Raw genomic sequence first — 144179 nt, 5'->3', positions numbered from 1 at the left:
CCATGACAATTCGATCACCGTTCGCCAAGGTAAGTGTTTTGTTGTCATCTAAGACGGAGTTCAAATTCTCTATCCAAACTGCATCCACAGGACCATCCAATACTATCCAACAGTATTCGTCTGGACTCAGCTGGGATTTAATTATTGTACGTGTATAATAAATTATAGTACGGTAACCACTAAGATAACAATAAATCGATACAATTTGTCGTCTCAAAAAAAAAATATACCTTTAACGTTCTCCTCCAGAGTGTAGAAAATATACCATCAGTCCAATCGTTCGTTGCCACGTCCAATCTCCCAAACATCTGAGATGCCGTAATGGCTTTGGGATTCATTCGATACTCGAAGTGCGTCAATCCAGTTTTGGTTAGGGCCGATAGAAGACAGTGAATGGCAGTGGTCTTACCAGACCCGGTGGGTCCCAGTATCATCAGCCCGTGACGCACCAAAGACGTTTCGTATACCTTAAAAAACAAAATATATACAAGCTATCGTATACAGTAAATCAAAACAATAATAATTTATGTTATGCCATTTGGTACGTATAGTACTTGAATGATTTTTAAATTCCATGAAGGATGGTTGACCAACTGTTTCTCTTCACACGAGCTTAGTATGGCTGATTGTAAATCTTTGTATGCAGACGAAGTCGATTTCATGCCGACAAACAGATCTTCGATCAGAGACAAAAAAATAGTTTCGTCCTGATCGACTAACTTTGAAACGTTCATTCCCTTCAACACTCTCATGAGTATCGTTTCTTCAGGTTCAGTCGCGTTGCTTCTCCTCTGAGTTCCAAGCGTACGCAAAACAGCCAATATATTACGCAGACCAAAATCGTAGTGCACCTGTTTACTCAACTGTTCTTCACATAGCTGGTATAGTATGAAGAATTTTTTTGATAGGGGTAGGTTGTTTTTAAAACCACAAGCTGCTAATTTCACGCGTATTATTATCTAAGAACAACACACAACAACATGTCATTAAATTATGTATGGTTAAATATCATTAAAAATGTCTGTTTTTTATATTAGTTGTTCAACTCAGGGTTGGATTAATAGATTTTTTTTTTAAACGGTTATTCGTATTATCATCATAATATTATTATTGTTCGTTTTATTTTTTTTAGTGTTAGAGACTTGGTAGCTGGACCATATAGGATCGTGGTTTATATATATATATATTTTAATTACCTATCACATATTTTTCATATAATTTATCATAACTTAAGTATTAAACTTAAAATGATTTGCATGGATTAATATTTTTGTTGAAAAATAAATTACCAATCGGTCGGGGACCATCATGGCTACACTTCGAAAAAGAACTTTTAAATTTTCTGGTAGTTCTTGGCGTCCGGCATATCCAGGATTCATGGTCAGGAATATGGCAAATTCTTGGTTCATAGGAACCGTATCTCCATCGCTAGAAAAAGAAAAAATCGTTTAAAGTAAAAATGACGGGTACCAACGATGGAGGTTCAAAATTCTGTTGGTCAACGAATACCTGAAAATGAATGATTCACAGTTGCTTTTTCGGGCCATAAACACGGTGTATACCTGCTGAGCGGCCACCGAAAGTACGGGAAGTTCGATCCTGTTGAACTCGTCAAAGCAACCCCATGTACCCGAGTGCACTAAGCCTTTGAAAATACGACCTAGTCCACGGTAGTCCATTTGATCCGAACAATTAAAAACAACTACGTATTTCCCGAGTGATTTTCCCATGTCTTTCGTCGTCTCCGTTTTCCCTGTTCCTGCTGGTCCCGCCGGTGCGCCGCCCATATTCATTCCTGTGCATTTCCGTTGGGTTTATATGTATAGATATATCAGATAAAGAGTGTGTATAAAAGTAATGTGTTTAAGTATGTTTCATGCGAATCACGGACGCCGGATGCCGTTTCGTCCCGGTAAAAATGAGTCCATGGACGTTTGATCCTCGTGAATTATAAAGGTGGGATGATAATTGTTTGGTGCCCCGGTATCTCAAATCATTAGTTTCATTTAAATCGATGTATTTTTTTTTTAATTTTTAAAATCTTTTTAAAAAATGTATAATTATCAAATTTAAATGTATTACAATATAATTGTCACTAGTAAAATTTAAATAATATAAGTGAATTATATAAAAATACAATACATTTACAATTGAGTAGGTACAATGCAAATATTCTAAATAGTAGATAACTATATTTTATGTTATTTAAAAAAAATAAGTGATTTAATGTAAATAATTTATATATGGTATTGGCATTTTAAATATAAAAGAAAACATATATAATTATGTAAATGTATTTGTATTGTAAATTTATTATATTTTTATATAATTCATATTATTTAAAATTGAATGATGACAATTATACTGCAATGAATATAAATTTAATAATTATACTGACATTTTTCATTTTTTTTAATAAGAATTGAAATTTTAATTGAAAAAAAAATAGAGATTTCAATTTGAATGATTTAAAATACCGCAGAACCAAACGTCCCATGGTCACGAATTGAGATAATATACAGGATACGAAACGAACGTATGATAAATGATACCCGCACCTTCTCACGCTGCCGCAAGACTACTAGACCTAACCAAATGTACGTGTTATACGACATTAGTACCTTATTCTTCCAGTATCACAGAATAATCCTATTTAAGCGCTACCTAGGTATCTTGTTAATATGAGAAGGACGGAGACACAAAAATATTATTAATAAGGCAAATCGTTTTGTATCCTGTATATTAATCGTGCCTGTGATAATGGTTAAATAACTTTCTATAACTCTCGTGGACCAAATTTCTTCCCTTAATAATTGACTGGGACGAAACGTCCGTGGTCTAGTTTTTTTACGGGGACAAAACGGTGTGGACGAAACGACCGTTTGTAGTTTCATACTATGCGTATAGGTGTTGAAAATAAAGATAGTGTGAAAAAAATATTTTAATTTAATAATTATAACATTTATAGAAAATGGGTTATAAATATTTGATGAAAATGTCAATTCTCAACGGTTTTATAAATTATAACATATTATACTTAAACAAAACAGATTTTGTTAAAAACTGGTATCTTACCAACTGCTTGGGCTAAGGTAATGAAACATCGATCTGTGAGTGGCGTGATTACGAGCCTATCTGAACAGCCCAGGAACTCATTTTGGTACACGAACAACACGTCGGTTATTCGAACTTCGCATCGGTCCAATTCTTCTGTGTAATAAAACCGCTCTTGTTTTAACCATTCAAAATCAAATAAGTTTGTGATCTTCTTTTGGTATAATGATTCGAAAATATCCCTAAAGTATAGGTTAGGTTATAATGTATAATGTATAATAGTATAATGTTCATGTATATTTTTGAAACCTCTGGTGGACGTGTATCGTAATCAAAGTCTCGTAGTTCAATCTTTCAATTTTGGTCAGATTCTTAGTAGTGGCGTCAATAAGTATATTGAGGAGCTTAATAAATTCTTGATTAGTGTCTTTCATAATTTTTTTCATGGTGATAGAGTTCTTAAGAGCATATTCTGTTCGAATTGTCCACAGCATTTGTAGACCGATGAGACCCATCTGTTAATGTAAAATCGAATAATTATACTAAATGTCTAAATCTATGGTATCTATTTAAAATAATATTCGCACTTGAGCAGGAAATAATTCAACCATCGTTATAATTGAAAATGTCGGGTCTCTCATAATGTAATTATCCACATTCGCTATTAATTGATTCACAGAAAATTTGGATTCATTAAGCAAAACGTTTAACCAATTTTCCACTCCTCCAGTACATAATACGGGATGTTCCAATGTGATTTTTTCACCTTCTTTGGATACGATATCTCGCACTTTATCGTATTCGGACTCAAAGTATATCAGCTTTGCAGTATTATCAAAAAGACTCAGCAAATGAGGTTGAATGTTATGTGAGTTCGAAGCTTGACCCAGAATTTCCAAAAGCACTGGGTCCGATATAAAATAAAACCTCGAAAATATGTTTCTTTTTTGGTCCAAGTACCTAATTGATTAACCATTATTATAAGTTCATAATATTTAATAGGCACTTGCCTCAAAGACAGTCTAGCCATGCAAGCATTTTGCGAATTGCTGCACTGCTATGAGACAATTTAGACAAAATTTAAATAATCAAATAAGTATAAATTTGATTGTAATAGGATGTGATACCCCGCTAATGACTTTTGACACAACTCCAATTGTTCAAGCATGTACGGCAGTAAAATTTCCATAGACCCATCTCCGGTGCATATTTCAATGACGTTCTCGAGAAATCGTGCTTTGTTCATTAAAGTTACCCACAATTTATCTATAGCCTAAACGTAAGCCATGTAAATGCACCAATGATAAAAATATCGATAAAATAACTTACAGTGAAGCGTTTTGTTTCTAGTGGTAGTTGCTTAGATATATCCCCACCGATAAAAACGGCTTCTAAATACATCCAAAGGTTTTGCACGAGAATCCAATTTTCCAAGACTTGACTGGTCACTGCGAATTTCTTAACCCAATCCATTATTTCTGACTTGAACGCAATATTATACCTACAAACAGTTCATAAGTATCATTAGTTTTGTATATCACTAGTCATAATTCATTATGCATTTCAATAAAAAAATTTTCTCGTTTTACAACAATAACCATTTTTATTAAAACAATAATCTTATAAATAATACACAAGAGAGTTTTAAAAAGTGTTAGACCATTTATAACTCGAGAACGGCTGGACGATTTCAAAAATTCTTTCATCATTAGAATGCTACATTATCACTGAGTACTGTATGCTTATTTAAATAGGGAAAATTAAAACCCGGATAGGTGCTCAAACAGGGGTTTTGAGAACAGAGATTTACGATGAACATTTTTGTTTATAAATGATTGCTATGGTTGCTATTATGATAATAATTATTGGTTGCCACTGGTTGATCGTTAATTAAATTAATATTATTATATTATGTTTAACAATATATATATTAAAGATGATCGATGAAAATGTTAAAGTTTTTTTTTTTTTATCTAAAGTAGAAGCACCTTTTGTATTTACTCGCATGTCTTAAAAAGTATCTTAATGGATTTTCATACGGTTTTCACTAATAGATCGGTCGAGTCACTAGGAAGGATATAATGTAAAAGTTGTCTTGGAAAAATGAATCGGGTGGCTGAAAATAACAACAATAATAAAATATTGTTTGTCTGTATGCCATTTATGTATTTCTAAACGATTGGACCGATTTTGATGAATTTTTGTGTGTGTTTGAGTGGTTCCCGGGATGATTTAGATTCATAATTGGATCCGGTAGGTCCAACCCCGGAGAGGTACTCAAACAGGGATTTTGATATTTACGATGGACATATTTGTTTATAAAAATTTTAGTTATAGGAGAAATAATTAGTAGAAATTAGTATTTTATTTGTATATTGGTTGCCATTTGTTAATCAGGCAGATAAAGGACAAGCATGCATCAAATCTAATTTTCGTGCATTGCCTACTAATATGGCCGAGTTGCACTTACTTCAAAGAGTTACACCCAAAAGGAGTTGAACAATCACAATTTTTTTAAGAGTTGTCATTTTGTACGGTCGAAATGTGCGCGGGATCAGCTAGTTATGATATAATTAAAAAAAATACACTAACGTACACGTCTTACCTATTGGACGCTAATGAGCTCATAACCATTTGTGAATCTTCTAGTATGGCTACGACTTCCGCTATTTCTTGTCCTTTTACAAGTAATAATCCTCTGTTTTTAAAATTAGCCAATTCTATTTTTATAGTCGACCAATCGAATATTATCTGACGCAATTTTGCTTCGATGTCGATCTCTTTAATAGCTGTCTGGCATATGTCTTCCAGCTCGTCTTTATATTTTAATAAAGGAGCAGACATAATATCTTTGAGTGCAAAATCGTGGTCGTTTACGGGGAATAGTGTACCAGTCGCATTTTCTATCATTTCCCAATGCCTCGGTTTTAGTGAATTCTTAAACATCATTTCTACTAGAATCATTTTATCTGACCATTCGTCAATGTTGTTTTTTAATTCTTCATATGTTGGCCATTCCTTTAGACCTTTAGGAAGTTTACGACACTTTTGCTGGTACTCTGCTAAACTATCGATGATATCATCTATTTTTAAACGGTTCCACAGTGTACTCGACCAGGTTTGAATGGAACGATTGACTGCACTATATAGATCATAAAGTTTTTTTAGTAAGTTAAAAACTCGTCTAGTTTCATTCAGCGTAGGATATAAAGTCACTGGCGTTTTGAATAAACGCTCACCATCCTGATAACGTTCCATCAACGAGACTAACTCGTCGAAACGATCTTGAAATAGTAAAACCCTAAGTATAGATTAAACAAAAGCTAGTTTAATAACCTTAAAAATACTATATCATAGTATCATATATGTTTATTTTTGTTTTACCTCTCAGCGGCTTCGGAAGGCATTAGGCCATCGACCATAGGGCCTCTTTCAATGAATTGTTTGTCAAAAACCACAATATCCGATTTAAGATTTACTATGCCTTCTTGCAATTCCGTCCTCAGAGGGATGTATATATCCAACAGTCTTTGTGGTACGTTGCACATCTACAAAATTACGCAAATATTTTAATGTCATTAGTACGAATGAGAATAGCGCTCTTTATATTCGTTTGTATATCATTATGATTTATGAATGTCACCTCCAATTTGAGTTTTTTATAAGTTTCGGTGAGTATATTCAATTGTCGTTCATCATCATGCTTAATCGGGACTTGGTATTCACTTAACAAATCGTACACGTCAACGGTAATTTCTATGTCATTGTCTAAATCTGTCAAATTGTTTTCTAGTTCTTCTAAACATATTATCACCTTTCTGGCATCGACCAAATCGTTGATTGGTGACGAAATTATACTATATTTCTCTGCTATGTATTTACACAAGTATTTCAGTTTAGAAGATTCTAATACACCGTTAGCGAATAATATTTGCCAATCTTTGATTTCATCGTGTAGAGACTCTTTGAATTCGTCTAACAATACAAATAGTTTTAGGGAACAATGCTGCTTAAATAATATAATGTTATAATGTAAACAGAAATTAAATGCTAATTTTAATAATCACCTAATTGGATTTCCACAGGTCCAATTTCTACACTAAGAGGTTCATCGTATATCATATTGATTGTATATTTCATATGGTCAAATACATATCGAATCGTGTCCAATTCAGTTTGTTTTTCTAACAACCAATTGATTTTTTCTATTTTTTGATGAAATTGTACCCAAATTTCTTGATATTTAATAGCGTATAGCTGAAAATAATATTTCACTTTAAAACATATGTATCTTTATAATTAGTGGACATATCGTTACGGATACGATGTTTTCTATTTCCATTTTTAATGGCCTTGTAGCATTTCCTACTTCTTTGGCAGCTGCAAGCACGTCCTTATTCTTAGATAAAGTTTTCTTGTAGCAATAATCGTTTCTCTGCGTATCACAAATCATAATATTTTAATATAATATTTACATTAGAAGATAGAAATGAATGGAGAGCAATATGTTAGACAATATTATAGTCTCAATGACTGCAAACAGGTGCAGACAAAGAGAGAGAGAGAGAGAGAGAGAGAGAGAGATATTAGCTAGATATACTAGATGTAGTTTGATAAAGTGAGATTAATAAGTGTGCGTATACATAATATTTGAAATACTAAACACATTTCATTATTTATTTAGTCAAATTAGACCTTATATAATATTTTGAAAATAAACGCCATGGATGTAATTGATTTTTTATAGTTTTATCAAAAAGTGAACTCGAACCGTAAGTTAGATAACATTGCTTCAACACTATGTGCCATCAAATAAATTATTGACAATACTACAAAAGTATATAATGTAATACAATTTGATTTACCTTTAAGTGATGAAAACCCAAACGTGTTAATGTTGTCGTCGCATTCAGTGCGTTTGAAGCCACATGCTTCAAAGTCGAGCTAATTATTCTCCACGATGGTTCAACTCCAATGTTAGAATCAGCCAGAGTTAATTTGATTTTCAACATCGGTGACCGATCCGAATTTAATAGACGTCTATGTTAATATAATATTATTATTATTATTGTTGTTGTTGAACAATTTGCTGCCGAAAATCAATCGGATACCCACTGATAACAAGACATCCCTTCTATCATATGATCGAACGTATTGCGCATCGTGTTTATCAGCGACTTAGTATAAAAAAAATTATAGAACCTAAAAACACTCATACACCAGTCATCAACTTGTCTACTTGTAGGATGGGCAGCAGCAGGAAACTTTTCGTCTGTATATAATAATATATTTCTTAACATAAAACGTGTGTAAAAAATATGTGATTACAAGCAAGCGTCAAAACTGCGTTTATTTTATATGCCGATTTCGTATAAACTCGTACCGTTACGTTTAGCTTCTCCGTCCGTGTCTTTTATAACCTCCAACGCTTTATTCAAGTTGAAAAAATCATACATTGAGTCTTCGTCTTTGAAGGAATATTTATCGTTCACTCTGTAAATAATCAACTTAATCAAATAACTGAACACCTCTTCTATGAAAACCGTTTTGTCTGAAATTATTTTCATTGTATCCTCCAAATGGATCCGATTCAGTTCCTTAAATTCCTGGGGCCATACCGGCTGTGCTGGCAACTTGATTAATAGATATTGAGCTATATTTTCGATTTCATTTCGTAAAATATAATTGAAGTCGGCGAGCTAAGTCAAAAGGTGTATATTAATTACATGTGTATAAGACGAACTTGTATGAATTAAGTCGACGGTTTTAACAACAAAATAAATATATATACATATATTGGCAAGTTTACGCATACCGTTTTTATAAATGCCTCGCTGTAATTGAAATTCTTCATCACGTCGTGCATTATATTTGTGGCCCCGGTTGAAGACCATTTTACCGTATTAAGTAATGGAATAAGCAGCTTATCCATTTTCATCAGTTCAAAATTAATTAAATTATAAAATACATCTGGTACCATTTGTCTGTAGATGTGAACAACTTCAATTACATTGATTATCTTAATAATATTAATAGATAAGGTTGTTTTATACCTTAATTGGTTGTATCGTTTTACGATATCTTCAGCGTATAAATATCTTTGGTACATCATGTCTTTGCGCTGTACCTTCAACTGTAATCTCCGAGGTATGGGAAGTCGTTGGTACATCATGAGCTGAGCAATGTCAACTTTTTCAGTGATGAACTTCGAAAAATTGACGCTATACTTCCTCGTTGTCTGGTCTCTGATCAATAACGGGCCAGTCCTCGAAATATTATCCTTTTTAATTTTTGAACAAAATTAAATTGTCATATTTTTAAATTATTTTGTACAATAGTGCTACGTAATAAACGCAGGACTACTATTCAAACTGTACTTACTTTTTCGGCAATTTGCTCGCACCAATCTGAGTGCAGAGTTAGTTCATGGTTTCTAAGCGCGGTACACAAAGCATTGTACGTATTCACATTTTCTCCCCACAGATTTTGGCTCTTACTCTGTAAAACGATAATTTGTAAATGTATAAATGCACGATGTGGTATTTAGTTTTGGAATACAATAGAGGTTAATTTTTACCAAAAAGAATTTCATCGGCGTTTCGATTTTGTCGTTTATCATCTTAATCCATATGATTTGGCTAGAAATCGTAGGTAAGTGATATGTAAATGGCACGTTATCCCTGCACGTAGAGTACAAATTTCTGTAGTCTAAAATAAATATTTTTAGATTAACAGTATATATGGATTAATCACTTGAAAGTAATAATTATCATGCTACGTCATTTACTAATGTTTATATTTTTTAATGTACTAATGTACACTATTTCGAGATCCAAATCATCCATTTTTAGAGTTTCACATTTCCTCAACAGTTCAACTTTGTTTACGAAGTCTGGTGTTTCTTCGATCACGGTTTTCAGATGTTTTTTCAGCCGAATTTTGAATTCCTCGACATCCAAATCAAATTGGTCACTGTCTGCTTTAAACCTTCGATCTTCGATTAATTTTAATAGGTCTTCTCTTTTTTTCGTAAACGTTTTGAACTTTTCTTTTAGCTCAGAATAAAATTTACGAACCATTGGGATCGATGATTTTTTCAAACCTTTAAACGATTGATATGTTTTTATCATATTTTTCATCTGAAAAATAAAAATGGGTAAAATAACATTGGTGTTGATGCATGTCAAAAAAAGTTAAAAAAAAAAAAATGACTAGGTGATTTGGGCAGGAGTCATAATAATTAGACATTTTAAAACTGAAATATTTTCTATGTTTCTCAACAGATTACATTTTCTTGACGAGTAATAGAGTATTTATTATTATTAGCAAATGTTATGGACAAAATATGCAATCCGTAAATATATACGTAATTTACCCAAAATATGTGAATGCAAAAAAAAACATATTTTTAGATCTCTCTACCGTAATTCTTCTGGTTAATAAAATGGATAATATTTGCTACCTATTAAATCTTATGCCTGAAATATTAATTGGAAAAAGTTATCGATTTTGGTAAGGACAAACAAACATACCTTGTATTAGGAATTCTCATTTAATATATTAGCTCTTGTAATTACATATTGACTATTAGCGTTCTTACTTTCTCGAGTCGGTTGACGAATTCAACGAAGTTTCCGAACGACGTAATGAAAAGTACCCGGAACGGCTCCCGGTCTTCGATGTTTATTTTGTTAACCGATTTGTTATGACAATTGAACACGTGTTCCTTGAGTTCTATGCACCGTTCGAGTTTCTCGAGCAATAGGGTTTTGGGTTGGCTCCAAAAGACCACGGTCAAGTCGTCGGTCAGATAGTTAACGCTACTTATCACTGTTTGGTTCAAACACGTCAACAGCATCTTGGTCGTGAATCGTTTATCAAACGCGTATTTGGAAAATGACTGTGCAATCGGCATACCATCGAAAACGTTTTCGATCGCCGATCTCAAACGAGTGATGTCGGTTTGGTACAGATCATCGAACATCCTCTCGAATGAGTTCAGATAAATCACAGTTTCCCTTATTTTTCTGTAGAAATGCATCGTTCTCTGTTTCACGATAATCCACGACTACATGATAATATATGGCCAAACATGTTATTAAGGTCATATTTCGTTATAGTATAATATATTACGTGATATTAGGTATAATAGGTGATGTACCTAACTCGGAGTGAATTTTTGAGTGAGCGGTGACTATAGTAAGATCTATTTCACTTAACTCAATTATTTTAAAAGTTACTACTTCGTTCCCTAAATTGGAGGTTCTCAAACTTTTCATGATACTCATTTTGGAAAAATTTTAATTTTTAGTAATCTACAATAACTTTTTTTTAATCATTAATTATTTCTTTGTTTATCACTGACTTGGTTATACTTGGTTACTTCGGTGGTAACTTTTAGCCTGTCAGTGTTGATAAATTTAGATATAATATATATTGTCATAGGTATTCACTTTTAGCAAGCTAGAATTAGTTCGCTCCATGGCCGTTTCGGCGAACTTCACAAAATTGCTCTTGAACAGGAAACACACCCGATTAAACTTAATGCACATTTTTCTCCAAAACTCAATTTCTTTGTGAGGCCCGAACCACGCTGGCTGTTTTTTTTCCAGTTTATACTGCTGAATCATCTGTACACCATACATTTCATTGTACTTATTAGAGCTCATGACGTTAGTATAATAATGTGTTATGAATATTTAATAGTAACTATTAATAATAAGTCTGTTGTACACATCACTATTAATCCAAATCTGATAGTCAGTGGCGGATTTAACGGAGAAAATATTGACATTCACGGACTGGGTCCTTGCCCCAGGAATCATCCCTAATAATTATTGTTTTAATTTTATCAAAAGCAAAACGAAAAAGTGGACAAGTGGGTGTCACTCTGCTGTATAGTAGGTTACAAGTGAGTCACTGTAATGAATTGTATTACATTTTAATTTAATGTCACAACATCATTGTATAAGAAAAACGATTCTGAGCAAAGACAATCAGTCAGCCTATGATATTACTAAGTATATTTGACGATATTATTGTGCATTAAGTAATTTATATACTATAACCTATTTACGTGGAACCTTGTTTTAAATTTTTCAATCCTTGGCTATAAAAGTTGAAAATTTTTTAAATTGTTCAATCCTTGTCTTTAAAAGTTAAACATTTTATAAATTGTTAACTACTGAATAATTTGTAAATTTACAATTTCATTAATTTTGTCAAAATTCGAACTTTAAATACTTAAAAAAAAAATTGTGCATATATATTTTAATATTTTTCAACTGTTATTTAAACAATATATCAGGATAATACAAGGAGCCTTGTATTAAATTTTCACGCTTTTTTACCCAACAAATACAATTTTATTGATATTTATAGAAAAAAAAACTAACAACATTAAATTTTTAAACTATCCGTTAATAGCTCAAAAAGAGTTAAAATATTTTCAAAATTGTATGGTGTTTAGAAAATAAAAATTAAACATTCTATGAAATTTCCATGTACCTATTTACAGTTTTTAGTTTTTGAATTACAATAAAATAAGAAAGTCGCTAATTGAGAAATCGACTGAATATCCTATGTTGTAAAAATAAAAAAAACGCTCATAAAAATGTAATTTAACTTTCCCGTAGAAACTTATTTTTTGGTAAAGGTAGACACACTTATAAAAAATTTTGTATTCAATTTTCAAATCTTAGATTTAAAAAGGAAAATTATTTTAATTTCTAACTCAAAATAATTTGCACAATTTCGTCATTTTTACGTATTTTGTCAAGATTTAAACTTTTTAAAAAAAATTGAGACTGGATTTTAATATTTTTCAAATATCGTTGTAACAATATACTCGGAGTCTTGTATTCAATTTTCAAGCTTTTTTACCCAATTAATACATTCTTATTAACATTCATAGACAAAAAAATTAAAAAAATATGAAACTGTAAATGTCCGTAAACAATTCAAAACAAATGAAAATTTTTTGAAAATTGTAACATGTATAGAAAATGCTGATATAAAAAAATTGCATGTATCTACGTTCATTTGTTTTAGAGTTACACCAAAAACCAAAAGATTTTTTCAAAAACCGATTTTGCGTAAAAATTCCCATTTTTCCTTAATGTTTTTCACGGCGTTTTTGAAAACTATTTAGAATTTTTTGCTTTTGACCCCTCCAAAGTACCAACTGGATTCACTTTCCAACGTACTATTGAAGAAAACCTAGGCATTTTTACTGGTCTAAAGGGTGATGAATCGTGTTTTTTTAACACAAAAAAAAATACACATCATTGTAAAATCAATACATTCGCTCCGCTCAGAATCTAAAATAATTTGAACTGATAATTCCAGAAATGATGTATCATATCAATTCACGCAGAATTGACTGTGGAAATAACTAATAAGTCATATTTATATGTGTGCCTACAGGCCTACCTACTCATAATAATTGACAAACTACACACATGCATTTATTTTTAGTGTATAGTATGTCGTCAACGATGGTTAAAATATTACAATGTAGTGACTAATGAGTAATGGCAAATAATTGACAACAAGAACAGGTTAATGTATACTTCTGAAAACTTGAATTCACGAATTTTAAATTATTAATCATGCAGTGATAACGTGTGTAATATTATAATAATATATTATGTATGATGATAATTGTATTATTCTACATCTTTCATAAATAATATATTCGGCTCACCTTCCGGAAACTATACATCCAGCTACGGATCATATCTTCAGATTTCAAAACCAAATCTTTGGTTTTCGTCAATACATTATAATCGTCGGAGTCGATTATCACATCATCGTAAAAATTCAACGGGGATTCGAATTCGATATCCTTGACGATATTCTCGGTTGTTTCTGTGCGCACGAAAAATAGTAAAGTATAATAGGTATAAATCAGTTTATAAAATATTAAAGGCGATACAGGGGCGCCCACAGAGAGGGGCCAGTGGTTGCCATTGCACCCACCGTGATTTTTTTTAATGAACAAAAAATCAGTGTATAATAATGTAATTATGTGACTACATATTATGTATGTATAATATAAATTTAATTTTGCACCCACTGGTCTGATTTTCTGCAGGCGCCCCTGAGACGATACTATATTATGACGTTTAATTCACAAAATAGACTCAAATAATATAGGTCTTTAGTTTTTCGATAGCATTGACAGTTTTAATTATTCCAACGAAACAATTCATAATATTATGGAATATGGATGCATAATAATATTATTATACAGATAGTTTTATTTAAAAAAATAAAAAAAATAGGACAAACGTAAGAACCATAATATTTTTAAATTGGGCTGTTTACAGACATTTTCAGTTTCCAATTTTTTTTAGATATTTTTTCTATAGATGTCAATAGGTATAATTTTATTCGTTGGGTCAAAAAGTTTGAAAATGTAATACAAGATTTCAAATATATTATTACCGTGGCAGTTGAAAAATATTAAAAATACAGTCCCAATTTCTTTTTTATATAAGCATTTAAAATTTGAATTTTGACTAAATACATACAAATGACGAAAATGTGCAAATTATTTCGAGTTGGAAATTCATAAATTTTTCTTTTTAAATCTATGATTTTAAGCCTAATTCAATTTTTATGAGCGTTGGAAGTTCAAATTTTTACAAAATGAGATATTCACTCGATTTTGCAAGTATAGGTAGTGATTTTCTTATTTTCTTGTAATTCAAAAATGAATAACCGTAGACACTTGAAATGTATATCATATATTTATTTTATCAATTAGTATACTTAATAAAATTTTCAAAATTTTCAAAATATTTTGAGTGGTTTTGAATCCAAATATTCAACTGAAAAGTATAGATTCAAATAGTCTATTTAATAATGCCCATACAAAAATATCGTAAAAAAACGATTTTTATAAAATACCTAAATTTCAAGTTATAAATTAACAGAAGGTTAGGCAAAAAACGGGAATAATACGGGACATACTTAAAAATACTGGACAAAAATCGTCCTGAAAGAAGTTTGTCAGGACAACAGGAAACAAAGCTGAAATAAAGGACAATATGATTGTATAGAACAGAACGTATGGTCACCCTAACCTGTACCTAACTTATTTTAGCCGACCACCCGAGCTATACTACTAATAATAGATTTACTCGGTGGATATAAATTGCGATTTGAATGTTCTCTAACATAAATTCATACACCTATCTTTATATATAAAAATGGATCCCTGTTTCCCTTGGTCATCGCATCATGCGTGAACGATTTGACCGATTTCACTGATTCTTTTTTGTTGTGTTCGTAATTGTCAGGACAAGGTTCTTATAAAAGTAAATTTTAGGAAAATTCACAGGAAAAGAAGAAAATGTGGTTGTCAAAAAATACAACAATACACCATCTGTCCAGAAAAAATAAACTAAATAATAAAAAATGTAGTTGCAGATTAAAATAATAAGTGTATTGTATATTGCTTGCTATTGGTTACGGGCATGTTTGTTGATTTGTATTATTATTTCTTGTCAATATATATATAGAAATAAATGAATCTTTATGTGTACCTAAGTCTCTCTGGGAAGAAGATAAGCTAATTTGAAAAGGGTTAAATTTGGTTTTTTATCCATTGGATTTTAGTACGATTAGAATAGGTTTTCGTAAAAACGACAAACTTGCTATAACTTTGATACTTTAGAGTTATTAAATCATACACTTATGTATAAACGGCACGGGGTCTGCGATCTACCGTAGGTAAACTGCCTACCTGATAATATACTGCTGCGAATCAGAATTTTTATTTCGGGCAACGGAAAAGTTAAGATAAGTTTTGAACACCATACACCGAATATTAAACAACGAATTAAACAAAGTTTGTGCCATATAGAGTTGGTACATTTAACGGGCAACAAAGTGCACGGGATTAGCTAGTATATTATATAGTGCGATGTATTTATAGGTACTATATAGGTAGTAATTGTATGCCCCTACTGTCAGCACTTCACCCAGAAGCTCGTTTGATCACATCTAATATAAACATTAAACATCATGAGTTATACGGTTTGGAGAGAAAAATTCACTCTGCTAATAAAACAAAATTATTTTATATTATGTAACCGTAAACACGCTGTATAGTCGTGCAAATGTGCCGCAACTTACCGTCCATGAATGTTGCTATATCTTGTACGTGTTTTACACGATACCGACGTTCCGTGTTTGGTAGTTGCATCGTGACGTTCGATTTTTTCACCGCCAACGTATACACGTCAAGTATTTTACTAAGTTGGACGAAGTCCGCCATGATGGTGATTGGTTGGGGTCCTGCGTACACGTTAAAATATTCTCGAATCAAAACAATGACCGGCAAAAGTGGTGCATCTTAATTCTTATTCAGAGGATGTGAAGCCCCGGCGCTATCATTTCGTAAACTTTATTATTTACATGAATAAAATTAATATAACTTGTAAAATATTTTCACGCGTATATTATGGGTATATAGGTTAGATTTGATTATTAATTAATGAAAATATAGTTTATGGACAATATTATAAGTAGGTATGCGACATGCGTATATTTCAATTTCCCATATTCATAATAAATACACCGTGAGTAAGCACCCTCTAGTAACGCTCAACCAATAAGGCTAATTGGCGAAATGATAATATTTCTCTGAATTTTCAAAGAATATTATTATTTCCAAAATGCAGTCTACCCTCTCATCTGGTAATTACTGCAATAGTGCGATGACAATATGGTCGTGATCACAAAACTACCCTTGAGTGAAATACCTACATACAAATTTCACATAATAATACTGTTGTTCATTTTCACCCAGTGGTGGTCAAATTTTGTTTTCATGGGGGAGGGAAGTGGTCAATTTTTTAACATGCAGAATAGAAATATTTTGATTTTTAAAAATATAATTTATAATTATAAGATCTTAAATATTGAAAAAAGAGGTAATGGGGAATCTATCAGTCTCATCCAGAGGGTGGCGAAAATGCTCCATTTGACAGCCATTATTTACACCATTGGTAATCAATATAATATATGATATTATCATAGGTTATTACAATTTATAGGAAATAATTACTATTTCATACCTGATTTACGAATCCGGTAAGTTTCTTTGAAGTTTGATTACCAAGGCTTACACAGGCTTACGAAAAACGAATCATGTAGTATATCTATGTGATTGTGATTGTGGAGGTTTTTTTATATAACAGACAACAATAATCACTAACTATAATGACTTATTAAAAATGTATCTTTATAAATTATATTATATTAATGTCGATAAAATAAACACACATACACACATGAAATAATGATTTCATAATGTAAATACGTTTTTGAGTAGGTACACAATTTACGGTCTCTAAGCAATAACATATTTTTAAACGCAGTTCGTTTTTATTTTTCGTTATTAAACATACGTTAATTATATTAAAGCATATAATTAAAATGCTTTCTAAACCAATAATATTTTATATTTCAGTACATATACCTGATATTGCTTTAGCTTACGATTATGGTTCCATACCTGGGTACCTATGATGACATATTAGATTAAGGAAAATGCAGATTCATTTATTAAACATACAAATTGCATAATATTGAAAACAAAAACAGTTAGGCTTTTTAATATGTAGGTATTACCTATTTAGTATAAATTAAAATAGAAGAATGCTTTTTCTCGATTATTAGATGAAATAAAATAAATCTTTATTACATTTTCTTTATATTATGTAAAATTCAAATTTATTATGATTGTTTATTTTATTTTCTTTTAGGATTTTGATAGTGGATATTCCCTAGGTCCGCACGTATCTATGTACTATAATATACCTACTTAACAAGCCGCAATATAACATATTATTAATTATTATTTTGCGGGACATTTTGCAGTTACCATGTTCCTTAATTTTTAGAACACATCTTATTTCAATTATTAAACATGATTTTTTTTATTGTTTATTTTTCGAAAGAACATGTTTATTTAATTTTTAATTTTCGATAGCTGCAATAGTTGTAGATAGTTACACAATGTATAATATCTGCTTGAGATAATAATTCTACCACACATTTATTAATTATGTTTGAAGAAGGTTTTGTCATTTCCGCTGTTAATTTTTTTTTTATACAAACTCTGTCATTTGCCCAACTTTAGTAGCCTCAGCCTCTCGTGTCTGTTCAATTCTTAGTTTAATAAGGAAAACCTGATTTTAGCGGTATGCACATGAGTTTTGCATTCAATTGTATAGTGATAACGTCAAAATCAGAGAAGACCGTCAAACAAATATATAAATCATTTTTTACAAACAAATTGTGTCCATGATAAGATTTTGTTTAAGAACCACTAATAAGACATCATTGGAATTCGGTGCCATTTGAATCATAAATAAGTAAAACAAATGTAACTGCATCTTCATTTACTATCGAGAATAATAATTTGCCCTAATTTTCTTTGATACTAGATATTGTTTATAACAACTATATACGATTACCATCACGATAATATGAAAAACCTACGAAATTTGATCTCAAAAGGATCACAGAAAAATAGGAAAAAACGTAAAAGGTGGGTAAGTGGATGTCGCTCTGCTGTACAGTAGGTTACAAGTGGGTCACTATAATGGATGGTGTTAATTTGAATTCAATGATATAATATCATTGTATAAGAAAAACGATTCTGAGCGAAAACGGTCAGTCAGCCTATGATATTACCAAGTATATTTGATGATATTATTGTGAATAAAGTAATTTATACATAACCTATTTACGTGGAGCCTTGTTTTCAATTTTCAATCCTTAGCTATAAAAGTTTTATACATTTTTAACTACAAATTAATTATTAAATTATATATTTTGTCAAAATTTGAACTATAAATGCTTATAAAAAAAAATTGTGCCTATGTATATTTAATATTTTTCAACTACTATTAGAACGATATATCAGGAGCCTTTAAATTTATGACAAACTTATGGATAATCTTGTATTACATTTTGAAATCTTAGATTTAAAAAGAAAAATGTTTATGAATTCTCAACTCAAAATAATTTGCTAATTTTCTTGATTTTCAGTATTTTGTCAAGATTTGAACTTTAAATGATTATAAATAAAAACTGTGACTAAGGATTTTTAATTTTTTTCATCTGCCTTTGAAACAATAACCTAGGAGCCTTCTATTAAATTTTCAAGCTTTTTTAACCAACAAATAACATTTTATTGATATTTATAGAAAAAAAAACTAAAAAAAATGGAAACTGAAAATGTCCGTAAACAGCTCAAAACAAGTCAAAATATTTGGAAAATGTTATGGTGTATAGAAAATGATAATATAAACATTCAGTCAACATTTAATGTACCTACAGTCATTTGTTTTAGAGTTGCAAGAAAAATCAAAATCGATTTTCTCAAAAACAGATTTTGCGTAAAAATTCCCGTTTTCCCTGGATTTTTCTTTTGTTTTTCACGTCGCGTTTGAAAACTACTGAGAAATTTTTACTTTTGACCCTCAAAAGTACCAACTAGATTCACTTTCTTATTAGAAAAGTTACTGTTGAAAAAAATCCAAGCACTTTTACTGTCCTAAAAGGTACAGACACAAAAAAAAATAAAAAAAAACACATCATTGTAAAATCAATACATTCATCGCTTCGCTCAGAATCTAAAAGTGGGGTAGTAGGTGTAACCGCTCTCTTATTTATTAGGTGTCGACTATCGAGTGTGGGTAGTAGGTACCTATTGTTTTTGAATAAGTCACTGTTGGCAGATGTGTTTAGTTTTAATACAACGATAAATATCATGCTATCCCGTCTTGTATACTAATTGTACTAATGTACTCCCCATATTACCCATTTTAAAATTTTTACTGGTTGTTTGTATTAGAATTTTCTATAAACAAATTTTCAAAATATTTGGATTTGTTTTGATTTTCAGTTTCCAATTGTATTAGTTTTTTTTTCTATAAATGTCACAATTTTTTTTATAAGCATTTAAAGTTCGAATTTTGACAATTACATAAAAATCACAAAAATGTGCAAATTATTTTGAGTTAGAAATTCATACATTTTTTTCTTTTTAAATCTAAGATTTTAAAATGTAATCCAAGATTCCTTATAAGGTTATCTACCTTAATCAAAAAAAAAAATTTCTTCAAGCACATCATTTTTTTAGTTTTTTTCTTCTTTTGTAGTTAAAAATGTATAATATGTTCAACTTTTATAGGTAAGGATTGAAATATTACAGCAAGGTTCCACGTAGGTATGTTATTCTGTAATCAAAAAATCTCAAAAATATAATAACACAGTTTTTTTATAGCTATTTTATGTTTAAATTTGGATGAAATTACATATTAAATAACGAAGAATAACGATTTTAATTATTTTGTTGTAATTTTATAATATGAATTCAACTTACTGGCAACCGTTCTAATAATAAGTAATAAGTTATTACTAATAACTATATAAATATAATATAAAATATCCACAATGACAAACCGTCACCTTACCGTTCAGAATCATTTTTCGTATACAATGATATTATATCATTGAATTCAAATTTAATACCATCCATTATACAGTGACCTACTTGTAACCTACTGTTCAGCAGAGCAACATCCTTTTACTTACCTTTTTAACATTAACTTTGTAGCAACTTTGTGGCTATTTCATGATGTTTTAATTTGTATGTAAGTTATGATAGTGTAAATTATTACAATAAACGCGTCACTACCCTTATGTTAAAATCTCATTACTGCGCGTAAACGCATATATTAATTATAATAATATATGGCTAAATGCTCATATTATAATATAATATTGAATATAAATTTAAATATCGTAAAATAATTAATGAATCTATTGATATTATAACTTTTATTTTGAAAACTGTCGAGTAGTTCTTAAGTATATTCATTACAGACAGACAGACAAACATCCATTTTTTAATAGTATTATTATTACCTATATAATCATAAAGAATAGAAACAAAAGGTAAAATATTTTTTAAAAAAACAGACTAGGCATATAATATTGTGTTACACTTACATCACAATAATAAAATTTAGATGATTCGTTAAATTTTTACATTTTTAAGGTATAAACATTTGTTTTTCATCAGTAGAACACATAGTAACGCATTTTAATATACCTTTCATGAATGAAAAAAAAATTAATTACAATAAGGAGAGTCGAACATTTTAATACCTAGTTGAATAAAAATAGCAAAAATTTTGTGGAGGTCGAGATTTTGTGGACAAACGTGATAAGACCCTTCGATACACATCACATGTGTGTGGAAAGTTTCGAATCGTACATTCGTACGTAAATCCATTTTAGACCCGGTCCGGTGTCCTGGGTCGGTGGGGCAGCCGGACGGAGTTTTGACTAAAGTGTCTTTAATGAGTGCATGGTGTATAGTTGTCATACGACTTTTTCGGACGGTTGTCACACAGCAGACCTCCAAAGTTAGAGTGAATTACCAGATGTATATATATACGATATTCGGTCCCTATCCGTGATAAGGCCGAACGGAAATCATCTGTTCTAAGTTTAGCGATTGTCGGACTAAGAACGCCCACTGAGTGCTAGATGGCGCTATCATATCCTGTTCGTGAACTGGTCACGATTTCACAGATTTCGCAGAATTATGATTGCCGTTCAGAGTAACTAAAAATTTTATCGTGTATAGAAAATGCTAATATAAACGTTTAGTGAAAATTTCGTATATCTACGGTCATTTATTTTAGAGTTACACCAAAAACCAAAATCGATTTTGTCGAAAACCGATTTAGCGTAAAAATCCAGAAAAATAACTATATAGTCAATAGTCATATATGATATAGGTGAGATGATTGTACATTTGTACATAATACTATAATAGGTCTATTATCACTAGGTCTATGATTGTAAAATATATACACAGTTGTCAAAAGGTAATTTTTGATTGCAGTAGTTATTGCCACATCAATGTTTGTAAAATAAGAAAATTGGTTTTTTCTTTTTTAAAGTTACCAATATAAAGTAATAAAATGTGTAAATTATTTTTAAGAATTTGAATGATAGAATAATGACCAAATGTGTGAATAATAAAATAAATGTGTGTATATAGTTTTTAATTCAGAAACGGATAAAAAAATGTATGTATTGGGTTTTTTTTTGTTGAAAAACACGGTTTAATTAACACTTGGTAACTTTGTAACTTTACAACCGTTTGTGAAAATGTAAGAAACCAAAACTTTTGATCAAAATATTAAATAAGTTTGGATAAATTATATTCAAAATGGTTTTGTATATATAATTATATTTTATGTTAAGAGGACGTGGTACCTGCATGCATCGTCTCCGTCTTACAAGTGTGCAACATACCAAAGTTTACGCTCAGCAGGACACGTTTAGCTCCATTAGTTTAAAAATTAGATTATAAACTGTAAAGGTAAGATTATTATCTAGAAATTATTATTTACAATTGTAAAATACTTATCTTGCTTAAAAAATAAAATATCATAAGAAGCCCATGATTATAAAAGGTCAATTCATTTTAATTTTTAAACTAATGGCTAAACTTGATCTGCTAAGTGTAAAATTTGGTATGTTATGCATTTGTAAGACGGAGACAACGCATACGGGTGCCACGTCCTCTTGACAATTCACAGAGAATGTCAGCGTACTATTTGTTTCTTCACAAAAATTTTTTTTTAAATTGTTGAGTTATCTTAGAGTAAAATCATTTATAACAAAAGTTATGGAGAATAACATTTTTCAGTGTATCTCATTTGACATATCTTTTTATCTAAATATTGTCTCTAAACAATTAAATATATTCATTTAGATTTAAAAAATTAAATTTTTTACATTTAAGTCAAATATAAACTCTAATAATAATAAAATATAAAACCTATATGTCAAACCTTCAATAATATTATCCTCTATAATTTTTAAATAGGTGGTTTTATTCTATGATAACTCAAAAACTATTTATAAAAAAATAAACGATTCTACATGAATGCGTTTTATCTATATTGCGCTTAGGATTGTGAGAAAAGAAACATTATAATGACATCCTCTTCAATATAATTCATTACTAAATTAAGTACTAAGTTGGGATTTTCATTAATATTTTTATTTATTAATATATAAAATATGATCACATTAATAGGCATTACGAGAATTTCACATATAATTTAACTAATATAAGACATCATTAAAAAGTTAAAACCTTAAAAGTATAATAACACATACATTAAGAAATTATATAATCAACTTATATTTTTATCTTAAATATTCACACTAAATATTATATCACTTATCCTACAACAATTTGATATACTCTATTAGATATTCAATTACTTCTGGTATACAAATTATAGATATCATAAAGTAGATATTTTATCGTAATAATTCAATTTTATTTATAAAATAACATGCTGTTATGCAAAAACAATTTAATAATAGCATGAGACTGGACATTTTTATTTTATTTTTAACTTATTTGTCATTAAAAAATTATTAAGAATACAAAATAATATATTTATTTATATGTAAGGTATATTTTTTGTTTTTATTTTTATTTTACAATCACATACAGATTTTGGAAATTATGTTTTCAGAAATACTGCTTGGGAATGAATAAAGATTTGTAACTAATTCATTATATGAATGCATGATTGAAATTAATTATATATTTATACATACAGTATAACATTATATGAAGGAATTAAAATGTATTGAAGTTATTAAATAAAAAAATAACGAAAACAAATGGAAATTATTTATCGTTGTTCGAAAAAATTGGATACGCGGTTTTCATCCAGTTTGTATGCCAATCTATCGCCCTAAAATTATCAATTTTTTTGCAAAATCTTCTTTGTTTCTCGCAGATTTCTGAAGGAAAGTTTTTAAACCACGTCATAATGTGCAATGCAAGCTGATTTTCATTGGAGAATACAAGACCATTTTCATTGTGTCGTACCAATTCATTTAAGCTGAAACAAATAAACATTTCTTAAGATCTAAAAAAAATGATTACATTTATTCCTGCAAAACAAGAATTCTATACTAGTACCATCGAGAAAGCGCTACTCGTTGGCGCATCCAAATGACCGAGCTCCGCGTTTTTGTACCCAAATTTCTCCCACTCTACCCTATAGTTAGTGGCCAGAGCTGATGGCGGCTAGCGTATGAGCAGATTTAGTGATGGGAATACGCGAGATCGGGTAAGTTGTGGGCGCCGCCCAGTAGCGCTTTCTCAATGACACGAGTATAGTATATATAAATTATCTATTAAATAATTATTATTAATTACCATTTGAAATCATACGCACAAACAGGTAAACCAACACCGTACATATCAATCACTTTCATAGGCAAGTCCAAACCGCTCGAGGAGGCTAAATTCGTAATTTTCGTATCACTTATCGTTTCACGTCCGTGTCATTATCTCGTGATGTTATCACGAAAATCGACAGCCTTATCATCTAGATTACTAATATTATTATATATTATTCATCTATGATCTTATTATGTTCGTGATCCAGAGTCCAGACCACAGATATATACAATAACATTATTATTACTATTATTATTAATATTATTGTATATATCTGTGGTCCAGACATACTCTTTATACTGTCATCCAGACACAGATATTTAAAAATTATTTTTTAATAGTATTTTTGTATACAGTATGTTCACGCTAAGATGTACCACTAAATATTTCAGTTCGATGACCTTTTATTGAAATGGGGTTTTCACTGAATGATAGATAGATTTCTATTCTATTTTACAATGATGTGTATTTTTTTTAAATTTTTTTTTATTTTTGTGTCTGTCATCACCTTTTAGGACAGTAAAAGTGTTTGGATTTTCTTCAACAATAACTTTTCTGATAGGATAATGAATCTAGTTGGGGGGTCAAAATAAAAATTTCCAGGGGCGTAGCTAGGATTTTTTTTGTGGGTAGGCCCACTATAAAACTTTACTTGCCGACGGTAATGGGGACTTTTCCTGATTTTTTTTATTAGCTTACTATTATTTTAGTTTTCAATGATTATTCTTATAAATAAATGAATAATTAATTACTTAAAAATTAAAACAAATTGAACCAAAAAATAAGCATATAGTTTCAAAAGATTCAATTTTTATTTAAGTACCTAAATACTAATATTTTTACAAAATACAATTATAAATATTAATTTATATACTCGTAAACTTGTAACTTATAATATACATTATACTTATTGTTAATTTATAATATATTTTCAAAGTAAAAATTCTAATCTTCTTTTCTTCATAACAGCAAACTCGTCAATAACAGCCGATGGGTTATCCATAAATTGTCCACTTATTTCCCTTTCTATGGAAAGTAATGTCAAATCATTTAGTCTAGAACTTTTCATAGTTGATCTGAGGTATGTTTTCACTCTTCTCATTGTTGAAAAGCTTCTTTCTGCAGAAGCACTAGATACAGGAATTACAACAATAAGTTCAATTACTTTTTTTAATTCTTCAAATCCAACTTTATAACTTTGTACTTCATTCAACAGTTCAAAAAGACCAGAACTAGATGAAAATAATGTTTTCCCTAATGCACATTGATATTTTAGTTTAATGAGAAATTCATCAGACCGATAAAATGGAAAAGTTTTTGCAAATTTACAGTGTTTCACAGTCTAAAAATTCTTTTGAAGTTTGGTCTAATACACCTAAAACTGCATAAAATTCAACATTTTCATCAAATCAACACATATGACATCTAAAATATTATAAAATATTATTTTAAGTAAGTTCAGTTTTTTTTTCATCATTTGAAAAAATACGTCTTTTACCAGTAGTAGAAGTTATGTAATAATCTGTCATTCTACTTGAGCCTTGAGACATCCTATTTGAAGAAACATCATTATTTGATGGTGTAGATACGTTTGCATTTTGTACAATTATCAATGACTGTTCATATAATTCATAGAATTTTTTTCCTCACGTAAATCCGAAATTTGTTTTTTTGTTGCCTTAATTAACATAGTGCACTGTCCTATATTTAAAGTAGATGACTGTAAGTTAATTGAAAGACAGTTAACAATGTTTAATATTTCATTTAAACAAACAAGTATGACAATAACTTCAAACTTGGCAAACTGTAAAATCAATCCCTTTGCCTCTGCAGCCTCTCGTTTTTTAGAACTTTCTTTAAATGTATTAAGAACTTTTAAAATACTACCAAAATGAGTTTTGAAAAATTGTATACTTTTATATTTTGAGACCCATTTAGTATCACAGTGCTGTGGGATTTTGAAATTTGTTTCTTGGAAAAAAGCATGATGACGAAGAGTAGATACTGATTGAAATGCAAAAACAGCTTCTAATAAGCCTATTATTTCGCCTACTTCTTGAACATTTTGTGTAACATTAACAAGAACTAGATTTAGCCTGTGAGCATGGCAATGTATATATGGGCATGGGTTTTTTGCTAAAGTTCTTATTTTTGTTTGAACACTTGAAAATTCTCCCGACATAACTGAAGCACCATCATATGATTGACTAACACATTTACCAATGTCTAAACCCGTGTTATTTAAAAAATAATATCAATCCGTTACACAACGCTTGGGCATTTAATTCATTTAATTCAATGAATCCTAAAAATCTTTCTTTTATTTTTGAATCGTATACATATCTTATACATACGCTCATTTGTTCAATTTTCGATTCATCTCTAGCCTCGTCAACAATTAGACTAAAAATGTTGCTCCCGAGATGAACTTCTTTTACTATTTTACGTAATGTAAGATTCGATGCAGCTTTAATTAAATCATTTTGTATATCAGGTGACGTATATTTACTATTTTTTGGTAATGATTTAAAATTAGTTTTAAAATTTTCATTTTCTAATAAAAGTAATTTAATCATTTCTAAAAAATTACCTTCGTTTACGTCATGACAAGGCCAATTTGGATTATCTTCGGTAGATTTGATTTTTTTATGTTCTCGTATTCCGATGTCTTGTCGAGAACAATACAAAATGCATCGTATTATACTTGTTAATGTTTCTCTATTATTTATAATTTGGTCCTTAACTTGTTGGTTAATTTGAGATGAAACTGAGCCGGTTTTTTTCGTTGACAGCCATGAGTTGTATTTTATTACAGCATTTTTGTGAGAACTAGTATTTTCATGTTTTTTTGTCAGGTTACTAATATTTTTCCAATCGGAATATCCACGATTAATTAAAGCATCTTTTTCAGTATGAGACTGAGAAACCGTTAGGTGAGGAGGAAAATGACGACAGTAATAACAAAAAACAGCATTTAGCGTAATTGAATATTCCAACCAAGGATATTTACTATACCAACTGCTTTGAAAACATCGATGTTTTCCGGAAATAACTGTACGAGAAAAATTAATAACAGGTTGTACGGCACTTTCGTCACAAGTTGAACTTAAATCAAGAACGTTCAATTTTAAAAGTTCATCGGAATTTGTTTGTTTCGAATCTGGTTTTATTGATTCAACTACTGTAATAGATGTACAAGGCAATAAATTTTCGATGGATCCAAAACACTTGAAACATTTTCAGTGACATAATTTGATTTAAGTTTATTAGGAATCAAAAACCGTTTCATATTATTTATTAAATGTACACTGTAACGACAACAACCATTCGGGATTGCGAATCGCTCAAAACTAATAATTATAGGTAGATACTAGGTAAATGCTTAAAATGTTTATGAGTTTAATCGTGAAACTAAATTTCCAACAAAACTTTATCTCGAGAATTTTGTAAGCAACGATTTTATGGATTACCTATTTTTCAATATTATTTTTACGTATCGTCTATCGATTAGTGCGATAGTCCTAATGACATTTTAATGATGTCGCCGTCTTGATACAGACAAATTTTATAGTGTTATAATAATATTATACATTTATATACTGTTGTAAAAACGTGTATAAGTGTCTGAATATATTATTTTTAATATTATTGGTATTTTTCTAGAGAAAATCTGGGTAGGCCCGGGCCTACCAGGCCTACCTACTGGCTACGCCCCTGAAAATTTCCCAGCAGTTTTCAAAAGCGACGTGAAAAACAAAAGAAAAATTAAGGAAAAACGGAAATTTTTACGCAAAATCTGTTTTTGAGAAAATCGATTTTGGTTTTTGGTGTAACTCTAAAACAAATGACAGTAGGGACATGACATTTTGACTGAATGTTTATATTAGCATTTTCTATACACCATAAAATTTACAAAATATTTTGACACTTTTTGAGCTGTTTACGGCCATTGTCAGTTTTCAATTTTTTTAGTTTTTTTTTCTATAAATATCAATAAAATTTTATCTGTTGAGTAAAAAAGCTTGAAAATTTAATAAAAGGCTCCTAGGTTATTGTTTCGAAGGCAGATGGAAAAATTTAATTCCTTAGTCACAGTTTTTATTTATAATCATTTAAAGTTCAAATCTTGACAAAATACCGAAAAATCACGAAAATTAGCAAATTATTTTGAGTTGAGAATTCATAATGTAATATAAGATTACTCAGTTTGTCTACCTTTATCCAAAAAAAAATGTCTACAAGCAACTTAAATTAAATTTTTATGAGCGTCTGAAATTTATATTTTTACAACATTTGATATTCACTCTATTTCTCATGTAACAATTTTCTTATTTTATTGTAATTAAAAAACGAATGACTGTAGATACTTGGAAATTTTACTGAATGTTTATATTAGCATTTTCTATACACCAGAAAATATTTTGACTCTTTTTGAGCTGTTTACGGACATTGTCAGTTTTCAATTTTTTTAGTTTTTTTTTCTATAAATATCAATACAATTTTATTTGTTGGGTAAAAAAGCGTAAAAATTGAATGTAGGGCTCTTGATATATCGTTCTAATAGGAGTTGAAAAACATTAAAAATATATAGGCACAATTTTTATTTATAAGCATTTAAAGTTCAAATTTTGACAACATATATCAAATTTATAATTTATTAATTATTTTGTAGTTAAAAATGTATAAAATGTTTAACTTTTATGGCTAAGGATTGAAAATTTAAAAAAAGGCTCCACGTAAATAGGTTTTATATAAATTACTTTATTCACAATAATATCATCAAATATACTTATTTCATAGGCTCCTATCATGGGTTGACTGACCGTTTTCGCTCAGAATCGTTTTTCTTATACAATGATATTATATCATTGAATTCAAATGAACACCATCCATTACAGTGACCCACTTGTAACCTACTATACAGCAGAGCGACATCCTTCCTTTTTTTCTATAAATGTCAATACAATTTTATTTGTTGGGTCAAAAATCGTAAAAAATGTATAAAATGTTTAACTTTTATAGCTAGCTGCTAAGGATTGACAATTTAAAACAAGTATCAACGTAAATAGGTTATAAACAAATTACTTTATTCACAATAATATCATGAAATATAGGTACTTATAAAAAAAAAAGTAATAGTAATATCATAGCACAGAATAAAATGATCATACTAGGCTGTCTGACCGTCTTCGCTCTGAATCATTTTTCTTATACAATGATAATATAATATCATTGAATTCAAATTTAATACCATCCATTACAGTGACCTAATTATTGTAACCTAATGTACAGCAGAGCGACACGCACTTGCCTACCTTTTTTTTCACTAATTTTAGTGTTAGTCGATATGGTTTAATCTACATTAATTTGTAATATATGTTTTATAAGTTTTAAATCAGGCAGGATTAACTACAGACCATCTGGTCCATGCAAGGGCCATATCCGGCAAGGCTGGGCAAGTTAATGATTTTTTTTAACTTTGTTAAATTAAGTTAATATGCACCAATAACAAAAAGTTAAAAGTTATTTTAACTATAGGTTAACTCAGTTAAGTTAAAAGTTAACACACACTTTTTGTTAACTTTTTATTAAGTTAAAAAAAAGTTAACTTGTTTATACAACGCTAGAGTACTTAATTTTTTCCAACCCAAAACTAAATTATAGGATATAGTGTTGATACTTCATACAGTATTTCCATACAAGTTAGATTCGAATGATATAAATTTTTAACTTTAAACAATTTAGGATACATATTTTTTGACATGAAAACGAAATAGACTGAAATAGTTAAATATTATAAAATTAAAAACAAAATAAATTAACTTAACTTACTTCTTAAAATGAAAAATTGACTCGTTAATTTCACGTTAATTAAGAAAGAAATTTAGTAAGTTAACAGTTAAGTTAATGAAAAGCCAAAAGTAACTAGTTAAGTTAAAAAGTTAAAATAAAATTAACTTTTTAACTTTACTTTAACCTTTTAACTCGTTAATGCCCAGCCTTGATATCCGAGCATTTATGTTGCTGTAATGGCTAATGACCATGAACTAAGATAGTCATGCTAATGAGGTATCATTATGACAATAATAGTTACATATTTGTCGCTAATATATTTTTGATTAATCTATTCTATGTGTATGAATGATATTTAAATGTTTTTAACACTCTGATATAATATATTAATAATCGTAGGTACCAATACATAGAAAGTATTATTTTTGATGAGGTTGTTCGTGTAACACTATTTCTGTTATTACAGTTAGAAGAGTAATACCTACCTATATATAATGTAATTGGGTTAAAATTTATTTTATTGAAAATTTTATAATAAAGCATGTCTCACACTATTTTTGGACAAGTGGGGAACAATAATAATTTTCCGTATTAAAAAGAACAAAAATTATCGAAGGTCTGCTTAAAATTATGAAAATATGTCACCACCCTAAGTGTATTGATAAGGTGTCGTCGCTTGTTTGAAAACTTGATTGAAAATTTTACTAAAGATAGACGTCACCACCGGGAACGCTGCATGTCCTAAAGAGGTCGATAAATGAACAGTTTTGTACACCAAAGCTATAGGAAATTGAAAATATATTATGATTTAAGGAATAAAATTCAAAATTGTTCATAGCAAAATGACTTCTATGTTCTAAATTATTTTTATGCATGCATTTAAATACTTTCTTTTAAAAAAATACAATTATTATTAATATTATTAAAATTTGTCATTTTTAAATTTCCTATTAAAAAAAATATATGAAAAATGTGAGCGTTAATTCACTAAATAATTATACATGATGCTTTCAAAGTGTTGCAATTAACAAATAATAATTATTAATTATTAATTAATATTTAGATTTTAAATACAATTCATAATATGTTGATATTGAGATTTATATGGTCGTCCTAGATCAGTGCTTATTTTCTATAGACTTTAAGCGTTTATGGAAAAAGTTTAAATACTTAAATTATAATACTATTATAAATATTTTTCAAAAGTATATTAACACATTAATTTACTATACATTTTAATAATTTATCTGTGTGAAATTGTACATGTAATTTTAGTATATACCCAATTTAGAAAAAACAATTAATAATTTTGATTAAGAGTGCCTTAACAGTTTAACATTAAATTTAAGGAGCATCATGACAAAAAAGGTGGATAAGTGGATGTCGCTCTGCTGTACAGTAGGTTACAAGTGGGTCACTGTAATGGATGGTGTTAAATTTGAATTCAATGATATAATATCATTGTATAAGAAAAACGATTCTGAGCGAAAACGGTCAGTCAGCCTATGATTTTACCAAGTATATTTGATGATATTATTGTGAATAAAGTAATTTATATATAACCTATTTACGTGGAGCCTTGTTTTAAATTTTCAATCCTTAGCCATAAAAGTTAAACATTTTATACATTTTTAACTACAAAATAATTAATAAATTATAAATTTGATAAATGTTGTCAACATTTGAACTTTAAATGCTTATAAAATAAAATTGTGCCTATGTATTTTTAATATTTTTCAACTGCGATTAGAACGATATATCAGCAGCCTTATGTCCGTAAACAGCTCAAAAAGAGTCAAAATATTTTCAACATTTTATGGTGTATAGAAAATGCTAATATAAACATTCAGTGAAATTTTCAAGTATCTACAGTCATTCGTTTTTTAATTACAATAAAATAAGAAAATTGTTACATGAGAAATAGAGTGAATATCAAATGTTGTAAAAATATAAATTTCAGACGCTCATAAAAATTTAATTTAAGTTGCTTGTAGACATTTTTTTTTTGATAAAGGTAGACAAACTTATGAGTAATCTTATATTACATTTACAAATCTTAGATTTAAAAAGAAAAATTTTTATGAATTCTCATCAAAATAATTTGCTATTTTTCGTGATTTTTCCGTATTTTGTCAAAATTTGAACTTTAAATGCTTATAATTAAAAACTGTGACTAAGGATTTTGAATTTTTTTCATCTGCCTTTGAAACAATAACCTAGGAGCCTTTTATTAAAGTTTCAAGCTTTTTTACTCAACAGATAAAATTTTATTGATATTTATAGAAAAAAAAACTAAAAAAATTGAAAACTGACAATGGCCGTAAACAGCTCAAAAAGTGTCAAAATATTTTGTAAATTTTATGGTGTATAGAAAATGCTAATATAAACATTCAGTCAAAATGTCATGTCCCTACGGTCATTTGTTTTAGAGTTACACCAAAAACCAAAATCGATTTTCTCGAAAACAAATTTTGCGTAAAAATTCCCGTTTTTCCTTAATTTTTCTTTTGTTTTTCACGTCGCTTGTGAAAACTACTGGGAAATTTTTACTTTTGACCCCCCAAAGTACCAACTAGATTCACTTTCCTATCAGAAAAGTTACTATTGAAGAAAATCCAAGCACTTTTACTGTCCTAAAAGGCGACGACAGACACAAAAATAAAAAAAAAATAAAAAAAAAACTCACATCATTGTAGAATCAATACATTCATCGCTTCGCTCAGAATCTAAAAATTGAGAAGCACTGTACTAGATTAATAGATTATACTGTAGAATATCTAAATATATATAACTAGCTGTCCCGGTAAAAGATCAAGTTTGTAATGTTGCATTTCAATTTAAAAACTTCATATACATCTTTCACTGTTTATTTTTCTAACATAATTTGTAGTTATTGAAGAAATATATTATGAACAACATTTTTGACAAAGGTTGATTGCTCAATACACATTACTAACCACTGTGTGACGGGGAGTTATAAGACCATTCCCTCGGGGGTTTTTACACCTTTAGCCATATGTCGCGAGGGCGGCTCCTTAACGCCTTTGGGTGACGCGGAAACATCCCTCCGACGGGTTACGTCAGGGCGCCCTGGCGCCAGGCTGACGGTCTCCCGCCGGCTGCTCTCGTTCGAGATAGATCGGTGGGTTTCGTATAACCGCGTCGGCGAGCGCTGGATTCAACCCAGTCAAATAGCTCCCCTTCTACTAAGGCACTACTCCCGACAGCTCCCGTGAGGCCATCCACATATGTCGCGAACGCGCGGCCGGCGAGGGCGAGCACGTGAGGTACACGCGCGCGTCGGCCGGACGCACGCCACATAGCTCGACGGGCACTGATACCGTTCGGGCGTTAGTCGTTAGCGTAAGTCGGGTTTTCAGTGGGGCTGTCCTCGTCGCCCACGGGATGAGATTGAAGGATCCGTTATTCAGAGTACTCACAACGACTCTTTTCCCACTAGCATCGACACCGGGGCAGTTCTTACACTGACGCGATGTGACCTTTTTTGAGTGGTACGGTTTTCTTTTGCCGGGTGCCGTGTCCGTACCAAATGCTCGGGTTTGAGTGCTTGTCGGTGGGTGTCCCCCAGCCGGACTTCCACCTTGCACGTGTTCGCACACGAGTTGGTCGGGCCCGTGTGCTCTCAGTCAGGTTCGTGCTAGAAGCACCAGCGCACTCACGGTGGTCCGCGTCTGCTTCACTCGTCATGCTCTGGCGCCTCTCACCCAAGCCCACTGGTTTGTCGCAGGTGGTATAGTTCCCCCACTTGGGTAGATGGTTCCCGTGTGGAAAAGGAAGGTGCCCTCCATCACCCCGGTCGTCCTTATTCGGGGACCCACGTCGAGGTCTTTTGACGTGCCTATCAGGTCTGCCCTTCCTCAGTGCGTTGATACGCCTGGAACACGGTTATTGGTTTTTCCCGTGAGTCCGCGCTCTGCGATTCGGTCCGCTCCGATCGCTTGCACCTTGAGCGCGGAGCTTTTTCGTAGCTGACGGTCGGGCAGTCGTATGTGTAAGCAGATGCTCTGCGATCCATGAGGACCTGCGTTTGGCAAGCTGCCCATCTCTGGGGTATACTGTTGGAGTAGCTGGTCTGCTGAAAATTGCCTAGCCAGTCCTCTTTTCCTTCATTGATGACCCTTCCCCGTCACCACCGGTAAGTCTCTGAGATCACCTCCAGGTGCTTCCTATTACCCCGAAAGCTCGGTTTGGATATGCGCCCTCCACTGGCGTTGAGATCGGAACGGGGTCCTCAGGTGAACCGTGGGTGCGAAGACGGCCGTTCGTCATCCGCCCAGTCCTGTACCCAGGCAGGACATCGTCAGCCACTGGTCTCAATCCCGCGGCTCTTTTTTGCTCCGCACGATTCTGCACAATCATGAGTAAGCTTTTCGTGAGGGCGCTCGAGGGCGTAGCCTTGTTCGGGCACCACCCCGCCTTCCTACCCATTTCAGACCTTTTGTGACTTAGCGTGCTCTAAACCACCGGGTTGCCCAGGGAACTCGGAGGTCCTTGGTCATTTTGCTAGCACCAAGCATGACCTGCCCCGAACCCTTGTGATTACAGTTCAGTTAACTCGAAGCTCTAGGGCTAGCTTCGTTAAGACCGTACACCACCTGCCCCTTTCCCGGACCAGATTAGTCAGCCAGTCTCTCAACGTGACTCGTCTTGGCGCGGTCGGTAGCAGGTGTGTACTTGTACTGGTCCGTCTACCCGCCTGACTCGTCGTGACCCGGTTGGGCCGTCCTTGCCAGGCGAGTGAGCGTGCCAGTAAGTCTTCACGGGGTTACCTCGATGCCCTTTCAGCAACCTAGGTCAGACTGCTCCAGGGGGTTCACCCGTAAGGGCGCGGGAACACCGGCCCGGTGTAACCAGAAGTCCCCCAGACCTGCACTCGCTCTGCCGCCTTCAGAGTTCTGGTGGCCTCGTGTTGTTTGTAACGGTCGGTTTCCACTCAGCAACGGGGGATCCGAGCCCGCCGTCGCCGTCGTCACCGCAGTTTCTTTAGCCGTTCTTACGGCTACGATGGGCCTTAGCACCCGTTCCCTCGCTTCCGCCTAACGTTACTAAGATGTTACCTGCCCGTAGGTCAGGTATGTGGTTCCGGACTCCGCCCACTCTTCGGTGGTTTCAGTCTTACGGTAGCAAATTGTGCTTGTTTTGACGACAAACTGTGTTTGCCGGCCCCAGCGGGCTGGTGCGTTCAAGGTTTAGCCACTGATGGCGCCCTGTCGTCAAGGTTGGTTCCGGCGCACAACATCGGAGTCCTCCCTCCAAAGCAGGGTCATTTGCAAACGGTTGACTGAATCCAAATCACCGCCCCTCCGCCGACCAGGTCGCTAGTACGCCTTCCCATCCCCTCGGTTTGATCTCTCCCGCCAGGAACGCATCTTTGCTCATAGCTAATGCGAACCATCTATCGGTCAAGGTACTCATCAGAGATGTTCAGAGAAGAAATCACCCAACGCGACGCCTTAAGCATATAGGAGCTAGCGTCGGCCTTCTGTGATTCTCAACTCACGCACTTCAGCGAGACGTTCGTCAGAGACGCCGTGATTGGATCTCGTGTCACCGGTTGATTCACGCAATCAACCGTAAATGGACGGTGGCTCGGTGTTAGCAAACTTTATAAGTCAGTATCCATCCGCCGGCGACGTGGACGCCCCGGCCTTCGGCAAGCGCCGCGGTCTGTCAGCCCCGCGACGCCCAGCGAAACTTACAGGCCTCACCTCCTTGGCTGTGGTTTCGCTAGATTGCTCAATACACAGTCAAATATTAACCAAATATATCATAACGCATTATGTCAAAACAAGAATGATATTCACTTGCAAAAGAAAAAAATGAGCAAGTTGCTAAAAACAAGAAAACACCAAAAAGACTAAACAATTTTTCAAAATAAGTATGAAGTTTATAAGATAACTATTATTGCATAATATTATAATATTAATAATATACCTAATCATATAATAAAATATGCAAAATATTTTAAACATGTTTTTAGAGTTTTCTATGAGCACAAGAAAATAATACTCCATTATACCAGACTACTATTAAAATTATGAGCAGAAACATAATAGTTTTAATTTAATTTAAAGATTTTAAGAAGGATGCAAATATCCAAAGAAGAAGTGACTAAATTATACATCATATTTTATAATAATTGATGTCTACTCGATAAAAAATATTGATAATGATTAAAATACAAATGTAATGTATAATTACAGGCTCCAATTTATTATGCCAACTCGATAAAAAAAAAAAACTTATTTTGATTTAATGTTTTTGTAAATACCAACTTCAAATTAAAAAAAAAAATGGCATTTTAATTCTTAAGTTTTAAGACATTTTGCATTTAACAGTATGAATACACAGGCCTTCATCGGACAGGAATCGTGCACTTGTGACTTTAGAACTGTAGTAATATTTTCAATCAAAAGAGTGTATACGTATCGATCCAGAGTGACGAGACCTTATCAATAAACCTTGTTGCTACCTATTCATATTAAATAATATAGAAGACAATCTATTACAACAAATCGATTGGTCGGGCGTTAGTGTGTTACACACTTACACATACATTTTCAGTTATGAATTAAAAGAGATAAGATAAAATTAATGAAGAAACGTTTTTAAAATAATAAATATCATAGGCGCAAATAGCGTTTGGGAATTTTAGGGGGGGGGGCTAAATAAGCATTACTTTTATAATATTGAATAAGCTTAAAACAAAATGTAGGAAATTTTTGGGGGCTTATCCCCCCCACCCCCACCAAGCTTCACCCTATTTGCACCTATGAAAATATGCCTATTTCAGTTGTATTTATGATGGCATTAACAAGAGAGAATGGTGAAAATGATATTATGTAAAAAAAAAATGTAGGTAATGTGGCAATGTTGTCATACAATTCAAATATTATAACTATATGGTAAGGTATAGGTTTTAGATTTTAGATTTTTTAAACCTAACCACGTAGATTGTGTCTAGTATGTTAACTTTATGTTGTAAGTGAATAAAAATTCACATCTGCACGCGAAAAACTCGCTTAGCGTGTAACCTGCAGAACGCAGATGTCGTAAGAGCTGTATGGAATGTTATAATACACAGCTTGTCCGCTTCTACTGCAGTTGAGTAATTATGTGCTGTATACTGTATTGTGCATATAAGTTTTGTTAAAACAATAATGAGTTTACTCAGTTGTTCATACACTCAACTCGCTCATATTTACAGTGACACTAAACTGAAAAATGTATAAGCATTAAGTTTATTTTATCATAACAACTTTGATTTTCAGTGACGATTGTTATTAAAAAATTAACGATGCCCATAATAATTAACGTTTTAGTAATATCTAAAGGAATGTTCACAATTTTTGTTAAAATGGTCCCTGCTCCTAAATTATACAGAAAAACAAAATTATTAAATATTTATTTACAGTAACAACCTTGTTATCTAGTTGTTATATTTAAATATTTTTTTTTAATACAATATATTTTATCAATTTATTGTTTTGGAAATAAAATTTTCTTATTGCTGAAAAACTACGTTCACATAATATGGAGTAACATTGGGTGTAATGGCGCATGGGGCAAAATGAACTATTGTGTATACGTAATTTAATAATTGATATCGGGTCAAACATTTTTGTTATTATCACGGACTAAGATATAATGGACTGGAAATGACATGGCGGGCGGGTGACGGGGGACGGCCCGCAAAAGGTTCCTCTGTTATCATCAACACTCATAATTGAATGTTTTCAGTGCTACCAGTGGTTTTATTTGGCGTCACATTTTGTATCTCAGTCCGTGTTTTATACAGATGGCGCTGTAAACTCTCAATTATGAAAGCAACCCACCGCATTTGCCTCTTGAACATACTTTCGAGTTTCGAGGCCACTGATAATCTGCTCGTCCCCAGTCCATTATATCCTTAGATCATATACAATGGATGGAGCTACTTTTATCATTTGCTGTGCCCAACATAACCCCCCCACCTATTAGTTATTTTATAGTGATTGTTGGCGCAACGCATGCGCAATAACTCGTTGTACCTTGAAATTAAATGGGTGGTGGGGGGGTTATGTTGAACACAGCTCGGTATACGAGAAATACACACATAGCTCTATCCATTGTATATGATCTAAGATTATATCATAGAACAATAGATTATATCTTAGCCGTGGTTATTATGATAATGTTATCATAACTAAACGTGATAAAACATTTTTTTCAGCAGTTGATGAAGTTTTGGCGGCATTATGAGGTTAAACATTAATTGTATTCGTCTGATGTAATATTTAAGTAGTATACTGCCCTGCTAAGCAAAAGTGCCGTAAAAACCAAATTATTAGTTTTTAGAAAAATGCAGTTTTGTATTTTTCATTTTATTATACCTTTATTATTTGTTAGTCTATTTGATTTAGTATAAAACATATCCACCTTTATAGTTTTTTTGACGAGGAATGCAATGAAATAATAATTTAAAAGCATTATTCGCTTATTATATGAATAGAAGTTACTTTTATTTTATTACTTAGCAATATAAGCTGTTAATACTTTTATGTATTAGGGATAAACGCAGTAGTGAATTTTACGGCATTATTGCTTAATAATAATAAATCGTCTAAAAATGTATTTACTAGATTAAAATGCCGTATATAAATTTATATAAATAAATTATTTAAATATGGCAACAAATTATATCAAGTATAATAATTATAAACATGAGCTTTATTACAAATTAATAAATTTGATCGTAAAATTAAAAAACAGCTTTTATAGAATACACGATTTCATGATTTATTAAGTTTTTGTTGTGATTTATTGTAATCTATCCATAAATAAAAATAAAAATAATTTATAATTTTTACATCTACTCTTGATTTATTTGCTGCTCCTACAGCTTTAACAAAATCTTCAAAATCGTAAGTTTTTTATTGGTTCAATAAGCCGTATTACTGGAATTACGAAACCATGTTTTTATGCCATATTTTGTCTTCTATAGTGCGCCCTCTTCGTATTCGAATTTTATACAAATAAAAACTATACTTTTGTTCTTCATGTAATACGGCTTATTGAAGCGGTTTACAGCAAAACTACCTATTACAAAAATTGTAGAGAAGAACTTTTTTTAACAATCGTATGAAGCCAGAATTTCGATATTTTTGTTAATTAGTTGAATAATTAATTGTTAAAAAATTAAAAACCTTGTTAATTTACTATACTGCTGCGATAGAAAACCCGTTTTGACCTATGGTGCGGTACTGCTGTTATCGCGCGCGGGGTGGTGGTATGAACACCTAGTATCGAGCGCTGCCGCTGCCTATAATGGGCGCAGCACATGACGAGCGTAATTAAATGTTTTTTTACCGAAAAACATGGTTTTGTAATTCCAGGAATACGGCTTATTGAAGCGTTTTACAGTATAAATACCTATTACAAAAATTGTAGAGGAGAATTTTTTCTAGAAATGTAAGAAGCCCGATTTTTGATATCTTGTTCCAATCGTCCAATATCGCATGGTAAATTAACACGTTTTTTTAAACTTTTTATCAATTAATTATTTTACTAATTAATTAGAATATCGAAAATCGGACTTCTTACGTTTCTAGAAAAAATTCTCCTCTACAACTTTTGTAATAGGTATTTATACTGTAAAACGCTTCAATAAGCCGTATTCCTGGAATTACGAAACAATGTTTTTATGCCATATTTTGTCTACTAGTGCGCCCTCTTAAGTGATTGTCCTACTTGGTAATGGAAACTATCAGCTGACATGAATGTATGTCCAGTTTTGAAAAAATTTAAAACAATTTCATTTGCAAAAATTTCACTAGAATTTATCATGTAGACTAAAAATGATAGCAAACACCAATTTTTATTTTGGCTACTAGAGTTATCTAACCAAATTGTAATAGTATTTGTGTCACGATGATGAGTAAAAAAATTGAAAAAAGTGTTAATTAAATCTTCTTTCTTGCGATCACTTATTCCTTCTTGCCACACACAAGCAAATGGCAGTAGATTTCCTTTATTTCCTAGAGGTACAAAACTTTCGTGGTATGCTACTAGTCGTTTAATGAACAAAACTTTTTTAAATGTGTCTAACCTTAGTATCATTATTATTTTTTGCTAATCAACTGAAAAATAAATTTGATTAATCTTCGTTTTTACTGTTATTTTTGGCGTATTCTTGATATAATGCTCTAGCAGCATTAGCTTTTTTACGTGGGTTAAATAGGTTGCACACACACAATACAATCAGGTATCAATCGATCATTAGAATGCTTGTGAATTTTGAGGCTCTCACAAACCTCACATTCTTCGTGACCAAGTTGAGTAAACGAGATTTTTTTTTAACTTGATTTCTATAGTATGGATAAGAAATAAAAAATTCTGGTTCAGTGTATTTTTCCAAAAAATCCTGATGCATGAAAGTTATTGTAACATCGCTTGGCAAGTAGCGTACATTTGGCGAGTGTTCACGGCGGTAATGGGATATTGATATTACTAGAAAAATTTTAATTTGATAACAACTGAATATACTACAATACTGTTTATGCAGAAAATCATATTGGGGTAAAATGGCTTAGTGGGTTTTGGGGGAAGAGTGTGCAGTATTTCTTATATGATTACCTACTTTTATATACATTTAATTTTTCTAGCTTCAAATTGAACGTCTAAAAAATTAATTGTAAAATCAATACTATTACCTATATATTATGATATATTATTAACAGAGATGCTGGGGATAGAAACATATCTTAATGCTAAATGGTTGATAGATTTATATGGTCATCCTAGATCAGTGCTTATTTTCTATAGACTTAAAGCGTTTATGGAAAAAGTTTAAATACTAAAATTATAATACTATAGTAAGTTCCTGTTACAATGAATACCACCGATACAACGAAAAATCTCGTTATAACGAAAGTCATAGAAGTCCCCTGCCGAAAAGCTATTAAAACAATGTAAACTAATCTCAATATAACGAAATGAATGATTTTTAAAAATCCCGATACATGAACTATTTGTACAGGTTAAAATATATGTATTTTCCCTTCTTAATTTAATCTAAAGATAACAAGCATACGATTTTACGAAATTATCAAGCCATTAAATTGTCATTATGTGTGACCGTGATATTCCGCGTCAATCGATAACGCGACACAATCAGTCGGATGTATATCTTCATAAAGCTCTCACGTTGGTAATTTTTATTTTGTGACTGCTCGATCATGTTTGTCATGTTCTCGAGAGTCATGTGGCCGCCTCGAACATTTCACGGTCGCCAACCACGGACCGAGACCCGAAAGTCGGAGTGCCGTGGATTTTTTTTTTATTATTTAAGAACGGGAATACATTTGACCCAGTAATAGGACAGGTGACCGACGGTGAAATAATAACACCTCAATTTGGGGAAAGATATATATATATGAGTTTTTTTGAATAAATTTGTATTAAGTTGGTGCCGAGAAAGCCGAAGGCATAAAACTCGGTCAAAGTAAAGCTATAAAGATAATAATAATACATTTTAATAATAATAATATAAAACATAAACACTACTCACCACACGGCTCCGACGGAGCGGTTTACCGGCGGGAGGACAACAATAATGTACCACAATAACAACAAGTACAATAATAATAATATAATAATAATAATAATATAATAATAATACCCTAAATAAGTACCGGCCACGGTGAGAATAGTAATAAAGATGTACCCAAAACGTTACCAGTAAATTAGTGTGGGTCCCGTGCCGCCCCTCGGCGCATCAGCGAAACGCGTGCTACTCGCTCATGGTACCGGGAGCTCAGACGGGAAAAAAGGTAGTGATGGCTTTTGCTGGTGTCGGTCAGTTCTTTGTGACCTTTGGTGGCACGGAACACGACAGGTGAGGGAGGGGGGCACATACGTACAGATAACGTGAGTGGCCGGTACTCTGGGCCGTGGGTACTAGGAGGGGAGCGTGTGTGCGACTGCCGGAACGGTGGTGCAGTACGGCGGAGACTGAGGCGCGGGGGATAGTATTTCTTATCTATCTCGTCGTATTTCGCGCTCTCCGGTACCTGCTAGTACAATTATAAACTATGGTAGTATCGTTTGCGTTGGACGTCACAATTTTTCCGTATTTTATGCTCCTTCTTTACGTAAGCTTCCAAACAACGCATCACCGCTCTGTTCTGTTGTAACAAATCGGGAACAGAGAAACAACAAATTCTCATCATTGGCAAATCCGCAAAACCTCGTTGTTTTAAAAACTGTAAATCATTGCCATGCATCTATAAATTTAACAAGAAAGTATGGATGACTCAAATAATTTTTAATGATTGATTGATAATTTTGATAGAGAAATGAAAAATAAGAAGAGGAAAATTCTTCTTCTTATCGACAACTGCACTCTACATAATGCACCACCAAAATTGGATAACATTCGTGTGGAATATTTCCCACCTAACTGCACAGCTGTACTTCAACCTCTTGACCAAAGTATCATCAGAGCTGTAATATCACGCTACAGAACCTTTTTGTTACGTCAAATTTTATGCGATTTGGAGAAAAATATCCAAAGAAAATGCAATGTGAAGGAAGCTATCCAATGGATATGTGGAGCTTAGGATAATATCAGTCAATCAACAATAACTAACTGTTGGAAACATGCAACCACAACCAAAGACGCCAATTCTGTTTCAGAAGTGGCCGAATATGATGAATCAAATACGCACGATATCCAACAATCTGAGTTAGAGCAAATTTGGATCACCGCAAAAAAGAAAACGTCGCTTCCTGACGACGTGAATTTAGAAGATTATCTCGGTGCCGATGACAACGTTTTGACATGTTATGAACTAACTGAAGTAGACATCGTTCAATCCATTAAAGACAGCAAAGATGAGGCCACCGATGAAAGTAGTGGAGACGAAGACGAAGAAGCTGTGATGGGAAATGATGTAAGCAATGTCACTTCATCAGAAGCATTATCAAGTTTGGAAGTAATGCGAACATTCATTACATCACAGAGTGATGTACCAGACTTCATCTTTACAAACATTCACCAACTACAAAATTATTTACTTTCTATTAAAACAGCAAACCTTGTTCAAAAGAAAATTGTTGATTATCTATAATAAAGTTATTTATTTTTTCGAAAATTATTTACATTTGTTAAAATTGTCAATTATTTATAATAAAGTTATATATTTTTTTCCGCAAATTATTTAAATTTGAATTATTTATTAATTACATACATATTTGTATTTGTATTATATATGTAATGTTTTTAAAATTGTTTTTATTCGAATTTAATAAAATATGCAAAATATTTTAAACATGTTTTTAGAGTTTTCTATGAGCACAAGAAAATAATACTCCATTATACCAGACTACTATTAAAATTATGAGCAGAAACATAATAGTTTTAATTTAATTTAAAGATTTTAAGAAGGATGCAAATATCCAAAGAAGAAGTGACTAAATTATACATCATATTTTATAATAATTGATGTCTACTCGATAAAAAATATTGAAAATGATTAAAATACAAATGTAATGTATAATTACAGGCTCCAATTTATTATGCCAACTCGATTAAAAAAAAAAATAGCATTTTAATTCTTAAGTTTTAAGACATTTTGCATTTAACAGTGTAGTGATCGCCGTGAAGGACACGTTCGTTGTCGTCTTGAGTCGTGGTTGAGAAAGATAGGTAAATAATTAATAACACTTTTTATACTTTTTAAAATATGACAATTACATAACACTTTATTATTACAAGTTTGAATTACAAAATAACTATAAGCACTGTCGTAAGCTTGATAGACCTACGACGAGGGCTGACTATCTTCTAAGTAATAGTAGGTTCTCTACCCGTATTTATGCGGGTTCTAACAATGACGTATTGGTGGCGTGATATCTATATTCTAATATTACTTCCCTAGTAATGTCGAATTGCATGATGATGGGACTAGGTAAAACAACTTGTTGTTTTCACCTCTGATCAACGCTTCCTGTTATTTAGGCCTATTTTACATTGCATATCACTACCTACATTACCCATTATAAATTATACTAAATATATAATTTATTCTACGTGATATTGTTTAATATCGTATTATAGCTGTGGGTAATTAATACATCCCTAATATTGTTGAATTGCACTATTTTGTGACTCAGTAAAACAACTTGTTGTTTTCACCTTTGCTCAATATTTCCTGTTATTTAGGATTATATTAATACCTACGTTTCTACTCATAAATTATACTATGTATAATTTATTATTTTACTTGTTTTATTTAAAATAATATAATGGCTTTTGGGTTTACTACAACAGTATGAATACACAGGCCTTCATAGGACAGGAATCGCGCTCTGGTGACTTTAGAACTGTGGTAATATTTTCAATCAAAAGAGTATATACGTATAGGGTTCCAGAGTGACGACACCTTATCAATAAGCCTTGTTACTACCTATTCATATTAAATAATATAGAAGACAATCTATTACAACAAATCGATTGGTCGGGTGTTAGTGTGTTACACACTTACACATACATTTACAGTTGTGAATTAAAAGAGATAAGATAAAATTAATGAAGAAACGTATTTAAAATAATAAATATCATAGGCGCAAATAGCGTTTGGGAATTTTAGGGGGGGGGGGGGCTAAATAAGCATTACTTTTATAATATTGAATAAGCTTAAAACAAAATGTAGGAAATTTTTGGGGGCTTATCCCCCCCCACCCCCACCAAGCCTCACCCTATTTGCACCTATGAAAATATGCCTATTTCAGTTGTATTTATGATGGCATTAACAAGAGAGAATGGTGAAAATGATATTGTGTAAAAAAAAAATGTAGGTAATGTGGCAATGTTGTCATAAAATTTAAATATTATAACTATATGGTAAGGTATAGGTTTTAGATTTTAGATTTTTTAAACCTAACCACGTAGATTGTGTCTAGTATGTTAACTTTATGTTGTAAGTGAATAAAAATTCGCATTTGCACGCGAAAAACTCGCTTAGCGTGTAACCTGCAGAACGCAGATGTCGTAAGAACTGTATGGAATGTTATAATACACAGCTTGTCGGCTTCTACTGCAGCTGAGAAATTATGTGCTGTATACTGTATTGTGCATATAAGTTTTGTTAAAACAATAATGAGTTTACTCAGTTGTTCATACACTCAACTCGCTCATATTTACAGTGACACTAAACTGAAAAATGTATAAGCATTAAGTTTCTTTTATCATTACAACTTTGATTTTCAGTGACGATTGTTATTAAAAAATTAACGATGCCCATAATAATTAACTTTTTAGTAATTACTATAGTATTTTTAACAATTTTTGTTAAAATGGTCCCTGCTCCTGGAGGTAAATATGTTTTTTTTTAAATATTTATATTATTTTGAGAGATTGATACACACGTAAAGACCTGTACCTTAAAATAATTTTAAGTAGTTATAGGTATTGGTAATTGGTATACCTAGTAATTAAAAATGTACGAATATTAGGTATACAAATAATTCATCTTGGTTCCAATTGTGTAATAATACGTCACGTAGCCTTAAAAGTCTCATAATATTGAAATATTGTTGATATAGAATTAAAAGTTTAACTATATGACGTATATTTTTAATACCTAGTTTATATTACATTATATTAACCAGATAAAATATTAGTGATTGAATATTTATATTGAGTTCCATGTGTATTATAATAATTTTTATTGTTACAATGGTTAAGTAAAATGATTCTGGTAATTAATTATAACAATGTTTTTGTAAAATACTAGAATCAATGATATAAATATGTATGTAATGTAATGTAAATGTTTTGATAGATTACGTTAATATATTTGTTTTTCAGAGGACGACGAAGATGAATATTCAAAAAATATGAATTTAGGTAAATTTAATAAATTAAAATTATAAAATTTATATTATCATCACCTGTACGGTTTTTTTAAATTTTATAATAGGTTTATTGTTTTATAATAAACACGCAGTTAGTTACTGCAACTGTTGTTGGAGCAGTTACTTATCTAATATATGAATGTACCTACTCAAAATAATAATAGCAAGGAGAGCAACGGGAAATTCAACTTAAAATTTCAACATTCTAATACCCTGACTACACATTGGTGAAGTGCTAACTAACGAGTTTTGGCAAGCTTCAAAATTGTTTTACGCTGGTTATCAAAAAATTCTTGAATTTCAACTAATTGCGCACAACGCTTTGCGCTCCCAGATACATATGATGAAATAGAACGAATTAACTGTTCAACTGTTCTGGGAAGATTTAAACAAGCTTTTGACGCCACTAGTGCTGAAGAAAATGATAGATGCATTGCATTTTTATTACATTTGGTGAATCTTCTACCATGCAAGTCATAAAAGAATTGTGTATTCCAACCATTACCGCAGCACCATCACAAGCTACTCCGACAATATTCTTCAAAGGAATATTTTTTTTTAAAAGACACTCTTTGAAATGGCCATATATACTTTTGGCTGAACAATTTATAGCATTGACTGGTACAAGTTTCAAAAGTTTTGTGTGTACCATACCACTATTAGGATGTACAAATCTAACCAATAAACATAAACATTTTTGGTATGTCAAGTCTGTACTTTCATCAACCAATACAGAGAATGGATTTTTTTTTATTATCTCAACTGTTTCATAAATTTCAACTGGTGCAAAAATATTTTTAATGACACTAGTGACTTTGGTACGATGAAGATTTACACCTTTACAAATTTTTGAATCGTGGAAAATTTCTTTTAGTAAAGGAGTTAAATGGTCAATGGTATGTAGAGCAACATTGTGTTCTGCTAAAAATGCTGCTAATTTAATTTCGGAGATTTCAATATTGTTTTCTTAATTTTCCTTACTTTTAGTGAATGACGATAACAGGGATTTTGATCCACGTAAACTTTTAACATTTGTTGAATGTTTAATACTGTTTGCATGTTTCTAAATCTCGCTTTTTCCACACATGATTTCAACATTACATGCAATACACTTGCATTTGGTTGGTTCAGATTTTACTTCTCTTAACCATAATTTATATTTCTCATCTGATAACCACTGTTGTTGAAATTGTTTCTTTCTGTATTCTCTATGACATTCTTTTTTCGAGAGTTCATTTCTCATTGCTCGTTTTTTGTTTGGTTGTACTACATACGTCTTTAGGATCATCTGGATCAGAATAATCCATATTAATGTCTTAAACAAACGATTATGAATAATTACTGTAAGCAATAAGCATTACTTAAAACCATTGTGGTGAGTTACATTATTAATCCATAATTATTTGTGAACTTGATACTGATAAGTGATTACCATTTACCATATACTATAGACATAATATAAAACATGTAGAATCTCGGACGTCAATTATTTATTGTCCACAATTTTAGTATGTACAGTCGTATATGATATTTAGTATTTTGGTGTTAGTTCAGTTGGTAAACGACAGCGTTTTGTTGCGCACAGGATTGGCATTAAATACCTATCTACTTGTATGTCGGTCAACGCTAAAATTATTCATTACTACCTATATTTAAGCGTTGATGGTCTGCCGAAAATGAGGAAATTATATCATAATTTTTATTCTAACCATATAATTATAATTTATTATTAATATATTATACTATAATGACAAAATTAAGATATAATTATCTTATTTTGGTCGTTCTTGGTTCTTCCAATGAAGCAAATATGAAACGTTAGCTAGGAATAATACTTTAATGAAATTGGTTGACAAAGAGATTTCTGTTCTCATTGCGATACCCATATTGATTGTAAGAATGATAAATTTGGTATGTTTGGGTTTAATTTCTAATGAATGTTAATTTTGATCTGCTTTAAAATGAAAGGAAGAGTCCAAGGGTCAAGGAAAAGTTTACTTAGAAGGCAAACTATGATTTGGGGAAAGAGTTTTCAAAATGTTGATTAATTTACTTATATGTATCTTGAAAATGTATTTTACTTTTAGGTGAACTTTTTGTTGTCAACGTTTATTGTTAAATGTAGTAAAACTTATGGGAAGTCTTATATTCAATTTTCAAATCTTAGGTATAAATAGAACATTTTTAATAAATTTCTAATTCAATATAATTGGCAATTTTTTTTTAAATGACAATAATTATAAAAAAACTAATAAAAATATAATTTTTCTTATGCCTTTAAAAATCTTGTTCTAACTTCTGACATCAAACACCAAACGAAGGTCAGACATATATAAAATATACATATTAGGTACCTCCTATTTAAAAAAAGTAATAAGCTAGTACTAATCACAATAAATGGTGGATGTGTTGTACTGACCATCAAAATTAATGGAATGTACCTATTCATTTTCAGTAACTAATGAAAATTTCAACAAATTTAAGGACCTGTATACAATTGGTAATTATTATTATTTTATTTTATTATCTTTTAAATAAACAGTAAGTACCTAGGTAAATAACAACTTACCATGTTTACATTAAGAATGAAAATATAACTACTACTAATCGTTAGTTTACTCGGCGTATATCAATTGCGCCGAAATTACCTTTTTACCTGTAAAAAATCTATCGATTATCAATCCGCTGAATATTTGAAAATTATTTTTTTTAATAGTAATAAAATGTAAAAGGCTTACATTTACATTTATTTTAATGCTATTTTATCATATAAAAATGTCTTATTTCACTAGTACTTCCACAACTGTGGTTAAATGATAATAATTTAAACAACAAAAAAATAATAGGTAAAGAGTACGGAACAATTAAGTCCTCATAGGCACAACTATGTGGGTGCCGGGTAGTAGTTTGGGGATCTTTACAACAATATACACTGACTCTCTCAGCGCTCTCAACAATTTAGAAAATCCCAAAAAAACAACTCTATATGCACCCAAATATTGAACATTCTATCTATAACAAAAAAAGACATCAGATTCCTATAGATACCCGGACACAACAATATACCAGGAAATGAAATTACAGACGAGATAGCCAAATGGGCAGCCAAAGAACCAACTGATTTCTGCAATATAATAACCCACTTTGATATAAAACACCAAATAAACACTAACCTAAATCAAATATGTCATCAAGAATGGAGATAAGTACAAAATAACAAACTAATAGAACTTAAATCATCCATTATCCCGTGGATGCACGCACGTCACTCCCACGCAAACATAAAATCATACTCAACTGATTACGAATTGGCTACACATTATACACTCATGAACATTTAATGAGCAAAATGGAACAACGTATAATATGCACCTCATGCAACACCGCGACTATTGCTAAACACCTATTAACAGAATGCTTCCTCACAAAAGACGCCAGAGACAAACTGATGCTCCCCAACAATATCTGTGAAATACTAGCGCAAAACACAAGGAGAACATCGTCATTTCTAGAACTTCTCAAGAGACGATCCTTCTTCAAAAAATATAACATAAACAGTTAGATATATCACATATAATTTATATTATCCTAAGACTTATTGTATCATATTAATTATCTAAAAAAACACCTTATTCTTTTGTAAAATGTTTAATGAATTGTAATATGTTTTTCTGAAACGCCAATAACCCCGGTAGTTGAGGCGTATTTTTTAAATAAAAAAAATAAACAAATTCATTTTTTAACTCTTAAAGAATAATAACAAAGTTTGATTAAAAATAAATAAATGATTAAATTGATTGTTTATTTTATACGTCTTATTTAAACATTTAGTGTATATCATAAATTCGTGTTCTTTTCATTACACGCTAGAGTAATTAACAACAATTGAGGTTGAGTTATCCGTCAATTGCTACTTTTTATTCATAATATAATATACCAATCATAAATGAGTAAAATTACTCAAATAAGCAATAAGTGTCATGTACCTATATGAATTATAACTATTTAATAAATGAATTTGATTTTTGTTTTCAGAAATCCGAGAATTTTGTATCAAACAAAATATACTAGGACGTAAGTTTTTGAAAAAATTATACATACAATATTTAAATAATATATTCATATAAGTTATCTAAGTTGACGTGCAAAAAGCCTAATTACAAGTTATCAATAGAAATAAAGTTTTTAAATATAATAATAGTAAAATGCATCTTGAGTACGGTATATGAACAGTAAAATAATAGTTTTTTTAAAAAAAATTGTCCTCATTGGAAAGTAGGTATCAATAAACTGTTAACAGGTAAAGAGTGAATTATTAGACAGATAGTTAGAAGAGCATAGATAAATACAACAATGAGCCGTGGTTCTAGTGAACCGATTTGGAATCTTGATGCGGACTTCAGAAGTCAAGACAGGAGAATCTGAGAAATGGAGTTTTAAATGATCTTTGAAAGAAATAGATAATTGGTTGCAAGGCAGCGATCAATTAGGCTCAGAAAACTAGGTTAATCACTGGTTGGTATATAGTTATGGTGTAATTGTGTAAGCATGGGATATTTAGTATAAGGGTGCAGATTGAAAACGAAGTCTCTGGAAATGCTGAATCATAGGCCAGTTAGAAAAGGAATGCTGGTTACAACTCTTAAGGTCAAGATCCATATTTATGTGGTACTAGAATAAAAATCAGAGGAAAAAACAACTAGAAAACAAATCGGTAAGAAGGTAGAAAGGTAGAAACACTCATTAAAATAATTCCAGAAAGTAAGGTTGGGCAAGTTAACTATTTTTTTTAACTTGTTAAATTAAGTTAATTTAAAAAAAATGTAAGTTAAGTTTAAAGTTAAAAGTTACCTACATTTATTTACCCACCTTTTTTTTTACTAGGTCTTCTTAACCCAGACCTTTTTCTACTCTGCCTCTAGCTTTCTATTTGCTTGCTTGTCTATTAAGTAAAAAGTTAAATACCTAGATGCCTAGATCAAAAGTGAATACAACTTGTATTTTGTACCTATTCTCACGATCATGCAATTTGACATTAACTGGAAGTAATATTAGAATATATGATATCACACCATACGTCATTGTTAGAACCCATTTACACGGGTAGAACATTTACCATTAGGTACTTAGAAGATAGTTAGCACTAGTCGAAGGTCTAGTAAGCTTACGATGGTGCGCTTAATTATTTTGATGTTTGAATTTATACGAATAAAATATTCTATTTTATTTTAAAGTAACAAGTAAAGTGTTTAACTTATTTACTACCTATCTTTCTCAATACGTATCAAGATTTCAACGAACTTTAACGAACGTGCTACGTCATTTAAATAATAATTGTGGTACAGATCGTCGTGTCCTTTGCAGCGATCACTACACCGCTCTTATAATAATCTCTCTAGTGTTTTTGGGGTTACACTTAATACTTAATAGTAATATTGGCTTAACTAGAGCAATACGTTTTTAAACGACATTGGAAGATTTAATGTGGTTTGTATGTCTGTGTACGTCCATAATGATCCATATGAATTGTATGTATTGGATTTGTTAACATCTCAAAATTCAAGATTTTTAAAACATAATATGTAAATATTAAAAGTTGTTTCATATACGTTTAGGCTCAAGCCTGGGCATAAACGAGTCAGTTTTAACTTTTTAAAATTAATTTTCATTAACTTAATGTTTAGCTTAACTGGTTTTTATTGATATAAACTTAATAAATAACGAGTTAGTCTTATTCAAATTCAAGTTATATTAATTAATAAATGATTATATGATGAATTTAATACAATTATTATTAATGATCCATATTGCATGAACATTTACTTTTTATTATTTTAGACCATATTACTGACTATTTATAATGTATTAAAAAATAAAAATAAATAACTTAACTTGAGTTGAGAAGGTAATTGTAATTTTTATTATAACTTAAACTTAACTGAGTTAAAATAAAAATTAGGATAACTATCAACTTAACTTTACTCAATTAAAAATCATCATTAACTCGTACAAGCTTGCGTTTATTACCTAATAGTTAAATTTAAGTGGAAAACGGAAATCAATATATTTTAAAATGTACTTATTTTTTGGACTATAATTTACTAAGATGACATGTTTAAATAATATGGATGCAACTTAGCCTAACCCAACCATTTTTTTTTATGAATCACGGTGCTCAAAGTGGGGACTTTAACTACTTGGATCATTTTTCCGAAGAGGGACAAATGGCTATAGCTATTTGGACGTGACCGTTTGGGCGTGTGGACAATTGGAAATAAAATAAAATATAGTAAAAATTAATAATTAAATTACAATATCAAAAACAGTTATTTATATTATAGGTAGCTTTCCAACTGAGCCTTTATAATCTTCTCGGTCATATTTTCCAACGAGTTTAACAGACAGATTGACCTGTAGGGTGAGATCTTGTCGAGCGGCCTCATATCTTTACTAAGTAGAAATAGCTTGGCTTTATTCTAAATCTGTAGTATGTTTTTGAGTAGTAGTTGATTCAAATCGCCAGGAATAAGACGTCATCAATAAGGCAGTAGTTGAAGAACTTCCGTCAGCTTCACCAATATATTTGGCACCCCACCTGGGCTTGAATCTTACCGCTTTGGCAATTTCGCACTGCGAGTGGTGATTTCGCTGATAATAACTTAAGGTAAATCAATTGCTTCTGTCATAGAAATTGAGTTAATCACCTCCTGGGTTAAAATTAGTGTGTCGACAATGTGGTAAAAACGACCAGTGTAGGCAAGTTTTAGGGATCATTCTCCTAACAATAAGTTTTTAATTAGACAGGCTATTCGGGTGATTCACAGGGATCGGTCTCCACCAAACAACATAACTTTATCCAGTTGCTATTTTTGATGAATCTAATATATTTAGCTCCTTTCTTGCTCTTTTAAATACTTCACCAATAACCAGTGTTATTTACTTGATCTGGATTTATATATAGCTTCACTTGTGTCTACGACAGGAACTCCTAGACAATGCTCCATTATTTCCACCGTCCATCAGTACGTGGGTTTCTTCCTATCTTTGAACGTGCCTTTTGGTAAACAACTATAGCAAGCCTTCTCCAGATATTCAGCTAGCAGTGTTTCAAAATAGCGGTAGTCATGCCGGTTAAAATCGGTTAGCGATTATTTAAACCACTCGAAAATTGTTAAGAATCGGTCATTGGTAATTTATTTATTATACCGATGAAAGTTAACCGGTAACTAACAATTTTTAAACCAATAAACTGATGACCGCATTTTCAAAAATTGCTTGGTCTTTTCGGAGCCGATTACCTCGGCCCTTTTTTTTTACCATTTTCACGTATAAAACTGGTAATTAAGATTTAAAAATGTTTGATTTTGATTCGCATTTTATTGAGTATACTCTGTAAGGTTTCGAAATTGTCGCAAACTCACGATAATAGCATGCTAATTAATGGGTGATTTTTGTCATCTTGATGAGGGGATGGGAAAATATAAATATGAAATGTTATCATACCGTAACTTGCCAATTATTGTATAGTTAGAAAAAAACATTTCTAAAAAAAATTTTTTACCTTCCCCATCTGTAGAAAATAATTTAAAAAAGTAAATTAACGTACCAAAAGGGTTAAACGTTTGAAATTTATCTGATTTTTCATTTTTGGTATACGTCTTATCAATTCCTGAAAAACTCATTTCAATCCAAGGTCATCCAGATGAATTATTAAGTGGTACTTTATACCGCGAAAACACTGTATATAATATAAAGTGAAACATCCATAAAACAAATTTCCATTTAATGAAATATTTTTGATAACTATAATTTCTTAATTTGGTAGGTTCACTATATATTGTAATTTCATAATCATGAATCAGTATTTCCTAATTAGCAATTGCCCCAAGAGTATTAATACACCTCAGTTATATTATATAGGTACCCTGTTTAACTATATTTTGTACAATAGATAGAGTCTTCAATCTTCATAAGTCGTTTCTATAACTACTCTCTTTGTAGTTAAACCTATAGTTAACATGCGATAAACATTGATTTTGATTATTATAAAACAAAGAAAATAACAGACAGATAATTAATGGTGAATATATTGTAATCATAAGTCATAACACATTACAATAAATTAGCGTACAAATAGAAAAAAGCAAAATGTTTTGCTTTGATGACAATATAGTTATAAATATACTTAATAGTTATTACATATTTTTATACAGTTTAAATATTTATGTTATAAAATAATTTGTTCAGAGAAATACATTTTAAATTTATCACATAATATTATCATTACCAACTACCAAGTTTTATTAACAAATTATAATCACACGTTTTAATATGTTTTAATTAGATGATACAACGCCAGATGAAGTATCAGCTAATGCTTTATTATGTATGTTGTAATTTGATAAAATCATTTTAATTATTCTGTTATGTTATTATATTTTAAACGTATATTTTGAGAATAGAAGAGTAAATGTATTAATAAATTAAATCAAACATCATTTACACCACTTAAAAGAGGGAACTAGTGCAAATTTGTGAGTCATATAGACCGTTCTATAAATTGTCCACAATTTAAAATCGATTCAATTCCAAATATGTATAGGTTATATTGAATGATTAATGAAAAATATCTATAAAATGTTTTTGAATGAACCTCTCTGTATTATTTCCATTAATATGTTTTTCAAAATTAATGTTTGCATGGCATCTTGTTAATTATTCTCAAGCATCGACTGTTATAACTTTACTATCTAATATATAGATACAGTTTTGTTATGTTTCAACATAATGCTGGGGAACGCATAGATTAGGAATTAAATAATTATTAACAGTTCAATTTAAGTTCACAAAATAATACATTTAATTTTACACTTTTCATAATGAAGATTGTGTGTCAAAGTACTAATTTAAAAAACACAATTTGTTTACATTGTTTTGGTTAACCTTAAAAACACATTATATTGATAATAATAATAATAATAATAATAAATTGATAATAATAATATTACCACAGATACTATGTTTAATTAAATTAAATTATAATTGTTATAATTGTTATGTTTAGATTTAAAGTATAGTTTTAATGACTTTAGTCGAATAAGTAAGTAATTATACCTCTTTAAAATACTTAACCTACTGGCTACTACTCAAAATTAAAATAATATGATATTATAGCAAAGGTCGAACCTATGTATACAAAATATTATTTTAAAATAAACCAATACTTAACTGAAACTATACTGATATTACTAAACTGATATTATACACCGTTCCACGAGAGAAGTAGAAACCTTGTCTTTTTCCACGCATTTCCACTACTTTACCAGCCAGAGCGTCATCGATCGTGCGCCGTCGGTGACAACAACAAGCACTCGGTGATTGCGAGTGCGTGATTTACTGTGCTTGGGTCTATGCTGACTGTCACATAGTGGGGGAACGGCCGCTACCGTCAGTCAATATCAGCGAAACGGTTTACTTCTCTCGTGAGTCGTGGAACGGAATATATTTATATCTAATTTTAGATATAGGTTCATAATTAGTCAACACTGTTTTCCCGCTAGAATTATTTTTGAAGTTACGTATTTATCTAGAAAAACCTAACTAGAGATAATGAAATATCTATGGAGCATTTAATAACACAATTTATTAGTATATTATTTAAAATCCATATTTATTCCTAGCCAACATGTGTAGATAATTCAAGAATAAAAATATAATTACAAGTGTTACACAATAATATTATCCCATTATGTATTTATTTTGATTAGATTAAATTATTATTAAATACTATTTACATTTTGTAATTATATAAAAAATATATATATAAATATATACCTAACTACTACATTTGGTTTTGTCATAGACTGGCTTTTAGATATTGGTTCAAACGTGTATATTAATTTTTGTAAGTAGCTTTTGATAAATATAGTTAATCATTCTTATAAATATTGTTATCGTTTTGCCCATGTACGTATACATAACAGATATCCACAAGTTAAGTATATAATATATATATATATATATAGATTTGCACTTTCAAAATATTATAGACCTTTTTAGATGGCTTATGTGACCATGTGAAATTTAAAAAGTACTTAAGTTTTTATTATATAATAAAGAAATGGATACAAACATAGGCGTGTGAGCCGGGGGGCTTCGATTCTACAAAACTAAAAAAGGGGGTGGGCTTGATGGACTTTTGGCGGGACTCTTGGGGCGATTCTTATCAATGGCTATTTGGTAAGTGCAGATACACCGGGGTATGGGAGATTTACCTGGCAAAACTACACTTACACAAATGCGATCCTGACTTCTCGTTAGAAGGATACCTACACGAGTTTAAATAACAGAGAAAACACAATTCGAGTCTGACGCGTAAACAATTTGTTAAGACAATTAAAAAAGTGAATAATTTTTTCGTATTATCGAGGACCGGGGAGAGAACCGCGATTTGCATTACAGCTCCCCGGAAAATAGTGAATTATTAAAGTATGGACGCGTATTAAACACGCGGTAAGGTATCACGTCGAACGGGTCGCGGACTTGGTAGCGGCGGCATGGAATCGATGCGTTGCGTACGTTGCGGTGCATAAAGAGAACGAGCTTCGGAGCGCCGTCGTTGCGCTAGCCTTTTCTTTCACGATTAGCGGGAACGAGATCATCCGTTAACGCAAGGAAAATAAGTATATAAATCACAGAGTTCGTATAAATAATAATACAAAAACGAATACGATATAAATAATTAAACAGAAAAGTACGCATAGTCGAATATCACCATAGATATATATAAATATATAATATGTTATTATATATATCTGTGAATATCACCGACCAGTAAGTGGTGATAACGCATCTTATCACTAAATTGTTAACATAGACCAGTTTACTAACTTAAAATCATTACATTTCGGGTATACGAAATGGGCTAAGTGAGTTGTATTTATATCTGTGAGAGTGACAGACAAATTGTGAGTTTTGTCGTTTTGTGGTTACAAAAACTATGACAATTATTGGACACATTCTTAAAAGCTTATCACTTAATTCTGATGTGGTATGCATTGTCGCATTGCTGACTTATTAGTGCATACAGTACGATATGTAGGTATTGTGTAAGGGGTCTGTTTCCGCATATATTTGGAATATATTTGCTTTCCATAAAATATTTCATGGTCTACGTCCGTATATGTAAACTTTTTATTTTTCTCTCAGTGCTGATTGAATAATTAATTTTCTTACGACCTTCTATGTATATTTCTCTGTTGAAGTTTACTTATTGTGCCAATAAGTACAGATTGTAAATTTCTTTTAAAAATAAAAATAATACATTTATTTTCAAAAGCTAACGTTATCAATTATCAATATATCAATAAAATAAAATTGTCATTGTTATTATTATTATTATTATTATTATTATTATATCTCATTAAAATTAAAATGTATACTTAATATAATATTCTATTATTATGAGTTTGTTCATCGCCTTCGCGTGGCATCGTGATAATTAATCAAATATTATGGTACGCCTATTTCAACCAATGTCCTAAATGTATATTACTTATGTATAGTCAGTAAAATATTATTAATTGACTACTTAGATTTTCAAAATAATGATCATAAAGGTGGTAAAAACAAAATTATAATAATCAAAAAATATTCAATTAAAAACTATGGATTCCTGTTTTGATTTAAGTTATTTGAATATATTTTAATATGGTTCCAGTTAGGTCCTGATTCCCAATATTGTATGAGTATTTTAGATTCAGAACCAGTTTTCTTTGATTTGGCTCCAGTCCTTGGTGTATATATATTATAATATAATATATGCTTTCAAATCAGTATAATATAATATAGGTATAATATATTATAAGATTAATGTTTAATAAAATAGAAGTATTGTATGTATCTATATGATTAAAACATTTTGTATTTATTTTTTATTTGACTCCTAGTATTTATATTTTATTTATATCAGAGTTTTAATGCATTTTTAGTGATATGGAGGAAAGAAAATAAAGATGATTTAAATTTAAAAGGAAGTTTAACACAATTTAAAGACCTCACAAATGATGGTAATCTATCACTTAATTTACAAACGTGTAGAATATAATATACACAATAAAATTTAAGTTTAAAACACATGCAATTTATTGGGCATACAATCAAACTGATTTCGTAATTCGTATACATATATATTTTAGAATTGAAAACAATGTATGAAAATATAACTTTTTCCTCCCTACGTAAGTACTAAAAATCTAAAAGGTATCGATTTGTTATTTTTTTATTCAATGGAATATTATTAAGTAATATGTATCTGAATTATATAAAACCTAAGTACTGCAAAAATATTTTTATTCAAATTTAATTATTTGAATATTAATTGAATAATTCAATTTATAAATAGCAAATGAAATCGAGGAACAATTTTTTTTAGGGCGTAAGTTAATTTAATTAAATATTTTTAAACATTGTATCAATTACTAATTCAAAACGCACTTCTTAGATTTAATTATATGGCTATATATTTTACTTATTAGGTGCTTTCACAGATATAGATAATAAACTAGATTGCTAACTACTATACACTGACAAGCGGGCCGGATGACGCCACTTTTTTCAACATATAGGTTGTGGCTATATTATTTTATCAATTTTTATCGTGATAATAGTTCACATATTTAGATATAATACAATAATAAATTTGGTTTATCAGGTGATGACAACTATACATAACCCACAACCAACATGGCGTTTTTTTGGCGACGGCAGATAACACTAGTTAGCAATCTAGTTTATTATCTATATCTGTGGGTACTTCTAGATTCAAATAATCATCATAATCCGTAATTAATAACTAATATCCCAAAAAATAGATGCATTAATATAATTCTAAAAAACGTTAACGACTGTGATTTAATATATTATATCATCTGTTCAACTTCTGAAGTAATACCTATAATTAAAATCGACTGAATGACTTTGCATTTTATTTGGTATTTTTTTCCATTGGTTAAAAGATCTTAAAATACATAAAATGATTCGATTTGTTGATCAACCCTTTTTATAGTGGACTGTAATTATTTTGTTTTTTGTATACGTTGATAGTGAATAGGTAGTTGTAGAAATGATTACATATATAACATATATATACGTTATAGGTAGGTAATTAGCAAAATATATTGAGGTGTAACTTAAACTAGTTACAATATTGCTACTAACCAGTTCTTAAAATTATAGGAACAAAGAAGGGGGGCCAGTGAGACAATAATATTCAAACAAAATACAATATATAATAATAAATATGTGTGTAAAAAAAATAAAATGGTCTTCACGGTATTAAGCCCAAGAACAAGTTTGGGGTCTCGGTGACGATACTTCCTCTTGGCGATGATAGGCGGTGAGGGTGATGGTAGTCGTGACATGATGGTGGCGGTTGTGGTGTGGGTGATGACGGTAACGATAAAACAAAACTAACAAAAACAACACTGTAGTAACGCAGACTGGATGTACGCGTGAACCGACGTCTAACCATTAAAAAATGGTCGAAGGTGTGTGGTGAGGTAGGGCTAATGGCAATAAACCTAATAATATTTTATTTTACTTGGCTGTCCTAAAAATAAATATAATTTTCCTCATTATATATCGATATTTTTTTACTATGAATTTAAAAACTATTTTATGATTATGTTTTATGTTTAGCCATAGACATACAATTTTCACCGTATTTTTGTACTGTATTTTAGACTAAAAGTAATCTAAAAGGTTTTTGTTTGTGGTATAAAGTGACTGCCAATTAACATGGCACGATTGGCAAGCTTTTCACATCGGTGAATGTAAGTTCCTGCATGAGACCTAGCAGATGAAAAAAGTACGGAATATTATGTTACCTAGATCCTATACGGTGAAAAAAATGGTATTAGTAAGTTCTTAAGAAAGTTGACGCATGTAATTTTTACCTACTATTCTTGTGTAAGGACGGGACACATACTAGTTGCGGACGAATTATTTAGGTCAGGAATTATAACATAACAATTGCGGACACGAGTTTCGTTGTCATAATACTAATTGCGTACAGAGCTTTTTTTAATAAAAACCACGTTAGTTGTGGACACAAATATTTCCCTTCACCACTTTTTCAGGACTTAGGACAAGCTACCAAAAAAATTGGTTGGTGGGGCTAAAAATATTTGTGTCTTGCAAAAGAGCAATCGTTATTTTTAAAATGTTGTTGAATTATTTAAAAAATGATAAACTGATTAAACATATGCAGCGGTTTCAAATGCACCGGCACAATCTTAATCGTTAATATTAAACAGTAATTTCCCAACGTCCACGATCGCTATATCAAAAATAATAATAGGAAATTTCTTATCTTATATTTGTGTCCGCAATTCGTATGTTACCTTTTTAGATTTCGTCCGCAACTCACATGGTTTTTGTCACTTTGTCCACAATTCGGAAACACCGTAAGGACTTACGTTTCCATTCACATCCTGGCTTTTTGCCAACATTACAATATTGTTATCCTTTAATAAAGGATAAAAAAAGATGAAATTGTTACCTAATTTAATTAATATGTACATGATGATTTTGATATTTTTCGTTGTATGCTTAAGATAACTAAATACTAACAGGTAGATATATTATTTTAGAATTCAAATTTATTTATGATATTTCAAATATAATCCGTAAGTACAATTACTTCCTAGAAAATGTCATAAAGTTGAATCGTTAAAAGTTAAAAAGGAACTTAAGCGAACATTATAGTACTATTTAAGTTTTATGACAAGAATTATAAACAGGTGTTTAGGTGGGTACCGTTTTTGTATTCAGTAGATGTCTAGAGAGGTCGCTGATATAAAAACATTGTATACGAAAAACGACTCAGAGCGAAGACGGTTTATCAGACTATAATATTATTACGTACATTTTCTGATATTATTGTTACTTAAGTAATTTATTTTTCTTTTAGATATTAGTGACCAGGATTGTTGTTTAAAACACAATGTTTTGTTCATTGTTTAAGGCGAATAAAACATATGTTTGAAACAATGTTAAATCCAAGTTTATATTGTGCTTTCTTTTGGTTTATTATTAATAATAAATAATAATAGATAATATCCTTTAGAAAAAAAAGTTAAAGTATTAATAATAATTATATCTATTCCCATTCTCCGTTTTAATTTTTTTTTAATTTTATTGAATAAATTACCAAATTTAAAATGTTTTTACTTAATAGTTAATACCTATATACATAATATAATGTCCTCATAAAACATCTATTCAGAAAGTATTTAAAATGTATTTTAAATACTTTTAAGATTTAAAATACGTAATAAATAAACAGTGAAATATATACTAGTACACGGCATATTGTCATAAGAGTAAATTACATATTAAATTAAAATTAAGTTATTTTAAATATACCGTTTAAAATACTGTTTTAAACTGTTTAAGACATTATTTTTAAACTGTTCAAGACATTATTTTTAAATGTTTAAAACTCAAACAATTTATTTTTGAAAAAACAGTATAAAACAAAAAATTCAGTTATGTACCTAATTTGCATCCAAATAAAATAGACCTTTTTCAAAATGATCTTTGTATTTTATACAATTGTTTGTAAATAAATGTAGTCCTCTATTTATAATGATTCGTGAGTCTAGAATAAAAAGGTTCTAAGTCACATTTTTTTCAACAGCCACTTTTTAACAGAAATGGTTTTAGTATGCGAAGGCGACTCTTTTAAGCTAACAGTCATGATATTACGTACTGTATATTTTTATAAAAGTAAAAGGATCTAAATCACTAAGAATTAAATAATAAAATTTAAAACGCTCAGTTAATGGAACCAAATTTCTAATAAAACGTTATTATGAAAAGGTTCTAAGTCGATTAATCACAAGCAAGTACAATATTATTGTACGATAATATAATGATAAACAGGGTTGGGATTTTATAGCATTTGCATATTTCTTATGAGATGCTTAAAAAATAGCAGAGTAAGCTAAAAATGTGTTTCATGATACAGAGAACTCAAATTAAACATTTTATTTTGCTTTTTTGCATATTTTACAATTTTTAGTATTTAGTGCTTTTTTTGGACTTTTTGAGACTTTTTTGCATTTTTACTTGTTTTTGAATTAAAATTGGTCATTGTTTATGAAATTACATTTTTGTAAAAATGTTTTTAGATTTTTGTCAATCGAATTATTACTATAATTTCGTATTAGGTATTTGGTTCTAATTTTTGTTATCTGCTGATTTTGTGGGGTTTTTTTGTCGATTTCTACTGCGATTATTAATCGCCGATTATAAACGAACGAGCTTTGAATGCGTTGTAAAGTCAATTCATTTGGATTCTGATCAGAGTGACTAAATTATTTCAAATCTTAAGTAACTACTTATAATAACTTGTAAGTGATTAAAAAATTATTAATTAATACATTTCCTTTTTTTTTGCATATTTTGTTGTTTTTTTGCATAATTTTAGCGCTTATTTAGCGATATTTAAGTTAATGTTATAGCGCATATTTATACAATTTTAAGTGCTATAAAATCGCAACCCTGATGATAAACAATAATTAATAATATTATAGTTTTATTTATATCACGCACGGGTACAAACACGGAGCGACCGTTTTTATATGTTACTAGCTGTCCCTCCCGGCGTTGCCCGGGCATAAGTCACCCTATAACTTTCGTTAATGTAAATGTACAAACTGTATATGACTCAAACTTTGTTCAATGCCTTATTTAATATTCGGTGTATGATGTTCTAGATTTATCTTAACTTTTCTGTTGCCCGGAATAAAAATTCTTATTCGCAGCAACACGTAATTACGAATGTTTTATTAACACGTTGATATTACGATGTGCATGTGTCAAAAAATTAGTCTTGGTAATACGAGTTTTTACTAAGCTATATAGCTACAGGTCTAAAAATATATTCATTATTCAATCATGGCCAATAGCAACCTTACAATAAACAAAAATATATTATTATTTAGTTTCTGTTCTTACTTGTGTAATCAAATAATACTGATAGGGGTATTATAGAATAACGTTACACATTTAAATCATTCGCATTTAGTTGAAACAGTTTATTAAATACATTTCACATAGTTATTACTTATTAGTTAACATAAAAAAAACATCGGTCGACACAACACGTCGCACTCATCATGGGCGAACCCTCACTCACTGTCACCTAGACTAGTGTAGACTGCCCTAGCCCACCATTCCTTTCTACAGTACCGACACCCTTCCCTACTTAAAAGTAACATATATAACACTTGACAGATGGCACCTACATCCAAATTTCCTACTTTTCTGGTGGATTTTCTTAAAATGATCTTACTTAAGAGTTAAGAACCTTCTCCTGACAATATTACGAACACAACAAAAAAAGAATTAGCCAAATCGGTGCAGCCGTTTACGTGTGATGGAGCGTCTAAGGCAAATTTATATATAGAGATAGATAGATGGAAAGATTTAGTAATAGATTAGTAGATTAGTAGATTACTAATAGATTGTTGATAAAATACACACACACACACAAAAGGTTAGGTTGTAGGTAGCTGGAAACCTTCGGGCCGCCGTGCCGTACCGTATTTCCCTTTATTGGCCGACTGCTATTGTTATAATATATGAATATAGATATACAAATTACTCGTACAAATTCATTTTTACCGATTTAACCCTTTAAAATCAAAATTTTGAAAATCGAACGACGTGGCAACACTCAGGAAGGTATTTGGAACAACTCTGTGAAAAAAATTGGAAACAAGTTTAATAGCGTCGTCACAAAATGGGAACATAAAAAAGGCCTATTCTTTTATATATATATAAGGATCATTAAAACAATAAATAAAAAAATATTAAATAAGAATGTAAATGTACTAATTAAATACTTTTATTTTATTTTAGGATAAAAAGTTTCTAATTTTTCAACAATTGATAATTTTTATTTTACTAATTTTTATACCATCTAATAAAGCAAATTATTATTATAGTTTTGTAAATTAAACTATACTAGGTAGTTGCTTTATGCTTTGAAACTCCAAGCATAAAAAAATGTTGTACAAGAAGTAAAATATTACTCTCCTGAACAATTTCAGAAAAACAATTTAAAACCTTTTCATTCTAGACTCACATTATTATAAATTATATCATGACCATATAAATATACCATTTACCTATGGGTCATGCAAAAAAAAAAATTACATATGAAATAACTTAATAAATATATATAATTAATGAATATAAAATATGTTTGCTTTTAATTTGTATAGAAGTAATTATGGGTAAAGGCCAAATGTCAGCGGAAAAAATAATTGAAAACTGTAAGCTATTTTTATTTTATTTTTGAAATTGTTTTAAACATTACTAGCTCATATTGAGTGGTGATTCTATTAAGGTGACAATTATTACCTCTTCCTCAAACACATACACAATACATATTAATATATTATACATACAAATAAATCATTTATTCTTATATAATAAAACGTGACGACTGTTGCCCGTCCTAGCGGCCGTTTTCGAACTAGGGTAGTGTACTACGAAGAGATTATAAGAGAAAATTATATAGTATCATTTAACTGAAAATGCCATACTGAAAATTTGCTAAACATAACGCGCGTTGTCTCATTTTACCGATTTCGAACAAAATTTTTATTCCGACAAAAGAGTCGTATTTAAGAGACGTATTCAGTCAGGTAGAAATCATGATCACAAAAAGCTCGCCACCACCCGGACACAGCACAGCAGAAAACAGGGCTATGGAGGCGAAGACTGATGGCAAACTAGACGTTGGCTCGGATATACATGGTCAAAATACTGGACCAGGACCGTTTCCCCTTAAGACAGCTACTTCTGCTCCAAAGAGACATCAGAACGGTAGCCGGGGTCGTGCACGATTATATAGGAAAAATAGGGGCGCTTTAGGGGCTAAGCATCTCTATGCATTTCCTACATTTTTTTAAGCGTATTCAATATCACTATAGTAGGGCTTTAATCCCTCAAACTCATTGACGTCGTACCAGGCAAAAGAAGCAAACCTGGTGGAGGACTTCAATCAGTGTTTTCAAGATGTCGACTGCGAACGGTATACAACCACATGAAGGTGGTCGTCAACGACAATCGTGACGCAGCAAAAACTTTCTACTTCAATGGACCATAGGTAACTGAAAAATCGACATATCTGTTTCTATCATAGACGGTTACCATGTACTCGATTTTCGGACTGCTATACGGTCTGTACTGTACTACAGTACGCTGACCAACGACTCACCATCGACCATTACCATTCAGTCTCAGCGAGTGCAGAAGCGAGTGTTTATGATTTTCGACATTCATAAGAGCATACAAGACTGGACCATATCCGAGCGAGCGTGTGACTACGCCGTATCATGAATGACATCATGAATGACTATTTGCAAAATACTATATTCACTTTCTATCGTCCATCGTACCTAGTCTACAACGACCTGAACGGAGTGTGAACTTGCGTGATATAATTTGATAATAATTGCAACGAAAGTTTAAATACCAATATTTAAAACAAATAATTTTTAATAATTTTATCATTTATAGGTAATTATTTAATTTATGAGAGTTAATTATTTATGGGTTCACCTGATAATGTTTGATGCAGATCTGTCAAACAAGTTATAAAATTCAATCACTGCATTTTATATTTAACTGTTTGTTTTAAACACACTAAACAATAATACAAATTTAATAAATTATATCGAAACATAATATGAAACCATGATAGTATCATACATTTTTTTTTAATAATACAATTACAACACAATTAAAACTCACGTCAATCTAACTTAGTATTTATGCACACAATATACTAAATTATACTGTGTAAATAAATTATAAGGTACCAATAGCTATAGCTATAGCTAAAGCTATCAATAGCTCAGATCAGCACCCCTCATAGAAAAATACTGATTTAAGGGGTCAAAACATATTTGGTTAAAAATTCTAATTTTTCGGTTACAAACCATATCGAATTGATTACTAATTATCTTGTTTGTTTTGTAGTTAAAATTTTGAATTCGGGGGCCAGGCTGATTGACCTATTTGATCGTGTACCATTAAAAATCTATTCGTTGAATACGCGATATATTTTATGCACCAACATTTTCAAAGATATACTCTAATTCAAATTATAATATTAACAACATTGGTCGTCACATAAAAATATTAAATGATGCTTCAAGTTAAGGATGTGCCAAGATGATGTAAATAGGGGGAGGGAGCGAACCTGAATCAACTCAATAATTATTCATTTTACATGTTTAACAGCTAAAGCTATAGCGAATGTTGAAAATAATGTTATTTTATATGTCATGTATCTTTATTCTACATTTGTTATTGTAAGAATATTTTAGAATATAGTTCGAAAAATAATGTTTGTTAATAATATACCTAATGTACGACAACAAAGCATATTTAATTTTATATTGAAAAATCGGCTATGAAAGGGGGCGACTGCTTCTTTTACTTCCTCGTCCACTTATTTAAAATTAACTTGTTTTACTATTATAATGTAGATGAGATAATCGTCGGTTGAGTCATACGTTTCATCAACTACCATTTTTCGTAGTTAACCGATCATCAGTTGATTCAGTAGCGTAAATCTTATATAGCAGTATAATTTAATTTGGTGGTAGTTATGTCGGATCGCGGTGAATTGGTCGCGAACATTTGATCGCCGGTGAATTAGTCGCCGGTGAATTGATCGCGGGTGAATTTATCGTGAATATAATTGGTCGCTAAGATAATTGATCGTCAAACGAACAATTTTAGTTTTTTAATTATTTTATTATACTCATTACATAGTTAATATTTAATATATATTATATACACATCCGAGTTTTATGTTTATTATTTTAGATGATTCAAATACTCTTATTTATTTTTAAATAACGTACAGAAAACCCAATTTACAATGGGATTAACAGATATAATAATCTTAAATACTATTATATGATGTACACACGAGATGATTGAACTAGCGTGGCAATAACTTAGATAAGCTTATACGATCGTTATCGATTTATCGTCATCTATATTCCGATGGTCGTACCAATTTGTCATTACATACTTGCATTTGTTAGTCCATGCTAGTACGTTATTGTGTGTGTTTACTGTTTTTTTGATTGAAGATTGAAGATTGAACGAATCATTAAATCCAAAATCAATTATGGTTGATTTTGAAAAAGCTGCGATTAATACGATTCAAAGTGTTTTTACCAACACATCAGTTCGTGGGTGCTTTTTTCATCTATCGCAAAGCATTTGGAGACGCTTGCAAAATTTAGGATTCCAAAAAAGGTACATAGAAGACTCGGAATTTGCTTTGCAAATTAGAATGATGGCAGCACTTAGTTTTGTACCAGAAGAGGATGTAGAAAATGCCTGGAATGAACTACTGGACTCAGAATTTTATTCACTGAACGAAGAAATATTAACACCTTTAACAAATTATTTTGAAGATACGTGGATTGGACGTCTTGATCGAAGAAATCGAAGGAAACCAGCATTATTTCCAGTGACGCTGTGGAACTGTTTTAAATATATTTTCGAAAATATCCCCCGGACCAACAATTCTGTTGAAGGGTGGCACAATGGCTTTGCATCTAGTCTGAACGCGTGTCATCCAACTATATGGAAATGTATAGATTCGTTCAAAAAGGAGGAGAGCCTTATCAAGTTACAGACAGAACAACTAATTACAGGAATGACGATGGGTGTTAAACGGAAGTACATAGACCATGCAGGAAAAATTATAAAAATATGTGACGACTATCATACTAGGAGTAAATTAGACTTTTTAAAAGGAATAGCCCATAATCTTCAACTCCAACATTAAATAAATTAAAATGTATATTTATTAATATTATTATTATTATTTTATTTTTATTATTATTATTATTTATTTATTTATTATAATTTTAAATTTAATTAACTGTGAGAAATTTTAAAAGCATAAAACTCAGAAATATACCTAATATTATAATAAAATAATTAAAAAACTAAAATTGTTCATTTGCCGATCAATTATCCTAGCGACCAATTATATCCACGATAAATTCACCCACGATCAATTCACCGGCGACCAATTCACCGAAGATCAATTGTTCGCGATCAATTCACCGGATACCAGTTATGTCGGAAGAGTATCAGAGTATAATATGTGGTGAATTCTAGTAGCATATAGACCCTAAAGGCTCTATACTTATTTAACTATATTGTAAATGTAATATTTTATAATAAACTTAAATAGCAGTAAATAGATATGCATTGAATTTTAGATAACTAATGATGGTTCAAGGTAGTTTGGTGCAGGCTGGTAAATGACTAGTTCAGCCCGCAGTAAATAAAAATTATTTTTGACATTCAAAAAAATCTCACTCCTCGGGGCGCTTCTCATAAGTTTAAAATGGTAACAGTGAATAAAACAATAACACACCAGCCAATTGTCCAGCTATTGTTATTTTTAATCTGAATAAAAATAACAATAGTGATTTAAAATGTTAAAATGTTAAAATTATATATATATTTCATTTTAAATAATCTTACAGCAAAATGTCTAAACACTTTAATATTTTTAATAATAAGTGCTAAATAATATTATATGTTATATATGAGACATTCAATATTTTAAGTATATATATTCTTAATTTTTCATATTTCAAAGGTAAATGAATAAGCTTAAGTTTAATACCTATACAAATAGTTGGTTTCATAATTTATAAAAATAAGTAATATGATGTACTTATATCTAAATATTTATTTTTGAAACAGTAAAAAAGGGTAAAGAATCCAAGGATAAAGGTACATATGAAAAAATATTGTTATTAATTTTAGTTTATATTTTTTAAATTTAATTAAAATTTAATAAGAAACAAAATAGGAAACTTTAGAATTATCTTATTTATATGATATTTAGTACCTAATTATGTTCACACTTCATATATTATGATACTTGACTTAATATTTTATTAATGACATACCAGCAAAAATTATAATGTAGGTACCTAGAATCATGATAATATTGAACTTTATAACATTATAATATAATACTTCGATACTCACAGCCTGTGATACTAATTTTTTATCAGATATTTTCAAAAATATGTGTAAGCTATTAGATATAGAAAAATCTAAAACGACGCCGTGGCACCCCCAGACCAACGGTTTTCTCGAACAAAGTCATTCCACTAATTGAAATCGTATTTACGAAGTTTTGTGGATAAGGACAACAACTGGGATAGGTTACTAACATACGCGATGTTTTGTTATAACACAACAGTACATACGTCAACATCGTATACGCCGTACGAGTTAGTATTTGGACGGAAACCGAACATTCCGTCGTCATTTCATCGGGAACCCGAGGCACAATGCAATTACGATAATTACGTACTCGATTTAAAACGCATTATGCAGGAAGCACATAGACTGGCATGTGCTAATTTAATTAAAAAGAAAGAAAATAATAAACATTACTACGATAAAAGTACACACGCGATTAATATACAAGTAGGGGACAAAGTCCTAATAAAGAGCATAACAAACGTAACACGTTCAGTACAAATTGGACGGGCCCATACGAAGTACTCGCGGTATATGATAATGAAAACATTACTATTAACAAAGGTCGTAAGGGTTATCGTATGCATATAAACAATGTTAATTTGTTTCATGAAACCGAACTATAAGACAGTCTATTCAATTTATGCACAGAGTAGTAATATATATATATATTAGTAGTTTGTTTTTTATATATATATAAATGGTAGATGAAAAAAAAAGTATTTTTAGTAGACATTTATTTAAACATATATCGAGATAGTAATATATATATATGCTTCATTAAAAATATCTATTTTTTTATTATTATTTTTTAACTACAAATTTAAACTACATTTTTAAAACGACAAACAAAAATGATTGAAGAACAAGTAGGGTCATTAAAACCTTATCTACCTTTATCAAAAAAAAATATTTACAAAAAAGTCAAATTAAATTTTTATGATCGTTTGAAATTCATATTTGTACAACATTTGATATTCACTCTATTTCTCATGTAACGATTTTCTTATTTTGTTGTAATTAAAAACGAATGACTGTAAAATACTTTAAAATTTCACTGAATATTTATATTAGCATTTTCTATACACGATATATCGTTCTAATAGCAGTTGATAAATATTAAAAATACATAGAAACAATTTTTTTTTATAAGCATTTAAAGTTCAAAGAATTTTTATTTATCGATTTTTGATATTTTGTTGTAATTTAGAAACGAATAGATCAGTGTTCACAGGTAAAATTTTCAATTTATTTTGACACATTTTGAGCTATTTATAGCCATGAGAATTTTTTTAAATATAATTTATTTATCTGTTAAAAATTCATGAGCACGGAGAAAAACAAAAAAGAATGAATGAAAACCCGGAGTTTTTACGCAAAATCGGTTTAACAAAATCGATTTTGGTTTTTGGTGTAACTCTAAAACAAATTACCTTTATAGATTCATGCAATTTTCACTGGTTGTTTATACTGACGTTTTCTATACACAATAAATTTTCAAAAAATATTGATTTGTTTTAACTGTTTCCGGACATTTTCAGTTTCCAAAATTGTAGAGAAGAATTTTTTCTAACAATCGTAAAATGCACGTTATGTTATATTAATTAATTAGTTAAATAATTAATTGATCAAAAGTAAGAAGATAACTTGTTAATTTACCATGCGATATATTAGACTATTGGAATACGATATAAAAAATCGAATTCCTTACGAATGTTAAAAAAGTTCTCCTCTACAATATTTATAAAAGGTATTTTTACTGTAAACCGATTCAATAAATCGTATTACTTGAAGAACAAAAGTATAGTTTTTATTTGTATAAAATTCGGATACGAAGTGGCCGCACTATTGAACAAAATATGGCATAAAAACACGGTTTTGTAATTCCAGTAATACGGCTTATTTAAGTGGTTTACAGCAAAACTACCTATAATAAAAATCGTAGAGAAGAATTTTTTTAACAATCGTAAGAAGCCCGATTTTCGATATTTTTATTAATTAGTTGAATAACTAATCGATAAAAAGTTAAAAACCTTGTTAATTTACCATGTGATATTGAACGATAGAAATACGATATCAAAAATCGGATTTCTTACGATTGTTAAAATAGTTCTCCTCTACAATATTTATAAAAGGTATTTTTACTGTAAACCGATTCAATAAACCGTATTACTTGAAGAACAAAAGTATAGTTTTTATTAGTAGGTATGAAATTCGGATACGAATACAAAATATTTTGTCATGATTTCATGAAATATAATATAATAATCATTTTCTTATCTGGGTTATTTATAAACTATGTGCGGGCGCACGGCTACGATAGAAAACCCGTTTTGACCTATGGTGCGGTACTGCTGTTATCGTGCGCGGGGTGGTGGTATGAACCCCTAGTATCGAGCGCTGCCGCTGTCTATAATGAGCGAAGCACATGACGAGCGTAATTAAATGTTTTTTTACCGAAAAACATGGTTTTGTAATTCCAGGAATACGGCTTATTGAAGCGTTTTACAGTATAAATACCTATAACAAAAATTGTAGAGGAGAATTTTTTCTAGAAACGTAATAAGCCCGATTTTTGATATCTTGTTCCAATCGTCCAATATCGCATGGTAAATTAACACGTTTTTTAAACTTTTTATCAATTAATTATTTTACTAATTAATAAGAATATCGAAAATCGGGCTTCTTACGTTTCTAGAAAAAATTCTCCTCTACAATTTTTGTAATAGGTATTTATACTGTAAAACGCTTCAATAAGCCGTATTCCTGGAATTACGAAACAATGTTTTTATGCCATATTTTGTCTACTAGTGCACCCTCTTAAAACTAACCATGTCGAATTTAGTTAGTTTAATAAATGTCACTTTCCCGGAAATTAATTCTAATAAGCGATTCATAATTCGATTTATGACAATTTTAATCCCAATACTTGTAAATATGTCCACGAATTTTTGATATGCCCCAAAACGCAGCCTTTACATTCTAGGAGTATGAGACCAATGTGTGAAATACTCCTAATGCAGGAGCCGCGAGAGGTACCAGAAAATTGTGAGATACGACAATCGAAATGGCTACAACAGTGTTCCACAAATTAAGACAAAAAAAATGAGTGGTTATATGTTACAAATAACGATTCATTATTCGTAACCTGTGACGCAGACTAAGAATCCAAGAACCACATCTTAGAAGGAGCCGGGATAATTTCATTAAACGAAACATGTCGTGGTTATGAGAATCGAGACGTTCTCATTCCAGGTCGCATAGCACAGCCAGAATCAGTATACCAAAACAATGGAGGCACATCATATAAAAACAAATCAAATGAATGACATGAACGCAATAACATATACTAAAGAACAAATCACGGACCAACGACATCATGAAGACCGGTACGAACAACTGGAAACAAAAATATATATATATATGTTGTCATTGGTGGAACCTCTATAATGATTATTATAACGATAGATATTATAATTGTATGGTTCGTCAGACAGGAAACAACAAAAACACCACTACTTAGACCATGGGAGTGTCCTGTCATGATGGAAGACAAATGGACACAAACTCCAATACCTGAATCAACAGCGGAGGTCACAAGCAACATTAGAAGTTATTCCAGAGGTGTCCAACTTAATTATTCCAAGATAAAATTCAACATCAGTTAAAGGGGGAATTTCTATGTTTAATTTAATTTTTTTTTTTTTTTTGAAAGTCATAGAATTTCATCTTAGAGGGGAGGGAATAGTAAACCCAAAAGCTATTATATTATTTTAAATAAAATAAGTAAAATAATAAATTATACATAGTATAATTTATAAGTGGAAATGTAGGTATTAATAATACATTAAGTAATATGATGTACTTATATCTAAATATTTATTTTTGAAACAGTAAAAAAGGGTAAAGAATCCACGGATAAAGGTACATATGAAAACATATTGTTATTAATTTTAGTTTATATTTTTTAAATTTAATTAAAATTTAATAAGAAACAAAATAGGAAACTTTAGAATTATCTTATTTATATGATATTTAGTACCTAATTATGTTCACACTTCATATATTATGATACTTGACTTAATATTTTATTAATGACATACCAGCAAAAATTATAATGTAGGTACCTAGAATCATGATAATATTGAACTTTATAACATTATAATATAATACTTCGATACTCACAGCCTGTGATACTAATTTTTTATCAGATATTTTCAAAAATATGTGTAAGCTATTAGATATAGAAAAATCTAAAACGACGCCGTGGCACCCCCAGACCAACGGTTTTCTCGAACAAAGTCATTCCACTAATTGAAATCGTATTTACGAAGTTTTGTGGATAAGGACAACAACTGGGATAGGTTACTAACATACGCGATGTTTTGTTATAACACAACAGTACATACGTCAACATCGTATACGCCGTACGAGTTAGTATTTGGACGGAAACCGAACATTCCGTCGTCATTTCATCGGGAACCCGAGGCACAATGCAATTACGATAATTACGTACTCGATTTAAAACGCATTATGCAGGAAGCACATAGACTGGCATGTGCTAATTTAATTAAAAAGAAAGAAAATAATAAACATTACTACGATAAAAGTACACACGCGATTAATATACAAGTAGGGGACAAAGTCCTAATAAAGAGCATAACAAACGTAACACGTTCAGTACAAATTGGACGGGCCCATACGAAGTACTCGCGGTATATGATAATGAAAACATTACTATTAACAAAGGTCGTAAGGGTTATCGTATGCATATAAACAATGTTAATTTGTTTCATGAAACCGAACTATAAGACAGTCTATTCAATTTATGCACAGAGTAGTAATATATATATATATTAGTAGTTTGTTTTTTATATATATATAAATGGTAGATGAAAAAAAAAGTATTTTTAGTAGACATTTATTTAAACATATATCGAGATAGTAATATATATATATGCTTCATTAAAAATATCTATTTTTTTATTATTATTTTTTAACTACAAATTTAAACTACATTTTTAAAACGACAAACAGAAATGATCGAAGAACAAGTAGGGTCATTAAAACTAACCATGTCGAATTTGGTTAGTTTAATAAATGTCACTTTCCCGGAAATTAATTCTAATAAGCGATTCATAATTCGATTTATGACAATTTTAATCCCAATACTTGTAAATATGTCCACGAATTTTTGATATGCCCCGAAACGCAGCCTTTACATTCTAGGAGTATGAGACCAATGTGTGAAATACTCCTAATGCAGGAGCCGCGAGAGGTACCAGAAAATTGTGTTATATGTTACAAATAACGATTCATTATTCGAAACCTGTGACGCAGACCAAGAATCCAAGAACCACATCTTAGAAAGAGCCGGGATAATATCATTAAACGAAACATGTCGTGGTTATGAGAATCGAGACGTTCTCATTCCAGGTCGCATAGCACAGCCAAAATCAGTATGCCAAAACAATGGAGGCACATCATATAAAAACAAATCAAATGAATGACATGAACGCAATAACATATACTAAAGAACAAATCACGGACCAACGACAACATGAAGACCGGTACGAACAACTGGAAACAAAAATATATATATATATGTTGTCATTGGTGGAGCCTCTATAATGTTTATTATAACGATAGATATTATAATTGTATGGTTCGTCAGACAGGAAACCACAAAAACACCACTACTTAGACCATGGTAGTGTCCTGTCATGATGGAAGACAAATGGACACAAACTCCAATACCTGAATCAACAGCGGAGGTCACAAGCAACATTAGAAGTCATTCCAGAGGTGTCCAACTTAATTATTCCAAGATAAAATTCAACATCAGTTAAAGGGGGAATTTCTATATTTTATTTTATTTATTTTAAGTCATAGAATTTCATCTTAGAGGAGAGGGATGTAGTAAACCCAAAAGCTATTATATTATTTTAAATAAAATAAGTAAAATAATAAATTATACATAGTATAATTTATAAGTGGAAATGTAGGTATTAATTATACATTAAGTAATATGATGTACTTATATCTAAATATTTATTTTTGAAACAGAAAAAAATGGTAAAGAATCCACGGATAAAGGTACCTTTGAAAAAAATATTGTTATTAGTTTTAGTTTATATTTTTTTAATTTAATTAATATTTAATAAGAAACAAAATAGGAAACTTTAGAATTATCTTATTTATATGATATTTAGTACCTAATTATGTTCACACTTCATATATAATACTTGACGTAATATTTTATTAATGACATACCAGCATAAATTATAATGTAGGTACCTAGAATCATTATAATACTGAAATTTTAACTGACTTAGATATTCTAGAATGTTCCTGAACATTCCCTGGAATAACTGACCTGTTACGTTTCAAAGAATTGACAATCCTATATCTTAATGACTTTAAATCATGCAACGTATTTTTCAAAAACATGGGGTTTGTTCTATTTATTTTATAAACAAATAAACTATTTAGTGACCGGATATTAAAGTTTATCCAAACAGGTATTTGTGATGAACTATGTAATCTGTCATAAGAAATACATAACTATTACCTATCCTATTTGATTTTCAGTACCTTTTGATACTTATTCACCATTCAAAGAAAGATGTAAGTTATTAATTTCACTCTAAAATATTTAGATTGATGAATATTTTGATTAATGAAATATTATAATAATTATCTACACCGTAGGTCAAGTGTAACTAAGTAACTAGTACCTATAATAATAGCGTCCGCGTTTATCTTAGTCAGACATTGTTATGCCTAGTGTAGTTGTGTACTTGATCTCTTACTAAGGGAAAGCCCCAGAAGTAGATTGAATAACAAAATAAATGGATACCTGCAGTATGTGGGAAGATGTGATAGAAAATATCAAGAAAACTGTCGAAAATCGATTGGATATCTAAACCCTACTCTGAGGAAACCACGGATAACAAATGAAATTATGGAGTTGAGAAAACAAAAAAATATTTTCAAGAAAAAATATGATAAGCTATGTATAGAAATATTCAAATAGAGTTACACAAAATAGAATTAAAGAAGAAATGGATGGATGGTATACATTCAGTATAATTTATCCTTATGTAATATAGAAAGAGAATAAAACACCATTAAGAAAAATTTCAAGGAACCAGAAAACAAAAAACACAATGGTTAAACACAAAGGAGGAGATATTATATACTATTTATCAATAATTATAAACAAGAAACCTGTTGAGAAAATTCAAAAACGACATCGTTTAAATACTAACTACATAGATTAATAGTACAAGAAACTTTTGAAGCACTCGTCGACCTTTAACCGTGCCCACAATTACAAAAATAAAACACTAAAATTAATTAAACCGAGATTATTTGTTTACCTGATATCTTGGTAGTTAAACGTGAAGTAGTCAATTATAAATAAATATAATTAATACTTAAGCAATAACTTTACAATTCTATACAAATATATGCCACGTGTCCACGTTGTTTATTTTTTAAAAACTATAAATTGTTTTATCATAACTTATGACTTATCACATGTCATCAGTTCCGCACGGCAAGTCGTTCGTAGCACACGTTTGTTGACCATCGTGCACATACACTATTGCCCTTCGCTTATCGCGTCATTAACTTAATGAGTACTAAGTCGAATCGTATTATTCAGTATAATTATCATTGTTTTCCGTATATTCCGCATGTTTAAACAAAAACACAACCTGATTTCACTGATTACATTGAAGATGAAATTGAAAAACATGGTTTTATGGTAAAAATGTCACTAACATCCTAAAATCTCAATCAAAAGAACCCCTTCCACTATTCTTTGTAGAACTAAACCCATCTCCAAACAACCAAGACATCTTCAAGATAAATAATACATGTTTCACTAAAGTCAAATTCGAAGCCCCACACATCAGACGAGATCTAGTCCAATGCCATCGCTGTCAATAGTACGACCACACTAAATCGTATTGCAATCATCTACCTAAATGCATCCGATGCGGTGAAAACCATACCTTGGACCAATGTTCCAAATTCACAAAATGCACACTTTGCAGCACGGCCCACCCGGCAAACTACAGAGGATGCACTGTCCACAAAGACCTCCAACGTTTCCATAAAAAACAACAACCGATCACCATCTCAAGACCGACTACAGAAAACTCCGACACACCTCAAGCCCAACCCAACAGCCAACCTTCTCCAGGAGCATCACATCTGATCAACGCTTCCAAAAGTTCTCTAAATTAACCCAGCGACACCCAGCACTTATCATTCTCACAAGTGGTTAAAGGTAATAAATTAAATAAGTTAAAATCAAACCGCACAAACGACCCACCCTCCGATTAACTATTTACAAACCAAATTACAACTTTCATATCCGGGTTTAAAACTCTAATCTCTCCCTCATAACACTTCTTAATCCCTCAATAACCCTTCTTACCTCACTAATAAATAAATTAAGTACCAACAATGGAAACTAACCTTAAACTTAGATTACTCACATGGAACGCAAACGGCATTACACCCCATAAACTTGAACTTCAGGTAGCCCTCAATATTCATAATATAGACATAGCAATGATTTCTGAATCTCACCCAACCCCGACAAAATCTATTAAAATTCTTTTTAACAAATTTTAACAAAGTTTATCAAAGTAATCACCATGACTTCACTGCCCACGCCGGCTTGGTGATCCTAGTAAAAAATAATTTAATTCACTCCCTTCTTCCTTTTATTATTAAAAAATATCTACAAGCAACAAACATCCAAGTTTCTGTCAACAAACATTTTAATCTGTCTTTCTCCTCCATCTACAGCCCCTCACGACCTAAAATTAACGCTAACAATTTCATAAATTACTTCGAATCCTTAGGTAAGTACTTCATTGTCGCAGGAGACCTCAATGCCAAACACTCTTCCTGGGGTTGCCTCGCAACCAACCCAAGAGGCAGAATCCTTTATAACTCAACAAATAACTTCAACAAAAAAATACTACCACCCTCTAACCCCACCTATTGGCCAACACATCAAAACCATCACCCAAATATCCTCGATATGATGTTGGAGTTATTTGTTGAGTATTTGCATTACCCGTCTCACTCCCAGCTAAACACACTAGTCCCAGTGAAATCGAATTCATTATAAAAAAAAATTCCATAACAGAAAAGCCCTCAGGTTTGACCAAATCACAAATTGTATTGCCAAAAACCTACCCAAAAAAGTAATCATATTACTTTCTTATATATATAACGCAATGCTACGTTTATCCTATTTTCCCCTTACTTGGAAATTTTCAAAGATAATAATGATCCAAAAACCTAACAAACCTTCTGAAAAAATAACTTCTTATCGCCCTATAAGCTTACTCCCAACATTATCTAAAGTATTCGAAAAAATCCTATTATAGAGGCTCACACCACTAGCTATTATGGCAAAAATTATCCCAGACACTCAATTTGGATTCAGACCCAATCACTCTACCATTCACCAACTCCACAGGGTAGTAGACACTATCTCAGTTTCTCTAGAGAAAAAATATTACTGCACTGCCGTCTTTCTGGACGTCGCACAAGCGTTTGATAGGTTATGGTTTGATGGCATACTCTTCAAACTTAAAAAATTTTTGCCTGCACCTTACTTCCTATTGGTTAAATCATATTTGAGCGATAGTACTTTCATCGTACGCCAGAACTCGAGCCACTCAAACCACTTCAACATCTTAGCTGGAGTTCCCCAAGGCAACGATATTGCTCCTTTTCTCTACAATATCTTTACGCACGACATCCCTAAAACTTCCTTTACTGAACTTGGTTCCTACGTGGATGAACCGGTAATTGTGGCCTCCAATGAAAACCCAAACACTGTTTCTAATATGTTGCAAAATTAGCTCAACATAATCGACGTCTGGACAAAAAGATGGGGGATTAAAATTAATGAATCCAAGTCCTCCTTCATTACATTCACCCTAAAAAAAGGATCTTGCCCCTAAGTCACATTGAACATCATCCCAATCCCGTCCTACTCAGAAGTTAAATATCTTGGCCTCATCCTTGACAGTAAACTTACCTGGAATCCCCACTTAAAAGCCAAACGAAAAGCCCTTAATACCTGACTTCACCTCCTTAGACCCTTACTGAAATCCAAAATAAATATAAACACCAAGCTGCTAATTTATAAGTCATTACTCAGGCCACTATGGACCTATGTCGTTTAATTATGGGGTGCCGCTAAACCCTCAAACACCCATACAATCCAAGCCTTTCAGTCAATATGCCTTTGAATAGTTACATCTGCACCCTGGTACTTAACCAACAATAATCTCCACAAAGATCACAAAATCCAAAATCTCAACCAAATCTCCAAACTATACTACACCAGACTCCACAAAAAATTTCAACAACACACAAATCCACTAATTTCTAAATTATCAACTAACACACTCCCTGGTAACCTGCACCGTAGACTTAAAAGGCTGAGAGTAGAGATCTTCTTTAGTAAACGAGCTAAATAATTTCTGAAGGTCGCTACCTGATAACACCTCCAATCTTTAAATTTTATTATTTATTATTTTTTTTTTCTCTCTCTTTTCATTGTTATTCCTGTCACTTATAGGGTGTTACCACTGGGTATCTTCCCTAATCTTATTATTTATATCATTCTTACTTGTCACTCATCAAACCTACTTATTATACTAAGAACATGTATAGATTGTAGATTACTTCAAATAAATAAAAAAAAAATCACATGTCATAAAATATAAATTTTAAATATAAAACCATAAAATCACACTTGTACATACCTAAAGGACAATATAATATTTCAGGGGAATTTTTTGATTTTAATGAAGACATATTTAAACAGTACAACTGTAAGTATTATCTTCTTTATATTAATATATTGTTATGCAATTTTAAATATTTTCCAATTTTTATTTTTATTGCAAATATTGAAAAATCTTAGATATTTAAAAAATTAAAAATCAGTCTAATTAATAAGAATTTATACATTTATAAGAAAATATCCATTAGAATTATTATAATTTTATGTTTGAATTAATAACTATAATTGCTATGTTTTAGAAAATAATAAATCGATAATTAATATGTTCAACTTAAGATGTTATATATTTATTGTATGTATAAATTATGAAGATACATATCTTATGCAATTTCAGCAAATAAAGATGCCACTAAAGGTATTTATAATACATACATATTATTTTATACAATGAAGAGTGCATATCGCCTTGAATTTTTTTTTTGTTCTTACCTTTATTTAGTTTACTCACTTCGTTGCTCGTAAAAAATTACAAATCTTAAAAATATTGTGATTTTTCAACTCTTTTTCTATGTAACCCGTTGCAGTAAGTGAAACTTAGACACCCTGGTAGGCAATCCGACTATGTCGGATCATGGACAATGTGCGACAGCATATCAAGTAGGTAATCAACCTGCGGTGCATTGCAGACACGCCTATCAGCGGCTATAAGTGCAACTCAGCCACATTTGTAGGAAATGTGTGAAAATTCGATTTGATGCATGCTTGTACCTGATCTGCCCGATAACCAATGGCAACCAATAAAATAACAAATACTAATTTCTACTATTTATTTCTCCTATAACCAATAGCATCTATTTATAAGCAAAAATTTTGAACGTCAATCTCAAAATTCCTGTTTGAGCTCCTCATTACAACACTAGCATCCTGTACATTGGCGTGCTCTACATGGGGGAGGGGGGGGGGGTAATGTTCCATGAAATAAAACAAAACTATAAAAAATGTATTTAGGTATTTTGATATTTATACATACCAACTAAACAAATAAATATTAATACAAATTTGCATAGGTACATTTGTTCACATATTATGCAGGAGACGGGTGACAGTGCCAGCGTCGCGCGATGTCGCAATGTATATTATTATTAATAACTTTATCAAGACATCTGATTTCCAGAATTAATTCCAGTATTCTAAGAACAGACTAGTTTGGTGGTCGCGCGCCCGCGCACACTTATTGTGGTGCCGGGTGCGGGGTGAGGTGTGTCATTCCGCTCAGCACGCGTCGGTCGCAGTATTAAACTCAAACGGCAAGGTTATTATAGCTTATAAATTAAAACGTAACTGGAACGTGATTTCGTGACCCATTCTCCAGTTTCATGCAAGATGTATACAAAAAAAAAAAATAATATAAAATATAAATTTAAGTGAATATAATTATTTTGAAATTATGAAAAACTAAAAAGTAAAAATTAACTAAAAAATTGCGCCCCAAAAAATATTGCGCCCTAGGCACGTGCCTTGGTGACCTATGGGTAAATCCGCCCCTGGATGGAGCATCACGAGTGAATGGCTGGACCGATTTCGCTAATTCTTTTTTTGTTGTATTCATAGACCTTATACTAGGTCTATGGTTATATTCGTAATTGTCAGGAGAAGGTTCTTATATACAAACAAATAACAATTATGTAAAAGAACGGTCCGCGGCATGTCCGTCCTATGTGGCTACGCCAATGTAAATTATGTAAGGCATTGTTGTGGTCCAGTTGTGGAGCACAGTTGACAAAGGTCGAATCAAAATAAATTAAACGAAGTCATATTAACTATTATTGTGAATTTATTGACTGTAGGTTAGTATTTAACACTTTTTAAACACTCAGAGTAATGTTAGAATTTAAGACAAATATCTCTAGCATGAATACTGTCAACTAGTCGTCACGCAGAAATAGTGTGTCTCGTCTCCTTTCTGGAGCGCCTTTATATACTAGACAACAATGTTAACCGACTGTGTGACGGGGAGTATAAGGCCGATCCCTCGGGGGTTGTTACACCATTAGCCATATAACGCGAGGGCGGCTCCTTCACGCCTTTGGTGATACGGCCACGTCCCTCTGACGAGTTACATCTGGGCGCCCTGGCACCAGACAGGTAGTCTCCTGCCGGCAACTCTCGTACGAGGCAGATCAGTGGGTTTCATCGGCTCGTATCGGCAAGCGCTGGATTCGACCCAGGCAAATTCCTCCCCTTCTACTAAGGCGCTACTCCCGACAGTCTCTGCGAGGCCATCCACATAAGTCGCGTACGCGTGGCCGGCGAGCGCGAGCACGCGAGGTACCCGCACGCGTCAGTCAGACGTACGCCACAGAGCTCGACAGGGCACTGGTACCGTTCAGGCGTTAGCAGGGCCGGGTTTGCAGTGGGGCTCTCCCTATCGCCCGTAGGATGAGATTGAAGGATCCGTTATCCATAGTACTCACAACGACTATTTTCCCACAAGCATCGGCATCGGGACAGGTTTACTGCCGCAGTGCGACCTTTTTGGAGTGGTACGGTTTTCTTTTACCGGATGCCGTGTCCGTACCGATTTTTCTCGGGTTTGAGTGCCTGTCGACAGGTTTCTCCCAGCCATCTTGCACATGTTCGTCCACGAGTTGGTTGGGCCCGTGTACTCTCAGTCAGGATTGCGCTAGGAGCGCCAGCGCGCAGGCAGAGGTCCGCGTCTGCTTCGCCTGCCACGTGCTGGCACCCCCCACCCAAGCCTACTGGTTTGTCGCAGGTGGCATGATACCCCTACTCGGGTAGTTTGTTCCCGTGCGGAGAAGGAAGGTGCCCTTCATCACCTCGGTCGCCCTTGTTCGGGGACCCACGTCGAGGTCTTTTGACGTGCCTATCAGGACTGCCCTTCCTCAGTGCGTTGATATGCCTGGAACACGGTTATTGGTTTTGCTGTGAGTTCGCGCTCCGCGATTCGGTCCGCACCGATCGCTTGCACCTTGAGCGCGGAGTTTTTTCGTAGATGACGGTCGGGCAGTCGTATGTGTAAGCAGATGCTCTGCGATCCATGAGGACCTGCGTTTAGCAAGCTGCCCATCTCTGGGGTATACTGTTGGAGTAGCTGGTCTGCTGAAAACTGCCTAGCCAGTCCTCTTTTCCTTCATTGATGACCCTTCCCCGTCACCACCGGTAAGTCTCTGAGATCACCTCCAGGTGCTTCCTATTACCCCGGGAAGCTCGGTTTGGAGATGCGCCCTCCACTGGCGTTGAGATCGGAACGGGGTCCTCAGGTGACCCGGGGGTGCGAAGACGGCCGTTCGTCATCCGCCCAGGCCTGTACCCAGGCAGGACATCGTCAGCCGCGGTCTCAATCCCGCGGCTCTTTTTTGCTCCGCACGATTCTGCATAGTCGTGAGTAAGCATTTCGTGAGGGCGCCCGAGGGTGTAGCCTTGTTCGGGTGCCCCCACACCTTCCTGCCCACTTCAAACCTTGATGTAGCTTAGCGTGTTCTAAACCACCGGGTTGCCACCCTGGAAGGTACGGGTAGCCCAGGGAGCTCGGAGATCCTTGGTCATTTCGCTAGCACCAAGCTTGACCTGCCCCGAGCCCTTGTGATTACAGTTCAGTTAACTTGACGCTCTAGGGCTAGCTTCATTAAGGCCTTACCCCGCCTGCCACTGTCCCGGACCAGATTAGTCAGCCAGTTTCGCAACGTGACTCGTCTTAGCGCGGTAGGTAGCAGGTGTGTACTTGTACTGGTCGGTCTGCCCGCCTAACGTGTCGTGACCCGGTTGGGCCGTCCTTGCCAGGTGGGTGGACGTGCCAGTAAGTCTTCACAGGGTTACCTCGATTCCCATTCAGCGACCTAGGTCGGACCGACCCAGAGGCCCACATAGTCCCTCCTGGCCCAGCGGGTGCTTCACCCCTGAGGGCGCGTGTACACCGGCCCAGTGCAACCAGCGGTCTCCCAGACCTGCACTCGCTCTGCCACCTTCAGAGTTCTGGTGGCCTCGTGCTTGTAACGGTCGGTTTCCGCGCGGCAACGGGTGATCCGAGCCTGACGTCGCCGTCGTCGCTGCAGTTTCTTTTGCCGTTCTTACGGCGCCGGCAGGTCTTAGCACCCGTTTCTCCGCTCCTGCATAACGTTACTAAGATGTTACCTGCCCGTAGTTCAGGTATGTGGTCTCTGGCTCTACCCACTCACTGGTGGTTTAAGTCTTACGGTAGCAAATTGTGATTGTTTTGACGAAAAACTACGTTTGCCGGACCTTTCGGGCTGGTGCGTTCAAGGTTTTGCCGTTAGCAGCAACGTGCTGTCGAGGTCAGTTCCGGTGCACAGCGTCGGAGTCCTCCCTCTAAAGCAGGATCATTTGCGAAGCGATTGACTGAATCCAGGTCACCGCGCCTCCATGACCGGGTCGCAGGTACGCCTTCCCACCCACTCAGTTTGATCTCTTCCGCCAAGAACCCATCTTTGCACTCAGCTAATATGAACCATCTATCGGTCGAGGTACTCATGAGGGGTGTTCGGAGAAGTAATCACCCGACGCGTCGCCTTAAGCGTAAGAGATCTAGCGGCGGCCTTCTGTGATTCTCATCTCACGTACTTCAAGCGAGACGCTCGTCAGAGACGCTGTAATTGGATCTCGTGTCACCGGTTGATTCACGTTATCAACCGTAAATGGGACGGTGGCTCGGTGTTAGCAAACTTTTTAAAGTCAGTATCCATCCGCCGGCGATGTGGACGCCCCGACCATCGGCAAGCGCCGCGGTCTGTCAGCCCCGCGACACCCAGCGAAACTCACAGTCCTCACCTCCTTGGCTGTGGTTTTGATAGATATACTAGACAACATTACTAACCACTGTGTGACGGGGAGTTATAAGACCAGATCCGATCGGTGGGTTTCGTATAACCGCGTCAGCGAGCGCTGGATTCGACCCAGGCAAATAACTCCCCTTCTACTAAAGCGCTACTTCCACAGTCTCCGCGAGGCCATCCACATAAGTCGCGGTCGCGCGGCCGGCGAGCGCGAGCACGCGAGGAACCCGCGCGCGTCGGCCGGACGCTCGCCACAAAGCTCGATGGGCACTGATACCGTTCGGGCGTTACCTGAGTCGGGTTTTCAGTAGGGCTCTCCCATCGACCCGCGGAAGGAGATTTAAGGATCCGTTATCCAGAGTACTCACAACGACTCATTTCCCACTAGCATCAACATCGGGACAGTTCCTACGCTGCCGCGATGCGACCTTTTATGAGTGGTACGGTTTTCTTTTGTCGGGTGCCGTGTACGTACCGAATGCTCGGGTTTGAGTGCTTGTCAGTGGGTGTCCCCCAGCCGGACTTCCACCTTGCACGTGTTCGCACACGAGTTGGTCGGGCCCGTGTGCTCTCAGTCAGGTTCGTGCTAGAAGCGCCCGCGCGCCCACGGAGGTCCGCGTGTGCTTCGCCCGTGGCGTGCTGGCGCCTCTCGCCCAATCCCACTGGTTTGTCGCAGGTGGTATGACACCCCCACTTGGGTAGTTTGTTCCCGTGCGGAAAAGGAAGGTGCCCTCCATCACCTCGGTCGCCCTTATTCGGGGACCCACGCCGAGGTCTTTTGACGTGCCTACCAGGTCTGCCCTTCATCAGTACGTTGATACGCCTGGAACACGGTTGTTGGTTTTTCCCGTGAGTCCACACTCAGCGATTCGGTCCGCTCCGAACGCTTGCACCTTGAGCGCGGAGCTTTTTCGTAGCTGACGGTCGGGCAGTCGTATGTGACGCGGTTATACGAAACCCACCGATCTATCTCGAACGAGAGCAGCCGGCGGGGGACCGCCAGCCTGGCGCCCGGGCCCCCTGACGAATCCCGTCGGAGGGATGTGATCGCCTCTAAAAAGGCGTGAAGGAGCCGCCCTCGCGACATATGGCTAAAGGTGTAAAAGCCCCCGAGGGATTGGTCTTATAACTCCCCGTCACACAGTGGTTAGTAATACTAGACAACAGTCAGATTACATGATCTTGCACAAGGTCCTACTTAAGTATTCGCTATGGCTCTTCTAGTACTTTAGAAACTAACTTTTCCTTGTGACACTTATTAATAGTAATTAATATATTGTGCCACGTACACTATGCGCAATACTGTACTTATAACCTTATATTCTTGTGTGGTCTTAAAGCTTGACGATTGCAACAGCATCATCAACGTTCTTATGAAAGAATATTTTAGGGAACTCCGCCAGAAAAGTAGGAAATATGGATGACAAAAATACAATAATGGCGCCATCTGTACAGAAAAAATAATTTAGCTTATTGTTGCAGATTAAAATAATAATAGTGTATTATATATTGGTTGCTATTGGTTAACCAGGCATATTTGTTGATTTGTATTATTATTTTTTGTCAATATATATATAGGTATACTAGCCGACCCGTCACAGCTTCGCCCGTGATTGGTTGTTTATTTTGCCTTCGGACCATGATATGTAGAATTTTTTATTCAAATATTATTGTTTAATGTGATCAGCAAGTAAATATAAAAAACGGTTAATGAAAACGGATTGAAATTTTTCTAGCGTTATAAATGATAAAAATAAATACAGATAAAAAAGAAATAATTTATGGTTGATAAAGAATTTGATTGAAGTTGATGAAGAAAAAAAAACAATTAAAATAAGAATTTTATAAGACTTCTGAGTATATGATGTTTTTATTGGACAGATTAAAAATGTCAGGATAAACTGTAGAAATCAACTCTTCCACGTTATTGACCACCCGTCCAATCGTGTGATCGACAGAAATGTAACCATTTTCATTTTCTAAAGTTCCATTTCCAATTTTCAACAACTGTGCTCTGGAAAAATATCGTCCCCTCCGCATAAATAAACTCTCATGTTTGTTCGCAAATAAAGTTTTTCAACATAGTTCCATATAGGGGAAGATTTTAAGCAAGCATTAATGACATCAGCTCGAGTACCTTTAGGGATTACTGGTAAGGTTTGACGGAAATCACCAGCGAAAACAAATGTTATGCCACCCATAAACTTATTATTACACCTAAGATCTTTTAATGTTCGATCAATTGCTTCGATATGTGATCTGTGACTCATTGTACACTCATCCCACTCAACGAATGAGGTTTCTTGAAGAATTTTTCCAAGAGGGCCATTTTTACGAATCGGACAAACGTATTCTGTATCAAATAATACATTTAACGGTAACTTGAAAGTCGAGTGAGCAGTTCTGCCGCCACTAAGGAGAGTTGCTGCTATACCAGATGAAGCTACTGCTAATGCAACTTTACCTGAGGATCTAATTTGAGCCAACAACAAATTAATTAGGAATGTTTTTCCTGTACCACCCGGAGCATCTAAAAAAAAAACTCTTCCTTGATGATTCATTACGCTTTCTGTAATAACATTAAAAGCATATTTTTGATCATTTACTAATTTTGGTAAATTGATTTCTACAAATTCTTGTAATCGGTTATTATCGTAAGAACGCAAAATTGAGAATTCAAAAGGATCAGATGCATTTTCATTTCGAACAGGTGAGTTCATTCCAAATTCAGTTAAATATTTTTCAGACAGACAAACAACTTTATCTTCTATTTCAATCAAACCTCTATTAAATATTTCATCAGAAAAAGTAAATTGCAAGTCATTTAATCGAGTGCGCTCTGTATGAAGAATATCTTCACAAAAATCATTTCTGAACTGTTCCCACAAAGATTGAGGTTCAGACGGTTGGCAGAAAACTATGATTATTGCGAATAATTCTCTTAATTTTGAAGGACTTTCTGAAAGAGTTGCCTCCGCTAGAGTATTTTTCCATTGCTCGTCATTTTCTAAAAGCCCAAGAGCAAAACAGGTAGCTTTAAAAGTCGCGTGAATGACTCCATCAAAGGCCTTCAAGCTTTCAAATGAAGTAGGACCTTGTACATAATTTAGTAACAATCTTAAATGGAAGCACTCACTTTGATTTGGGTGAATCGTGTAAATTCTACCAATGGCAGTGTCCATTTTTATTCCTGGCCAACCTGGAACATCTTTTCCCCGTCTTCTCTTTAACCAGCCTCTGCTATTATCCCAGGTGTAATAAGAAGGAACTTCATGATAGAACAGTGTTTTCGCAAAATTATCATGTGAACACAGTTCAAAAAATGCAGTTAGTGTCGTTTTTCTTGGATTTTCAATAACTTGATGAAGATTATTAGCATTAAAGAAAACACGCTGTCCATTTTCTAGATGAACAGCCAAGTGCTGAACTGTCGGATCTCTATCATGGATTTAAAAATTAAAAATTCTCCAAAACGCTTCAGAAGTACATATATATCGACCATTCAAATAATTTGTAATCGCATCGTTTTTACGATTAACAGAAAAAGTAGCTCTATCTGATCCTTTATTAATATATTTACATATGTATTTTATCGCTTTAACCGAATGACAGTATTCTACGTTAATATGCGCATTAAAGCACCTAGATAGTATATAGTATAGCACTGGACAATACGGTACAACAGAGATTATAACAGGTAGTAAAAAAAAAATCCGAGTTGCGGTCGGGATCAAAACAGGTTAAATATCAAAATATGTAAAAATCCTAGTTGCGGTAAAAAAATATGATTAATAATTATTATGTTTTAAATATTGTCATAGTTACATATTATTATGCTAAATACAAAAATAAAACGGTCAAAATACGTAACGCACAATATAGGTACAATTGTTTTTAATTTTTTATGAACTTTTATGAACTTTTTTACTGACAAAAGTGGTACTATAACCTTCAGCAGAGTTTCGGGTTTCAGCCAAAAAAAATTTCAGCCAAATCGGTCCAGTAGTTTTCTCGGTTAGCGCGGTCGAAGAAAAACCCTTACAATTTTATATATAGTATAGATTATATAAATTAATGTTTGTGTTCCAGACCTCTGGGAAGAAGATAAATTACTTTAAAAAGGGTTAAATTTGTTTTTTTTTTTATTCATCGGACTTCAGTACGGTTAGGTTACGAAGGTGGAATTAAGTAAAAACGACTAACTTGGTATAATTTTGATACTCTAGAGCTAAATCATACACTTATGTACAAACAACCGGGGGTCCTATCTGATGATATACTGCTGCGAATCAGAATTTTTATTCTGGACACAACGGAAAAGTTGAGATAAGTTTTGAACACCATACACTGATTATTAAACAACGAATTGAACAAAGTTTGAATCATATAGAGTTGGTACATTTAACGGGCAACGAAAAGCACGGGATCGGGTTTTTTGTAATAAAAATATATTTATTAATAAAGTATCATATATATATTAGTATCATTAATACTTCTAGAAACATTTCAATACGTTTTCATTAACCGTTTTTTATATTTACTTGCCGATCACATTAAACGATAAAATTTAAATAATCGATTATACATATCATCGTCCGGAGGCAAAATAAACAACCAATCACGGGCGAAGCTGTAACGGGTCAGCTAGTATATATTATAAAGATAAATTATATAAACAATGATATATTATAATACGATAAAAATTCCAAAGCTAGGTACTTAAAAAATTGCATAATTTCCACTTAACCATACCATGGACTTTGTCCCGAATTACTTAGAATATCTACCTTCAATATGTTGTACCTAATACCTAATACGTTAAGTAAATAAAATACGAATATATATTTTTTATTTATTTTTGACTTAACGCTAAACAGTTAACAATAATAATAATATAATGTATTTATGTTTACTAATCATTATTAACTTATCATTATCAGAAACTTATATAATGTGTTTTTAAAACTAAGACATTTGAGTAGGTAACAAAAATAATAATATAAGCGTATATATTGTAGTGGATCACTTATTAGTTATTATAATGTATAATGATAAGTTTAAGAATATAATTTAATTTTTAATAAAAATATAATCCCAATATTATAATAGTTTAGAGATTACCTATATTAAAAATTAATTGTAAAAATAGTTTTCCGATATTTTATCATAATTAAAAATATTGATAGGATTATTACACGTTTCAAACAACATAGTTTGAAGTAAATGTAAAACTTAAACTTAAATTAAAAAATTTAATTAGAAAAATATTATATATTATAACTATGTATAGCTATGTATATGGTATATTTATTTAGATTGTCGAATTTTACTTCTCGGAACAATCCCTATATCATACACACCGATAAAACACACACAAAATAAATAGGTCAGGTTGCAGGTAGCTTAAAACCCAACGGTCGCCATGCCATATATAGGTATACAATTTACACGTTTATTTCAATTATTCATGATAACTAATTATTTATTCACTTTATCGGACTATTTATGCCTATGACACTCACAAAGAATATAGCTTTCTATTGGTGAAAGAATTTTTGAAATCGGTTCAGTAGTTCCAGAGATTACACTCAACAACGTTAACTAACAACTCCTCTTTATATAATAGTATAGATTTATAACCTGTAAACCTAATATTTACAATAAGTATATGTGTAAGTTACATAGATAATATAAGAATGGATAGGACATGCCCATTGCCCATACCAGTTTTATATAGGGCTGTGTGCTTTTGGGGAAGAGAGAACGTAAAGAGAGAAAGACGATATGGGGCTTTTTTTAAGGTTATGTTCAAAAACTGTTTACAATATTTATCAATTTCAAATTCGTATTTTGATTGTTGTGCCTGAAAATGGAAATTGGAATACACAAATTACTCTAAACTTTGCGTACATAATTAATTGTAAATAGAATATAGAATAATATAGATCGTTAATTATTACTAATTAATCATTAATGTTATTTATTATCATTTATCAATTATCATTTCAATATTTGTTTTTCTCCAAATAATTTGTTTGTAAAGATATAAATCTTTGCTGCATTTTTATTGAATTTCCTTGGCAGGTTGCTTGGAATTGGGTCATAAACTAAAGCGGATATTAGGAGATTATAACGGTTTAATATTCGGGAGAGAAAACGTTAGTACAAAATATTGGACATATATTCTATCTAAAGTTTTTTTTTTTAGTTTAGAATGGCTGGAACCTATTGTTTGAAATGTAAAATTCATATTTTATAATTATATGGAGAGTAATAGACTGAAATCTTTGACTTTTGTAAGTGATTGATTTCTCGGAAGCACCCCATAAGGAGGTTAACCTAACCTAACCTAAACTAATCTCACCCCAATACCCCATGCATTTAGAAGAATTTTATATCAAAATTATTTTGTTTAAAATTAAGTTTAGAATAATTATATAGAAAGTCATAAAGAGATTTAGGTACGTCCAGTGATAAAGGTTAGTATGTTCTTTTCGGTTCTGTTCACCCGTTGCGCCTCCTAATGGATGTTTTTGACTATAAATGAATGAATCAAGAGTTTAATATTTTTAGAATTAATTTAGATTTAGTGAGGTACCTTACACTACGTGACAATATCATATATATATATAGGTAATAAAAAGTTATGACCTTTCATCGTAAAAGAGGAATGCTAAGTTTGATTATCAACTTAGTTGGCAAGCACTACTCAAATCATCAAATAGATTTTACCACTAGCAAAGCGCTTCGGGTTCTCGGCTATGTCATAAGACATTCTATAAGCTACGACAATCCAAAATGCCTATCTACTCTATATAATATCTTAATAAGCTGAATTATAGAATATTAAACTATAGTTTGGTCCCCCGATGGCCCTCTATTGGGTAAAATACAGTGTCTCGATAGCGTACAAAATAATTTCCTGAGCTTTGCTGGGTTCCATCTCAATATTGCACATAAACTTCATGATTGCACGCCTAATAGTGAATTACTCAACTTTAAATTGTTAGCCAAGCGTTGCGACATCACTGGTAGTCGCTATTTTTTGGGATTTAATCAATAGTACAATTAATGCCCCTAGGTGATTTATTATTAAATATATATTCTTAAAAGGCACTTGGTACAAACAAAAACTGTTTCTAATTATTGTAATAATTACAGGCTTTTTTAAAATGAACCATTTTCAGAGATGTTGTTAATTGGTTTTCGGTACATAACTTAATAAACTTTTAATGATCGATTACCGGTATAACAGTCCAATAAAACGGTCCGGCCTATGGTTATTACAATTTACGGTTTTTAACTCTTTACAGAAAAATTGGTTAATATATTTAAGCTCTGAAAATGATATAATTGTTTATGTACTTACAGATATTTGCACTGATGGTGAAATTAATTATAAGGACAATGGAGGTAAATAAACTAAACTTGATTTGTACTAGACTAACCAGTTATTACTTTAGTTTTTAGGGCTATTAATTGATGTCTTATAGACAGTGTTCAGAAGGTACTCGTTGAAAAAAATTGATTAAAAAAGGAACGAAAATTGGAATGAGTTCGTTTTTTAGAGAAACTGAATTTGGAGTAAATTCCTTTTTTTAATAAGGAACTAGGTTCTGTAACGGGATGCTATTAAAAAGGAACTTTCCCAACACTGAATTCATATATCATATTAGCTTGCATCAATTTATACCTAATACCTATTTGTTCAATGTTCAGAGCCCATACACAAACAACTGGTAATAAAGACAACGACCCCCTCCCCACCCTACTACCCGGTTTCGACAAGTTGCCATTGTTGTTGTCGTCGTTGCGCGTGTACGGTCAGTCGCGTTATGATACCTATTGCCCGTGCGTATACGACATTCCGTTTTCCTTTTACCTTAAGTGTTTCTTTAGCATACAACATGGGCTGAACTTTTTATGTGGTAGTTTTGTTTACCGTCGAATCAACCATCCACCGTACTTTGTAACCTGCAGTCAACCATTCACCATCACCGTCAACCATCCACCATTCAACGTCCAACCATTTACCGTCAGCGTCAATCAAGAGGAAATCACCATTTACGCTGTCGCCTATATAGTTTCTATATACCTATATTATTGTTTATTATTTAATGTCATATTGTGAATTCTAATTAAAATATACCCGTTTAGCTAGCCAGCACCTATTGTGCCCATTTCTATATATTATTGTTAGATTTGTATGCAAAATACTGAGTTGGAACCCTGGCAATTATACAACAGATCGTGCTTATTTATTATGCACTTAAGTACCTATCTAAAAGAATTTATTATACAGTCCATTTAAAACCGTCTTATCCGACACTATTAAAGAAAGTTGATCATAGTGATATAAATTGTCTAAACTAAGCATTCCCCAGGAGTCTAACAACAAATTGATACGAGTATGTCAAACCCAGGGCCCCGAGCTCTGAATTGTCTTTGATTGGTTGGTTCAAACTGCTAGCTCCAGTTATGGGAGAATTGTGTCAGGCTAACAACCAGGACCCTTAATAAATTTCTGTGTTGTGAATAATCTAACCGATTCTCGGAACTAAGATAAAAACCAACTAGAAACAGGAACCGGAAACAGTATGGAGACAAGAATAGGGACATGGGACATCAAAACTCTGTACGAACCTTGTGCACTGAAAAAAGTGACCGAAGAAATAGCAAAATACAAAATACTTTTGGTAGCAATCCGAGAAATAGGTACGTTGAATTAGCAATGAAAGTATAGGTCTAATAATAACACCATATTCTAAAGAGGAACAAAAAAATAACAAGCATGAGCAAGGAGTAGGTTTTCCTATCAATTAGATGATCACGACCGGCTTCAAATCCTTTGTGGTAATTAATGAATGAATAAGTTTAATTCGAATGATAATGCTCAAATCTGACATAACGGTAGTAAACTGCCATGCACCATCTAATGAGAAAGATGAAGAAGTGAAAAATCTATTATACGAAGATCTAGAAAGAACTTTTGACTCTCTACGGCAAAAAATTAATAGATTTTGTACGTCAAAAAATCGTATAAACAATAGCACATAATTCCCCAGGAAAAATATTTTCAAACATACTATGGACCTCACCAGATGGGAAACCCAAACCAAAATTAAATACGTTATAATTTAAGAGTGGTACTAAACGTGCATACAAATTATTAAAACTACAGCGAGAGACTCTGATCACTATTTAGTAATTGCGACGTTTGTGCCGACATTATCCATCAGTGGTGGCCTGCCCTCTTCCACTCATGGAAAATCATATGTGTTATCATATAAATCATATAAACTTATGAGTCATAAAATAACATAACATAATAAAAGCATGTTTGCTCCCCTCCTCTGAAAAAACAAAATCCTAGATCCACCACGTTATCCGTGATATTTAGGAATAAAAAACAACTGAATAGTGTGGTTAAACTAAAAAAAGATAAGACTACAAACCCTTATGATATTAGAGCGTACAGTAAAAATACGTCTAATATGTATAATAGATATAAAATCAATGATGAGAAAATATGTATATGGACATATATAAAAATGTGGGTGACCAAAGCAGCAGAAAACTTTAGAATAGTGAAAAGCAGCCGAAACAACCCATTGTTCATCAAAAAATGCCAGGATATAGTGGACAAACGCCCTGCAAGAAGATGAATAACGATACGAAACCCGACCCAAGTCAATAGAGAAAACTACTCTAAAACAGACCAACAAAAGAATCATACACAACAAAAGACTCTCGGAAAAGCTTCCTTCTCGTCTAGAAGAAATGGAGATACGCGCAATTAAATTAAAGATAGTTTTAAGACACGTTCCTTACTAATGAAATATGACGATAACAATTGGTATCAGAACTAGAACCGATTGACAATAATTTCAAGTTTTATTTTGAAAATCTATGAATAACACAAATAATCAACACAGTCACTACTTTCCTTATAAACAAGAAAGAAGCGACACAGTAAAACCAGAAATCATAGTGCTAAGTCTGGAATAAATTGAACTAATCGTAAATCCACAAAAAAAATAATAAAATTACTGGTAAGGATAATATTAATTCAAAACTTTTAAAATTCGGAGAAAAAGAAATCTTAACAAATATACACATTGTAAAAATGTGGAGACGTGAATGATTTGGAAATGACTGAATAATGGCGAATGCGGAATCTTTAAAATATGTGACTCAGAAAAAAAGGAACGTTTAACGCATATTAATATATTGGACATTTTAAATTATCTGGACACTTAATTTTATTGTTTAATGAAATAATGATTTTTTTTAATAAAAATTGATTTATTTGCAAAAAAATATAATGATAAATGCAGATAATTAAATCTAAAAAAAATTGACCATTTCTTTTGTTTGGTATTAAACATATTAACATTCAAAATTCATAAGCAGTGGCAGTTCGGATGATGCCTTGTGAACTAATTGTGGCATATTTCGCATTGTTTTAAATTTCAAATAAGTATTAAAAGTTATAGAAAAACGGAAAAAATCAAGTGAAATTAATCTCGATAAAATAAATAGATAAATATTTATATCTAGATAATTCACAACACTGGACGTGAAACATGGTTAAAAGGAGACAAAGAAAAACTGTTGAGATTTGAAAGAAATATTCTGACAAGAATATATACGAATCTACAAGAAACCCAGATAACAGAGAAAATGAACGGAGGAAAAACTCAGATAGTGGAAAATTATTCGACAGACCAAACATCCAAAAATTCCTTATATCTAAAAAAATTGAATAATGGACTGGACATGTATTGCGAATAAAAGCTAGATCTCATCAATAATATCTTAACCAATAAGCCAGTTGAAATGAGACCACAAGGAAGACTTAGACGAAGAAGTATGGATCGTATGAAGAACGATTCAATAAGGATTGATGAATTAGGAAGAATAGAGGATTCAGAGGATAGAAATAGTTGGAATGAAATTGTTATAAGCTGTGAAAAGTCTACAAAGAAAAAAGAAAACTAACTATTACATTCGATATAAGCTTTATAATTATGAACTGTTTTTGATTACTTTATTGTTGATACAATTGTATATGAATAGTGTATATTTAATCATTAATGTATCTATACTCATATTACATACTAATTACTAATAATAAGTTAAATGGTTACATTTCAGTACATTTATATAATGTTATGTCTTAAAATGTGGTTAAAATTGTCTATCTATAACCTCTTAGAATTCCGTTGCATTTGCTTATCATATTGTCTCCAACTAACCATTACACAGCATAGAAAATTCCCCTAAATTCAGAATAAACCATTTTGTTCTCTGTAATCTGTTTTCAATGTTAGAGTAATTTTACCTGATGTAAAATTGATTGGTAATAATATTATTTGGGGCTCTACGTAAACTTTTTTTAAATTTAAATTGTATTACTAGTTATAAGCATTTAAAAAAAACGCATTACTTGCTTTTGTTATGCGTTAATAAGAAGGATACAACACATGGTAAACATCGTACCTGAAAAAATAAATAAGTTTTGCTATTTATACATCAAAAAAGAGAGGAAAACACATGTTTTGATAATAATAGAAATAATAATAATAATCTCTAAGGAGATTAGAGACTAAATTGTAATGTTGACATAGTTCAGTTTCACTATACTATCAGTGTTCATGTATTTATCTCTCCCCAATATTTTTCTTTTTTGAGATATTATGACGTATTAATCGCCCATCGACAAGTCATGCGGGTACAACGTCCTTTTAAAACGTATTTATAAAGATCAATTAAAATATATAATATCCAAAGACTGAGTTTATGGCTTTTGTTTTCGTCCCATCCCCTTTATTTTAATGTTCCAAAGTATACATTTTTCTGTCAAGTTAATTGCATAAAAATCTAATTATGAACAATATTAGATACCTGTTTTATGTTTATAGTTAAAAAAATTATAGTGCTAAATGTTTTGATCAGCTTTGTGGAATTTCACGGGTGCAACTCGCTATTTTTTGGTCTACTACTATGTACACTCATAAAAATTGTTCTTAATACTTGTAACTTATAAATTAACCTATAAGTTATAAGTAATAAGTTATATTTTACTATATTATTAATTAGTAATAACTAATAACAAATTAACTACCTACCTATATTTAAAAAAAAAAACATAAATCTTAATATATTTATTATGTATGAAGGTAGACATATTATATACACAATAAAATACATTGAATGAAGTATCTATTGTTATTTGTTAGAGATTTAAAAAATAATTTTAATTTATTCTTTATAACAATAATGGTAAATGTAAACCTAATGCATAACGGAGTTAATATTTAAATGGTTTCAGAAACTAAAACTATGAAAATGTTTGACGCGTTTCTACATTTTTTCAAAGAAAGTAAGTAATTAGTACTTATACATATTTTTTTCATTTTATTATAAACGAAACATGATATAACGTTGGGACAAAATATTCAATATAATTTTATAAATTAAATCTACTTAGAAATTAATGAATACAACAATATTCAAATTAACAAAACAATTATAGAATTATACACGAGTCACCTATTATAAACCAAAATTACCTAATACATTTTATAGAAAAATTTAATTTAAAGATGAAATAGATACCTATAAAATATCATATTTGTAAAATCAGTTTATTTTTGATAATTCTTTGTATAACAAATGAGGAATGTAAAATTTGATCAAGGTTCTTCTTTTATAGTTCAAATCCAAATAACTGACTTATTATTATATAACTATATACTAGGTACTTACATAACTTATATCTGATGTATATTGCATATCGCAGGGTGTATCAACCTGGGGGTCGTGACCCAATTGGGGGTCGCCAACTTATTATTTAGGGTCGTGTATGAATTAAAATTTAAATCAATACAAAAATTAAAAAGCTCTAATAATAAAATAAATTAATGAACAAATAAAATCAATAAATATTACAATATTACATTAGGTGGTATATGATATGTTTTCGAATTTTTTTAACATGACTTGGAAAAATATATTGACAAAAATGAAATAAATGAAATATATATATGTCGATCCCACAAAAGACTTTCGTAAAAAATATAATTGGGTAATAAATCCATTCGTACAATCTGATCAAAATATATTATCATTAATAAATGAAGAAAAACTGATTGAATTGAGTTCAGATGTGGGCTTACACGATATTTTTAAAAGTAACAAAAATATAGGTCAATTTTGGATAAAGGTTCAAAATGAATATCCTAGTTTGGCCGACACCACCATCACGATACACCTACCTCGTATATCGTATATTATGTTATAATTTAATGTTGTCTCGCACTCTTAATTATTTTTTTAACAAATAATATATTGATTTTTCATTATTTTTTAAATTTAATTATGTATCTTAGGTTTGGATAACAATTATAACATGACTCTTCACATGGATATAAGTAAGTCACAAATAATATATTATAATATAATATTTATTTAAATTTATTATTATCGATTTATTTTGCAATATTTGTTAACTTGGTAATTGGATAATAAATATTATTCTAGAGATGATCGTGGGAAAGAATAAACTATCATTAATAAACTGGATAATGAGTAACAAACTAAAATAGGAAATTTAATATGAATAGGTATCAGTAGACTATATCCCAGGTTTTTATAAAATTGTTTACATTATTGAAAAATGAAAGTCTCAGAGACATAAAAAAAATAAAAGTTATAATATGTAAAAAAAAAAACACCAAAAATGTCAGAATTGTTGAAATTGCATAAAAAATCGAATTCGTTTTGCATGTAATCAAAATAATATTATTTACATTATCAATGTATTTAAACTCTTCGTTTTTTTTTTTTGTTGAAATTATTGAGTTAGAAATGTATTCAATTACTTCATTGAGAGATTTAGGAACTGGGGGGTAATATTTTTTATATGTGCTATGATTTGGGGTGCAAATGGGATACGATGAATGGGTTGCACTGCGTTTGCACAAGCGGGATCATCAAAATAATAAAACTTATCTGTGTTTTTTTTGTTTTATTATTAGATGGGCTAGAACAATCACAACAGACTGCTTATTATGAGAATGGTAAGTTTTAATCATCTAATAGTTAAATACTATATTAAGTATAATATTTATACAAAATGTCTAACTCATTATTCAAATCATGTTCAACGACACACCAATTCTGCGTATTCGACACCGGTTCAACTATGGCATGGTGTCACTACGTGAGGATGCGCATATGAACAGATTTTAGTTGGAAATTTTAATAACCACGATTATAATATAATACAAGCATTATTTTAGAGTGAATTTAATAAATAATTATTTGTCAAAGTTATGGGACATGGATTTGATTAACTCGTTCCGTGTGAGCCCACCTGATTCGTATCGTGTGATTTTTAATTTATTTCTTGTCACTTCAATATTGAGTAGTCTGCTGACATTTTTAAAACATTTTTACATTTTTTTAATTTTAACACAAATTTTGGTTACGATTTCATTGAGTAATTCATTGCCAACCTCAGCATGACAGAATGTGATTTTGTATTGAAATTGTTATTAAAGATTGAATGAAATGATTCACATGTATTCGTTATTAATAAAAGACTTCAAGAGTTATATGCCCAAAGTTTTTGTCGCAACCGAGTCCACTCGGCTCCATTATTATATATGTCTTGCATTTATATATTTAAATTTGCTTTTATAATATAATAATATTATATGTATGTCATAATTTTAACAATAATTTTTTTTTTTATTATTATTATATTTTTTTAAATGATCTTTACTTATATTATAGTATAGATAATATATTATAAAACCGTAATAATAAACCCAATCTTTTAAAAATAATAAAACTGATGAACTAAAATTAACTATCCTTATTCAAAATTAAGAGTGGTCTCAAATTTTTGAAATAACCGATATTAATACAGCTACACATTATTTCACTGAAACAATAAATTACTAGTCTGAAAAAACAGGCCTCGTCTGAAATATCATTTAATTCTAAAACTATGGATGCCCACTGTGGATGCCCATTTAACTCCATAAGATAAAGGGACCGCCACCACCTACAAGTTAGAAAACATCCTTTTAATTTAAAATTAAAAGATGTTTACCTAAAATTTAGGAACAAATTAACATAATTAATTAAAGAAGCCAAAATAAAAATACGTCATTGTGGCAATAGTATTGATTGCCAATCGTGTTAATAAAACAGCTGCGCATAATTCCAAATGGGGAATTGACGTAGTTTTGAGAGGCAACACACGTGATTTTGTTCAAATTGCTATTCATTACTGTCCAATAATTCTATAAATATTTAATACCCCTATGCTTAGTATTTAGTATTGACCACTAAAAAATAATATCCAATACAATGAGTCGTCAATAACCAAGCCTCCCCTTGTGCGCATTACATTATGTATAGGAGATGTACACTTACTTTATTTTTCACTGGTTTCCTGTTACAGTTCTTGAATTTGAGCTCTTCTTCTTCTCTAAATGCACTTCACAGTCACGTCAACACAATTTTTATTTTGCTATTTTATCCGGTTTATTAGGACTATAAAATGTTTGATTATTTTTGGTTTATGATGGACTGTATACATTTATTAACTTTGGACGTAATAGGTAATAATTGTATTTTATTAAATTACTTTTACATAATACGTTCATAATTACTCGGCGACTGGCAGCGAATTGTTTACTGCGTCGCCCTCGCCTGTCAATGAAAACCGACGAACTAACTTTAATACGGGGTGATTAGCGAAATAGACCTTTTCGCTAACCGCTCCCATCATCGATTCTTTCCAAACACTGTTTGATTGTATAAGTTTAGTTAAAAATTCCTTCTGTACAATGATCCTAATTTTAATTATTTTGTATCATGGTGTAATATTTGTATCTAATTTTAATAAATGTAATATTTAAATCTTTTTATTTGAGTTTTACAGATAAATAAATTATATTTTCAGTATTAAAGGGTATGAAAAACATCTACGATGAGTATTGTGTACATTATGGTAAGATGAAAACCAAATAAGTATAAAAGAAAAAATTTCATTTGTAAAGCATATGAATATAATATGATATAACATTAATTCACAATACATTCAACATTTATTAAACAATAATATATAAAGGACTAAATAACTATTACAATTGGTTGATAAATATTGTATATTAAGTATTAACAATACCTAAATAATAAGAAAAATAAAAAAGTTTTTTTTAAAACTATCATTATATTTTATGAACAAATACAATCTATACAATATATTATATGACAATACATACCTACTCTATTAATCGGTAAATTAACAATAGTGAAAACTCACGTTCAGAAGTTCCATAATAATTGTATTCTATACGATAAAATATAGCCACTGTATGGTTCCCAAAATAAAATGTTGCCACGCCTACAGCCATCTGTTCGTATTTTTGTCATACCCTCAGTAATGAAGTTTCATCAAAAATCAGAAGTCTAAAAATATTACCTCCATAAAAAATTCACTCGGCACGAATTCTGATCTCGACTTACCTCCAAGGTTGACGCCCAGTCCAACACCCAAAATAGACTGTAAGTAACAAAATAATTTTTGATAATTGGGAACAATTTAAAAAAATAAATAAACGCCGCCGTGCACCACCAACGCGTGTGTGATCACTGTAAAATAAAGAAGAGAACCCCACCCCCGCCAACCGACGTCTAAACATATTTACACAATTTTTGCCAATTATTCAGAAAAGTACTAAGATTTCCCTATATTTGGCCTTTTTAATTTGATCGAATTTCGACATAGAAATAACCCTGAATATTTTCTGCTAAAAAAAGTATTGTCAGATATTAAAATTTTTTACTGTTTATAAAATACTGATCTAACATTTTACATTGTAGGAAAACCAAAAATTAACACCATAACCGACCTTGTTCAAAAAAGTAAGATAATATATGATTTTTAATAAGTTTTCAATACAAATACCAACTCATTTTCATGAAAATACCACTTACTCCTTCGATATGATTTACTACATAACCTGAAAATATACTTTATAGTGTTTTTCATTTTTATAGAAAACCATTTATACTTAAACGAGTTGAGATAATTTTGATCATGGTATCGACATCACCGTAATTTAAATATTTAGCGATACATAATATAGTGCTACTATCTATTCAAATAATAATAGGTATATTATTTTAATACACTTGAAACATATTTATTCCCGATAGTATAAAAATTAATTTAAAATCTTATTCCGTCAGCTTAATTTTATACCAAGAAAACTGAATAGCATGAGAAGATTAATAAATTATAGTATGTATGTTATTTCTAACATTTAAATAAATGCATTTTTATTTTTAGTGGTCGATGTAGCTGAGCAAATAAAACAAAATTCAAATATCACCATGGAACGTAAGTTTAATATCAAGTGAAATATCATATCAAAATTGTCTCCTGAAATTAGAAATGAGTTACTAATTGTTAATTGGATGGAAATAGATAAAAAATAAAAACGACTTAAGTACAAATAATAATAATGTGATTTTCTTTTGTTGATGAACACTAAGTCTAACACCTAACAAGATCAGTTTACTCTAACTGGCTAAAGTCAGGAACTGCAGAACAATAAGGAAACCATTTTCCTGAATCCTGAAAATTAATTTCTTATGCATCAATATTCAATTTATGTTTGTATTGCCCTCACAAATTGTAATGGATCGGACAGGAAGAAGCAATGAGTATGTCACCGACTGTTCTAACATGCGCAAAAAATGCACAAATCATATTAATATTGACGAAGCTCGTATCACTGTCCAAAGAAAGTACAATAAGGGTTAATTATTAGCTAGAGATACTCCTCCCTCCTTAATAGATATAAATGCGTAGGAACCGAAATACTATACGGATAGATGGCCCCTGAGTATTTGGTTTAGAAAATAGAAACAATCGCTCTTATTTTTATGTCCATCGACAAAAAACCCTTCTACCGATAATAGAACGCGAATGAGAGGCAGGATCAGAGATTCATTCTGATACGTGTTTCATAGGTCGAGGTTTTGTATACAAGATGGTAAGACAACAAATCTCATATGTAGATGCAAATTCAGGAGCCCAGTAGCCCACACTCAAAATATTGACGCAAAAATTAAATTATGAGGGGTGTTCCTCTTAATCATTTGTAGTTCCATCTTCATCACTACTGCTGGTGACTTAACCGTCTAGACAATCCTAACTTTTTTTTCACCATGTTAAAAGACATTCAACATATAAATCAGCAATAAAATAATACGAAATCAAAACAACTTATGTTGTGTACATACCGAAACAGAAATTTTCATGTAGAGTGCATACCGAGTTAGTACCAAACCCTTTATAGATCATGTTTAGAGTTTATTTTGATCTTGGCGTAATACATAAGAAAATGCATATAATATAATGCTATTTCTGTAAAATCTATTCAAATATATATTATTATTTGAATAAAATTAAATCATATTTATTGTTTATTAGGTATTATTTAATTCCCAAAAATATTAAAATTGTATTTTATTCTATTCCGTCAGTTTAATTTAATTGACCGCTATTAAATTTACAATAGCTGAAAAGCATGAGAAGATCAACTATAGTATGCACTTGATTTTTAACATTTAAATTAATTTCCTTTTATTTTCAGTGGACGTTGTAGCTAAGCAAATACAAAATAATTCAAATGTCAGCGGGAAAAGTAAGTTTAATATCAAGTGAAATATCATTTCAATATTGTCTCCTGAAGTTAGAAATGAGTTACTAATTGTTATACGTCTTTACCTACGTTAGTTTATTGGATGGAAATAGATAAAAATTAAAAACGACTAAAGTACAAATAATAATAATGTGATTTTATTTTGTTGATGAGAGGGCCTTTGTCGAACTGCTCGATTTGAGTCAACAGCGTCTGAGTATTACAGTGTTAGGTTAAAATAATAATACTCTTATCATTTAAATTAAAGAATATACATGACTTATCAGATACAAAACACTAATTGCAAAGCCATTGCCCACTTGCAGTCACATTTTTAAAAAAATAATAGTTTGGTGTACATAATTCCCTTGCAATTAATTATTCCATCATGTTTCATGCGTAGTGTTACCACTTTGAGTTCATATACCTCGATCGCGCTAAAACTAATGCCCTAATGCTTCATTTTAAACAAAGTTCATACATTAAAAGCCCCAAAACCTAAATCCTAGTCACAATGATCCAGATTAAAATCCTTAAGACCAAAGTTCTAAGGTAAATTTATTGTTTGAGTCCTGAACGATATGTTTTCATTTTGTTGTGAACACTAAGTGTAACACCTAACAAGCAAAAATTAAATTATGAGGGGTGTTCCTCTTAATCATTTGTAGTTCCATCTTCATCACTACTGCTGGTGACTTAACCGTCTAGACAATCCTAATTTTTTTTTCACCATGTTAAAAGACATTCAACATATAAATCAGCAATAAAATAATACGAAATCAAAACAACTTATGTTGTGTACATACCGAATCAGAAATTTTCATGTAGAGCGCATACCGAGTTAGTACCTAGTAGTTAGAAGCTTGTTACTAATTGCAAAACCACTGCCCATTTAGCTCTATCTGTCACAACTCACATGTTTCAAAAAATAATAGTGTCGTGTAATACACTTGTCTTGACTATGTATTATTATATAATTATTCTATCGCGTTTCCTGTAGTGTTACTACTATTAATTCATATATCTCTGTTCTGCTTAAATTACTGCCACTTATTCCCAGTACTAAATACGTATTATTATTTATATATATTGGTCACCTATCCATTCCAAACGCATGAACAGCACTTTTTTTCTTATTATTAGTTGCCCGGCCAAATGCCAGATAATAGCCACCAACGCAACATGTATAATATTTATAAAATGTCTAGGAATATAAATGATTGTTTCGTACATATTTTGGTTGTAACATTTTGGTATTTCATATTAATATAAGTTAACTTATATTCCTACAAAATAAAAACGTTATCAATATCAATACTATAAAAGCAAATCCAGATTTTATGTCACGGGTTGGCTCCGAAACTGCTTGACCGATTTGGCTGATGATTTTTTTGTTATGTTCGTAATTGTCAGTACAAGATTCTTATGCAAGAACATTTTAGGAAACTTTACCGGAAAATTAGGAAATCTGGATGTAAAAAATACAGCAGTGGCGCCATCTGTACACGAAAAAAATTAACTAAATAATAATATATTTTGGTTTATTGTAAGGTTGGTATTGGTTATGATTGTTGTAGTTTTGGTTGTTAATTTTGAAGAATTTTATTAAAATAAAAAGAGGAAATCAAACCTTGGCCGCTGCAAAAATGGTGTTAAGAGGAAAAATTGTCAATAAATTTAATAAATCGGTTGATTTTTTCAATCTTATGAAAAAATGTCAATAATAAATAGATAAAATATAACATACATACAAATAAATATAATTTGAATAAATTGGTTGATTTTTTCAATCTTAAAAAAAATAAAATTATAAAATCTCTACTCTATTAAAAAAAAAACGTTGCTAAATAGATAGACAGGATTTTTGGAGCCACGAAACAGCTAGACCCACAATTTAGAAACAACTATCCACGGGAGTGGAGCACATATTATATAAATTCAACATAATTTGATTTTTAAAATTTTTGTTTCATTTCTAGAATAGAAAAATTTAAATTGGTAGGTAAAATATGAAAACATTTTATTTTATTTTTTAGATGATGGTTTTGAAGTTTCTAACCATCGTTATACATCATGTTATCGTATCAACGAATGTGGTAAGTTAAAATAATAAATTTAACATATAACCTGTGATTTGTACATCAAAACATTTTTTCTAATATTTTCAATAATTAATTGTATAAATATTAAATAGTCATAATTTTATTGAATAATCGAATAGTTCATTTATCTAGAAAAATAGTTTTATTACTTCGCAAAAGACAGAAAATAAAAAATGTAGAATAGCGAGTAGACAACTCTGCCGTACAGTATTTGTCGAGTATGTCATTTGAATTGCTAATAAATTATGATAAATTATTTTAAACAATAAATGATTATGACCGGAGTATACTTGAATAAATAATCAAATTTAAATTAAAAAAAAATAAAATCTAAAACTTTTTATTGCTATAAATAGCGTTACTTTTCAGTACACTTTTTTTTGTGTAGATATGATATGAAAAACATAATTATGAAGAATTTTCTATTAAATTTTCCAATATTAACAATAAAAAAAAAATGTTAATGAATTTCAATCGGAAAAATAATTTCCAAATGTTCACGATTTTGCGGCATTTTGTTAAAATTCTACATCAGACAATCCTAAAAATGTGTAGTGGATTTACGATCAACTTTTTTTTTTAGTTACACTTTTAACAACATATGTGGAACCTTGACATACAATTTCAAACTTTTTGATAGAGCTTAAAATTATTTCCTGACAATAATTGAAAAAAAATTCCCATTACTATTGTTTGCATATAGAGTCCTAATATTAAATTGAATCATGTATGGAAAATGCTCGAATTATCTATTGGTGAAAATATCAAGTATTTCTGTTTTTAAATACAACGAAATAAGAAAATTGTGATTAATCTTTAGTTTACAGGCAAATATCAAATTTCATAATAATTTGAACTTCAAACAATAATTAAAAATTAATTTGACTTTCCAGTAAACTTTTATTTTTATTAAAGGTGGACAAATTTATGATACTTTGTATTCAATTTTAAAATCTCATATATAATAACATAATATTTTACAAATTTCTTACTCAAAATAATTTGCTAATTGTCATGTTTTTACAAATGTTGTCAAAATTCTTACTTCTGAGTTCAGACGCTCATAAAAATGTATAGTGGAATACGCTCAACTTTTATTTTTAATAACACAAATACACTATTAAAAACTTATGTGGAACTTTATTATTTCTCAAAAATACTTGATAAAAACAAACTAATAAAACGGTGGGTAAGTGGATGTTGCTATGCTGTACAGTAGGTTACAAGTGGGTCACTGTAATGGATGGTGTTAAATTTGAATTCAATCATATAATATCATTGTTTAAGAAAAATGATTCTGAGCGAAAACGTCAGTCAGCCTATGATATTACCAAGTATATTTGATGATATTATTGTGAATAAAGTAATTTATATATAACCTATTTACGTGGAGCCTTGTTTTAAATTTTCGATACTTAGCTATAAAAATTGAACATTTAATACATTTTTAACTATAAAATAATTATTAAACTATAAATTTGATAAATGTTGTCAAAATTTGAACTTTAAATGCTTATAAAAAAAAATTGTGCCTATAATTTTTAATATTTTTCAACTGCTATTGGAACAATATATCAGAAGCCTTGTATTAAATTTTCGCGATTTTTTACCCAACAAATAAAGTTTTATTAATATTTATAGAAAAAAAAACTAAAAATTGAAAACTGAAAACGTCCGTAAACAGCTTAAAAAGGATGAAATTATTTTCAAAATTTTATCGTGTATAGAAAATGCTAATATAAACATTCAGTGAAATTTTCAAGTATCTACAGTCATTCGTTTTTTAATTACAACAAAATAAGAAAATCGTTACATGAGAAATCGAGTGAATATCAAATGTTGTAAAAATATGAATTTCAAACGCTCATAAAAATTTAATTTGACTTTCTTGTAGAAATTTTTTTTTTTTTGATAAAGGTAGACTAACCTATGGATAATCGTGTATTACATTTTCAAATCTTAGATTTAAAAAGGAAAAATTTTATGAATTCTCCACTCAAAATAATTTGCTTATTTTCATGATTTTTCCGTATTTTGTCAAGATTTGAACTTTAAATGCTTATAAATAAAAACTGTGACTAAGGATTTTTAATTTTTTTCATCTGCCTTTGAAACAATAACCGAGGAGCCTTCTATTAAATTTTCAAGCTTTTCTACCCAACAGATAAAATTTTATTGATATTTATAGAAAAATAGACTAAAAAAATGGAAAATGAAAATGTCCGTAAACAGCTCAAAATAAGTCGAAATATTTCGAAAATGTTATGATGTATAGAAAATGCTAATATAAACGTTCAATCAATATTTCATGTACCTACGGTCATTTGTTTTAAAGTTGCAATAAAAATCAAAATCGATTTTCTCGAAAACAGATTTTGCGTAAAAATTCCCGTTTTCTCTGAATTTTTCTTTTGTTTTTCATGTCGCGTTTGAAAACTACTGAGAAATTTTTACTTTTGACCCCTCAAAGTACCAAATAGATTCACTTTCCTATCAGAAAAGTTACTGTTGAAGAAAATCCAAGCACTTTTACTAAAAGGTGATGACAGACACAAAAATAAAAAAAAATAAAAAATAAAAAACACACATCATTCTAAAATCGATACATTCATCGCTTCGCTCAGAATCTAAACAAACAAATAAAAGACTTATTATTGTAAAATCAATACATTTAACGCTCCGCTCAAAATCTAAAGTTTAATTAAAAACTGGTGATGGGTGAAGCTAGGAAAATCTGAAAGTAAATCTATAACAGTTATATTAATTGAAGAATAATTCAACATTAAACGTATTTTTTGGAAATTTAAAAAAAAAACTGTATCTTTTAATTTTTTAAGTCATAGCAGGTACTTATCAATTTTTTGTAATAGGTACCTACCTACCTAATTCCTATGTCTATTTTATGACAAAATATAGTACACTTAGTTTTATCATTAGATCAATGAAAATATAATGCCAACATGAAAATGTATTTTGCTTTCAGGCTTACCAGATAAAGTTAACTTTCGAGGTACTAATTATTATTACCAATTTTTTTTTAATACTGGCATACTATATTATAATCTATATATTAATCTATACTATTAAATCAATTAGTAATAGTTGTTATTAGTTTATCCCCCCTTTGACCGGTGAAGTCACAGTACAGATTTTTCTGAATTTTTGCACAGTGATTCCTGATCATCCCGGTTCCTTAAGGTTTTCGTACCAATTTTAGCTTTACATATTCCCTCTTGTGAAATATTCTTGCTATACAAACTTTTAAGTAAAATGAAAACTATTATTATTTTGCTTATATTATATATACTTTCCATTGGTTCAAGATAATAAAGTAGTTATTATGAATGGATACAATTTTCTTTAGTGTACCCCTCTTATATTTTATCATTTAGGCTAATAAATCTGTTCTATATAAATGTAAATCTGATTAACAGCTATTATATATTGGAGGAAAAGTATATGGTTGAGGTATATATTCTAAAAAATTCTTGACCTATTTTGAAAAAAATAACTGACCATATTTTTACTAAAGTAAAACGCAAACGATATATTATAACTAAACGTGTAGATTATAATAGGTAGTCATCAATAATACAGATATTATTAATCAGGTTTCTTACATCTAAATTACGCATATGAATAACCACAGAATTTTACCCAATTGGCATCAAATTTTGAACATATTATATAATATTGGTGGTGGTTAAATTTCCCCGATAGTATGGTATACTCCCCTGGGTCAACATTATGTTTACCTGAGAAAATTAGTAAACTATCCCGAGTAAAAATTATGTTTACATGAAGTACCTAAATATGTAAACTCTCTCAAATCATTTTAAAATTATATCAAACAAATAGTCTCCTTAAGTATCTGGCAACCAGAGTTTGTTATAAGTGGCTTTCAATGTCACTTCGTACATTTAAAACTACCCTCACTAAAGCGCCATTAAGTTTGAGAAAATCTCAATTTTTAGATTTTTCTCTTTGCTCTATAATAAGGTAGTTTTTAATGTGTCAAATTTCATGTATTTACCCACTTCCTTGGGCTCAGATAAATTTTATCATTAGAGTAATAAAAATAAAATTTACAACCTCTAAAATCTTTAAAAAGGGGCTAATTTTCACTTATATTGTCTTAGCTAATAAAAATTTGGATTCTGGTTAACATCTGATTAATAATAGTATTTAAAATCTCCATGTTTTGTAAAATTTAAAAATACTCCTCACATGTCTTAAACTTTAAAGTGCCATTAATTGTGAGAAAATTGCAATTTTTAGGTTTTCTCTTTACTTGATCCTACCTATAAGACTTAACTTAGTATACAATTTCACGTATTTTAAAAAATGTTAATAGTATATGAAATAATTAGTGTCTTACGTTAAATCAATCACCCAGATCATACCTGCTTAATGACGTTGACATTTATTTATTTTTTTAGATATTATACAGTATCGTGAGTTTCTGTTATTTATACATTGTACTAAACAGTACCAGGGGCGCCCGCAGAAAATCAGCTCAGTGGGTGCAAAATTAAATTTATTTTATACATACATATGTAGTCACATATTTACATTATTATACACTGATTTTTTGTTGTCCTCTGTGGGCGCCCCTGAACAGTTCCCAAAAATATAATTATTAGATGAATTAAAAAATAAAAACATGAAGTACTTCGGATAACTTAAATTGTGGGTTTTCGTTGTCCAGTCAAAGTTGTTGTTGTGTCAACACTGACATCAAAATAAATGAAAAATTGTACAGACAATGCATATTAGATTCCATTATAAAAAACACTAATATGAATTACACTCTGTCACTCGCAAATGATTGGTGGTCGTTGTTGCAGACCTGGTTATCCATAAATCATCATTAATTTAAGTAATTTGCTTCACATACAGCCTGCTGCGGTCCCCTGTCCAATCACTCCCATGATAGGGTATGGATAGATGGTAAAATTAGTAGCGTTGTTAGTGTCCTGAAGTAGCGATTGGTAGGAGCGAACATCGGAAGTACGGTAAAGTTCTTGAACTTTGTACTTTTAATTGCTGCGAACCACGTTATAATCCACCAGAGTCTTCATGTAGACATATATTCATAAAAATTATAACCAAATCACTTCCACAAGAAGAGTTATAAATTCTAATAATTATAGAAATTTAAACACAAAAAAAGTGAGAAAGTGAGTACAACTCTGCTGTGCAGTATTTGTCGAGTGGGTTACTGTAATGGATATGTTGAATTTGAATTCAAGTATATATAAAATCGTTGTATACAAAAAATGTTGAGAGTAGATGGTCTGATATTTTTAATATTTCTATAAAAGTAATTTATTTTACTAATAATATTACTGTAAACTGATTTAAATTTTCCTGAAAACATTGAATTTATTATATTATTCCTATTGAATTACTATAATAGTGTATATAATTTCTATCATAATACACAGGACAAGTCCAAGCGTAGTAAAATATAGTATGATTAAATTAACATTATAGTTAAGAATAAGACTAATATCCAACGACCCGGCAGGGTCATGCTAAGCATAAAAAGAAAAAAGTGCCTTAAAATGTACATACAGGCAAAACACACGTGAAAGCTCCTAATTAAATAGGACGGAAATACATTATTTAAAATATCGCAATTAGGTAAATAGTATGTAAATATCATATTTAATTGTTATATATTATTATTATCATATCATTTACGACATGTTACCTATCATCAAAATTATTATAATTTTAGTTATTTTCCAAATCGGTAAGTCAGTTTATTTATATTAGTTGTAAGAACTAATCACTCGACACGTGGCCTACGAGTAGCACTGTGTGTAGGCCCTATAAGGCCGAGTCGGTGGAACTCGTAGGTTTTAAACACGCATCAACAAATGAATGTTAAAGATATAAAGGGGGAAAAGGTTGTATTCGTTGAGAAAAATTAAATAATAAGGGTGAAGTTTAGGGTAATCATGAGGTTTTTATATTTTACATAGAGTAAATAACAGTTATAATAATATTGGCAATCATAAATAAGAATAATTTGGCATTCACACATTTGAATAATAAATTTTGATTTGAATAATATAATATTATAATTTGGCACATGACAGGTATGGGAAAAAGAATAATAATAATACGGAACCTGTCGCAAGACATCATAATGTATATTAGTTCATCGGTAATAATAATTTGAATAACGAAGATCCGTATTATAAAACATAATATTAAAATTTAGGCCCACGGGAGACCGCACGCCACATAACTCGTGGTATACTCTCACAGGGACAGGGTTACCTGGTGTGTACATAATCGTATCTTTTTTGTAAAGTTTAAACATATTTTTGAAGTACGCCGGAGCATAACTAATTATAGAGCATAATTATTGTATAATTAACAGTTGCGCATTCAAATCACCAAATTCGTCGTTAAGGGGATTCCATACCGTGATTTTCTGTTTTTGTTTAACACACGCGCGATATAGGATTTTTGACGGATTCTTTGCCAAGCATATCAATTGATCTAATGAATTCGTCGTCAAGTCTACTTGAAATCTAATTTCCCACAGTTTTGATTTTTTGATTTTAGTTTCTCCAAAAATTGTAAACAAAAATGTTTAAATACTCTTTTTTAATATGACGTTTTCTGGAATTTGGGGGATAATATCAAAAATGTGGGAAAGTCGATTTCAAGTAGATTTGACGACGAACTCAAATCTGTTTTCAGAATTCTTATCGCTTCAATAGATCAATTGGAATGTTTGACAAAAAACACGTCTAAAATACTATGTCGCGCGGGTGTTAGACAAAAACAGAAAATCACGGTATCGAATCCCCTTAAACAAATAACAATAACAGAACTATTTTTCCATTGTAATCCTGATTTTTTTTCCTGTAATCTTAAAGTTATTGCAAATATTAATTATACTATCAGTCCCAACAGCTACTGGAGAGAGGTCTTTTTTTTCCTTGCGTCGACTTAAAAATTATCTCAGAAATACTACTGGTCAAATGAGACTAAATGGATTGGCAGTCCTCAATATACACCAGGATATTTATGTTGATCCATTGATGATAATTGATGAAATGGCTAAAACTTCAAAACGAAGACTCAATATTAATTTATTAGTGTTTTTTGTTTGTTTTTTATACAGTGTATATATTAACATTATTTATGTAATATTATTAACCATGCAGGATTTTAGCTTATGTATATATATTGTAATAATGTAACATTGTAACCCCCCCCCCCCCCCCCCCGAAATTTTTTTTCTAGTTGCGTCAGTGAAACATGTTCATGATGCTTACATGGTACCAGCTATAACAAAGGTAGGATTGATATTTACGTATCATAGGTAAATTAAACATCTCTTTATATGATTCATATCAACCAAGCTTAAAAACAGAATATGAGTAAACACTAAACTGTACCTGCAATAAGACAACAACGTCGACAGTAGATATAACGCTTATAAGTTATTGTAGATAGGTTCTCTGCACAACTATTAATAGGGATAGCTACATTCATGGGGAAAAATAAATTCAGATATTTGTATGAACTCTAAATACCTACGCGTACAGATGTAAAATAAGATAAAAAAAATTGCAAACTGCAAAGTATTTGTTTTGACGTACAATCCGATCTTCTCCTTCAAACAAAATAAAGAAAAAACTACTTGATACAATTTAATAAAATTTCGGATATAACTTTCTTTCTTTTTTGTTAGTTACTGAGGAACGCGAAAAAAATTCATAATTGCTCCAAAAATTGCTTAAAAGTCTTCGTTATGCAAAATGAAAAATGGTGCATTTTAAATATGTAAACAGATAACAGATTGATGATAGGAAGTGCAACTTAAATAATAAATTAAATACTAGTCGTAATATCAAATAATTATAACCACGGCTATAGATAGTTTGGTAGCAGTAAAGTTGGTGTATTACATTCCACAAGATGTTTATGACCCGACAATTTTCTCCCGAAATCAGCAGATTTTACCTAAGATTCTGTAGCTATCAGCTTGTTTAAAATCTTTACAATTTTAATACTAATATACTATATGTTATCTCATCTATATTAATAACATTTTCTATTTGGTTAGTTATTAAATAAACACACTGGAAGCTCTCTATGAATTTAGGTACTTAATGGAAAACATTCTGGCACCACTATTTCTTCTTTCGTTAATCGTTACTCGACCATATTATCGATATTTGTGGTATAACCTACGTCTTACATGATATTATATAATAATAATAATAGTAAATAGTAATACATAATAATATAATACAAGTCAGGTAGGTATGGCCTACTTGGTATAATCGTTATAATCATGAAGATATTAATAATCATAATAATAAATACACATTGATAGGTACGTTTAAAATATAAATAATAGTTATTATAATCTTCAGAATAAAATAAAACGAATAAATAATGAAATCTCCCAATATATATTTAAAAATTAGGTATCATCCAAGCTTTTAATTGACATTGCATATCTTCTACAATTGCCTTAAATATTCCTCTTTTTTCTTTTTTTTTTACCTATTACCTTTGTACCTGTTTTGTCACAATTCGCTAGGTATTTCAATACTTGGTGGCAACTTGTGGACAATTTTAAATTCATAGTTAAATCTTCAAATCAGCCACCAAGTATTGGATAGCGAAATTATGACAAAGCTGGTACAAATTCCGTAGGTAAAACTAAGAAAAAAAGAAGAAAATATAGGAAAATGGTAAATGAAGAACTATGTGAATTTATTAAATGCTTGGATAATGTTTGATAATTTTTGATAATTTTTCGGGCAGATACTTTTGTGTAATAAGTATTTTTTGGTTCTATTTTTGAGCTTGGTGGTTTTTACGTATTTTTGGGGAATAATATAATAAAATACTCACATGAAAGAAAGGTGCTAGTTTTGGGGAAACTGGCCCATCTCGCCCACGCAGAACTTCACCAATTTCTCGGTTCAAGCGCGAAACATGCGCAACAATCAAAGATATCTTTATAACATAATTTGATAGTACCAACTATTTATTATATGATTTTAGCACAATAGCGGAACTTTGCGAAGAAGACCATGATTTAAGAAGAAATACATATTAAATAATCAAATATAATTTGTTATTTTGATACTTCCTAATAATTAGTTTACTGCACAATTTATATTTTTAGATTTATTAATATTTCACTTTCTGTAAGATATAAATATATTATTCAGTTAATTAATCTTTGAACCTACTAAAAAGTTTGCATAAAATATAAATGTTTACCTAAAAATTTCAAATTTGATATAATTATTATAAATTATTTAACTATTATAATTAAATTGTAATAAATATATAATATTATATTATAATATGGAATTTAATAATTTATTTGTAAATTGGGATATAATTTTTGTAGCGGCATGATAATGATCTCTTTAAATTACCTTGTTTTAAATTTTCAATCCTTAGCTATAAAAAATAGGTTAGATATAGATTAGTCGGTTATAAACTGGAAAAAAAAAAAAAGGTAACATTTCATAAATTTTTAACTACAAAATAACTATAACATTTTAAATTTGATAAATTTTGTCAACATTTGAACTTTAAATGCTTATAAAAGAAAATTGTGCCTATGTATTTTTAATTTTGTTCAACTGCTATTATAACAATATATCAGGAGCCTTGTATTAAATGTGCACGCTTTTAACCCAACAAATAAAATTTAATTGATATTTATAGAAAAAAAAACTAAAAAAATTGAAAACTGACTATGTCCGTAAACAGCTCAAAAAGAGTCAAATTATTTTATAAATTTTGTCGTGTATAGAAAATGCTAATACAGTGAAACTTTCATATAACGAAGTCGAATAAGCAGCAAAAAAAATTCGTTATAGGGAGGAGTAGTATATATATACCAATCCTGGCGCAGCTCATAATATATCAATAAAAGATCACAAAGAAAACAATGTGCAAAAAGATCAGAAAATCTAATTGCAATAATAATTGAAATATTTTTCTAAAAATCTAAATGCAATAATAATTAAAATATTTTTTGCAAAATCCCCCCAAAATATTTTTTCTCAAAACTTATGTCATTAATAATTAAAATATTTTTTCGCAAAACTTATGTCATTAATAATTAAAATATTTTTTCATTTTGCAATATTTCTTAAAAATATTTTTAAGAAATACTTATGTTATAATGACACATTCCTAGTATATGGAATCAAGTCAAAATACACACGATAACAGAGAGTCGTTTTATACCCCCGCGAATCGCGGGGGTTAGATAATCCTAAATCTTTAAGTGATATTTTTTTCATCTTGTTTTTATAGCCTAATATGGTAGCTACATCTTTACCTTTAAACCAAGGATTATCGGAATCTTAACATAATCAAGACTAAACAAAAAATCTTGTTCTAATCTTTTTGGTTTTGATTTCTAATTAATGTATTGAGATGGTATACAAATTCATTTCTGTCTATTTTTGTTTTATAATGTCCCCAAGCTAATGTGTCAATACCATTTTCTAAAATAAATCTTTTATCATCATAAACACTTAAAGCTTTTTTGTTTTGTTTTACAGTAAAAATATCATGTTTCTTAGTTCTAAATAAATTTTGTTTAACATATTTTGATTTTTTTGTTAGTAAACAATTTTAAAAATCACTAAAACATATTTTATTTTCCACAACATTTTTTTTAACACCTTAAACTTTTTTAATTTCTTTTTCAGTATCTAAGATTCTATGTGAATATAATTTGGATCTTAAACCTATAAATTCAGACATAATTTCTCCATTTAACTCATCTTTAAATTTACCTAAGACTTTTTTGTTTCTTAAAGGTAAACCATAAATATTCTCTTGTGGATAATCTGACGTGTCAAAATGGTCTAACATAGTGTTCATATCCTGGTAGAAATCGTCAGTTTTTATTTCTAATATTAGTGAGTCTGTATCTGTATACATCAATCTAACTCTATTTCCATACTTTTCCTTTATTGTATTATAATAAAAATCGTACATTAACAATTTAGACAAATCTAGAACACACATTCCTATATATTATATTGGTTGTTTGAAAGTTATTTTTGTTCTTTTCATATGGACTGCAACTAAATTCTCTGTAAAAATGGTTCTTTTGTCAAAATTTGGTTTTGCAATTAATTTTTCTAACTGGAATGCATTATTACATAATCTTATGTCAACATGATTTCGAACATTCATCATGGTACGTCCATAAACACTGTTGTTCATTAATTTGAAATATTCTTTTTCAAACTCATTCTTAGCTTTTGATCTGAGATTAGTATTAAAATCTATATACACTTTTAACCAAGAAGATTGACTAAATTCTAAAACTCTGTGAATTTTCTTTATTTTTAAACCTAATTTTATATATTATAATTGTAATGTTTCATAATGTATTATATATTTTTTCTTGTCATACAATATACAAAGTTGTTAATAATTTTGGGAGTTGTTTACCATAAAAATGTCTTTCCGTGCAAAAGGGAAATCTGAATGTAGATCATGAAGTTCTTTAGGGTAAGTTAAATCGACTTCTAAAATATAACCTTTAGGTGATTCATCAGAAATATTCATAACATTAAAATCCTCATGATTGACAATCCATTTAAAATCTCCAGTAGGTAAATATTTACTCATTGCCCACCCATAAAGATTATTTGCATCCAAGTATTGTAAAAATATTGACTCATCCTCTTTTTTAAATTTATTCCCCATATGTTTATTGTTTGTTTTTGAATACCTTTGACTACATTGAGACAAACCACCTCTGATTCCATTTTCAAACATCAATATTTGGTCGACATCTGTTAATAAATCTAATTTCACTTTTGTCATTCTTAACATACAATCTCATGCAAATCCTGGTGTTGTGTAATAATACATAGGATCTAATTTATAATTTTTTAAAGAAATGTCTCTAAAATTTTCTGTTATGTCTGTTAACAATAAAACATCAATCATATTATATAAACTTGTGAATTCACGAAGATTTTGTATATTAAACACTTCCCAAATTTTTTGTGAGTTGTTATATTCCTCAATTGTTATATTTTTGTCAGTGAGAGAACTATAAAATTTTTTTTATAGGAGGTAAACATGTTTCAATAAATTTTTCTTCACAATCCATATACTCATAAGGATAAGCCAACTTTCTAGTAACTAAATCTAAATGTTCTTTAGGAAAATATTTACTAAGTTCTTTAAATTTATTTTTTAAATTTAATTTCGAATCCTTTCTCAAATTATTTGTTAACTTCTCTAAAGAACTAGGTAAAAATTTTAATGAATCTATAAACCTTAATTCTGTAAATATTACTTTTTCTTTACCATTCCTAAATACTATACGTGGAATCCTTTTTGAAAAAGAAATATATTTTTCCTCATTATTTGTGATTAAATTTATTTTTTCACGGTCGTTTCCCATTTCCTTTATAAATAGATGGGCATCATAACCTGAAAGATTGTGAAAAACAATTGGTATAAAACGTGGATTTTCGTAATTAAGATTACATAAAGAATGTGCGGCTCCTCTATATTCTCCAGTTAAACGGTCATGATCCCGAACTTTCCTCATATTTAGATCTTTATATTTTTCTTCATCTTTAAGCCTTTTTTCATAACGTTTTAGTTTTTCACCATCTTCAACACCATTCTGTTTAATATATTTAATTGTGTCTTTAATTATTTTAATTTCTTTCTCTACCATTGGAGGTAATTCAGTTAAACATCTTTCACAAGTATGTCATTTGTCAGATTTGTTATAATTAATTACTTGTTCTGTATTCAATGTTATCATAGGAACTACATTGTCATATATTTTAGAAATAAGATTTTCTTCTTTTAACATACATTCAAAAATTTTTGAGCTACGTTTGGACCAGAATATTCTACGGGTGTTTTATAATCACCATTACTATATTTAACATAATAACAAAAATTATTGGGTATATGTAGCTGGTAACAATTAGTAAATGACTCTCCATCACTTAGTTCACATGAGTAGATTGGTTGTAGTGTAGTTTCAAAGTCAGCAAAAATTGTAAAAGGGAGTCTTAATGAATTATTATTTTTTTTAGATTCTAAAGTTTTATTATAAGGTTAGGTTAGGTAGGTAAATCTATTTTAGCAGCTTTATTTTTAGAACAATAATGTTTATGTTCATTTAATTTTTTTTCTTCGTCGAAAAACTACTTAAACACATTTTACATAAAAATCTTTTATGACCATCTTTTGTCATTTGTCTTCCTACTAGTTTCCATAAATCTTTAATCCAACAATAATGACCTTTATTCTCTTTATTCTCTTTATCCTCACTTAAATTATTTCCTTACAATATCTGAATTTATGAAAAAATATAACATTTGTAATAATCAATCAATTTTAATGATATGTGTTAATATTAGGAGCATAAATGCTAATTTAGATGAATAACTATTATTTTTGCAAAATGATTCTTATTTTAATTTAGATGTAATTGTCTTAACAGAAACCTGGCATGACCCAAATAATTGTAGTTATTTTATACCGGGATACAAAACATTTTACTCTACTATGAAAAGAAACCAGAATGATGGTATAATTGTCTTTGTTAAACACCTTTTAGATATTGATTTACATGAATATAATTTATGTGAAGCGAATATTGTGAAGTTAGTTATCAATAATTATGTTGTACCGTTAAATCTACTTAGTATATACAGGTCTCCCACGGGTGTAATTAATGAATTTTTGACTCGTTTAGAAGCAATTCTACTGTCACATAAAGACATCGTTGATAAAAACATGACCATCCTATTAGGTGATATTAATATAAATATAATAGGTAATAATAATGTTGAGAATGATTACCTTGACTTGTTATCATCAAATGGATTTATCTCTCTTATAAACGTATTCACGAGAATTCCTTCAGGTTGTAGTAATAACTCTTGTATCGATCACATATTTATCAAATAAAATAAAAATAAAAAAAGCCTTGATGACTTTGAAGCTGGTGTACTTCAAACAGATTTTTCTGATCATTATACTACTATTTTATCCATACCGAAAATAATTAAAGAGACACAAAAATCAGCCTCATTCGAGTATATTAATTTTAAAAAGTTAAATGATTTATTAAAAATTGTGAATTGGTCGGACTTATACAGTATTGGTGACGTTAACGAGTCACTGGATTTTGTATATGCACGTATTCTTGATGCTTTAAATAAATCAAAGAGTCTTAAATTACTAAATTCTAAATCTAATCGTATTAAAAATTGGATGACATCAGGTTTATTATGTTCAGTTCGAAAAAAACAAGAATTATCGTTAAAAACAAAAAAACATCCAAACAATAAAAATCTAATAAAGTATTATAAGAATTACAGAAATAAACTAAATTATGTTATTAAAATGGCAAAAATAAATTATTACAATGATCAACTTCAACATGTTTCTGGAGACCCTAAAAAGACCTGGAAATTAATAAATGATTTAACTAATAATCCTAATACTGATAAAGATATCATAAAACGATTAAAATATAATGGTTATCTAATTGATGCTCTAAATGAACCGCTAACTGCATCAAACAATTTAAATATGTTTTTTTCCACTATAGGACAGAATCTAGCAAATAACATAAAAAAATGTCTCGATGAAGTTTCCGATGTGACATCACCTGCGATTAATTTCAACAATTTATTCTCGGTAAAAATAAATTCGAAGGAAATCTTGAATATAATACAACATTTTAAAGACAATGTAGCTTGTGGTTTTGATAAAATTAGTTAAAACACATAGCTCCTCATATAATAAATCCTTTAACGCATGTTTTTAATTTAAGTCTGAAAGTTGGTGTTTTTCCTGATAAACTAAAAATAGCGATAATCAAACCTCTACATAAAGGTGGTGATAAAGAGAATATGAACAATTACCGACCGATCTCTATGTTGAGTAGTTTTTCTAAAATTTTTGAAAAAATAATTAAGGCTCGTTTGATAGATTATCTAGAGAAAAACAATTTTCTTTCTAAAAACCAGTATGGATTTAGACCAAATAGAAGTACCGAAGATGCGTTATACACTGTGATAGAATTTATATCTAACGCACTCGATAAAGGTGATAAAGCATTAGCCATATTTTTAGATTTGGCAAAAGCTTTTGATACCGTAGATCACAGTATATTATTTAAAGCTTTCAGTAGCTATGGTATAAATAATATTTGTTTAAACTGGTTTAAGAGTTATCTTAATAAGAGGAAACAAATTACAAATATAAATGGGTTTTTAGGGCAGGAAAGTGAAGTTGTATATGGTGTACCTCAGGGAAGTATTCTCGGTCCAATTTTATTTATTATGTATATAAATAGTCTATGTGATATGAATGTCGACGGTAAAATAGTCGTATATGCAGATGATACCTGTTTGTTAGTATCAGGGTCAAATTGGGAAAATCTAAGACAAAAACGGAAATAAATTTTAAGAAAGTAATTAAGTGGTTAAATACCAAAAAACTGTCTTTGAATTTTAACAAAACTATGTTTATGGTCTTTTCAATACAAAATATTTTACCACCTTTTGAAGAATTTTCTTTTCATGAATGTTTAAATGCATCAACTTGTAACTGCCCAAAAATCAATTTTGTGAATAGAATAAAATATTTAGGATTAATATTCGACTGTAACCTCAAATGGAACTTACATATAAATAGCTTGTTAGTAAAATTGCGATATTTAATGTTTAAATTTCATAAATTAAAATATTTAATTTCCTCGCATACTATGAGGATAGTTTATCTTTCTTTATACCAATCTATATTACAATATGGTATGGTAATTTGGGGTGGTGCATCTAAAAATGTTCTACAACCATTAAAGGTACAACAAAACAGTATAGTTCGTATATGTTTGAGAAAGGAGGATCTCATTGGGTCTTCCTTTTCAAACTATAAAGAGTTTAATGTGCATCCGATCGAATTACTGTACAAAAAAACTGCTATAATGTTTGTTTATAAAAAATCTAGTTTTTTCTTTATCAAACAGATTAACAAGTCAATAGGGGAAGATAGATTATTTAATATTAAAGTGTTATTCACAAATACAAGTTTTGGTCAAAAATGTATTAATTATCTGGGTCCTGTTATATTTAACTCTCTGTCGATTGATATAAAAAAAAATATTTTTAACGATTCAATTAACATTAAAAAATATGTAAACGATGTTATATTTAGTCAACTAAGTCTTTGTTTATCTTAAGTACAGTATTTATATAGAGTATTTTTTGTTTGTTTATATTACAATATTTGTTATTATTTTTTCAATTATTTTTTTTTTTTGTTATGTATTTCGAATTAAATTACTAGAAAATGATGTTTATTGTTACTCCCTGCACCACCACAAGCTTAGCTTAAAGGTGTAGGTAATTTTTTTTATTATTTCTAAATACTTTGTATAATTTGTGTTTTTCAAATAATAAAAAAAATCTTTCAATTCAAAAGAAAAAAATTCAAAAATAAATATTTCTCTTGTCCAATTATTACTATATTTATTACCAAATGTTTTTTATATGCTTTTATTCTTACTCTGTCACCTACACTAAATTTAATTTTTGGATTAGGTTTGTTTTTTGAAGAAAATAATTTGTGTAGAACAGCATCTTCATTATATTTATTTACTTCACAAGGTTTCATACCAATAGATTGATGTATGTCTTTGAAATTATATTCATCTATTAGACTTTGTAAAATTGTAATCAATTTTTTAGAATTTGTGACTTCAAAATGTAATCTCATTTTCCCATTTAAGGTTCTATTAAATCTTTCAATAATTGACGATTTTTCTTCATTTTGGGTGTGGTACATTTTAATTCCATACTCTTGCAAAACTTTTTTGTAATGTTTATTTTCAAATTCCAAACCTTTATCTGCGTGAAGTAATTTTGGTGCTTGATGATTTTGTGATTTTGCCAGTTTTATTATTTTTTCAAATGTTTTTGAAACACTAATTCCATCTTTCTTTTTGAGTGGTAAAGCCCAAGAAAATTTTGACAACATATCTATAACAGTTATTATATAAGAATAACCATCATTTTAATCTGAATAATTTCTCATTATAACTAAATCAACAGCCCATAAATCATCAATACCTTTAGTAAAAATTCTTCTTTTAGGAAATCTTAATCTAACAGGTTTATGAAGTTCTTTAGCTAATGCCATTTTATCTGTAGTATTTAATTTTTTATTGGGAATATTATGTCCAATTGTAGGATTTTTTATAAATTTACTTTTATTTGTGTTTTAGATGAAACATTTTGATGAAATTCTCCATACACCATTACCTGTTTGAATTTTAGTTGCATCAATATTTTTTGTTAGAATTTTACATTTAAGACAATGTATTAGATCATCACCATTCATTTATATATATTACATTTTAAATAAATTTTTTATAGTTTTTTATAAATTCTAAACATCAATGTCCACAAATAGGTGGATTGTCATAATCTTGGATTTTGTCATCGAACCACTTAAGATTATCTTCACCTAAATATTTTACAAGTTCTGGTGGAGGAGACATTGACTCGAAATAAAATTTTTGATTTTTGATTTTTTTTCCATGCAACCCAATGAGATCCTTCTTGAGTAGAATTATTTAAATTTAATATTCCACATTCATTTAACCATGGTTTAAGAGGTAATTCATCTCTCATGAAACAACCTCTGAATATTTTTATATTATGTCCAAATTGTATTATGTCAAAATTACTCAGTGGTTCGATTTTTAGATTTTTTTTTTTTTAAATTTTTCATAAATGATTTAATGAAATTGTTCATTTTTTCGATTTTTTTTTTTTTTCAATCCAGAACCTTTATTTTCCATTGCTTTATTATGTCGAATTGTTTCTTTTTCAACTGCTTTTTTATGTTTGTAATCATTAACACTGTTTACAATTGAAGTTACACCTCCAACTAACGCACTAGCTGCACCTATCCCTGCAAAAATTAATGGTAAAAATCCACCTTTCTTGTCTTTAATTTGTGAATTTCGAATCTCTAACCTAGTTCCAGATTTTTTTTCCTTAGCCTTTTTTAATTTTTCTAATTGAATTTTATCTAAGTAATAAATATTTTCTCCTTTAAATATTTTGTCACTAGTAATTTGAAATGTTGCATTAGTATTATTTTTATGAGCTTCTTGTAATTTTTTTAATTTGGTAATTATTTAATTTGAAATAGTACATTTTATAATACAAAATATTATAAAATTTATTCACATATTAAATTCATTCCTAAACGTCTTTTTCCTTTCATTGCGTATGCAGTTAAAATAGCCGGAATTTTTTCAGACATAGAACAATCAGGATCGTTTCATCTTTTCAAGGCTTTTTGTTCTAAAATTGTATCAGAAATATGTCTTGATTTAATGTCTTTATGGTTTTTGTAAAAATAACCATGTTCTCTTGCAGCTTCATCTAATTTGTTGATTGGTTGTATATTTTGTTCTTCATTTTTCTCTAAATTTGTAAATGGTCCTAAATATTTATATTTAGGATAATGCATCGGAGGTAAAAATTTACAATTCAAAAAATCATTAAAAAAACCTGCACCTTTTATAATTTTCTTTGGTAAACTTGAAATAAATGACCATAAATATATTGGACCTTTGTCAGGAATGTCAATTACTTTTTCCATTTTTTTAATACAAAAATTAAGAATTTCAAGTTTGTCATCATTATTCCCCGCTCTTTCTTCACTAGAAATATAATATATTTTTTCTCTTAATTGCTTTATATTATGTTCTATGTCATTTGTTATTTCATTTGGTAAATTATTAACATATTGTAGTAAATACTCAAGGTTACGGTACTCCTATATAATTTACATTGTTATCAAGTGAATCTCAGCTGTGGACGGCCGCCATTTTATCGGGTGGCAAAACATTTCATTTATTATACAAAATGTATTAGGAATAAAATCGTTTTTAATGGTATAAAATAAAATAGTAAATGCAAAATGATTTATATAAAATATTTTTTATGAAAAACAACAGGTTTAGAAATAATAAAATACAATACAAGATAAATCATAATTAATCTTATTTACCATATAAAGTACTATACAATTGCTCCCCCCCCCCCCTTGATGCTTCAATTCACGGTGGGAGTTCGCACAATCTAGTACTATATAGATATATGTGGTTACAAGCAACAACTTATATGCAAAACCATGTGGCTCTGAGCGGAGGCAAAAGGGTGGCATACAAACAACGGTAGACAGACAGATTCGTGAGTCCGGCCCGACCGTCAAAACAACAACGATATATCGGCCTGGCTGCAACGTCGGCGAACGTCGGACGTGCGAAAACCCATCATGGGTACATAGTATGTTGTAGAGTGTCATGGCTCTACAAACTAATATTAATATATTATAATCATTATTACAAAAATAATTACAATCCTATAAAATATATAAATATAATTTCTATGTACTTCGCGTACTGATTTTATTGTTATTTGATAATCAATATATCTATTTATGTCATCCAAAAAGCTAGATATAGAATAAGGGCTTGGAACAACAGCCAGGTAAATCCACTTTTTTCGAAAATGCACTTTTTGATGAGTTATTGTGTAGGAAAAAAATTACATACATTTGGATGTAACTACCAGATAAATCCGGATTTATCTGGTTATTTCTCTAATGTGGTCTTACTGTATTTACAACATGATATCCGTATTAAATAGTTTATTATTTTACTAAAACATGATATTATGTTATCTTCAACTTTAAAATGTATTAATACATTTACCTATTTATTATAAATGATATAAATATTTTATTGTGAGAAATAAACAGGAAAAGAAATTCTGTGATATTATTATTATTCCTATTGACAAACATTAGATTTTGTTTTGCTGTTATAATATTATTAGGTTAAAGTTTAATGATTTATTTTATTTAACATTTTTTATGATACATTTGTTATATATAAACATTATGTTTAAGAAATAATAAGGAAAAGTAATCCTGTGATAGTGAATTTTACTAATTTACCTCGTAATTTACCAAACAGAAATTTTGTTTTGTTGTTGTGAATATAATAAACTTTTATGCCACTTCTTTTGTTATGACTCAATTTAAAACTTAAGGTACTGTTTTATTATATTTCAAAGTAATAACATTTAATTTTAAAATGTTTGGGCAAATATCCGGAGTTGTCCGGAGCAGTACGGAATCCTCCGGTAGAAATCGAAGATTCTCCGGTAGAACCGGACGATATTGCTGTGGTAGAGGAGGGTTACCCGGTGGTTTCCGGCCCCAAAGCCCCCAGTACCCATATACCCCCAGAATCCCCGGGAAGAAGCAATCTGTCAGTAGGGGATTGGGTATACTACAAAGCGCATCCGCAGTCAAGTGCGGAGAAGCGTTTTCATGCGGGGTTCGCCCCGAAATGGTTAGGTCCGGTTAAGTTGGGTAAACCACTAGGAACCGGAGTGTTCTTGACGGAGGGTAAAGACCTTACTAAGTTACATATCTCAGCGATGAAGCGAGCTGTAGGACCGTTAGAGAACACTAACTAATCATACTTGTTTCAAATGGCAGAACGCGCAGTTGTTGCGAGAAGTCAGGAAGCTCTCTGGGGAGCGACTGGAGGACACGGTGAGCGGTTGGTCGGCTGAAAGCGCGGCCACCACGTCGTTCGGCCGGATACAAGCAAGCCCGACTGTATGGGCCTTGTTCAAGTGGGGGTTCGCCGAGGGACGCCGGTCCACTCGAGCGAACACCCCGCAGCCCGACACCTACAGGCCTAGGGCAAGACCACCCGGGCGAGTGCCACCTCGCCGAGCAGCGCCGGCGTATCAGCGCCACGACGTCCGGGATGGGCGTGGCCGGTTCAGGCGGCCAGCGGTGCAGCCGCAAGCTGACCAGTCCGACGAGCAGCCCATGGTACAGCCGCAAGCCCAGCAGCCCGTGGTGCAGCCGCCAGCCACACAGCCAGTAGAGCAGCAGCTGGCCCAGCAGCCAGGCACCCAGGAGCAGCAACTGGCTGCATTGGAGCGGTGGATCCAGGCCATGGAGGTGACGCCCGGGGACCCGGTCATCCTCCCCGTGGACTAGGTTGCTCGGATGTGTCTCGTTGACTCGGGGGGGGGGGGGAGTATGTCGCGGTCGTTATCGCAACGACCGCGGCGTCTCTATCAGCCCGGCCATCGGCGGTGGCGACGAGAGCAGCTTTGTCTGGACCGTCGTTGACGAACTAACGCACTTGATTTATTGTAGCTACAATTGTATATGATTAAACGTGTCGCCGTTCAATAAAATCATGTCGTACCAGTAACCATTGTCAGTGTTATCCTTTCAAAACCGTTCCTACACCTACAGACTTTTGTAGAAAAATTTGTATGTTATTTCGGTATTCCTGCAAATATTTTAAGTGATCAGGGTTCAAATTTTTAATCTTCCTTGTTTAAACAATGGTGTAAATTATTAAAGATAAATAAAATGTGAGATGTTGAGTTATGCCATGTATAATGTATATGTATAACGCAACATCACACACGGCACAGAAATTTACACCATACGAATTAGTATTTGGAATACAACCGGTTCTATTATATAACCGGTTTTTACACCGAGTTTTTAGAAACTACCAACGTCAGGTTATAATTACAACGATTACGAAAGTGATTTGACAACTCGTATGCAGGAAGCAAGGCAAATGGCGAAAAAACATCTAATTGATGCAAAATTAAAATCGAAATCTAATTACGATTAACAAATTAATCCAATAGAATTATAAATAGGAGATAAGACGCTTATGAAATTATGAAAAAGAAAAATAAGTTAAAACCAAATTAGATAGGTCCATATGAAATCGTTGAGGTACATGAACCCGTAAATGTGTCTATTAGGAAAAAAAATAAAATAATAAGAGTATATATGAACCATTTACAATTATTTAACAAAACGAGCGATTATAAAAAAAAATGTAGGAAATATAGTATACTAGCTGAACCCGTGCACTCCGTTGCCCGTAAAAAATTGCAACTCTTAAAAAAGTTATGATTGTTCAACTCTTTTTGGTGTAACTCGCTGAAATAAGTGCAACTCAGTCACCCTGATAGGCAATCCAACTGCGTCGGATCGCGGACAAGAACACCTCTTCCACCTGGTAGGCAGTGTTTAATAATTTGATTTGGGGCTAGCTTGTACCTGATCTGCCCAAATAACCAATGGAAACCAATAATAAATAAATACTAATTTCTACTGTAGACTAGAATGTAACTAGATGGCAACTATTTATAAAATAATACAATTTCTCATTTCCATCGTGAACCTTAAGATCCCTGTTTGAGCACCTCTTGGCAAATCCTTTCTTATTGCTTGGTTCAAGTATTAGAGGAACCACTATTACAAATTTCAAGTCCGTACGTTGAGTAGTTTTTGAGTTACAGTGATCAGTGAGTCAGTGTTATTTAGATTTTATATATATGGATATACAATTTACAAGTTTGTTTAGTTAATAGATAACTCAAATGTTAATTAACTTAGACAAATGCTATTGCAATAAAAACCTTTTTCATTATATAATCTTTCATTAAAAATTAAGACAATCGGTCGAGTAGTTTCCGAGAACATTAGCATCAAAGGTTACAATTTTCGGTTTTATATATAGAATATAGAGATAATACTAAAAAAAAAAACACAGTAAAATAAATAATAATTAGTTAACATAAGAAAACCACAGGCACTAATTTAAATAAAAATTGTTATAGGATTATCATATGTCTAGCGGTCATACACACACCGACACATGGAACACAATAATCACTACAGGACTGGTACGACATGATTTTATTGAACGGCGACACGTTTAATCATATACAATTGTAGCTACAATAAATCAAGTGCGTTAGTTCGTCAACGACGGTCCAGACAAAGCTGCTCTCGTCGCCACCGCCGATGGCCGGGCTGATAGAGACGCCGCGGTCGTTGCGATAACGACCGCGACATACTCCCCCCCCCCCCCCCCCCCCGAGTCAACGAGACACATCCGAGCAACCTAGTCCACGGGGAGGATGACCGGGTCCCCGGGCGTCACCTCCATGGCCTGGATCCACCGCTCCAATGCAGCCAGTTGCTGCTCCTGGGTGCCTGGCTGCTGGGCCAGCTGCTGCTCTACTGGCTGTGTGGCTGGCGGCTGCACCACGGGCTGCTGGGCTTGCGGCTGTACCATGGGCTGCTCGTCGGACTGGTCAGCTTGCGGCTGCACCGCTGGCCGCCTGAACCGGCCACGCCCATCCCGGACGTCGTGGCGCTGATACGCCGGCGCTGCTCGGCGAGGTGGCACTCGCCCGGGTGGTCTTGCCCTAGGCCTGTAGGTGTCGGGCTGCGGGGTGTTCGCTCGAGTGGACCGGCGTCCCTCGGCGAACCCCCACTTGAACAAGGCCCATACAGTCGGGCTTGCTTGTATCCGGCCGAACGACGTGGTGGCCGCGCTTTCAGCCGACCAACCGCTCACCGTGTCCTCCAGTCGCTCCCCAGAGAGCTTCCTGACTTCTCGCAACAACTGCGCGTTCTGCCATTTGAAACAAGTATGATTAGTTAGTGTTCTCTAACGGTCCTACAGCTCGCTTCATCGCTGAGATATGTAACTTAGTAAGGTCTTTACCCTCCGTCAAGAACACTCCGGTTCCTAGTGGTTTACCCAACTTAACCGGACCTAACCATTTCGGGGCGAACCCCGCATGAAAACGCTTCTCCGCACTTGACTGCGGATGCGCTTTGTAGTATACCCAATCCCCTACTGACAGATTGCTTCTTCCCGGGGATTCTGGGGGTATATGGGTACTGGGGGCTTTGGGGCCGGAAACCACCGGGTAACCCTCCTCTACCACAGCAATATCGTCCGGTTCTACCGGAGAATCTTCGATTTCTACCGGAGGATTCCGTACTGCTCCGGACAACTCCGGATCATTTTTGCCTGCGTCCGGAGATCCTTCGGCCAGCTCGAGCTGCCAATCTCCGGGGGCCTTGATCTCCCGGCCAAACATCATTTTGGCCGGTGACTGTCCGGTGTTTCGGTTTTCTCTTTTTCTTACGGAGAACAACACGTGTGGCAGGTAGACATCCCACAGATGATGAGGCTTATCAATAAGTAAGGTTAGGTACCCTTTCTTAAACTCTTGATTTTGCCTTTCTACCTGGTTGGCACGTGGGTGGTATATTGGAGTCGTCCATCCCACCACTCTCCACATCTTTAGTGTGTCTCCCATTGCCCTGGACACGAACTGCGGGCCATTATCTGACAATAATGCCCTCGGGTACCCGAACCGTGGGAACAAATCGCGTTCGAATGTATCCACAATCGATTTGGTCGTCGCCTTTCCTAGGGGGTACGCCTCTACCCAGCGACTGTAACAATCAGTTACTACCAAAATTGTTGTCTTACCTCGCTGTGTTCGTAGATATGGACCCATCATAAGATCGATGCTCAGCACCTCTCAAGGTTGCCGTGGGACTCGGGTGCATATCCGAGTTTCTGGTTTGCGATTGAGTGGTTTTACACGTGCACAGACGTCGCACGCCCGCACGTAATTACGCACTGCTTCTCGCATACCGGCCCAAAAGAAACGACTCTTTATGCTTCGGTACGTTTCTTTCCACCCTGGGTGATTCGCTGTATTGTGGTCGTGAAACCTTTGTAGCAGAATCTGGGCCTTGTGTACCGGGACGACCACCCCCTCTTCACCATGCGCGATGGATCGAGGGTGGCGGTGCAACACCTTGTCCCGGATGACGTACAACTTCCGAAGTCGACCGAACCTTGCACTGACTCCGGAGAGTTTAGCATTTATCTCCCGTATGTTCGGGTCGTTCTATTGCCACTCTCGGACAACTTGCAATGTGACGTTTCCGTCATCCCTCTTTGGCTGGATTGCTCCACACTGGGTGACACCCACACTGGATCTTCCGGACATGCCAGACAGATCACCGAAGACTCCGGAAGTTTCTCCGGACACTCTGGGCCGGGGGATCGTGGATGTTGTTCTCCAACGATTCTTCGTCCACTGTATTCGGTCCAATGGCACGTGCCGGAATTCAAAATCGAAAGCCCCGAGTTGTAGCGCCCATCGCGTTAGTTTGCTGTTGGTACAGCGAGCTTGCTGTAACCATCGGAGTGCCGCGTTATCTGTAAATAACATAAGCTTACCAGACTCAAGATACGGCCTGAACCTGTCAACCGCCCAAACTATGGCTAGACATTCACGTTCAACTGCTGAGTATCTTCCCTGTGCTGGATTGAGTTTTTTGCTGGCGTAGGAAATTATTTTCCTGTCATCACTCTCCCCCCGCTGGAAGAGCACGGCACCAACTCCGACTTCGCTCGCGTCGGTCTGTAGATTGAATGGCTTACCCGGAAGAGGAAGGCAGAGCCGTGGTGCGGACACCAAAGACTCCTTCAACTTCCGGAACGCCTCTTGCTCAATTTCTGACCAACGCCATTTGGTCCCTTTGGCCAACAGACTCGTGAGTGGTGCTGTGATCTCGGCGTAGTGTGGCACGAACTGACTGTACCAACCACAAACGCCTAACACCCGTAACACGTCTTTCGTCTTCTTTGGAACTGGTAATTCTTGAATCGCCGTCAGTTTTTCCGGCTCCCGGTCTATTCCTTCACCGTCCACGACGTGACCTAGAAATTTGATCTGTGTCACCCCGAATGTACATTTTTTTGGCTGGCACGTCAGACCGTAAGACTGGAGTCGCTCCAAGACTCTCTGCAAGTGGTTTAGATGTTGATCGGGACTCTCAGAGTATACCACAATATCATCCAAATAAACCAACACAAATTTACCAACTAACCCACAGAAGACTTCGCTTACCAAGCGACAGAATGTGGCGGGGGCGTTTTTAAGTCCAAAAGGCATTACTCTGAACTGGAATAATCCTCATTGGGTCCTAAACGCCGTCAGTGGACGTGTCTCTGGTGAGAGACCCACCTGCCAGTATCCTGATTTAAAATCCATGGTATTGTAAATCTTCGCTCCACCCATTCCTCGGACCATGTCATGGAGGTCCGGCATCGGGTGAGCGTCCGACTCCGTCTGCATGTTCAGACGGCGATAGTCAACGCAAAATCTACATGAACCATCCTTTTTCTTCACGAGTACCACCGGTGCAGCCCATGGAGATATGCTAGGTTCAACAAAACCCTGTTCCTCCATGTCTCGCACCATTTCGGCAATCACCTCGTTTTTCTCTCGGGAGTACCCGTAAGCGTTTTAGAGCCACCGGATTTGGATCCTTGAGACGGATCTGGTGCTCTATAACCCGAGTTTTGCCTACTTCTCCGGAGAAAACCTCCGGATATTGGCATAGAACTTCTTTGACCCGTATACCGTACTCTCTTTCGGGTAAACGTGCGGTTGTTAAGTCCACTCCTACGGTGATCGGAGTTAATGAATTTCTCCAACTCACAGAAACACGTCTTTCTTTCCCCAGGTGGATTATGCAACCACTGTAGTCCCAAGCTATTTGTTGCTCCACGAGGAAATCATGGCCCAGAAAGACATCTCCAATGAGATCGTCTAACACTGCCGCCCTGAAGCTTACCTCCAGATCCACTATTCGGGCCCGAAATTCGGAAAACTCCGTAATTTCTCGGGCCCGACCGTCCGCCATCTGGAGAATCTCCAGTTCTTCGGTAAAACTCCGGCCAAACTTCTTTGCCACCCACGGTTTGACGTATGTCCTCGCCGCTTGGGAGTCCAGTAGCGCTACTAATGCCCCGAGTGCAAACTCTAGTTCTATGGCCGGTAACGGAACATCCGTTACTTTAGTTTTCCCCGTTGACACCGTTGCAATGGCTGGAGACTCGAACACTCCGGTCCGCAGATCCGAAAAGCGTTCTCTCAACTCAAACTTTAAGTCCGTATCTGAGTCTCTCCTCTTGCACTTTTCCCGTGGATAAGGAATAAACTCCTCGGAAAATTCTTCGGATGTGACCGGACAATTTACAACTCCTGTGTTAACTCATCTTGTTCCGCATCACCTGAAATGCTGTCCGCGACATTGTTATTGGAAAGATAACTCACCTCCGTGAGATTTTCACATTTGTCCGGAACATTTTCGACCCTAATAGATTTTCCCGACCTGTTGTACAGGTGGCCGGGACCCGTTTCCGTTACCGGACCATTTACCCGGTCCATTGTCACGAACTGTGGTTCCTCCACCGGAACGTCGTTTTCAATGGATTTTCTCGGGTGATTTCGGCGATTTCTCCAGTGTTTTTCCGGAGGCTTGACGGTTTTCACCGAACAACTCCTCACTCCGGAGGTTATCTTCGGGTGACCAAAGTTTTTCTCCGGAGGAATTCCGTTCTTACCGGATTTCACCGGTTCAGAACTCTTTTGGCCCGATTTCTTAGAGCCCTTTCCCGAGTCTCCGGTCCGTAACGCTCCGAAGTTCCGTTTCTTCGGGTCAGTTCTTGTAACTTGTGGTTCCTGTATCGGAACGTTACTCACTGCCCGCATTGAACTCCGTTGCTTATCTCTCTTTGGACATGAAGCTTGCCAATGGTCATGACTACCATAAACTCTGCATCCTGCTCCCGAAGATTGTCGTTGCTTCGGATTCGGCACTTGGGATTTCTCAGCACTCTCAACTTTTCGTTTATCCAACCATTTTAACTTTGGTGGTACGCTGGTGCTCACTCCCGCCTTTTCCGATATTACAGCCTTGCTACCATCCAGTACATGGGCAAGCGCTCGTAACTCGCTGAACGATTTCAGTCGCTGTATACGTGCATGAATTCTAAATTCATCACGCATGAGTCCAATCACTGTCATTACCACCGCCTCTTCTGTCAGACCAAGGTTTAACCTCCGATACAACTGGTACTTGTGTAGGAAATACTCCCCCAGTGTTTCGGTCTTGGTTTGAGCGGTGCTCAACAATTCTGATTGCAGACCCAACTGCAACTCGTCCCCGTTGAACTTCTATAATAGTTCGGACCTGAACTCTTGCCATGGTAAGTCCAACGCTCTCATGGTTCCCCATCATGTTCCTGCCTGTGCCTTCAGCTGAGGAGCCAAAACGGTCACCCATCTAGCCTTGTGGATACCAGTTTATTCAAGTATTGCCTGGAGCAAAAACCGCACTGGGTCTTCCTCCTTCTTACCGGCAAACTCTGGTATCGACGCACGGGCCATATTCAACTCATTTTGAGGAATGAGCAGGCTATCCGGAAAATGCACGCGTTTTACACCGGAAAAAATACTCCGTAACGCTTCCTCACGACTTCTACCGGACACTTCACCGAACACTCCGGACAGATCATCGAAGACTCCGAACGTTTCACCGGACCCTCCGGACCGGTTAATCTGCTCCGTATGTTCGCCCATCGGTTCTCAAAACTCACACTTTGAGTTTTGACCGGAAGATTTTGACTTTCGTCCTGGAAAATCTGATTTGCTCCGGATATATCGCTGGTTGATGGTTGTTGGGAATTTCCACGGCATGAGCAACTTGCTTGCTCCACCCGTTCGGTCGACTTGAGCTTTTCTTCGGCTAACTCCCGCTCCAAGCATGCCACGCTTTCGCTGAGATTAGCGATTGTCAGTTGCTGCCTGGGCTGACGTCTCGTCAGTTTCCCCAAACCGTACTGATCCTGGATCCATATTTTCCTTAGCCCTAATATACTCTTCTAATGCTAAGAGTTTATCGGCCTTGGACCCCCCGGTCTCAATACCACGTTTCGATAATTCCCTGTTAATCTCGGCAATATTTAACTCACTAATGCGTTTAGTAACCATTGTGGAGATTAAATCTAATTGCTATTATCTATCTAATTAAATTACGATGGATACGAAATTACGTAACTCAGGCTATCGCTGGTAGAGATATGTACTTTCCAATCTATAAATAGCCTAAATTGAGTTTAGCACTGTAGGAATTACGCTAAATTATGCAAATTTTGCAACAATTTACCACCTTAGATTGGACAAGCCCTTTGTATTTTATTTTTAATGAAAAAAATCAGAATAAAAAATTTTAGGAACCAGTATGATCAGGGCACCTATTGTAGGTTCTTTTAACCCGATATGTGCTAATTTACTTTAATTTACGTAAAATTATTTTTTATTAAAATGAGCACTTACCTTACTCCTTTTCCTACTGCGCCACTGTAGGTGTAGGAACGGTTTTGAAAGGATAACACTGACAACAGTTACTGGTACGACACGATTTTATTGAACGGCGACACGTTTAATCATATACAATTGTAGCTACAGTAAATCAAGCGCGTTAGTTCGTCGACGACGGTCCAGACAAAGCTGCTCTCGTCGCCACCGCCGCTGGCCGGGCCGGCGGCCGTACCGCAGGCGGCGGCCAGATCGGTTGTCGGTCGCAATCTCGCGGACGTCTATAGAGACGCCGCGGTCGTTGCGATAACGACCGCGACAAGTCTTAGTATTGGTTGCTAAGTCAGTTGATTTTAAGGAATAAGCCATTGAAAATGTTGTAAATCGTCTTGTAGGGTTAAAATATGTGTATAATTATTCATAGATTTTGTCAACGGTCCTACTATATCCAAAGCTACTCTTTCAAAAGCTCCCTTGCACTCTTCCTTACTCTTACATTGTTATTTATTCACTTGGCATGGTTTACAATTTTTAATACATTTTCTTACTTTTGTTTTCATGCATTTCCAATGTACCCATTGTCGTAATCGTTTCACCGTTCTCGAAACCCCCTATGTCCCCCTATGCACGTCATATGTTGTTCCGTGATTACTGCTATCTTAACTCATCTGATATTTTATAATCGGTATAGATTTTAATTTTTATGTTACTTACTTTAAAAATGTATCATAAATCCGTCATCATTTTCGGAATTGCTTATTTGGTAATACATTCTTTCTCATACACATGTTTAACATTAATTAGCGTTTCGTATGGTGTCTTATATGTTGGACTTTGATTAAATGATTCTTCCGTGACTGCATATAAATATTTTTTATTGTTATCTTTCAGTACTACGACCTCTTTCGACTTTCACCTTTGTGTTTCATAGTACTTGATTACCAATATGTCCTAATTGTAATAAGTATTCCCGTAATATATTACATTTTAATGTTAAATCTGCAGTTACAGTTATAAGTATATCATATTCATTCGGTATCTCACTATAATTTTCGTTAATCTCCTCAATATTATTATTTATATAAACATCATTAATTGTTCATGAATTCATCAGAAGTAATTTTATTTTCGTTTTTTAAGCATATACGTGATAATGCATCAGCATTACTATATGTTCCGAACCAGGCTTATTTATTATATCATAGTCGAATTCCTGTAAAAATATACACCACCGCGCTAGTCTAGAATTCATATCCGAGTTAAATCAGGGGTCTCTAATAATATATTATTCTCATTTAGTTTTCATTGTTTTTAATTTATTGAATTTATTATTTTTTTTTTTTATGTTATTCATAACAGCTTATAATAGACAATATTCTTACATAAAAATGTTGGCCCACGTTTCCAAAGCGTATCTCAAATTTTGCCAGCCGTAAAAAAAAGGTTGAAGACCCCTGCGTTAAATAACCAAACTAATGACCTGTGATCAGTAATTATTTTCAACTTTTCCCCCAATTTTTACTATCGATTGTCGAATAATTGATTTCACTAGTATTCAGAACCCTAGATGCATATGCAATTAGTTTATCTTTATCCATTTCACCCTGCGATAATACACAACCCAATGAGTAATTTGACGCATCTGTTGCTAAAAAAAATGCCTGATCAAAGTCCGGGTATTGTAGTCTAGGTTCTTTCGTCAAAATATTTTTTAGTTTATCAAACGCGTACTGATGTGCATCCCTCCCAAGCAAATATAACGGTCTTTTTAAGTAAACAAGTGAATGGTTTCGCAATGTTTGCGCATTCTTCAATGAACCACCTATATAATAACCCGTAAGTTCTAAAACTGCCTTAATATCTATCGTATTTTTTGGAATTTGTACATTTTTCACGCACTCGGTTTTACCTTCATCAGGTTTTATTCCGTCGGCCAATAACCTATTAGTGGCTATTACCTAGATAGATAACTATTTATTTTATTAAAAAATGATATTTCTGAGGCTGTAACTTTAAGTTGTTTTCCCTAAGTTTTACAAAAATTATCTGTAATTTTTTTATTATTGAATTTAGCGATTCTACACTGATAACTATGTCATCTAAGTATGCGTAACATATTAAGATCCTCACAACCTGACAGTAACGCATACATCAGTTCCGAAAAAGCTGCTGGTGCTGTTTTCAACCCGAAAGGCATTTTTAGCCATTCCCAATGACCCTTTGAGGTTGAAAATGCTGTTATATGGGTGTCCCCTGGATGTATAGAAATTTGGTGACATCTATTCGAAAAATCCAACGTAGTTAAGTACTTAGAATGTCCTAACTTGTCAAAAATCTGAATAAATGTGATGAAGGAAAGTGGCCAAGATTTCCTTTCTGTAATTAAATTTAACTTTATAAAATCTACGCATAAACTTTAATTTGTTTTCCCAAAGTTTTACAAAAATTATCTGTAATTTTTTATCATTGAATTTAGCGATTCTGCACTGATAACTATGTCATCCAAGTATGCGTAACATATTAAGATCCTCACAACCTGACAGTACCGCATGCATCAGTTCCGAAAAAACTGCTGGTGCTGTTTTTAACTCGAAAGGCATTTTCAGCCATTTCCAATGACCAGTTTAGGTCGAAAATACTGTTTTATAGGTGTCCAATAGATGCATAGAAATTTCAAATTTGGTGACATCCATTCGCAAAATCCAACGTAGAAAAGTACATAGAATGTCCTAACTTGTCAAGAATCTGAATATCTGTGATTAAGGGAAGTGGCCAAGAGTTTCCTTCTGTAATTAAATTTAACTTTCTAAAATCTACGCATAAACGAAATTTCTTTTTACCGTCATCTCCCCCTTTTTTTGGTACCAAAATCAACGGATGATTCCACGGCGAGTTACTTTTTTTAATCACTTGTGTTGTGAACCGGATGAGAGACACTGTTGATAAGCTTCAAAGTCGAACAAATAACTCTTATTCGAATTGATTATAATATAAGTTTATTAAATATAAAACACAAATCAATTATGAATAGTTTCAAATTATTGAACTTGTACAATTTAAGACATAAATAATCAGCATGGATACCGTCAACTAGTAGCCGGCCAACTATAGAGTAATGAGCCTTTCGTTAGGGCCCCTCTTATATAGGTGCATTGATACAAGGAAAGGGAGTACCTACACGTACATCCTTGCTACGTGTAGCCTTGCTCTTAGATAACAAATTATATCATACTTTCCTTGTACCTATTACATTGTCCTTTATATAATAATTAATGCTGCCCATCACGTACCGGACACATGCCGAGCTGCGTGTGGTCTTATAGGTACCGTGTAGCATTTGCAACACCTCCCCCACAAAACGAGGGCTTATGGTTAATAAGGCCTCTAACTATTGCTCAGAATGCTAAACTACTAGTATCATGAAATCCATCCTTTACAAATATGAACAGTTATTAGTAGTTTACAAAATTCTTAATATTATGTTAGTACATTACATTTTTTTTTTTTTTTTTTTTTTATTATTATTACATACATTATATATTTTTTTTTTATTATTGAATACAAAATATATAATAGTGGAAAAAACATAGTCTTATTCAAAGCAACATATACAAAAAAATTAAGTTTTAAACGTAATCCCTTACATCAACATAGTCAGTAGTTTTTTTTTCTTTTTTTTTTTTAATTTATTATTACGTTAAATAATATGGCAGTTAAAGCATCTACAATTACAGTGCCTGTTTGTACAGAGTGGAAAAGCAAGTGGCATGGTGTTTCATGCTCCCCCAGAGCTCCTTCCTCTTGTTGCCATTCAATAAAGGTGGTTAAAACCTCTTGTAGCGCAAGTATCATTGTCCGGTTTAAAAGGAACTCGCTTCTCCGGTTGGCTTTTGCTAAATGTTTTAATAGACAGACCGGAGCCTGGCTACCCTCACGTAATTGTACTGTATGCTCATCTTGGTATAGCGTATAGCGAAGATGATCCATAAATCTAACTAAGTCTCTTGCCGTGATCATATTTTCCTACAGAATATTTCATAAAGAAGTTACTTCTACTCTAGGCACGATTATTCTATGACTATGGTATCTACGGTTAGTATATATTTTGAATAGTTTATAAGCTATTATAAGACCTAATATTATACTTAATATAATAATTATTTTAGTATGCATACCACTGGTTGATTTTAAAATATTCTTATCTTTTTCCTCTTGGACGGCGCTTTCCAACTCCTCGATGGTTTTGGAAAAGTCACTAATGTCATTTAGCTTGACTACCGGATTTTGGTGGATAAGTAAACTGTCGAGCTTAGCACTGGGTAGTAACGGAATCTTTACACTAGCTGGTATGTTTACCGGAGGAATAAAGTCGGTATACTGAACGGACTTCAGATGCCGGTTAGGTGTTAATACTACTTGCGGTGTGTGCGCCCTGCATTGTTCACTTAAGGTTATTATGCCTATGCCCCTTAATTGTATATTCTTAGCGTTGTCCCACTGATCACAGGTGACAGCTACATCGTCCAACGTGCTTATTATATAAATCCATTTATTATGATATTTCAACTTGTGGTAAATGCTACGTGATAATTCTGAATATTTTATCGCGCAAGTTCTCGGAATTATCGTTGGTTTCATAAATAATTCGATTTCACATGGTAACCCCGCGGACCCCATACGTAATGGTTGTGTTTCGGGACACATTGTTATACTCGCTAGTTCTTTACAGTTCATTAAATGTGTTACGGAAATCGTTAAATAGTATTCGTGTGTTTTTGATATTGCCATGTATTCGAATTCGGGTGTGAGGTGCATATAGAGTTGCTCTTTACGTACCGGCAATGGTATTATGTGGTATAATGTTAGTTCTACTGGGTTTAGTAATGGAATCACTAGCTCGAAGACGAGAGTTCCATTCATATATACTATGGCCAGTTTTGAAATCTTACTTAATTCGTACAGTGATATGTAATTTACATCAAAAGGTAATTTCATCTGCCCGGGCAGACTTATTAGTATGTCCCGCAGCTGCATTCTTAACTCCCTAGTGGATATTATACCTGAATGTATTATACCATTTTGTGCCGCAGATATTATTTCACCTACCAAATCCGTTTCGAATACTAATTGCTGTAATAGCAGTAACAATGTTGTTATTAAATTCGTTATTGTCGTTCGTATTTCTAATACGTCTATTTGATACCATACGCTTTTTAAGCTGGTTTCGAGATTGTTACACGATATATTTAAATTTCGAATTTGGCTCTCCATTAATTGCGCTTCCTTAAATACACTATTTGTTAATTTTAATATGCTAGTTTGTTTTTCTACTATTTTTAGCAAACCTACTCTACTACTTTGGAGTTCCCTTATTTGCGTACTGTACATTTCCCCGTCCTCGTCATCCAACGTTCCGAATAACGTCTTCTGAATATGTCCTACTATATTGATCAATCCCCGTTTTTCACGTTTGTTAATCTCTTCTATATCTATAGACTGCAACATATTGGACCTTTTTCTACTAATTTCTTGTAATAATGACGCGGAGGTTAATGCAAAATTACCACATGTGGTATTAAACGTCTCAGGGCTTTCTTTTTGTAGAGTTTTACATATTTTTTCTGTTTTATTATAAAAGTTAATTGTTTCTACATATCTATTATTATAATTATCTAAATTAATATATATTAATAATTTCCAGTCCGAATTGGTCAACCTTAGTGGTCCTCGATTTTCGAAGTAAATCCCACTCTCGTGCGGAATTGTTGAAACATTGTATGGCGAAATTTGCATTTGAACGGCTTGGAAAGCTCCTACTATTATTATAAACCTAAAATTATATGTAATTTGAATAATCCACTTATAACATTATTCCTTAAATATTTTTACATGATTCTTATGTAAGGTAGCTATCCTTTTTTCTTTTTGTATTTTTACGTTATAATCCAATACTTTTATTACTGGATATGGTCCTACCCAAATTGGTGTAAGTTTATGTTTCCTAGCTTGGTCCAGTATTAGTACCTTATCTCCTACGTGAACGTCTTGTTCATTCTGTCGTTTATCATAATACTCTTTTGTTTTATGTTTCGTTTTTATAAGCAGTTCTCTCGCGAGTCCGTGTGCGGCTTGCATTTTCTGTTTCATTTCGTACGCGTAATTATCATATGTATAACACGGCTCAGTTCGCCTTTGCAAAGGTGACGGAAACTCGACTGGGTTACCATATAGTAACTCGTATGGTTGGAAGTTGGTACTTTCGTGTACAGCTGAATTATATGCAAATGTAACAAATGGTATGTGGTCGCACCAATTTTGCGCGTGTTGGTCTATCGTATGCCTAAGCATTTCCTTAATTACCCTATGAGCTCGTTCTAGAGAACCGTTTGTCTCAGGTCTATATGCACTAGCCATTGTTTTATTAATTTTGAGAATTTTGCATACTTCAGTAAATATTTCACCCACAAACTCTGGTCCGTTATCTGTTAATATATTCATAGGTATGCCATGAATACATACGAAATTAGTAACAAATGCCTTAGCCATTGTATTAGCTTTATGGTCTTCTAAAGGTATTGTTAATAGAAATTTGGTCAGGTCATCTTGGATAGTAAGTATATAAGAATTATTCCTATAAGACGTGGGTAGCTTACCTACAATGTCTAGAAATATCTTTTGAAAAGGTTTTGTTGACGTCGTAGTGATCGCCATTGGTAACTTAATTTTCTTAGAGCTTTTATTTTTCTGACATGATTCGCATTTTTCTATATATTGTCGTACGTCCTTTCTCATTCCCTTCCACTGTATGTGCGTTCTTATTCTTTTTAATGTCTTAGAAACTCCTAAATGACCACCCATGAGTGAGTCGTGATATAATTTAATTATATCTAACCTATCCTGACTACTCATTATGGTTTCGGAATATATTAGTACGTTTACATGCGTGCCCTTGAATATGTATCTATACATGGCTCTTACTTGTGACCAATTCAATTTATCCTTCGTATAATTTACCTCATTTTTGAATATTGTTAGTTTACCTATTCTATTAGTTTCACATAACTGCCTTAACTTTATTATGGCATTATATATATTTTCATACGTAGGTATGTCACTATCCTTTTCTTTGGTTACTAAACAGACTAGTTTACTATTTTCTACATATACTATATCCCCTATAATGGTATTAATATTAGCTATGTCTGCCTCTTTCGTTATTGCTTGCGTTAGTCCGTCTATTACTTTCTTATCCCTTGGTATATCTATTACTACAATTGAATCTCTAGGTGCGTCTGCTATCTGCCCGCTTATTTCTTTTATTCGCGTATTTATAATTATCTTGGAATTAAATTCTTCCCAAAATACATTGTACGTGGTAGTAGCTTCGATTAGATTTATCTCTTTTATCCTACTTAATGCATCTGCATTTAAATTAGTCTTACCACTCTTGTATTGAATCTCATAATCGAACTCGTCTAATTTTATTCGCCATCTAAGTAACCTACTGCCTGGGTCTTTGACACTAAATAACCATGTTAACGGCTTATGGTCAGTTACTATTGTAAATTTTCGTCCATAAACGTATGGTCGGAATTATTTAACAGTTAACACCAAACATAATAGCTACTAGTTCTTTCTCGGTTGTTGAATAATTTATTTCGGCTTTATTGAGTGTACGTGACGCGTATGCGATAGGTAGATCGGCCGGTATAACACCTTGGCTTAGTACGCATCCTACCGCGTAATTACTAGCGTCACACGTAATAATAAATGGTTGTTCGAAATTCGGATATTGTAATAGTGGTGCGCTACATAATATATTTTTTAATTTATCGAAAGCTTCTTGACAGTCTACTGTCCATTTAAATTCTATTCCCTTTCGTAATAGATTCGTTATTGGTTTCGCGATTTTTCCATAATCAGGTACAAAATTTCTATAATAACCTGTCAATCCTAGATAGGATTTTATTTCTTTTACCGTCGTAGGTATGGGGAACGTTTTAACGCATTCAATTTTTCGTTCGTCGGGCTGTACCCCCTTTTCGGTTAATTTATGCCCTAAATATATTACTTCTTTTCTTAAAAATTCGCACTTAATTGGTTGTAACTTTAAATTGTGTGTTCGTAGACGAGTAAATACTTCTCTAATTCGTTTGTCATGTTCATATAAGTCGGTAGAAAAAACTATAATATCGTCTAAATATACTAAACATTTAAAACCGATTAAATTACATAGAACGTTATTCATTAATCGTTGAAATGTGGGAGGACTGTTTTTTAAACCCATTGGTAGTTTCGTATATTGCCAATGCCCGATGTCACTACTAAAGGCTGTTTTAACCCGTGACTCTTTATTTAACGAAATTTGATGGAATCCTTGGGCTAAATCTATAATAGAAAAGTACTTAGACCTACCTAATCGATCTAACACGTCTTGTATTTGTGGTAAGGGCATTTTATCCCCTACCGTTATGTTGTTTAATTTCCGAAAATCTACTACTAAACGAAATTTTGGCTTTCCTGATACATCCATTTTTTTCGGGACTAAAAGTATAGGACTATTCCAAGGACTACTGCTAGGTTCTATTATACCGTCGCTTTCCATTTGTCTTATTTGTTTCGTTATTTCATTTCTTTGACTATGCGGTAACCTATATTGTCTCTGATATATGGGTGGTTCCCCCTCCGGAGTTCTGATCTCATGTTCTATGGATGTGGTGTGGGTTAACCTATCGCCCTCTAAATGAAATATGTCCATGAAATCTATACATACTTTCTCAATATGTTCGCGTTCTTCCGAGTTTGAGTGTTCGGTACGTAATTCCTTTTTTAACTGTTGTACCCTTTCGGAATAATTTGGCAAGGTTTCACTTTCGGTAGTGTTGATATACATTATCGGTTCTTCCCTATAAATTTCGTAATTTAATTGACTTAATCGCACCGGTCGTAATATTTTTTCCTCATCAGATAAGTTTATGACGTTTACTAGCACGTGCCCGTCCTTCACTGTGTTTATTACGTTGCCCATAAATACTTGTTCCTGTAGCTTCCCTTGATGAATAGTTATTACCTCATTATCCTTAACCGTCCCAGTGTCAACACCTACTGCCATTATATATTCTACACGCAGAGGTATTCGTATGTGATTTCCTAATGTTAACGTGTGCGCGCTACATCCGTATGGCATATTTATCGTGGTGTTTTGTAACTGGAAAAATGGTCTACCTAATATACCTGCTTTAATGAGTGGCATATCATTTTTAACTATATAAAATTTTATATTCTCAAATATTTCCGTACCTATTTCTATTGGTATTTCTACTATACCTATGGTGGTTTCTAATGTATTACTTATTCCTCTCAAGGAAATTGTTTCACCTGGTACTAACTTCGTATC

The 144179-nt window shown here is 32.1% G+C and overlaps 4 protein-coding genes across 7 annotated transcripts in view; 2 read left to right on the top strand and 2 right to left on the bottom strand.

The window, feature by feature from the left end:
* Nucleotides 1–1787, bottom strand: part of LOC132941557 (dynein axonemal heavy chain 5-like) — a 12971-nt gene extending 11184 nt beyond the window's left edge. Inside the window, exons 1-5 of the mRNA XM_061009662.1 lie at nt 1510–1787; nt 1290–1428; nt 555–959; nt 231–467; nt 1–130 (exon numbers count right to left, since the gene is read on the bottom strand). The exon at nt 1–130 is cut by the window's left edge and continues 122 nt beyond it. Coding sequence (XP_060865645.1) covers nt 1–130; nt 231–467; nt 555–959; nt 1290–1428; nt 1510–1787 — 1189 coding nt within the window. The remainder of the gene's footprint in view (nt 131–230; nt 468–554; nt 960–1289; nt 1429–1509) is intronic.
* A 1557-nt stretch (nt 1788–3344) lies between these two features.
* LOC132941548 (dynein axonemal heavy chain 5-like) lies at nt 3345–8066 on the bottom strand. The gene is made up of 10 exons (XM_061009650.1): nt 7920–8066; nt 7373–7489; nt 7122–7311; nt 6698–7029; nt 6439–6602; nt 5660–6355; nt 4384–4555; nt 4182–4327; nt 3642–4014; nt 3345–3569 (listed from the first exon to the last, which is right to left on the bottom strand). Exons 1-10 carry the CDS (start codon nt 8064–8066, stop codon nt 3345–3347), a joined length of 2562 nt encoding a protein of 853 aa, XP_060865633.1.
* Nucleotides 8067–41964: 33898 nt separating this feature from the next.
* LOC132941538 (tigger transposable element-derived protein 6-like) lies at nt 41965–43293 on the top strand. Its single transcript, XM_061009640.1, has 3 exons — nt 41965–42059; nt 42516–42669; nt 42784–43293. Exons 1-3 carry the CDS (start codon nt 41965–41967, stop codon nt 43291–43293), a joined length of 759 nt encoding a protein of 252 aa, XP_060865623.1.
* A 2087-nt stretch (nt 43294–45380) lies between these two features.
* Nucleotides 45381–114913, top strand: LOC132933653 (uncharacterized). Of its 4 annotated transcripts, XM_060999917.1 has the most exons (33): nt 45381–45539; nt 46035–46073; nt 48537–48581; nt 50117–50155; nt 54426–54467; nt 55146–55181; nt 55944–55985; nt 58072–58149; nt 58279–58320; nt 58485–58517; nt 60733–60768; nt 64375–64425; nt 68909–68938; nt 70410–70433; nt 73094–73123; nt 75266–75295; nt 75791–75826; nt 80032–80076; nt 80383–80403; nt 92171–92212; nt 97134–97184; nt 98194–98235; nt 98842–98883; nt 100782–100829; nt 101705–101746; nt 102174–102224; nt 103486–103536; nt 105570–105629; nt 108619–108645; nt 110075–110089; nt 111379–111393; nt 112905–112957; nt 114684–114913. In XM_060999917.1, exons 1-33 carry the CDS (start codon nt 45461–45463, stop codon nt 114714–114716), a joined length of 1350 nt encoding a protein of 449 aa, XP_060855900.1. In that variant the 5' UTR covers nt 45381–45460; the 3' UTR covers nt 114717–114913. The 4 variants fall into 4 exon arrangements, with proteins under 4 accessions (XP_060855900.1, XP_060855901.1, XP_060855903.1 ...); XM_060999918.1 differs by lacking the exon at nt 110075–110089; XM_060999920.1 differs by lacking the exons at nt 68909–68938; nt 70410–70433.
* The last annotated feature ends 29266 nt before the right edge of the window (nt 114914–144179 follow it).

This window comes from Metopolophium dirhodum, chromosome 1, assembly GCF_019925205.1.
Source record: "Metopolophium dirhodum isolate CAU chromosome 1, ASM1992520v1, whole genome shotgun sequence".
NCBI lineage: Eukaryota > Metazoa > Arthropoda > Insecta > Hemiptera > Aphididae > Metopolophium > Metopolophium dirhodum.
This window is presented reverse-complemented; position numbering and strand designations above follow the sequence as displayed.

Coding starts and splice junctions, on each gene's coding strand:
- LOC132933653 (XM_060999917.1), top strand. CDS start 45,461: ATGCCCATAATAATTAACTTTTTAGTAATTACTATAGTATTTTTAACA. Junction 50,156..54,425: donor CAAACAAAATATACTAGGAC/GTAAGTTTTTGA, acceptor TGTTTTAATTAG/ATGATACAACGCCAGATGAA. Junction 58,321..58,484: donor TATAACTTTTTCCTCCCTAC/GTAAGTACTAAA, acceptor ATTTATAAATAG/CAAATGAAATCGAGGAACAA.
- LOC132941548 (XM_061009650.1), bottom strand. CDS start 8,066: ATGTTGAAAATCAAATTAACTCTGGCTGATTCTAACATTGGAGTTGAA. Junction 7,030..7,121: donor ACCTGTGGAAATCCAATTAG/GTGATTATTAAA, acceptor TTGTATTGTTAG/ACGAATTCAAAGAGTCTCTA. Junction 6,603..6,697: donor ATAAAAAACTCAAATTGGAG/GTGACATTCATA, acceptor GTAATTTTGTAG/ATGTGCAACGTACCACAAAG.
- LOC132941538 (XM_061009640.1), top strand. CDS start 41,965: ATGGTACCGGGAGCTCAGACGGGAAAAAAGGTAGTGATGGCTTTTGCT. Junction 42,060..42,515: donor GGTGGCACGGAACACGACAG/GTGAGGGAGGGG, acceptor TAATTTTGATAG/AGAAATGAAAAATAAGAAGA. Junction 42,670..42,783: donor ACCAAAGTATCATCAGAGCT/GTAATATCACGC, acceptor TGTGGAGCTTAG/GATAATATCAGTCAATCAAC.